The sequence below is a fragment of the Metopolophium dirhodum genome, chromosome 5 (genome assembly GCF_019925205.1).
Source record: "Metopolophium dirhodum isolate CAU chromosome 5, ASM1992520v1, whole genome shotgun sequence".
NCBI lineage: Eukaryota > Metazoa > Arthropoda > Insecta > Hemiptera > Aphididae > Metopolophium > Metopolophium dirhodum.
In genome coordinates, this window is record NC_083564.1 from 9,094,486 (window position 1) to 9,238,664 (window position 144,179).

Genomic DNA, 144,179 nt, shown 5'->3' on the forward strand with positions numbered 1-144,179 from the left:
TTTTTTTCAGTTTAAAAAAAAACATAGATATTGTTAATATTAAAAAATGGATATGGTCTTCAAAAATTATTTAAAAGTTAAAAATAATATAGGTATTATAATTTACAAGAATGTTGTCGGAATTTTAAAATATTTGTTAGTGAAAAAATGTATGTATAGTTTATATCTTCTGTGTGTACTGTGTGTGTGAGAGAGAGAGTGTGGAATTAGTAATAAATGATTGGAAACTTAGTTGTTTTGCATAGAGTGAATTTTAACTCAGCTGGTCAGTAAGAACTTGTTCGAGTTGATAATTTTCAATATGGATTCGTAAAACCGTGAATTTACGCAATTGGTATTTTATTTTTGACTACATTTGATACTTAGTAGTTTCCAAGAAATCCAGAAAAACTACTGAAAACGTTTCACTTTATTGGAGCCTTGGAGTTCATGAAAACATTTTTTTGTAATTTATTACGACCTCTTCTTTATAATCCCAATGCCAAAACATTTTAAATGTGTGATGTGAAGATTTTTCTATAAAACAGAATGAGTGCTAAAAAGCTTTCAAGTCGCATTTTTGTAAGTATAAATGTGAAAATCTAATATTGGTGGTAATTTTAAGATCTATTTTTTTGATTTTCTCCGGACGGTGGTGGGTAGGCAATAAATATCAATAAGACGTGTTCTAAGCAACAGTCATCGATGATTTTTAAAGGAAAGGTCGATAATACAACTTCACGGTTTTGAACGAGCTCTGCTTCAAATAGTTTTTCAAATGCGATAATTTATCATTGGTTTTAAACTTAATGTCACAAAACACCATGACTGCCCTGTGCCTAGGGGAGTGGACCGATAAGAGTGACAATCAACTATTGGTATATTATATTCTGTATCATTTCTGATTATTTTTTTTTATTTTAAATTAAAATTGAAAGTGTCGTTCCGCCTCGACGATATATCCACTATAACCTATACAACACTGTCCTCTAATTACCTACTATTAAACTATATATATTTATAAAAATCTTATTATATTCCTTTGATACAAGGTGAAAATTGGTTGATTTCATTAAAAAAAAATCAAAGAAATTCAAGTATTCAATGGCTTTTGTGTTCAATACCAGGAGATTTGTTTTTAAAATACTTTATTCAATTCATGAGTTTAAAATTATTTATAAAACTTTCTATCGATGAATAATGAATTTTTTTGTAGTAACGTAGTTACATGGTTTTTATAAAAATATTGTAAAATATTATTCATACTTGATTTTTATTGATGATTGGTCTCTCTTAGAATTGTTTCACTGTTATATTGAATTCATTATCATTTTTTGGTCACGCGTTTAATGACTGCTAAATACCATGTTCAATTCACCAATTATTATTTTTTTTTTTTTTTGATAACAATTAAAATCATAAAATATAGCGTTATTTAAATGATTACAATAAATTGATTTAATTGAATGCTATGTTTAATTTAATTTGTTTTCACGATGAAAATATTTCAAGTACCTGATTGTTATTATATTTTTGTTTCTAACCATTATATTATTATGAATCTAGTTACTCACTACACTATTATAAAATAAAAATGCTGTAAAAGCAATACTGCAGCTGTACAATGCTAATAATATAAATTTTTCGCAGTGGCCATTTGGAGTGATTCACAGACAATATATTTTTACACGTGGATATCATAATACACCGTTAACTAAATGCACATATTAACAATATGTCGCACCTCTAGAACAAGACTATCACAACTCAAAATTTATAGTCTTGAGAAAAAGCAATTTGAAGTTTGAATCTAAGATATTTTTAAGAGTTCTTTACCTATGCGCTTGAAACTAAAAACTTAAAAACTTGCAAACATACTTAACAATATGACTTTTTCAAATATTGTAAAATATCCTCTTGAAACCAAAAAGTTAGACTTGTGGCCTTTTAACATTTTTTAAGTAAATAGACTACCATATTCTGATATGCGGCTGTATTGCATACAGACATTTATTTTAAGACTGCCATAATATATTAAAATATGGCAGTATTGAATTTCATATTGTGGCTGCAATATCACAAATTACAAAATGCGATACCGCCACAACTCTAAATGTTGCTGTTTTGCACTTGACATAGGTATCACACGATAATTAGTTTTTATTTAGTGCAAGTAAGGCATTCTTGAATATTTTGACTGCTGTGATTAATTTGATAAATTAAAATCAATATAGTGCATAAAGTAAATATGGCTCTCTTGCTTTGAAAACTAGCTAAAAATTAAATAATTGATAATGACACATTTTTCAGTGGCTAAATAAAAAATGATATCGAATGTGGCTATTTTTCCACTATTTGAAAGTAGTCATAATTAAAAATTGATAAAAATTGAGTTGTGGCAATCAACTTTTCAGTTGCTCTAGAGGTTCGATGTATGCCATGATATAATATTAATCAGGAATGGGCAGTGTTTTTGATACATATTATGTATGTTATGTCTTGTAGATTAGTAGATTTGTTAATATTGCATCTACCTAGATCCTTTTATTTTTTTTGTTTACTTTGTGTCTTTTTCATTTTTTTATTATTTAAGATAGGTAAGTAGGTATTTGATACAACAATGATACATTTTTTTCGGAATTTACCAAAAATAAAAAATAATAATAAGTTATTCAATTAAGTTCTATTTTTTTTCCACGATTAATTTCCATTGATGTAATCACAAAACCAATCATAAAACAAGTAAAAATATCTGATTCTTACAATATATCGAAGACATTTTTTTGAATTTGTAACGACCACAAAAAGTATATTAATATTGATTGCAAAAATAGTGATGTACTGTGTGTAAACCGTTTACGTATACTTATAGGTAAGGTTGTTTTTATTATCTTTGTTTCTGTATAGATCTGTTTATTGTCACTCGTATTTCTGTTATAATAATAATAATTTATTTAATGCCCCGAAGGCAAATAAATACTTATAGTATACTAGTATTATAAGTAAGTATAGTCCTACAACTAAAAATAAGCTACGACTAAAAATAAGTTAGATAAATAATATTATTGAAGTAGGTACCTTTATTTTACATTTTGGAAATCGTACTTACCAAAATTATTCAAAACATAACGCGTAAATCTACGTTATCATCATGCATCTACTTTATTTGTTATTAAAATATTGTTTGAGCTCCCGATGATGTTTATTTACAACGAATGATCGTAACTTTTCAGGTTACGGTTCAGCAGTTACCAATACACCATTACATTTTTTGTTATCTTAGTCCTTCTCACGCACGACCCACATATGTAAATAAAATTCCATACAAACCGATACAATGGAAAACATATTTGAACTTAGTTTATAAGTAATATTTTTGTTGATTAAATATAAAAAAAAAAAAAAATTCAATCCTACCAGAGCTGGTAAACAAACATTATGTACTACCTATATTATACGATAGTATGTAGGTATTACTAGAGAAATAATTGTCTTTCCTTTGATTTCCATAACAGTTCGGTGCACTTAATAATAAAATATTATATTAGCTTACTGTTTTGGTTTTATGGAGCGTAATTGTATTATATTGCGTATATAATATTATGCGAATGACAAAAACATCATCGAAATATGCCACCGCACTGGTGTGGAATTCTCTTTACAAATTATTGAATGTGCAAAGTTATACAATGAAAATAATAATCATAATATGTGTAGGTAGGAACTACAAATTATTGTGAAAATAAATTATAGGACGTGGCGATTCTTGATCAAAATATAACCGAATTCAGATAGCATAGAACAATGCAAAATAACACCGAGTCTATTATAACCATAACAGGTAAAAACAACAATGAATCACAATAATATTATCGAAATAATAAAATGTAATAAATTATGACTAGGTAGGTGACCTACGATATATTTTTATAACATAAACGAGAAATTATACGAAAGTCAAACATTATACCGAGAATAGTAATGAATAAAATTCTGATAAAATAAGACGTGTTCGTATGAAATATTTATTTGATTTTTCTAGAAATAACCTTCAGCAGCGCATAAAACCATTGGGAGTATTGTTACATGTTTTGTTAAAATAATATTTTTACATTTTTAGAGTATTTGTGTTGTTGTGCATTTTTTTAATGTATACATGGGGGTATATTATTATATGAGTTAAATAATAATAATAATAACAATAAAATATGTACAATGGCTTAAATTATATTAAATAAATTCGTCCAATCCTGACTCTTGTAGGTAGAGTGATAACGTTCAATATTGGATATTCAGCAGGCCCTAGGGTTTCGAATGAAATAGTTATTTTATAGTAGGAAATAGGAATACGATATAGGTATACATTATGTTTTTAATCAAAAATCGACCCACAAACTTTGATGTTATAATAATTACATTATTATATAGGTATTACACACTACATTATTGTAATGACAATAAATTCTGGACATCGATTGTCGTAGGTAATAATAAGCATAATATTATATTATTCGAGGAAGGTTAAAAAAATAAACAGTACATAATGAGCATCCAATTATAGATTATATTATAATAGCCACATAAAACGTAAACATAATGTTGATTACAATTTTCTTTGTCGAAAACTTTCACAAAAAATTGCGGTCACACACTGTTAAAAGGGGAAACGAATATTTGGATTTAAAAAAAACACTACAATGTTAACCCTCGAAACGATGCAATTATCTCGCTCAAGTGGTTTTTCTAACAAAACCTTTTATTTAACTGTGTGAAGGTGGAAAAAAAGTCGTTGGTATTCACTCATTTACATTGCAGAGCTTTTTATTCATACCCCAAGGCTTTACCCTAACGTTTTTTTTTTCTAAGCTAGAACTTTGAACGGTCTGAACGACAAGTGCGCATGTTACCTACCCATTGACGTAAGTACGTAAAAGTACTTTAAAGCGATGGACAGTTGACTTATACATTACAGCTAACCTATATGTACCCACCACCTACTTCAAAGACTTTAAGAGTACCAATTTCGAATACACAGCTTTCAATTTTTAAGCTCGTTAGTTAGACTGTATACTTTTTAATTTTTGAAAACTGGCTGTTTACCGGAATCAAATTTGCGTCGTTGAAATAATAATTAAATCGATTTAAATGAGTTTATAATATTAGATTTGAGAAAATATTAGAAATTACACTCAAGATACTGATAAATGTTCCATCGAAACAATATTACATAAAACTATTTCGTCTGTGAATTTTTTCCAGTCACGAATCAATCTAATAAAGTTTATTAGATAGATAAGGTGACTATTTCCTGAGCTCCCACTGAGAGATTAGCCTGAATCTTGGAATATCTGAGAGCATATTATAAATGTCGGAACTATTTGTATGAATAACCGCAAAAAAGGCTCAGAGTTTCGTTTCGAAGTTCGAATGTATTTGTGAATTATAAATTATAACGGTTCTAACCAAACACCGGTAGCGGTGTCAGTGACGGTCATATGATTTCGTAATGTAGGGGGGAGAGGTCGTGGATATTATATAAGACACCATGTTTATTATTTTAAAATATAAATTAAATTAATTTACTTATATTACTATAAATGCCAATAATTGCGATTAAATTGCTATAAATATCTGGGTAGATAATAATAATAATACATAATATGCATTATTATGAACATTGAAAAAAGTTCATGCGGTAGGATAATATATCCCCCGAACTGTTTTACCACCCCTGATTGATGTGGTGGTTCGCCAAGACGTTCTAATTAAACGTCTGAGCTGCTGCGCTCTAATACATTTTGAACAACATTTTTACCGACCACAACTATACCGTGCCTGGTATATATTATTATTACCATTATATACGGAGGAGTATAATGCAATCATAAACTACACGGCGTTTAAGTTTCGCCAATCTAAATATAATTAATCCACCACTGAGCGTCGGAGCCACTATTAAATTGAATTTAATTATCAGCTAGCGTATTATACGCGTGAGGGATGGTTTTGAGATCGAAAAACACATTAGGAAGGATCCACCGAATACGATAATGTACTGGAGAAATGCGAGATATAATATTATCTAGAATTTGTAATTAAAATAGACGCCGGTACGCCAGTGCCAACTCGTCATAGTTTTTTCTTATTGTTTGCAATATTTTATGTAATTTTATTATTCTTTATTAAATTAATATTCGTCAGTCTTACATTGTGTTTGGAAACACAATGAAACATTATGAAACATTATAAGGTTCATAATATCGAACGTTTGCTTACATGGTTTTTTTTAAATTTAATACTAAATAAAACATAAAAAAATAGGAATAATAATAAACAATGTTTTCTCTACAATACATTATAATATTATGATTTATGATAAGTGTAACTAGTCACGAAACAAACGTAATGTAGGTATGCATAATATAGGTGCGTTTGTTTTAATCGGACGTTTAAGAATAATAAAATAATATTCCATAATCTACAATAATTGAGTCTTGGAAGTATTTACTAATAATTTTATTTTTATATTTCTAATGCGTAAAATCAAAAACTGGAATGTTCGACGACGGTACAAAAATATATAAACACGACATAAAAAATATTGTCCAACTGGAAATCGGCGTCTACTCGTAGTTTATCGAACGAAATGTAAAAATGCAATATAAAAATTGTTGCCGCTTTAAATGGCGTGCTGTGCCTTATAGGCACCCACTGTATAATAATATGGACTATATTGTTATTATTACAAAGACAACGACGGTAAAACATAAAAAAAAGAATCTAGAAAGAATTTCTTAAATATAAAAGTTGACATGGATAGTTTAACTATGATGGCGTCCCATAATTTTATCGTTACTTTTACAATATTTATCCGACACGGCGTAAAAACGAACGATTTTATTTATAGAATTTAACTAGGTCTTTAAACTCAAATGCATTTATATCGACATCGAGAATTTCGTTTTCAACGATGCATTTATGTCGATCGAATTATGTGTTTGAAAAAATAAAGAAGACCATTAATATAATATTTTCGACCGGCGTTATTAAAATATATAATGCTAAAGAACGACGTTCCATTGCCATTTGAACAATTACATTGATATGTATAATAATATCTACGTAGTTAAACGTTTTTTTAATTTTATTTTGCACTTTAAAGTAACTTGTCCTTAAAAAAAAACCTTTATGGTAAAATAATAGAAATTTTTTTTTAACAGCCATTTCATACTTCAAAGGTATTATACTCACTACTTACCAATAACAAAATTTTTTATGTACATCGCAACTTCGTCAATGCTGCAGGGGGACTCGTCGAAGATTTACGAATGATAATAACAACAATAATAGTTCCTACCTAGCGAAACGGTGAAATAAAACGTACGACGTATATAAAGTACGTACGTTTAATGTAAGTATTGTTTTTCAGTTCGGTCATCAACCGAATCCTAAATGGATTTTTAAATCATTAACTATTGTTTTGTACTTCAAGTCGTACAACTACACCACTGGCCGCTGCGGAACACCGTGCAGCAGCGACTATAATACGGTTCTTAATTTGGAGCAACGAAACTTTGGTCGTAAAAACCGGAAACTCGTAAGAGATATATTGTGCGGGTAAAAAGTTCTCGTTTGAAATAATAAATAATAATATATTATACATATTATACACTCGCGGGTCGCGCAATGCAATTTCGTTTTAAGCGACTCGCGGGGTTAAAATGTTTAATGTTTAATGGTATAATAACGCACGCATGTATATTATATGGGTCCGACAGCAGAAAACAGTAATTATTAATTATTAATTATTACAACGCGACGCGACGCGATACGGGGCCCATAATATTATCATTATTATTATTATTACGCGAATTCGTAGCAGCACACAGTCGCAAAAATATCGTGTACTTAGACCGGTACCTGGTTTTTTTTGTATTCGCCTTTAGCGCCTCCATGCGACGACGACGACGACGACGATATTATATTATTATTTTACCACTCTGCTGTGGTCCCACCAAGGTTTTCGTCGAACCCATCGCCGACCGTCGTAATATCGCTATTATTTTTTATTGTTATCGTTATGACGTATAATAGTACGCACATCATCTCTGAGCGGAATTTTTCGACGATTCCGAGGCAACGGGCGAGGCCGGGGGTAACGCACGTGCTTGATATATTATATTTATACGCACAATATATTGTATTATACACCACGTTGCAAACGCCCACGGCCCAACCCGTAATATTATATGATATTATTATACGCACTGTATAGCGGGAGGTATACAGGCGCGCGAAATAATCGAAACGGATTTTACAATCGAACGTTTACCGTCGACCCGAGTTATAATGGTATATTATTATGATTATTTTGAGCTAATAACGGACCGCGCGGCGATATAAACACTGTAAAGTTATGTGTGCTATGTGAACTATGTCTGCGATTAATAATAATTATTATCTTCACAACGACCCGCGACGGTGTTATTATACACACTGAAATCTCTTTCATATAATAATATGATGTGCGGTCGGCGATTCTGCATCGGCAAGAACACCAGTGCCCCGCGATTTCCCCTGCACGAAACAGACATGCTCTGCAGACGGACACTCGACGGCATCACGACCCTCGACCCTATAATATAAAATATATATATATAGGGATGACATCAGACGTCATGGTAACTACCTTCAATAAGCCTAAGCACATTACGTAAAGACGATTCAATAATATATTATAATATCGGCAGGCGTTATATTATTCCGTAGTTGTTTAGTGGACGCCATGTTGAAATCATACCATGGTGTTATAAGTATGATATGTTGAGATAAATTGTGTATGACGTACCAACGCAATATCAATACCAGTAATGTAGTCCTGCACATGGTACAACAGTACACCGCCCCCCTTTATTTTTGGATCTTTTGACTTTTGACCGGTCAACATTAATTCATAACGTAGGTAATATGATTTCGAGTGGTGAACGTATAAATACGATAAAAATATATCACATAAAATATGGTAATTCGATCGGACTGATCGGAGGTACAAAAAAATGTCTGACACGACCGTCTCTGGTGAATGTGGGTCGAAGGGATGATAATAATTGCGTCGTGCCCTCGTTCACCATCTCGTACGATCGTTGAAAAACCGCGTCGTCACAGAAACCGGTTTCTCCGGTTTTCCAAACGACGCACTTCTGGTGCATTGGTATGCACACTTACCGCCCGACGACAACAACTGTGTTTTTCATTTGTTGACCTAGGTCCGCTCCCTCCCCTCTCACCACCACCGTCGTACACACAGTGGACTTGTCTGCGCATAATTCACACCAGAACAAAAACAATAATAGCCAAAACACACACTTACCCGGTGATCATTGGGAACCGCTGATAATAAAATATGATAATTTTCACTTTTTCACCGTCTTGATTTTCAATCATGTAACTAATGATAATTAGAATGAAAAATCTGAATTTTGAAAACTTTAAGTTTTTAGTATAATATAGGAAAATACCTCAGAGTCAGGATTAGTGCACTTTTAATCATTACAAGTCATATTATTATATCCGATGATTATACGATGATATTCATGACAGTTTTCAGTTTAGAGCAGATCAACAATATTGAAAAGTGAAAGCGAATATTGAAACGTCGTATGTAGTCTCGTATAGAAAACGTTGAGTTAAGATTCCGTTACAACTAAAACTTAAGATAAAATATAAGTATTATTGGCCTATACTTAACCTTAGAAAATGGTGCTTATTCTGTATGGCCGAAACAAAATATTATGCATTTACAGCGAATAACTTCAATTTTCAGGGCGTTACATATGTATTAAATATATTCCATCATCGGTCATCACATTAGATACCCTACCTACCTAGTGATACCTATTTTGCATTTTTACTATGCAGTATCTATGTGCTTGACAGGGCAGACGATTCGCGAACGGATCACTGCACAGTTGATGCAATTTGACAGTGAAGAGTGTTGAAAAATTACTAGATATTTGTATACGTATAAAATTAACAATATATTATGTTCCCTACTCATGCACGTAGGTACCTATACCACTTTTCGCGTTAAAAGAACACAGTTTTATGACACTGCACATTTTAACCAAATATTTACAAATGAGATAAATAATATTACAACTGTATTAATTACTAATACATTTTGCAAAATAATAACTGTAATTTTTTTTTTACAAAGTAACGTCTATTTATATGAAAAATTAAAAAAAAATTATAAGCACTCGAGTGTTTATAAATTAACATTTTTAAGACAAATTAAGTATGCCAATATTTAACACACTTTGTTAAAATTTACCCGAAATGGGATGAAATGAGGGCTGAGGCATACGCTCGCTTTGGGCGTCCTTTGACTGCAGTCGATTTGCCAGATAAACTCTGTAGACCTGTGTGTTCAGACCTTCCCATTGGCATTACCGAGAGGGCAAAGAATCTGCAGAACCATACGGAGTGTTCTTGTCCGACAAGGATGTGAAGGGCGTGCGAGGCAATTCGCGGAGAGACGGAATAAATGAAGCTCATCACCGTGATGATCACGATGATCCAAACTCCCCAGAAACCAATTTTTGTTTAAAAATATTATTATAACATTATAATCACGAATAATATAAGTAAAAAGTTATTTTAATAATATTATCATTACATAATGCTGTCTGGGTCTAGCCACCACGGCGTATTCGATTTGTTCACGTATATTAATGTGTATTTGTTAATTTATTTTGAAAAATTTTCTGTTAATTACTGTTCAATAAACGATACAACATGAGGTGGAACAGTGAAAGTAATACTATCGTGGGTCCACCTCATAGGTTGTGATACTTTACGGAAAAAAAAACAAGTATGCCTATATTGGAAAGATCTTTTATTTTACATTTGAATTGACTGCAACTGGGGGTGGCACTGATTTCCCTTATTTCACTCCCCATTTGTCCTCGCTTATATAAATAATTACACGACACTTTTGAGTCAGCTTTGAGACGAAACCCCTAGACTTAACCCTTACATTTTTAATATATATGACATAACTGAGGGGCTTTATTCCCTCTACTTACGCGGAAAAAATAAAGGAAAAGGTATGTCGATATTGGACAGATCTTCCTTATCACGAGTTACCTAACCTAACCTAACCTATACGGTTTATTTCCTGAGTACATTTTCAGGAGAATTTTGGTTTTTTGTTTTTTGAATTAAGCTGACGTGACGTATCGTGACGTTCTTTATGTTTGAACTCTTCACTATCGATCTGGACATTATTATGTCACTTTAATAACTTTTAACTCACATAACTAAAACACCAGATATCCTCAAATAAATCACGAAATATAAATAATGTACCTAAAATATGTTGCTATTAAAAATATTGAAACGCCTCAACTAGGTACAACTATATCAAATATGCGTAATTGTCAAATACATGAAATTGCGTATTATATTATAATATTATACAGGTTGTATCTTATGTCATTTTACGCGGGGGTTTTTAACGATTATGGATCGATGACATAGAATTTCGTTAAAACGAAAAAAGACGTGTTTCTCTATTTTTAACAGGCAATTTTTCTATAACAATTTCAACATTTTTAAACACGAAGGTGTACTAATAGCAAAATCAACTTTATTTTTTCAAATGGTAACTACTATATTTTTTGATAGGTTCAGGTAAAGCTTTTTTTTCTGAACATTTTGAGAGTCAAATCATCAATTTTGGTTCGCTAGTTTATTAACTATAGTCCTCTAAAGTTTAGTAAAATATGCATTAATTTCATTTTAATTGAAATAAATGGTATAGGTTTAATTTACAAGAGAAAAATATTTTTTACTTATAACTACCTTGTTATACACTTAACTAGTTTAATCGGTAATCTAATGAAACTCTCTCTCAAAAAAAAAAATAAACAAAATTGTTGTCAAACATAGTTTATTATTTTTATTTTAACATACAATCATCAAAATCAGTATTGTTATTTTAATTCGTAATCATAGGTAATCATAATGAATTACTTCACAGTTACTTTTCTTACAATATCATACATTTGGGCTCTTTATTAGGTGTCTAAAGTAATAATGGTAAATTGGTAAATGGTATTTGATTGTTGACATTAATGTCTTAGGTAAGTATGGGAATTAAAAAAATTGTGTAATGAAAAAAGTGCAATCAATGTCTTGTGGTGCACTTATCGTAGTGGGATAAATTTGAAATTTGAACCACATAGGTTATACTCATGGGTAGGACTATATTGGTAGGTATCGCATGCAAAGTATGCATTTAGGAGTTGAAGTTCATAACCCCTCATATTTTTTAGTTTTGGATTTACATTTTATTTCATACTTTTCCTATCATAAACTCCTATCATACTTTTCTTAAAATAGCATTAATTTGGATTCATTATTAGGTAGCTAAGATAATACCTAATGGTATTTGATTCTTGTTATAATAATATTGGAAATCTGTAATTAACTCAGATTAAAAGTATGCCCAAGTTAGGTACAAACCTATATTGAGATTGACTATTTATCTAAATATCTTGCAATAAGTTTATTTTAAATCACGATTATTAAATAATAATTAAAGAATTTCAACTGATAAATTCATACTTTTCACGCAATACCTACCAATATAGGGAACTTAAGGTTCAAATTTCAAGTTATAAAAGTTAGTTATAAGAAAAAATTATTTAGGTCTTGTAAATTGACCCTATGTCAATTATTTCTAATAAAAGTATTAATACTAAACTTTAGAGGACCAAAACTACCAAACCAGCGAACCAAAATTGATGATTTGACTATCAACATTTTCAGAAAAAAAAGCTTTACCAGAACCTATTAAAAATATAGTAGTTACAATTTGAAAAATAAAGTTGATTTTGCTATTGGTACACCTGCTTGTTTAAAATTTTTGAATTTGTTATAAAAAAATTGCTTGTTAAAATAAAGAAACACGTCTTTTTCGTTTTAACGAAATTCTATGTCATCGATTCATAATCGTTAAAAACCCCCGCGTACAATGTGAATTATGTGTTATGTTTTTCCATTATAATTGTATTTATTAAAAATAATTTAATACGTAATTAATTTTAAAACATCAATGAACTTGTGAAGCGCGTGACAAAATTGGGTGGGGGTAAATATTACAAAAACATTTTTTATTTATTATTTTGATATTAATTAAAGTTTATTTACAATGGTACTTGGTAGATATATTTTGAACAAACATCGTACCTATCTATATAATTAAAAGTTAATTTTTTATCATTCAGAACCAAATATTCATTGCAGAAAACACATTTAATTTTAACGCGTTGGCTGATTCCACACTGCATAATACATTTTGTAAATATTGGGCGTAAAAATGAATTATTCGCATGAAATAATAATATAATTACAAAACTTGACATATTTTAAAACATCATTAAACTAATGTTTACATGGACCAGCTAGTCACTGTTTTAATTACAAGTTATTTAAAAACCAAATAACAAAGTTTGGAGTAAATATGTTAATTATGATGAGTTCCGCATGAAATAAAAAAATATTAAACAATTAAATACGAACAAAATAATGAAGGAGAATCATTTTTGTATACACTTTATGCTAATCATTTGAGTCATATGAATTTACAATAGTATCATTATATTATTATGATCATAACCTATAGTTTATTTTTAAAATTAAATAAGTCTATCTACCTACTTGATTAAATTTAAAGATGTTTTCTCAGCGGAAGATCTTTAGAATCTAAACACACTATGTTCACGAATAGTTTCAACAAGGTACTTGGGATTTTTAATCATCATAATAAAATATAAACAAAAGTAGGTACCTATATGGTTTCCATTGAAAATGCATGTTAATAATAGGAAAAAACCAATGGGATATTTTTAACCGTTAAAAAAATTGAAATCAATATTGAAATTAACACGAATCAATGTATACTCGAACAATAATTATATAAACTAATTAATTTAAAAGTAAAAATAGTAAAAAAAAAAAGCCAAATAACCCGAGTCATATATTATTATTATAATCATTATGGTCTTCTGACTTACCTATAGTTGAAACCATCATTGACTGTATCGCCGTACACATCGCCGTCACTGTTGAATGCATACAAAATAATAAACGTAATTGATTCTATTGCATCAATTTTTATTTAAAAAATTAACTCATACATAATATAGTTAATTTATGTCAAAATTAAAATATAGAAGAACGTGTTAACTTTTTGATTTCTATGTGATATCACGTGCGTGGTTGATTGTCATAAAACAACATACCTACATGATATTATTATGATTATCAATGAATGACGAGGACTTAGGATAAACATTACAATTGACATCATTATTCACAGAAAATGGAAAAATACACATCCTATGGTCCACGGGAGTACCTAACTACTGGCCAATGTATAGTGGCTGTTGTATGGAATGCCATACGAAATAAGAGTGATCCACAATAATAATATTGTATTGGAATTTGGAAACGTATGGCAAACACAGATTGGAGTGTAGGGGATAAAATGTTTGTATTTATTTACAAAATAAAATAAAACAAATTATTAAAATGGTATTGTGGTAACAACGGCAAACGCGGTAGTAGTATGGAAACTGACGGCGGTCATAAAGAGCCTGCTATCGGGATCCAATATCGTGTATATGTACAATGTACCGCAGCAGTCTGTAGATACATAAACTACTAGGAAACGTAATGAATATAATCATATAAATCCATAAAGATAAGCTGACAATAAGCTCAACTTTAGGTATTAAATATTAATTCAATTTTTTTTCAGGAGTACATACTCGAACAATTTAAAAATATAACCATAAAATATGTCGTCATACCGAAAATTAACACACAATGTGCAATGATACAGCTTAGTAAACGTAACCTATTTATTTGTATTATTACTCCTATAATTATTAATTACTAATTACTTTGTATCAATAATAGCCATGTCACTTTAAATCACAGTGAATTACCAATGAATTTTTTTTTATATATATACTAACCATTATTTACCATTGTAGTTGCTATATTTAAAACTCATTTTATATTAATATGCAAAGGTATGCATAACCTTTAATTTATAAATTACATTTACCGATATTTCCATTCACAAAAACTATCTTAATTAAAAACAAACAATTGAAATTCGCGTAAAAAAAAATACATCAGACCTTATATTATTATATATGGAATACCTACGAGGTGTTCATTAATTATTACAGAATTTTTACATTTTATAATGTATTTTATTACGAATTAAAACAGGTAGTGAACCTTAATACGTTATGACCGTCATCCAGTGTCAATGTGACATTGGTAAAAATATTAGAATAAACAGAATATCTCTTTTTGTATGGAAAAAAAAAACATTCGTTACATAATACGAATGTTACTATTTTTCGTGTAATGTTTTGCTCGTAATATTTTCATTGAAAGAATAAAAATCATAACGTACCTACTATACAACAACAACACAACACTGTAATGTATGGACTGCGAGTAACTACTTTTTTTTTCATAATATATGGGTAACGATCTCTTAAAAAGCAAGCGTGTTATGGTAATAATTGGTTATGGTCCTCACACGTCTTACCTAATTATTGCTACCTATACTACATTTGTCATTCACATTTCACGGCTCACCAGTGCGACACAAGGCGACTGAAAAACATCGAATAAATCGAAAACTGGCGTTCAATTTCAACGGACACTGAATAGTCATTTGCAAAATATAATATTATGTCGTTTGACCAATATTATGTAACAATAGTTTAAAATCAGCGCAAGTTCTTTATTAATCAAATTTAAATATAATACAGTATAGTATTATATACGAACGAATAATGAATACAAACTAATCGATCGTTTATATAGGTTTAGGTAGAGACATGGAAAATCACGTGCTTTTTTTCCGCATATACGGTAAAACAATATTAAAGCATAGGTATACACAACCTACACATAAATTGATATTGATCGATCATGAATATTGCTAAAAGTATGATTACCCACCGTTTCATAAGATTAATGGTGCACGGCGACACTGTATACCCATACCATTATAAAATATTATATCGTAACGATAATTTATTCACGCGGGAAACCTTCAAGTAGGCACTCACTCTGCTCTCACCCCGTAATAACGCAACAAATATAATATGATAATAATAATTATTGTATTCTTTTATATTATATTGTGCATATATGTACTGCATCGGCATGATAATATAACATGTAATAATGTAATCGGTTGTGTAATAAAATATTGCTTGGTAATGTATCACGAGTGTATTATAGAACTCTATTGAAGATGAAGTGTGCATATTTCATTCCTTATCTACGAATAAGCTTTTTTATTTTATTGCCACGGATATCTCTGCACTACATACGGTACAGAGTAAGCAAATAATAAGTATTTGCTGTACAATAAATTGGTACTTTACTCCATCGTGAATGTACCTAAAGTTTAATAAATTCAAAGTAAACTCTAAAATCCACGGTAGTGCTAGCTATTTGATAAAAATATCTAATATCCAATAATAATCTATCGGTGTATTATATTGAGGCATTTGCAGTTACAAGTTTTAAGGAGTTCTACGTAACCCGCCAATCTTTGTGCTCTGTAGATTGCAGTGTAGCGAACGATTTTGCTTAATTTAATTAAGTGTATTATATAATAATTTAACAAATTAAAAACAGATTATCAACCATAAGCTAATTAAATGTACCATGTGCAATTTAATAACATGAAATATAATTATGATTTGTAAGTACTCGAGTTTTATCGACAGCCACTTATAAAATATTTGCATACCTCATTTTAATCTAGTTTTACAATTATTTTACGACAATGACTTTATTTCTGTGACCGCTATTTAGAGTACCACAAGGAGTGTTTTACATATTGTTTCAAGTAGATCTATAGTCACGTCGAATCTAGTTGATATTTTAAATAGGTAGTATTTTTGATAGTTTCCACTAGCATAAGAAAAACAGCTCTGGTAGGTACATATATAGTAATAGCAATAACCAACTTTATCTGACTTAGAATATTTATTTTTAATGTTGCTAATAGGAATATTAAATTATATATTATAATATGTAAATACAGCATAGGTATTATATAAAGGTATAATATTTCAAAATCCTTAGGTGATGTACCCATTAAGTTTAAGTAGAAGCAATCATTATAAATAATATTGTGTGCTGTGTCACACAATAATGTAAGTGCGGACCTATGTAAGATGCACGCCTAATCCATCATTAATCTAGTTACACAAGTTGGAATATACGTTATGTTTACACAACACACATTATGTACAGATAATAAGTACCTACTCTTCCATTTATAAGTACCTACATGACGTGTTTAGAATGATTAAACTAATAGGAGATTTGAGAAAACACTGTATTGTCTACAACTTGATTATTCTTAAAAATAAGACGTATAATCCTAAAATTCGCTGTCGATATAAAGTTTATCAAGAATAGACATATATAATATATATAAGTGGTTGTATAATATGAGTACCTTTCTAGTACAACTAGATGTACTACTACATACTTACGTTTTTTTTTATACTTATAAAAGTAATTTACATATTGATTAAATGTATAGTGTCGGAGAAACAAGAGGACCAATTCCCCTTAGGGTGACTTTTTTTTATGCTATAGGTACTTAAGATATAGACGAAAGACGGGTAATCGTAAGACCAGCCACTTGTACTGGATTCGAGGTCAATCGAATAAGCACATTTTTTTTATTCATAGGTACGTATGTTAATAAAAAGTTAGAACTTGGTAGTACAACCCTATTATAAAGAATAATTAAAAATAAGGAATCATAGACACTAATTTACTATAACTAAATGGACTGAAAGTTTATGTGCAATTACACGTTTTTGTACTAAATGGTTTACTATAATAACTAGTTACAATTATTTATATGAATCAAATTGTATATAAAAAAACTATATTGTTCCAAAGCATGAAAAAGGTCTCTTAGAGGATATCTTATTTGCTGATCTTTGTAGGGGTTATTTCAATTATTATGTATATTTCAGTTTAAAAAAATACTACGTTCACTACATATTTTATGTAATTTATACAATTTTTTTTTTTTTGCTATGGATTAACTTTTGTTTGACTATTAACATTTTCATGTTAATATGATACTATAATATTATAAAGTAATACATTTTCAATAAATTCATATATTAAAATAATATTAACCATACATATTATCTTGGTTAATAATTTAAAGTGGAAATAAATAAATAATAAAATGAATTAGATAAATTAAATAAATACTACTTAATGCGATTTGTAAGGGTGTTGAATATATCTGCGTGACTGCTTGAGTTCACAACTCCCTATATTGTTACGTAAAATTAAATTTTAACTAGGTTTAGTGGTAATGTGTTATAACGTATAAGCTACTTAAAATATATAAAACGTATTAACTTTAATAATGTATTATAATTTATGAATATTCAATGTAATCAACACACAAAAGCGCATCAAACGTAAATTTGATTTATAAATTATATATTTTATGTATTTATTCAAATGGAAAATTCAAAAATGGAAATTTAGATGTCAACATTTTATTCTTCGTTTGAATTATCACGTTTGCATGATTTTATTAATCAACTGTAAACAGTGCGGTAGAATGAAAAGCAAATTAAATTTGAAGAACAAAAAAAAATTGCATGATTATAATAGATGCAATATAATTATGTCTATTAGCGACGATAATAATTATACAATTTTTTCAGCCCAGTTGATATGATAATTTGTTATATTTAATACTGGAGTTATATACTAATTATAAGTACCTACATAGGTACTAAATTATTAGATTTTAGATTCTGAGCGAAGCGATGAATGTATTGTATTTATAATAATGTGTGTTTTTTTTTTTTTTTTGTGTCTGTCATCACCGTTTAGGACAGTAAGAATACTTGGATTTTCTTCAACAGTAACTTTTCTGATAGGAAAGTGAATCTAGTTGGTACTTTGAGGGGTAAACATTTCCCAGTAGTGTTCAAAAGCGACGTGAAAAACAAAAGAAAAATTAAGGAAAAACGGGAAATTTTACGCAAAATCTGTTTTCGAGAAAATCGAATAAAATGTTATTTGTTGGGTAAAAAGCGTGAAAATTTAATGCAAGACTCCGATATATTGTTACAATAGCAGTTGAAAAATATTAAAAATACATGCGCACAATTTTTATTTATAAGCATTTAAAGTTCAAATTTTGACAAAATTTATCAAATTTAAAATTTAATAATTATTTTGTGGTTAAAAATTTATAAAATGTTTAACTTTTGTAGCTAAGGATTGAAAAATTAAAAGAAGGTTCCACGTAAATAGGTGTATATATAAATTACCTTATTCACAATAATATCATCAAATATACTTGGTAATATCGTAGGCTGACTGACCGTTTTCGCTCAGAATTGATTTCTTGTACAATGATATTATATCATTGAATTCAAATTTAACACCATCCATTACAGTGACCCACTTGTAACCTACTGTACAGTAGAGCGACATCCATTTACCCACCTTTCATTTTTTTTTTTTATGACATTAAATGATGTAAGCTTAAATTTTAAGCTCGAATTAATAAAATATGCATTTCATGACGTGCACCTAAATTATACTAGCATGCTTCACTAAAAATAAATAAACAAAAACAAACATCCAAGAGACTGCGAGACGGTGGTTTCGTTGGATTGATCTGATAAATTAAAAATACATTATACATTTCTCGTATAGGTAATGGCCGTATCCATTTTCTTCCAAAAACGAGATACCATTTTCCTCCACTATCCATTTTCCTTCAAAAAAATAAAAAATAATTCTTGACCATTTCCCTCACCTTTCCATTTTCCTCAATAAATAATAAATAAAATAGTAAAAACAATTTATGCATAGCAAAAAAAAAATGTTGTCAGGTTATGATGTTTAATATAAATAAAATAATAAAATAGTTATATCTATAAATAATTAATACATAGAAAAATAAATAAATTGACTATAATATTATATTTTTTTTATAATTGTTGGACATTTTAGCAACAAGTGAATACCGGTTTAAAGAAATGTATGTTATACGTACGTATCTTTATTATGCTAATTAATCGATAGCTGATATAGATAGCCGATACCAGAATATAATCATCAACCGATAAGCGCAAAATGTGGTCCTAGCTTTACTCTATCTTTATAAAACGGAACGTAATACTACAACAAAAATATTTGCTAAAATATTGGAGGAAAATAGATATAACTTTCGTCGAAAATAATTTGGAGGAAAACGGAAACCAATCTTTTTTTTTTTTGTGGAGGAAAATGGAACCGCGCTAGGTAATATCATCATCTAATTACGTAGGCATATCGTTGAACACCTAACCGTATTACCTGTCTGTTTACAGCTACAATCATCGGATGGTAAACATTATCATTATTATATTATTAGTTTACGCAGTCGCCGTACACACACACACCCAGAGCTATATGATTAGGTCTGCCGTTCCGTTTGTTCCACCACGTCTCAATCGCAATATTTACCGAATAAATGTCAATAAAATAAGAGCAGTCGTGTGGAAGTGTTCCGCCGTGATTGTCGAACGAATTTAGCGCTTTGCTGTACACTATAAGCGTACCGCCGCCACCACATCCCCCACCGAAGCCGCCGACACCGACACCCCAACACACAGCCACCTGCCCGCGTAATCTTATCATTTTCCAATATTCCTTTTATTCAAATATACAAAGCGAGCGAACGAAAAAGATTAGGTGCCCCAAAACATCCGTTTCCCGTGCAACGTACACCGACGTTATGCAACGGCCGTCGCCCTTTGACGAACGATTCCGGTGATTTCCCGAAGAATCTATGTACTGCGTGAAAATAATAACATACCGAAAAGCAATTTCGTTTCGCCGATGTCGAGTTGCACGCGTCTTGTAAATACATACCTAGAAAACATAATAATATAAGATGACAATAATAATGATTTAAAATGTATTCGTCGTTGGTTACTTTGCGCGAATATCGAATATTCATACCGCAGTATAATTAAGAATAGTGTGTAATTACAAAAAAAAAAAAAAAAATCAAAAACAATTACTTAGGATCCTCGTTATTGTATTAATATTGTAGTCACTGTATAATTTTAAACTGCGTTAAAGTTACGGCTAAAGACGATAAACACGTATGCCGGTCAGACCTTGAACCATGACATTTTTCTATGAAAATAAAAACAAAATTTTAAACCGACAGAAAAGTTTCTTCTAAGTCCGATTATAAGTAATGACTGCAATAAAAAATAATGTAAATAAAATTAAAACTATAATATATAGCTTCAAGTCGATAAAAAAATAGTTTTTATAATTTTTCAAACACGCTAATAAATAACTATATTATTCTAATGTTCTGAGAAAACATTCTCTACCTATTATGAAAATATAAAGCGGTCTTAGGTAATTATTGTTGCATAATATATAGGCACAACCATTTCCAAAATTCTAGGCGACAAGAAGAAACTATAAAAATATACATTAGAATGCTAAACAGTACAACTTATTGGAATTAATTGCCTATACTACACTGCTGTATTATGTTTTGCAAATAAATTAAAAACATTAAAAATATCAATATTATTAATGAATTCATAGTTCGTAGAACCACTTGTGTGCACAGATATATTCAATGGGAAGGGTTATATAAAATAAATTATATTATGTATATAATAATATAAAAATATTTTTTTTAATTTTATTAATTTTATAGGTACGTCTATACATATTACATATTATAGTAAAAAAAAATACCAAGGAGGAGGGGGTTGAACACCCGATCCCCCTCGTGTGTACGCCCCAGGTTCGTGGCTTCATCACACATCTAAGACTATAATCAATACAAAAGTAGGTAACCTGCAGTGTTGACTATAATATAATAAAAGGAAAGGATCATATAGCTGGTCGAGGCCGTCTTATAAAGGTATAGTTGAACTATGGACCGATTCAATTGCTAAAAATGTAGGACTATCTGAATTATTTCAGTTTATTTTGATATACGATGACACTTATAAGTATACCACCAATGATTATTGGTTTATAATACTTATATTATTCAACGCTGGTTTTTTATTAAGACATAATGTTCTACGCGTTCCTACTTCTCCACCTTGCAGAATTAAATCAATTATCTAATACGGTTTTATTTGTCCTGAATTATATATGTACAATATACATACCTACCTATATATAACTGCATATATAGTAAAAAAAAATATATATTTTATCACAATATTAATTTAGGCCCAATGGGGACGACTGCCACCTTAGACCCTCTTCTTAAACCAGACCCCGAATTCCAACCCGCATCTACGTTCTTCAATTTAATTGCTTCATCACGAATCTCGATGGATCTAAAATCACAAAAATCGATTAAATACCTGAAGAAGAAGTCGATAGAATACTATACGTCATGTTGGTGGTTTCCATTTCGAAAACATAGTCATTGCGTAATATACCATTATTATACCACTATATATTGATTTACCTGCAATGAAGTGTATAACATATTAAAGTGTATATTGGTTTACCTATAATATGCAAATATTATCAAGAATGCACCACTCCTGGGTTTTATTTCATTGTTTATTACACTTACTCACTCAACTTGATAAAAACCCGTTTTGGTTGGCCAAGGAAGACTATGGCTAATAATCCCGGTGGACTTGCCCATGTCCTCGGTGGTTTGACCGCAGTTTTTCGTAATTTTCTGGGAATCTACTAGGGAATTAAAAAAAAAAGAAATGATATTTTAAAGAATAATTTGTGCCAAATATTTTTCAATGCAAAAAGAGGCCAGATAAAACTTTAAGAAATACGAATTCAAATGTTATGGAAAAACATTAGGTATAGCATATTTTGGTATCAAATGTGATCGTTTTTAATTTAAAATATTTATGAAATTCTCAAAAATAGTTACACATAATATTATATCAAGTTCGTTGTCTGTGTTTCAAACTACTGAAATTGTTTAAATCTAGACAGGTAAATAGCAATGTGTCCAGAAGAAACTTTATGTTCAAATGTCTAAGTTATCTGTTTAACGCATGAATATTCCCTACCTGCATGTTTCGCCAAGGTTTTTTAAAACTTTTATTTGTTTTAAAGTTTCAAACATGAATATAATAAATAATTGAATCAGTTTTTTTATTATTATTATTATATGTGTACGGAATGGAATTTGTTTGTTTTAAAATTATATTCAACTATGATAATGTTCGGTATAGGTATATAAAGGTACCAAATAATTTAATTCAATAATTTCAGGTACCATTAAATCATTCTTTATTTCTGTAAAGGTAGTAAACATCTTTGAGTAAAGGGTTTTATTTTAGTTATTCCAGTACAACAATGATATATTATTATATTATTAGGTAGGTACGGAGTTTACACATGTCAAATTAAATTAATGTATTAAAAAAAAATTTTAAAAATTTAAAGTTTAATCGACAATACACTAGTATTGAATAATAACTGGATTTAATTATGAATAATTATAGTAAATATTTGTTATATTTATCAGAAGGAAGTAATCAATAACAAATAAGTAAACATACAAAATTAATAAATATAAATTAATAATGATATTTGACAATTTCAAAGAGAATATTATGATGTATGTAAAATATCAAGCTTTTAGTAAATATGATGACCATCAGCTGAATTGTAAAATATTATATTGCACAATTATATCAACGGAAAATAATTTAATTAAACGCTACATTATACATATTTTTGTATTTACAGTATATAAATACATATTTTATAAATAATTCAATTGAGTTCGCTTTTGTAAACAAATTATGTACCTACTTAAAAAAATATAAAATATACTTTACCTATATGTACTATAATATAGAGTATATACACATAAACACTTTATACCAATAATAAATACAATTTTATTACAATTTTATACACATTTAAATTTTTTTTTATTGGCTATCGATAATTTTATTATTTTAAGTAATAAAAATGTTTGTAATTAAAATATATACTATGATACACTTACCTACCTATATATAATTGTATATATATTATTATTTGAAATGGGTTTAATAATAAAATACACATTTTACAGTTTATGTGATCCTTAAAAAATTGTTAAATGTACAAAAAAAAATGGATAAATTCGAAAGTACGTAACAAATAATAATGAACACAATTTACAAAATTGAACTGTATTAGATTCTGAGAGGATTGATGAATGTATTGAGAAAATGCATTGAGCTTGAATATTTTGTCAAAATTTTTTTTAATATAAATTCAAGATTATTTATTTATATTGATTTAAAATAAAAAAATAATTCAATCGAGTACTTAATATCAGTTAAAAAAAGAAATTTTCACTTCACTTAAACGGGAGCTGGGTTAATCGTTAACGGTACAGTATGACACGAATTCCCAAATCATTTTGAAAACGTTAGTTCAATAACTGTAGGTATGTGTTCTTGTGATATGGGCAATATATAATATTATTAAAATGTTCCTTGTGGCCAAATAAAATAAAATAGGTACAATATGTACCTACCTACATCGTTTATTATTCAAGTGGTCTTGCATGTGCAGTCTACACTCTACAATTAATTATTACGAGTAACAATAAAAATGTATTTGATTATGATAATCATGAACTTACGTATCCGTTTACGTTTTCGAAAAATCTTCATATCGGACGAATGGTAATTATTTTAAAATTAATAACAGAAAACGTATTACTTTAACATTATTTTGACAACAATAGTGATATTATCTTGAAGCTGTGATAGTAGATGCGGTATGTTTAATTTCCTCTCCATTCGATTGTACTATATATTTTACTCATAGTACATAAGCCATAGGTAGTAATAATAATAACAATAATAATAATATTGTATTGTCTACGTTATATAGTGTTATAAATTTTGTTTGATATTACGAACCATATAAAAAGTCGTTGCTCCATGTTTATAATTTAATCAATACCTATAGGTAGTGTTAAATTATAATAATATAAGGAGTTATCCAAGACATATAAATTCTATGGCCTTACGAGGTTATATTATAATATAATATTATATGATGTCATAAAGTTAATTACTTATAATATAATATATATATATATATATTATGTATTTATTTATTTATACTGCTGCATCGTAAACCATGGTAGACAATGACGAACCATACTGGAAACCCTATTAATAGTAGTAGGTACTACAAGTTACAACATTAGTATACTTATGTTTATATTAATTTAAAATATAAATTGTATAATACATTTATAGGTTAATTTATTATTATTATGTATTTTGATTGCCTTAGTTATCGATTTTCACATTGAAAATCTCACATAACCATTATATATTGTACTCAAAAAAATAATTATTTTTTATAGTTAGAACTATGTTATTTATAATAAATTAACAAAAATTCTAAATAATATTATATTATTATTTTAAATGGAACACATAATATTATAACGTAAGTGTAATATATTATTTGTTATACAGGTTTTTCGTTAAATACAAATTTTTATTTATACGTCTGCTGTCTGGTATATTAATCGCAACAAAAACAATGTTTACTCATGAGACAAACCGCGAGTGGATTATATTTTCACATACATTTAAATAATTAACTACACGGGTACACTTAACTGGCTATTTATAAGAAAATAAATTAAATAACAATATAATATAACACTGATCAGTTCGATTAATCTATATATTAAACATATGATTCTACTTAATACTTCTTGTAACAAATAATAATAAGTTGATTAATTATAAGTCATTATATTATCAAATTATTGAGTTTTTAAATCATATAATAATTATCAGCAATAAGAAATTACCTTACTATCGGGCAGTAAGTAGTGAGGGGGGAAGTAAATTTAACGTCTTTAAAAATCATTTAATAATTATTGTCTTATATAATTATCAGAACACAAATTATCAACTTTTGAAAATTAAAATAAACCCCTTTTTTTCATAAAATAGTCTTTGTAAAAATGGATAATTAAATAAACTCTTTTCCAGTTCAATAAAATTTAACACCTTATTGTAAATTTTAGATAATGATTATTTTTGAAACCAATTGTATAAAAAAAACACGTATAAACAATTTAAAAAAAATGTTTAGGATAAGTACATTAAAATGAATTTATTTGTTTCAGACATTCGACTTCTAAAATATATCCTCAATTATAATCTTTTGGTAAATAAACATTTTATAAATGTTGTAAAATGTTTATTAAAACAATTTTAAAAGAAACTTACTGAAATTAAAAGTGAAACGTCAGATGATTTGTTTTTTGTTCATTAGTTTAATACTGAGTTGTAAAATAGTTTAAATCGCTCTGCTCGTTTAATTAATATAATACTTTGCACAGTCTCTACAATTTAAATTAAAGTTATTAACATTATTTCCCAACGTTAATAATAATGTATGTATATTATAACTTTATTCAAGTGTTTGTCTTTAAATATTTATAACTTTAATATAGAAAACATGTAATGAACCAAATAGAACCTTAAAAAATGTATGAATTAGGTAGTGGGTATATAGAATAAGTGGAAATGAATAAAACTTACTTTATGCATCTTCGTCCATGATATTATTTTTAGTGTGTGCAATGTAAATACTTCATATTATGTTGTTAGAATATGGCATATTATAGATAGGTTCTATACTTCTATACCTATTATCACAAATTGCCTTAGACTCGATTTAACCACTTATTTGAATTAATCACAAGGTTATGTTAGAGATGTGCTTGCACATTTTTTTTTTATATCTATATTATTAAAATAATAGATTCTCTTATCACATTTACTATAATTATATTATAACGTGCTCGCTTGAGTGATTTGTATTTATTTTTTTATATATATATATATCTGTAACACTAAGTAAATAACGCTTATTAAAATTATTAAGACGTGATAATTAAGATGGGTTTGTTTAAGTTAAAATAATATAATATCCAACGAAGAAAATAGTTTTATAAGAATAAACAGAAAGACACTGTTATATAGTATGTATTTCAGTGATGATAATATATTTCCCTCAAGTATTTGAAATAAAATAGGTAGGTATATAAGTTATAACCGTTTCATTTAATACTTCGAATCGATTGTATATATGCTTCAAACTCGTACTTGCGAGATGCACTAAATAGATACACATATATTATTATCCTTGAGATTATAACGACGAGTGGAAATATAATACAGAAATCTGTGGTTTTTTCCTTGTAATACGCAATCGCCAATCGACTACCTACGCATTTTCCAAAGCGTCGATGATTTTATTGCAGTCTGTAGATGTTTTAAGTGACATGCTCAGTGCAAGTGGCCCTAGGGAATATATAGGTCGGTGTTCTTGGATTGAAAGACACGAGTTTGGTTTTTTTTTTCTATCTGCGTGCAAAGATGGTGCGGATAGGCGCGGATAGACGAAATAAGTAGTTCACTTCCGGACATATACGTACCTACACCATTTAGTGTGTCGTACTGCCGTAGGCAATTTATATTCAGAAAACAATATTGGAAAACGACGAAAGTATAATAGTGAAAGTTGTACTGCACTATACACGTATTATCGTATCTCAATACATCTAGGTATCTTGGTGTATAAATTATATGTGTAGGCATACTGCAGAGGGAATAGTATCATAAATGAGAATATTGTATGGTTATATGGGTAGTGGATTTAAGGAAGTCGGTAAAAAAACATATGAAAAAACACGCACGCTGAATAATTCCAGGAAAAAAATCACAAAAAAAAAAATAAATACATTACGGTAAAAAAAAAAGCTTACCAGAAAAGTGGGTTGGATAACGAGGTCAATTTACCAATACATTTCATTCTATTACCCAACTATTGATAAAAATGTATGATTAATTATGATAAACCGATTAATTTATGTATAATGTTTGCCATATGTATGTTGTTATACATATTTATATGGGTATCTACATAGTTAAACATTTAACTGGGTATACGTGCGTCGTGCAAAAACAAATCAAAGTTAAGTACATATCTTAATGAAAACATATTATTCTTATTAGGTAATAAAGAATTTTTTTAAATGTCTTAAACCATACCAGATGTCAACTAAATAATCAAACATTCAAATAATTTTGGATTTTTTCCTGGGTTAGTTTTTTACCGTGGGTTTTTTCCGTTCGATTCGGCTATAATCTCATGCCTGTACAACAGACGCGTACACTACAGTGAGTAACGAGTACTATTTGAATACACATTAATTTTACGACTGTATTTCGGTTCGGAGTTGGTTAAAACCACAAAACTTTATACGCGACGGTTGGTTTCTAATTATCTTTATCGAAATTAAATCTTTGCGCGATATTATATAATAATAGTATATATATATATATAGAGTGTATTCCTGCAGAAACATGAAAATCACGCAGACGCGTCGTTGTGAAATCGTTACGTTTTTAGCCGGGCTTGGTCGTACTCAAACTTAATAATATAATAATATATAGGTATAGGTTTAATGGTATACAAACAGTGGTGCACACTCGAAAGTAAATAGGGGTAGCATATAGAATCGGTTACCTCTATATTGGCTGGTAGGCTAATGCCTATGTATATATATACATAATATAGTCTATAATTATTCAATAGTTTATTTTTAGCATTCGTATGCGTAGTAGAGTTTTTATGATGTAAATGTTTCGGGGCCAGGGGGCTACCCACCCACCAAAAGATCCAGGGGTAGCAGCTGCTACCCTTGAACTATCCAGTGTGCGCCACTGAATATAAATTATATATATATAATACTATATATACCGTGTGGTATCGTCTGGCGGATCGCTTAACGCGCGATTGCCCAACGGAATGTCCCGAATACATATACATTATATGTACATCATTACACTGCACAGTACATATACACAGTACATAATATACACAGTACATATACACAGTACATATACACAGTACATATACACAGTACATATACACAGTACATATATACACACGAGTACACGTCATATACTACGGGTCTGCGTGTAGGTACCTACCTGTAAAAAATGCGGCGCAATAAAGGACGCGGGTAAAGAATTCGGAAAGAAATGCGGCGGCGACCGCACGCGGGGGTGGCGATTGGAAACCCAAAGACGACCGATTGTGTTGGTACAGTTCGGTCAGCGGGTAACCATATTATATTTAGTATTGCCATGAACTATTTTATATACACAATAACAACTGCAGTAGGTATATACTCAGTATAGGTATAATATTATTGTTATCATCATCATCATCATGGACACATAATGCGTCGCGGCCGGAGAGTGTATTGTGGAGTACGCCAATACTCTCTTTATGTATATATATATATATATAGGTAATCTATATAATAGCAATGAAATATATTATTGCTATCGTCGTTTAGAAAATGTAAGCAATTTATAAAATGTCCGTTAATAGTATTATTACGTTACAAGCAACGGTATATTATACCTACGAGCCGGTGTATAGCCGAGGTGGATGGAAAATAGCTGCTATGGCCGTCTGAAAAATAAATAAATTAAATGGGTCTTATGGCCCCGCACGCGGTAAATTGAAATACATAATCATTTCGAGTGAATAATACTACAAAGTGTCTACTACGGACGGATCAGGCAGAACAAGTGAGTAAATTGCTATTTACAACATATTATAGTAGTATATATTATAGCATGTAATATTGTCTATACCATATAGTATATAGTACTATATAGACTATAGTCGTTAAATATGTGACATTACCCCTTAACAATATCTGAACTTATCGATATGTACATATTATTTGCATTAATTATTTTATTTTTAATGACCTTTAATGATACAGTTTTGGGTACAGAAAAAAGAAACGTAAAACATTCTTGTAGGAGTTTATATTTTAAACAGGCATAATCATTGAAAGCAAACATTGTTTGATGAAATAAAATATACGGTCTACCAGCCTACCTGCTCTATGATCGCCCAATTCAAAACCTGTTATTCATAAAAATGTAATGGCTCACTATTTGCCTAACCTTCAGCTAGAAATTCAATAAAACGTCTATCTAGGCATTTCGTAACACGACTACCGGTTAAATACATATTATTATGTTTTCTTTTAAACGCCGGAACGAAAAATGAGTGAAATTTTCCGATTCCACCAAACGACTATAGGCGTATGATATTATGCTGCAGTCAAGTCGACTAATCGTCGTCATAGGTATATTATTATTATAATATTAATAATGTAATATTACCTGCGACGTCATTGGCGTGAGAGGTTAGATACGATGATATACCAAGTGTACGGTAAGTGGTAGTAGTAATCGTGTCGTATAAAGCCGGGTTCACACTACATCGTGTCGTGCCGTGTCGCGTAAAACAATTTTAACCGATTGGCTGGACCAGGTGGTACCATACAATATTGTGTATCGTTATTTTTCACACAATACCACAGTAGTCAGTAACCAAACGATACCGCATAGTTTGAATATATTAAACTTTTGACCGTGTGGGTACATTAATAATTATTATGTGTGGAAAAGTGATCCCTAAGTCCCTAACTAAAAAAAAAAATTTTCGTCAGGTACATTATTCACATCATTTTTGATAAAAACGTAAAAATATGCACCTCAAGATACGACACGATGTAGTGTGAACTCGGCTTAAGTCGTAATAATATGCGCCTATAGTCGTGGCCGACGCGTGAATATATCTAGGTATATTCAATCATAATAAATTATTATCATGAAATACATTTCACCGCATTTCACGAGGGTGAAAAAAAAACGGTGGCGCGTCGAGTGCACTTGTCTTTGCGTGTGGGTGGTCGGGGGTTGGCCGTATTCGGAGAATCACACGGAGACCTTGAAAACTAGGATACTTACTCGGCGATAAAGAAGGAAAAAAAAATGTCACAGCAAAAGTGGTAGTGGTTTTAGTAGTAGTAAGTAATAAGTAGTATGTACAGTATATGGCATTATATTATTTAGTACGCCGATAATACAAAGTCTGTTATAGTAGTATAGCTGTTGTAGTAGTAGTAGTAATTGTAGTAGGTAGTTGTAGTAGTGTAGTAGTAGTAGAAGTAGTAATGGCGCGTCGCGTGGTGGGAAGGCGGCGAGGTGACGGGGCGTCACGTGGACGAGGTGGGGCAGTGGGGAGCGCGCGTATGCACGTTGCACTCGCACCACGCCACCGCCGCCGCCGGACGGCTCTCTCAATCGTGTGGATCTCTCGTCCCCGTGCTCTGTTCGCCGGCACACAATCGCGTCGCCGTCCCGAACGCCACACACTCGTCGATAGTACGATCGCGAGGCAAATCGCAATCCGCGCCGCCAAACACGCCTAAACAGGTCGACAGTAAGTCGTAGGATATCGGCTCGAAATATTCCCATAACGGTCCGACCGTCCGTCGTATCGCTCGTCGCCGCCTCAGTCGTTCGAATGTCCGCAGCCTGCCGTTGCCCGATCCGCAGTCGTCTCGCGCCGCATTCGAACCGCCACCGCCAACCGACGACGCTGTCACGATGACGCCTCCGCCGCCGCCACCGCGTGCAGATCCCGAAGAAGACTCGGCCGCCGCAAACGACCACCGCCCGCCGGTAACTTCCGACCACTGCACAACCGACGACGGTCAACGTACCACCGCCGCCGCTGCGATCACCATGTCGGCCCCGACCACAACCGCCGCCGACAACGTCGCGTACTTCCGCCCGGCCGCCGCCGAAGGCGACGTCGGCGACCACCACCGCAGAACGTCGGCCACAAACGGTGGCCGGCACGCGTCCGGAGCGCCGGACAGACACCAGTTGCCGCCGTCCACGCTGACGCCCGTGCAGTTCGAGATGAGCTACGGAACGCCGGCCGCCGCCGACCACAACGCCATGTCCAGCAAAGATAACCTGTTGACGCCCAGAGGTCAGTTGTTGTTGTAGTTTTAGACAGTAATCTCCGTACAATTAGTTTAAATTAATATTATATAATAATAATATTGGCCGTTGACGAGATAATTTAATGACTGAGATATGAGTCGATATTATGTCGCAAATCGTGACTTTGAAGGTTTGTAACGTTTGTGTTGGGTGGGTACTGGGGTACAGGTGTCTAACAGTCTAATATGTGTACCTAATAATAAGTATTATAGTGTTATACTGTCACAAGTCATGAAGACACCGGACCCGACCGGGTTTCGCCGGCAAACTACCAGATTTTAGGTTAGGACGACTAAAATAGACGGCAGATAAAAATCGAGCCGGTGCTCCGTTCCGTTTCGTTTTCGCATCACATGGCGTATATGCCTGCTATAAAAATATGATATGAATGGATATAAATTATAATAATATTGTTGTTATAACGTGCGCCTACATTTACCCGGTTATCGGCTACGCCAGCCGGTTACCTGCACGACACTGACTGGCCTGCCTGCGGAGCACTATTTCGCCTACTAGGTAGGTAGGCCGAAATCTAGGTCGAATATACGATTCCGCGCCAAACAAGACGAACGTCGGTCCATCATTTGTCGTCGTCGTATTAATATAATAATACGATTCCTACTGTATAATATTATTATTATTATTATTATTATTTATTACCTATGACAATAATGCGCAAACAGGTTTAGTCCGGTGGTGGAGCTGTCTCCGAGTTTGCTCGATAGCATTATCATATTTTATTATTATAATATAATTACTATATTGTATAATATAACAATAATCATATCATTCCGACAACGACCATCGTGTGTAGTTTGGTAGTAGGTAGGTATTGTACGCGATATTGAATGGACATCACGTCTGTGGGCTTAAAATAGGTGCGTACTCTTCGCATAGTATAATAGAAGAGTATTTATCGAGGTATTTATAATATTATACTTATGACATTGATAATAATAATGGTTCTAAAATGACAAATCAGAAATCATGACGAGACCGTAATCTTCGTTCGAATGGTATTCTATAGTCAAATATAATGATAACAATACAATACACGCGATACATTCGCTGGTATAATTAAACACGCGCACTCGGTACGCGCGCGCGCGTGTGTGTGTGTGTGTATGTGTGTGTGTGTGTGTGTGTGTGTGTGTGTGTGTGTGTGTGTGTGTGTGTGTGTGTGTTTTATAATACCGATCATGGGTGCATGATTGCGGTTGATTAATAATAATAATATATTATTATCATTATCATGATTATTACGATTATACCTAGGTACGTATTATGTCGATCAGATGGAGATTGATGGTGATGAGTTTGTATGCGTCTGTGTGTGTGGTAAATATCTGATCATGACCTAGAACATAGTAATAGGTATTATTTTATAGCGATAAATTTAGAGCGGTTCGACGCACAGTGTATAATATCTCTACGATGGTATTATTATTATTATCTATAATTGACAATATCGCGTGGTACAACACGCTGTACGTTGTGCGCATTTTTACGGATGTATCGAGTTTTGTCAAATATAACGGTGAAAACAATATTGTTTCCTACAATATCGCGAAACAAAATCGTGTATCGACGATTGAAACGTCGAGAGTGTAGGTATTATGGGTACGCGTAATTCGCGACGATAAATCTCTCGATCTTTCTTGCAAATTTCCATTATTGTTTTTCACTTTACGGTCAAACACGAGAGTTGTGTGTCTTACTGCAGTAAGTTGTTGTTGAAATTAATACTCGCGCATACAAGCAGCTATAGTCACTGTTGTATTATTATTCCGACCGCGTACCTGACCTACCGTGCGGGGACGTTCTACTGCACAACGGTTTCAGAATATTCCCCGCAAACACTTAAAACACTTTGAGGTCAACCTTTGAATTGTGTTAGTACTCAATCTGAGAGAGTTTTTTGCGCAAACATTTCTTTTTTTAATATCTGTTTCCCGGGATTTTTGCCCAATTACTACTGCGGCTATGTCCTATTGCTACCGTTATAAATGGTATGCATTTTTTTCTTTTAAAAATGTACATTACCTAAGTAGAAAGTACACCTAGGTGTTTGATAGTTAGGGTTTTAATTTAGATAATATAATATTTTTCATTACCATGAGCGTCTACGTTTAAAGTAATAGATACCTATAACTTGATAAACGCACTATAACGTATAAACGATAAAAACAAATAAAATTTAATTTACTAAAACACTTATAATTATTATTATTATTATTATTATTATTATATTATTATTTTGCTTATTCGCGTACCTACCTACTCGTTTTAAATAAATTACCGTGACAATACTGCAGTACGATTTTTATAATCAAAACAACGTTAATACAACATTCGTATGACGGGTTGGTGAAATAAGGTTATGATGGAAATAAACTCGTAGCCGAATAAAACTAGAGACATTTTTATGAATTTGCGCATTTTTTTTTCTCTCTTCAAGTAGAGGTGGGTCTTACCGTGTGACACGGATGTTTGGCAAATGATTACGATCACGCGACACATCAACACGCATGTCAAACATTTTTAATAAGAATTTTACTTTTGAGATCATGAAATGTAGAACCAATTGCATATTTTAATATTACATTATATTTTTTTATTACACTTATATATACATAATACATATACAGGGTGCAAGATAGTGGATAAATATCAGACACGTTTAATTAACCAACCGGCCATGTATAATAACTTTTGTTCTTATAAATATTTATATATATTTTTTTTTTAAATACACCTATAACTAACAATTATTATCATATAATATCTAAATTGAAAATACAATTTTTTTAAAATGTATAAGCATAAAATTCATTAAATACGGTTTGGTTGTAAATTTAATTTTTCAGTGACACACAATAATACTATTTTTGTGATAAATTCAAGAGTTTTGTATTTTATTTTCGATTAGAGTTTTGGCTCATTTCTAATACGCAAATGTAGATACATATTATCTAAGTATTATACAGTACCTAACGCTGTGTGCATTAAACATTTTATATACACAAGAAACAGTCGTACACGAATGCCCCTCCAAACTGAGTGTAAACATTTTCAGATAACAGTTGGTTTTACAGTTCTATTCTGTGGGTTTAAAACACCACAGCACTCCACAATTACTATTGTTTACTATTCACACTCAGAAAAATATCAGAATGAAACACCAATACCTATTTTTGTTTGTTTTTTAATGTTTAAGGATTTTGGTATCAGTGAATAAGTTCCGTAAAACACCGTTAGCTAAATGCCGTAATGACTATTTTTTATTTGGAATTGTATAACTTATTTCTTATAAGTTATAAATTAAGAAATTAATTACTAAAAGCATTAATGCCGGGTTGCATAAACAATCACTAAACATTTATTGAATCGATAGTGAGCTAATTGTTCTTTAAACATGATTTAGTGGCCCATCAGTGGTCCATTAAATTTTAGTGAACTATTAAATTAATCAATTTTTTTATGCAACTCGGCATAAGCATGATAGTAAGTTATTACAAGATAATTAATATATTTCAAGTGGGGCTTATGATATATTTTATCTTTTTTACCAAAGACATTCGTGGATCCAATGGGTGCTCTTTCAGAATATTGTTTCGGGCTTAACCACGTTTAAAATTATGTATTGTGATGAGTGGAATATTATTAATCTTGTCTTGTAATTATTGCGTTTAGTTAGTTTTCTAGTAAAAGAGATATATATAAAATAATACCGTATAATAATAATTTAAGATACATGTACATGCATAATATATACCTACCATTTGGTCATTGTGTTGGCTTGAATGTATTTATTTTCAATACGGCCAATGCAGGACATCTCATCCCATAAATCGTATCATACATTTTGGAATTTTATTAAAACTTTAAATAATTTGGATTTTAATTCTCAAAAAATGATTTAGACACAACATAATGTGTCTATACCTACCTATATAATAATTAAAAATATTGGTTTTCATAAAATAAATGAGTATAGCTTAAAATTATATTAAAATATTATGACTTGTTTTGAGTTACATAATATTATTAACTATTACATTATTTAGTTTTACATGCAGTCAATTTCAGCCTTGAAATATTTAATTGAAGTTTTGAAGATAATTTAACTTTTTTTTTTATTTTCGAGTACAAAATATTAATTCATATTTTATCTAAATCTAGTATATTATAGACGATTTTCTTCGATATTGTTACTCGATATAACAATAACTTTGTAATAATCTGAAATATAATATATTTTTTAAATATAATTCGAGTTTACTGTATTTTTTCAAACGTGATTTTATCTATACTTAATTATCAATATTTTCGATATACCTAGATCTTATTCTATTTTTGTAAGATTCATAAATAATATACTTTGTTGTGCACAACATTTACTAACAACATGACTAATCGATTATAAACATTATTATTTTCAGTTTCGTTGGTCTTATTATAGATCTTATTATATTAATTATATTACGTTTCATAATTAATTTTTTTTTTTTTTTTTTTTTTTTTTTTTTTTTTTTTTTTTTTTTTTTTATTGAGTAACCCGCGGCAACATAGGCCATTGGGTGTGGGGAGGGTACTGTAGGTTTTATATTGGGTAGGTTTGGTAGGTTTTATATTGGGTAGGTTGGTACACGTGTGTGTTGTGTTTGGCAGAATTTCTAATGGGGCACCCGTAGGTTTCTGCCGTGCCCCGGGGTGGGGGGATGGCGGCACTTGTTCTCCGGACACCGTGACTTGCACGGAGAAAAATGCCGCCCAGTGGTCGAGGATCGAACTCGGACCGGCTGTGCCGAATCCGTCGCGTTATACCGCTCGGCCACCTCGTCCCCCCATAATTAATTTTACTGAGAACTATATTCACAAGTAACATGACTAATTGTGCACTTATTGTTATCTCAATTTCGTTGATGCAGATCGTGTTCTATTTTTTAAGATTCATAAATAATTTTGTTTAGAACAATAGGTAAAAGTTACATGACTAATTATTAATATATTAAATACAAACTTCAATTTTATAAAATATGTAGGTTTGAGTTTCTATTTGAATTTATTATTATTCATTATAATAATTTTGATTAAAATTGTTCAGAATCTAATTAAAACATTTTGGTAGGTAGGTATATGATTTATTAACTAAATATTTTATTAAAACTACATGCTGTCATGATCCCGTGAAATTATAACGAAATAAAAAAGTAAAACCATTTTTGATAATAAATGTTCTCAAACTTTACTAATAACAAAAGTATTTATCATGAAATAAAATACATTTCAGTTGTACATTTTAATATTTGTTTTTACTATAGGTTTTCATATTTTAAAGGTCACGGACCCTTATTTATAAATTGTTTACGAGTTTTCACTATTTGTAAATACTAATTTACAATAAAATTCATGACTCTCGTTAACTGAATTAATTATTGTACTCCCATAATGTCCTGCATGTGTGATATATTTTATTCGTTTTTTAAATATATTATTATGTAATGAAAACTATTGATTTCAAAACCACTGCCTAGATAATAACAATTGTTTATACGATTAATAAGTGCATTAAAAAAAAAAGATATTGAAGAAACATCAAAAGAAGTGCAGTATTATTATCGATAGGTAATATAATATATTATATATATTATTAAATTAAATATATTATATATTTGTATTTATTTTCGTTGGCAAGTACTCGTGTAGAACAAATAAAAAGATGCACAAAATAAACAATTTAATACATTTGAAAAAAAATGTGCATTATCTTATTATCCTTTTTGAAAAAGTTTTTTCGTTATAAAAAGTTAATAAATAGATTTTTTTCCCAATTGCCGGTTTCAAATGAGAAATAAAGGAGTTTGTCTTGGAAAACTATACTATTGACTAGTGGGATAATGTTGTTTACTTTTAGTGCCCTTGTCGTCTGCGCGTATTAAAAACCCAATCCCGTAGTTGATTTTGCGTACCACTGACCCCGGGCGGCGTCGTCCATTCGAGTGTATATGTAGGTCAGATGCACGCGTTATGCACACCACCGAGACTTCAACATCATGATAATAATTCAGGGGGATGGGAAACGACAATAGACCGGTGGACGGGGTGGTTGGTTGGTTTTATTATTTTTTTTTCTGCCTGGGGTATAATCTGCCATAGCCGTTGTAGTGTTGCATTGGCTTGCTGCAAAAGGGTTTGGTCACATCAAAAGACATTCGCCCCCGTTTATTACCATTAAATTCCGACGTTTGCAGTTAAAAATTAAAATAACAATATAACAAATGAATTCGTGTGCGTCACTATTATAACCTCTCGCAGTATGATATTCGTTGGGTTCTGCGTTGGAAAAAACGACGTTAAGGAACTGACAGTTGTTAGGCAACGTTGAATATTTCAACTCCTCGGTGACTAAATAATTTCGTCCCAGAAGGCCACAAGAATTCCAAACGAATCCCTCAGACCATTTTTTTTTTCATCCCTCGTCGCGTATGTATATACGATATTATATTTTAATATTTTATTATTACTAGTTTCAACCGCCGCTGCGTAAGTACCTCCATTCGGCGTAGAATATGTCATAGTATTATATAGGTACCTGCGGGCTGCGGTAACGAACTCGGTATGTTATTATTTCCTGCAGGGGTTTTTTCCCCCCAAATACTTTCCGCAATAGTCGATGCAAGTTGAAAGTTTGTCTGGGTTATAACGGAGCGGAATAATATATACGGTCTCCCAAAATGTCGATGTATTATTATATTGTCGATATGGGTGGCAATGTAGTGCTTGGATTTACGGGTGGTTTTCATATTTGTGAAAACTAAATTTTCCGTCCTATCACAATATCAATATTAAATAAACGTGGCCAAAGTGAAACGTATTCGATTCCGCTGCAGCTGCTTCGTGAGATCCGCGACACTATAACCGTTTTCCCGGAGCGTCGTCGGACTCGGACGCGCGCTCAGAGATTTCAAAACGAGTTTGGGGAGGGGGAGTGAACAGAAATCATGCGTGATGTTATATTTTATAAACTGCATTTTCACGTTTCTGTAACGAGACACGGCGAAAAAAAAATCTGAAGGTGTTATACAGTATATATAGTACGGCACTGCGCGGGTCGACCGTACGGCGGCGGCCCACTAGGTTCACCCTGTATAATACTGCATAGTGTACAATACAATATTTTATATTTTATTATATTATTATCGCTATGTATATACAGGCGGGTAGGTGGTGTAATGTGATATTATTATATTGCAGCGGCCGCGGTCCGGCGACACGTTGCGAATAGTTTTACGACCGCGCGGCGGACCATAATAATATAATCGTTCGATTACGGTCAATAAATCGAACGAATTCTCATACAAGGCCTCGGGTTTATAGTGCGGTTCTGGTATCTCTGGTATACACATGTATAATATTATATAGGTGCCTCCTGTACGACGTGTATACGTGTGCGTTGCGTATACCGGCAATTGCGGTTGGCGAATTCGCGGGATTAAACAACGCAGGCGCGCATCACGTTTATTAGAAAAATGCGGAACACGTGCGGCAGGAGAAGTCTTGTCCGAAATATATTTCAAAATAATATATAATACATAATATTATTATGGCCAATGTTGTGCGAGTGCTCTGCCTACCGGTTATCACGTCGCGCGCGGTCGATTATTGAACGATACCGGCGGCGCGGCGGGTACCTTACATACGCGTATATTTTGTTTTTCGGTTTTTCAAAATTATTGCCCCCGAGCGCTTTCGCCGACGAGCCACGTGGGTAATTATTTCGTACAATACTATCGCGTTGTATATTATTACACCCGTTAGGTGTATAGATGCTCGCAAACGTGGCGTATATGTCTGGACGCGAGAGGATGGCGAATTTCCAACAAAAAAAAAAAAAAAAAAAACGGAACAAATAATATTATATTATTATTATTATTATTATTATTAATACGCCCGTAGTACGATAATAATATAATATTAGGTGACCCATATGGTCATATTTATCGTATATTTTGTCTAATAATATTCGTGGAGTACGCGAAAAGGTATAGGTAAAGCCGCGAGCGGTCTTTATCAGTCATGTACGCCAATATATTATAATATGTACACCTACGCATTCGTGCCAATATCTGTAGTAGTTCAAAAAAATAATATATATACCTATATATATATATATAGACATTGTTTTTATTTTTGTATGTTTATGTATTTAGCCACCTAAAAAATTACGATATGAATATCATTATACAATACCTTTTTCAATAGCTCGATTGTTTGCGGATCATTTTTTTTTATTATATCACAAACGCATCGATTTTATACTTAACTGCGCATTATTAAACGATTATTTACTGGCCATTTTAGGTTGCGCAATTTCAAGTAATTAAATAATAATATTTTGATTAATAATTTGATATTTATTTTTGTCGGGTGACATACCTCTATTAACTACACTCGTTATAAAAAACCGTACATATAAGTTGGAATAATTATTGTTATCGATAATACACGTTGAGAACTTTATAACATAATATTATGGTTTATTATTGTTTTATAGTCAATCCAAATCCGTAGTTATATTTTACGAGAGACCTCGGTTTTGACATAATTTACACTAATTTGTATTCTATTGAAACCTTTATGTAAATTTGGAGAGGTTGACAAAGCCCTTTTGATAATACATAAAAAATATGTTTTTTTTTTTTAATAAATTAATGCTTAACCCAACCTTTTTGGTTCTTAGAAATTAAATGGGTTTTCAGTTGGATTATTATTTCATCAGAACCATGATTCTGGTGTCATGTTTAAAAATAAATCAAGCTTGTTTCTGTTACACAGTTAGGTACATGTTATTATCCTGCAAGTTATGCAATTAGATAATTGGATTTTTTTTTTTTAGATATTCTAAATTATTTTAATTTCTCTATTTTTGAGTGGATGCAGGCAAGTTGATTATATTTTATAGTTTACACCAGGAATATAATAAACAGTATATGTGGGTTAAAATAAAGGGATGAAAGAGTCATTATGCCGTCTTATACACAGCTTTTCTAGTCTTAAAGTTTTAATTTAATGTTCTAAACTAAGTCAGTATAATATATATTATTAAAACTTCGACTTGAAAAAATGATTTATATCATACAAACAATACAACTTCATTTACTGTAAAACCAAATTAAGGTTATAATACCTATACTATAAGGTATCTGTTTATTGTTGACACTCGAGGGGGAAAAACATTTTGTATCTATCTATGAAAGATAAAAAAATGTGTGTATACGTGGTATAGTATTATAGGACCGTTAAGATTAATACATTTAAAGGTTTTGGATAGTGTAGATTCGTTATTTAATATAAAGTACGCAACGTGTGTGCGTGAGTGTGTCCGCCACTCTATAGCCTCTCTACCACTTAAAATTATTAAATTCTCGAGGAATACCTTGTATATAGACCGTGATACTTTTTTTACAGAATTTATTTCACGTTCTTGTATAAACAATTATTATAATATAAAACATATTAATCATAGTTGAGAAGAAGAAAAAAAATCGATTCTGTTGTTTCTAAGCGTCGTTCTGTTCTGACGTTGCAGATTCCGGCATAACTGAAAATTACTACAATAGGTAAACTGCATAATTATATATTTTGATAGTTTTAGTTTAACGTTGAATTTTGCAGATCTTTAGTTTTTAATAATCCCGTGCAGTTATCGAACAATATAACTTACAATGCCTATAGTGTATAATGCGCTCTATTAATATAGGAAAGTAAAATATTATAATCATTACACATTCGATAATAAATATTAAGTGTTTTACATTTTTAAGTTAAAACATTCAGCGTGTTTAACGAATGCCAATATTCGCATATAATTTTGCAATTTTAGATAAAAATAAATCACATAAACGAATTAACTATCTACCAACATATTTTTTTTATTGAATATCACACGTAATATTATATTCTTTAACATTGTTCAGTTACGATTTGTGGTGGGTTTTCACAATGATGCACGTATATTTATTCTTTAAATATATTTTCAAATACAGATTTGAATAAAAAAATTGTTCTGAAATGTATTTGTTGGATATGCAAATATATATATATATATATATATATATTTTATATTTCAATCGGGACTTCAGAAATTGTATAGAACCATCTATGCGTAAATTATATTATGATTGTATAATTTTCATTTGGGAAATGGCGGTATATATGGACCTGCACGGCTGATCGAATAAATTTAATTTTAATTGAAATCGTATTCATTACAGGCAGTAAATACAACAACCCACCCATTGATGCACCAGTTTATTAAAATAATACTTTAATTTAATTTAATTCATATTTATCATTATTTATGTTATATAGGTACTTAATTATTTATTTTTCTGAATTCTGTATATTATTACACCATCGTTAAAATTAAGTATATTTGTACTAATTATATTTTTCAACTACATAAATGTATTATTATTATATGGTATTATATTTTTTTTCACGACAATTATTTGACTTAAGCACGGCCGATGTTACTCTGCCATGATAATAATTCTATTATGTTTATTTTCAACTTTATATTATTCAATTACTGAAAAACTTCAAAGTTATATCGAAAACTTTTATTATTGGTATATATATATATATATCCAAAATACCTCAATTGTTTTGTATATTATATTTATTAAGTGCGTATATACGTGATAGAAAGAAAGTTGTAGATGGAAAACTAAAATAATATAAAATTAGTGCGTGTATTGGACTCCATAGTGGTATTCCCAATAACGATGGTCGAATGATTTGGTGGTAGGCACTTATGTAATCATATAAAATTAATCATTTAAATTCGTTTAAAGTAACTCTTAAGTTATTCTCGAGGAGAAAAAATATTTACAATAATAAAATAACAAGCATCCTCTCTTGAGTAATAAGGTTAGAAAGATTTATTTTGGAGCTCATGTCTGAAACGAAACATGAGACGTTTTTATTTATTTATACTGTGTTTTTGATTAAGGTTATACCGTCATAATAAATAACCTGACTAAATATTTTTGTACGACTTTTACAGTTAGTGGAAGGGAGACGATCGTTAGATCGCCCCCTAAACCATTTTTTTTTAAATTTGAATTATTAAATTATTGTCTCATGTTAGTATGTTACTATACAATTATTGCTCCATTGTATTATTGTAATTCATCTCCCCCTCGAGAGTTATAATAATACACAATTTTAATTTGTAATAATATACTTATTGGTATGCGATTGGTTAGATAATTATTGATCAGTCCATACATCGTTGCAAAATAGTTAAAACGAAATGTTTTTTTATTTTTTTTTTTTTACAAAAACAGACGAATTACGTTAAGTGACACGACTATTAAATATACGTTCTAGTGTCTTACTTGGTTCATTTAGTTGGACTAGGACATTGATAATATTTGAATTTTTGCGTTTGAAAAATTATCACGATAATACATTCTTGTGCAATTTACATTTTTATGGATAACTGAGAAAAAATCATTATGATGATGTAAATTAAAAACGAACATATTCACAGGAAAATAATATCTTGTTTTATATTTAGATTAAATATTAATTTTTAATTGTAACTTTTCTTCTAGTACTGATTACCTTACAGTTTACTTATACTATAATATTATTAAAATTAATTGTAAATATAATATAACTAAAGGTCTATTCTGCCAATGTTGAAAAGATCAATATAAATAAAAATAATATTTCTTGATTTTGTTAAAAACAACTTTGCCTTAAATACTTTTACTGACTCTAATAGCATCAAACTAAATTATTGTTATTGAATCTAAAATTATATTACCGGACTACTTAGTAAAGTTAAATTAAATCTGGTCGTCTTTATGATATAAGCCTAATTCAATTAAATTGTAAATGATAATTCTTAACTGCGTTTTGATATGTTGTATGATTATAAATGTACAATCAATTAAAATATGTTTGAATATAATAAATTATATTTGTATTTTTTGATATATTGTATGACTAAGTATAGGTATGTTTTTAAGTATGTAAATTAAACAATTATAAAGATGTATAATATTTTAGTATGTGTATGAATAAAATTTTTGTTGCATCGAAAAAAAAAATTAATTACACAAAACAAAGGGTGATTTGCGTATAGTTAAGCTTAATTTTAGATTATGAGTTGAACAAGGAGTGTATTATAATACTTTACTTTGATCCAATATCTCCGTAGAAGGAATATAATACTATATGTGGATTATTAATTTTAATTACCATATAAAACAGCTGTATCTATTATACAGATATTAGCCACCGCGTGCCAATAATAATCCCATTATTGTTGAGTGTACGTTGTACCTAAATACTACATATTATACTAATACGGGGAATCAAATCACGTGCAGATTTTGAGCGTGGCAATAAATGTATTTTTTTATTCTATTTACCGTCGTCTATATGGATTGGGTAGGTCATAAAATTACCTAGGCTCTAAAACTACGTTAAAAGGGTTATTTTTAACAATAGGTGTGCGCAAACGATATATCAAACATTCGGTGTCATTTCATTTGACTGAGTATCATTACTATAGTGCTCCCTCGTTAATGGATCGCAAACACCGCCCGGATGTAAATGTATTCGGGGTACACAATGAGCGGAAGAGAGAAGGGACAAGAGAGGAAATATATAATAAGTGAATGAGAAAGAATAAGTAGAGAATAGAGAAAGAGAAAGAGAGAGAGAGAGAGAGAGAGAGAGAGAGAGACCGACCACGCCATGGTAGATTCATGCGGTGAAAATTCAAACTTATTTGTGAAAAGTCAAACAAAACGGAAGAATCGTTTAGTAGTGGAAGGGTAAAAGCTGGAAACGAAACATTGTATCTGATTCAAAAAAATCACAACGTCGTACGTCATGTCACGCGTAGCGCCGTCAGATGTGTACGACCTAAGTAATACAGGAGCAATATAGGTAAGGCATGCTACAAAATAATTGGGGAAAAATTGTACGCCAAAAAACGTAGTTAAGCTGGCAGAATCGTATATTATACAGAGGCATTTTTAGGATTTTTTTTTTAATGGTTTTGGCTCGGATGACTTTTTATTTAACAGTCACACTCAGTTTATATTATAGTATATGTATTCTATAAAATCAGACTTACAGGGGAGGTATAACCCACCTATACGCGGCTTTTCCTCCCACCGTATTAAATATAGGCCACTGGGTCCACGAAACAATATAATATATTTCATGGTAATATAGTTTTAAACCGTTTTGCGTACCTTCTGCTCTCCCTCCCACTCAAAATCTCTGTCTCTCTTTGTGTGTGTGTTTCTCTCTCTCTCTCTCTCTCTCTCTCTCACTCACTCTTTCCGAATATGCGTTTCTCGCCTTAACCGAATACGCAGAAGCACCTGAACTGTGCGCGGGAACTGAGATCGCGGGACTTAAGCTGTTGTAGTGGCTCGGATTGTATTTTATTATAATATACACCATAGGCAGACCTGTATCCATGTATATCATAATATGCAGTGCGTTATCGTAACAATTAAAAACCCGTCACACGGAACACTCGAAACGGTGGCGTTGTTCGGCTAATTGTCCGTCTATTATTTTGCACACTACTTGAAAGCAACACACATGCACACACACGTAAGCACACACATGCATTATTAAATATATGTGGGTATGTGTAAGACCCTTTAATTATGTACAGCCGCTATCTGAAGGTGAAAACCTAAAGCAGTTCCGATGATTCTGGGTTAAATCATGTGTCTCCTCCGCTCACGTGGGTGTACGCTGTATAGAGTGTCGTCGGTGTATATGTGTGTATACATATATGTATGTATTATGTATGTATATATACATGTTATATATAGAACTGAAACGGGGCCAGAGAGAACCGAGTATGACTTGTGGTGTGGAAGTTATTATATACACACATAATATACAATATACATATACGAGTACATGCATTATAAATATAATATACGTATTACATTTTATATATAGTCGGCTTTTTCAGTGGTCTCGAGTGGTTTTTAAAAAATTGTTGGTGGTCTTTTCCTCACTTTTTTTTACTACCCTGTTAGGTTCGAGTGAGCGAGTTCCCTTTGTCTCCAGCGATAACGCGATTTACTTGCTTACTCTTCAAATATATCTCGGGCGGTACCGCCGCCGCCCCTCCCTAAATAGAGACCTTGGATGCACTTGACCCACATGCGACCCTTATTGTGTACGGGTGCGTTGACGGACGGTGGCGGTGCGGTGAAAATAAATGCACCAGCACAACTCTTGCAGCGGCTCGACGCCCGTAGTCTATCGAATATTTTTTAATTAAAATGCACCGAGGCTCCGCATACAAATAATTGCACATGCACCGGAATGTGTTTCACTCAAATATATTGTATTCGTGAAAAAAGGAAAAACTAATTTTGCGTGGCATAACGCTGCTAAAAAAAAATCTCTTGCATTTAACGGCGTATAGGTTAGTCGAAGCCTTATTGTCTTTTTTTCCACATTATCAAGTCCTCGTGAGTCGTTGAGATTTCGCCGACTGCACCGAAACAATACAAACGCTGTGCCGTTCGTGGTAATACAATTAACATGAATTCAGTTCATATATTTTCAAACAGATTACAATTTTAAAAACTAGGTTGGTACCTACCAATAATTTATTGCTCGATTATATTTGACGAGTCTATATTGCCTACAAAATTATCATGGTGGGAGTTTTTACTGAAGAATTAACTGAAGAAAGATGTCTTTCTCGCGTAATAATAATATGTGTTATGATAACATATTCATTCAAATATTTTAAATATGATTTTTTTTATTTGATACAAATAAATCACCCTGGATTGATATATTATTTTGTAATTTTGAAGTAAACATTTTTTTAAAAACGATGTCCACATAATTGTTTTTTAAATAACAGTATTCTATATAATTGATGGTTTTAAATGTTAATTTCGAATATTTTAGTTTAATTATTATTTATTCGTTTCAAATGATTTATCGACCAATACAATATTATTAGCATACCTAGTTTGTTCAGTATGTATATAGGTATTTAGGTATACATTAAAGATACATTATTATTATGAATTGATTTTTATGAGTTATGGCTAGGTAGCTTAAATGTTTGTTCAATTTAAATGATGGTTTGTAAGGCGAAATATTTGATTATAATGGAAACTAAAATAACTGTGTCCGTGTACCTATATAGATTCTTATATAATATGTTAAGATATGTTATTTAATCTAAACCCTTTTTTTCCGAATGTACATTATAGACCAGTAGACCACTCAAGTAGTCTGTATCGTACATTTATTTTTTCTACAATTTATATATAATTACATAAGATCAAATCTTCCATGGTCCAAAGGTCCTATGAAAATATAATTATTAGGTAGTAGTTATTAGTGAAGAGTAAATGTATGTGTGTATATACCTAACTACTAGTTTATCCAAAACAACAAAATAATATAAAATACGAAATTCTTCGTGTTACGATTTTGTGTTGCTAATTAACCTTAGATATTAGTACATGACAAATTCGTTGTACTTTGGATTTTAAGATCTTTATATGAATGTCGACTTAATAATAAATAAATTGTGTAAACTATTTTTGGTTATGATTTCTAAACTACGATCGGAATGTTTATCTACACAAGTTTATCTACATCAATATTATAAAAAATAACATGTCTGTCCATTTAAAGTTGATCAATTGATCTTGCATGTCTTACGAGTTTTTATTTATTTATTTTTTATTCAGCAAAACATTTACTGAGAAAATTTGTGACTTTGAATGATGGCCAATGTCATGACATCAGTTATACTAAATATTTGACAAGGTTGAATTTTGATTTTCCGATCGGTTTTGCAACTGAATTGAAAAAATGACGTGTAGTAATGAGTAGTTTTCATAAAAAATTCCATTTCTACACTCTTTCCACAATTTCTAAAGAACACAGACAGATAAATTATGACAAAAATATATAACTTACAAAAAAATATTGATATTCAATAGTTATAACGCAAAAGTTTTAACTGTATAAAAATTTAATAATTTTAGTGTAATTGTATTATAATATTAAACATCACATACCCTTGTATAAAGCATAATCAGATTACGTTATTAACATATTTTGTTTTCAATGCTATTATAATCATAATGTTATCTTTGATTTTACAAATTTTAAGTATTACATATTATGTAACGACGTTGGTATGACATTTAATTTGATATTGTTTTGCGCTTCCAAAGTTATTACTGGAAACTTTTTACGAGATATTGTGTCGATGTATTTTGATCAAGATGATTGAAAAATATTTCGGAAGAAGAGCAGATTGTTCGACCGTTTACGTATTGCCCAGGCGCCCAGCAGCAGGCTTTGGTTTACTGGAAAACTTTCTTTTTTTTTCATGTATTTCCTCACTGATCCAATATTTGATCAACGGGTAGCCGTCCGGGACATAAATTAGAACCGACAAACAGGCAACGAATGATGCGATACACGTGGAAAAAAGCTGGTATTATGTACAGTAGTATTAGAAATGCATTGAGAAAAAAAAACCCCCACCTACGTAGTCTATCCACACACACCGATCGGTATTATTACATACCGTTAGTACGTGCAAGTGGTGCAAGTACCAACAGCCTGTTCATGGAAACGCCCGGTACTTATTCAACCAGAATAGTGAAATAATCATCATCATCGCATGCCGAAGGCACATAACAATTTATATTATCAATGCATACAGGGTGATTATTATATACCGAGTGGTAAAAACCAGGGGGCCTCCAACCTACGGCCCGACAAGGGTTTTTCCTTGACCCACCAAGCTAACTAACGTTTTGAACTAATTATTTTCATTTAGTTTTCATTGTTTTGAATTTATTGTTATTTTTTCTTTTGCAGTTATTCGTAACAACTTATAATAGTCATTTATACATATATACTAAGTACTAACACTAACTAATATTAGAAAAACTCGTTTTAGAATAAAAAAAAAAAATAAACAAACGTTAACAAAAGGTTGGAGACCACTGGACTATAATAAACCATTCGGTTGTGTATCGCTCTACGGGTATAAGCATGTCGTATATTGTATTTCATTCATTTCTAGTATTCCTAACCTATAACTAACTACCCTCCCCCGTTTGACCACTCTCGACGCACGGTGAACCATAAATCGAATAGGTAGGTAACCGAAATAATTTCAGTAACGAACTATTGTGTTAAACGGTCGTGCGGTGAATATGCCCATGAATAATATAGCATTGTGCAGAATAATATTACTATTATCACGACTACTACATCAGCTGCGTATGTTGTAATAATATTTAATAATATTACCGATGTGCCTACCGGCTGGCGGTCACTACAAAGCACACACGCGTAGAATTTCGAATATACCGAGGAGTATACGTTTAAACGGTGTCCGAACGTGTGCCGTTCGTAGTTAAATATTAATTTACACGAATGACGATGGTCACGTTTGACCTGCAGTGCATCGAATACATACAGAAGAGCAGCGCTCGAAATGCATAATAATAATAATAATAATAATATAATACGAATTTGTACTCCTATAAATTAACGAACCAACAGCTGCATAATATATATGTACAGCATCATCGTTGTTGTATGTACGGGAAATCAATTAAAAAGTAATAAAGCAGTTTTACGATTTACGATTTACGATTCGCAGTCGATCAAATGACCGTCACATATTTTTTTTTATATCGAAAACATAACATATTGTGTATCTACAGTAGTTGATAATAATATTGGCCGTACGTTTATTATATTATTGACCGACGCTGCACTTATTATAGCTGATTGAGTTCCGCTCGCGTTTGTCTGTTAATATTGTTAACTCTGTGAACCAACTGTACGATTACAATCCAGACGTACCGCGTAATATTATATGCCATATGCACATGAAGGTACTTATTTTTATTAAACAGCCGTTAAATCGTTAAGATGATGTCAACGCATACTATTAATTGTTGTCACTCTCTCCGAGTCCGACCCACGCGCAACATGGTAAATTTGAATTCAGAAAAAACAACTCTTAATATATTGCGCAGGTGAATTGACTCATCGTTATCAAACTTAACAGTAAAATTATTTTTAGCGATTTAAAAACGCTCATTAGGTACCAAGACTTTGATTAAAAACCTATGATATAACATGGGACAATATCGTTGCCTTAGTTATGTTCACTATAACGATTAGTAACAATAAATCTAACGACACAAAATTCGATCTGATGAACGCAGAGTTCGCCATGTTGAGCGTGGATCAGGGAGAGAAAACAAGTAGTGGCGCTGACATTCTCTTAAGGCAATATGATAGAAATACGATTTTTTTTTTTTTATCGACGACGGTCTATTGGCCATGTAACGCGGTGCTCTTCAATCGAAATGTTCGTATAAATAACTGCGCTTTGTGTGTGTGTGAGTGTTCGTAAAAACCTCTGTACAACCATTACATTTTTATTCTCATTCAACGCACCCAAAGTATTTATATTTTGATTAACGATATTATAGTCCCACATACGGTTTGTCGGTCAAGGCAATTAAATCTGTAATCGAGATTCGATGCAGAGTCGTTATGTTTGTGTTCTCTGCTGCTGCTGCTGCTGTCTCATCATCTCGTAATCATCGTTAGGAGGAGATTTTTTTTACGAATCGCATATCAACTCGCTCTATACGCTTGCAGACTCAACACTATATCAGACGCGTGTGTGTACAGTGTTATTGTTGTATAATAGTATAATAATACGTATAGAATGTTATTTTGTTAAGGTGCTCCTCCGGCCTGTACCCGTTCCGTCGCGCTAATATGTGTATAAAAATATATAATATATTATTATATTGTACAATAAGTGTTGACGCGCCCATGACGTCGACCTTCAAACAACTTCGTCGTCCATTCGATGATTTTGGCATTAAAAATAAAAATAAAAAAAATACACAATCGGTTATTTACTGTTTGGCGGGCGGTGTTGCGGGTGCACTTATCGCGCCGCCCGAGCTACTATACTAATGTGCGCGACCCGTTCAACCGCACTTTTAACGACAAAAACAATAATAATTTATTTGTAATTTGAAATCGGTGTGGCGCAGTCTTTGAGCTGTTATCTACAGCCGTCGTCACTGCGGCAAAATATTACTATTGCGCAATCGTGGTATATCGTCACGGATGCTTGTTTATTATTATTGTTGTAATAATATGTTATCATAATAATATATGTATAGGTAAATCTCTCGTGGCGGTTTCAATTCTCCCGCCTCCTCCGACGGTTGATTTTAAACGAACACATATTGTTATTATCATTATTTATTTCGTATGGGCCAAACTCGAATACGACTCGACTATCGGGAACAGCAGCAGCAGCTACGACGGCGACGGTGGCAGCAAAAGCCCTTGGAAAATAATTAAAACGGTACAACGCGATATTAACGCATCGAATAAGCGGCGGCCAATATTCTGAGGAATTAATATTTAGACAGCCTAAAGATTTATTAATAGCCGGTCGTGTGTGTATTATTATCGTTATTAAAAATTGTAGAGGACGCGCCGGGAAACAATATAATGGTCATTAAAAAAAAATAAAATATATATATATTTAACCACGCTCGTTTATTATAATATAATAGTCGCGAGATATTATGTTGTGGTCTGTTCGTTTCCAACCGACGAATGCTGCGCGAGTCGAAGAAAAGAAACTAATTTTGCGACTGAGTCGTATCAACATAATAATATTATTACTATTATTATTTATAGTAGGTAGTTGTGCATAACGAAACAACGACGACGACGACGACGACGACGACGACGACAGCATAGGTGATTAATGCATTTGTGTGCGTGGGTGAGTGGGTTCACACGCGTCCCCCCGTTGTCGTGATGTTCTTATCTCATATTTTATTAAAATGTATATCGTATATTATTTGTATACGCGTGCGTACAGTATTAAACAGCGGGTCGTCGCGAGTACGTGTCCATCATCGAGTGACGACCGGAGACTGCAGCGTGCGAAATTCGAGGCAAGGGCCCCCGTTAAGTGTGTGACCGTTATCGTCATCGTCGCAAATAATAGTATGCGTGATAGTGGAAATAGAGTTTTTCGTGCTGGAATAATATTTAACATATATAATACGTATAGCGTGGAAAATATTACAAAACGACCATGTCGCTGTAGCTACATAATAACATAATATTATATACGGTGCTCAAATTGAGGACAATTAAGTAGAGGAGCTAAATTCAACGATTTAAAAACTGCGTTCCAAGTGCAACATTGTACACCACTGACACGCGGGGGCTTTGCCGCAAACACCCCCCATCCATTTCCTAAATGTCGAGTACTTACTACGCTTCAGCTTGGTTACAATATATTAGCTCTATGGTAGTCAAAATATAACATAATATATGGAATTATAATATAGCATGTACTGTGACTGTGGATTTATATTTGCCCAATTTTTCAAAAATTTTATTACATCAGTCACTTAAAATAGAAATTTTTTTTTTATATTATTATATTTTCCATTTCGATAGCAATACTTATATATTTCAGTAGGAAAAAAATTTATAACTATCAGTGATTATAGTAATAGTATCTTGATTCGTACCTAACGCATATGGCAATATTCAACACTAGCTAGTCCACAGATATTTGATAATACACATCTGTGCACTTCTGTTGTATTGGACAAAGAACAAACATGATATAATATAAACAAATAATAATAAACAATAGTTAGGTATTAGCTGATATAAACCATAGAAAATTATTAATAATCTAATATCAAACTTTTTTATGATATTAAAAATAGTAAAATTCATTGGATCTGTTATTTACAACAATTTAAATCTACATTTGAATAAAAATTAAAAAATATTGTATGCATAAATTTGTACCATCTCTTCTGTCCAAGTAAAAAAAAAAATTAAAAAAGTAGGTGATTTTCGAACCCTCTTGGACCTCCTCGATCATTGAACATAGATATGAGTATATATTTTATAATTATGTGAAATTTAACTGCATTGTAAATAAATACAGTTAAAATTAAAACGAGTTTTTCGTTAATCGCTAGTTTATTGAAATTGTAGCGGAAAATACTTGTTGCAATCGGAGGAAAAAAAATTAAACATTAAACAGATACACAACAGTACTTAGGTACTTACTTAAGAAGTTGGGACTTTAATGACTTATATAATATTTATTTTATGCGGAACATCCATGTGCATTACTGGTGTGTACTGTCACGCGTCTTTCGTGTTTGTCACGTGTTTTATCATGTTCACACGTGAGTTAATTTTAAAATAATATGCAAATCGGATCTAGAATTTAACTGAAAATGATGGTTTTCATTTCGTGAACTTTGACAAAAATAACAATTGAATATAATATATTATTCACGGTATAATAATAATATATCATCCGTTTGACAGCTCTCCAGTTTTCAGCGAGTATACTAATATACAATATCGGCAATATTATTCAGCTGACATGAGGTTCAAACCATACGCCCCTGTTTTGTTTTTGGCACATTTTACAATATGATTATATTACTCTCGCAGTGTAACACTATCTTGTATCTTCTCGACAATAACCAAGGCGCGTAATATTACGTTAGTAATAATAATTATTATTTTTGGAGATTTGCTTTGCTCTAGAGAAGGCGTTCAGTTAATATTTTCCAGTCCATATGAACTGCGTTTTATGTAAAACGGCGAAAATTCGTTAAATTATAATATTATATACCTACCAATTTGCAGACGATTCTCACTACCGTGGTAACATCTGTCGATGTATCTTTTTCACATTTGTGTCACGGCGTTTATTCTACAATAAATTAGATTCATTTGTCAGTATCACATTGTATGATGTATTGATGTGATATTTTGTTTAATACATTTAAACTATACAATTATGATTACACGGCGTTATGAATAGGCTATTTAGGTGCACCGCTTTCAAGGGTTTATTTTTCCGGTATCTCATAAATCATAATTTTATTAGATATTATTATTATTATTATTTTTATTGAATAAATCTGTAAATTGGTTTTACAATAAGTATATTTTTGGCGCTAGTGTATAACCATCGTGGTATAAAATGAATAGAGAAATTTAATTTCACATCTGAGACTATCATCTCTGCTGTCACTCTGAGGCTTGAGAAGATCGCTACACTGATTCCGTTTAAGTTATTGGGGGGGGGGGGGGGGGAGAGAGAGAGAGAGCAATAGAGAGAAATAGAGATAACCTTGAATGGATTCAGCAGAGAAATTGATCAATGAGTGGATTTCTATAATTTGAAAGACAATGTTTTGATGCTTTGCATTTTTAGATAATATTGTCAGTCTGATAAATTATCGTATTTATAAGGTAGTATATCGATTTTGCCTATGAGGATCAGTCAATACTCAGCATTATTTTGTATTAAAGCGATGCAAAATGTATCTACAACTTAGGTTGACTGGATAGATGGAAAAAAGGAAAAAAGTATAATCAAGGCACAGATAATACAGAATTCAGCAATGTATTTTAAATTATGGAAAAATATTAATTCAATTGAAAATTATTATTATTGTTCAACTTCAAACGTCAGATGTCTGGAATTGTTTTGTTGGCTAACCACTACCACGGTGGTGGTAACCTTATTACCTGTTCATTTGATGTACACGTATCTGTTGCGATTCAAACGATTTAACGGGAATCCATCTAGTGCCCATCAAGGAACAATCTACTTTGCTTTAAACAGACACGGCAACAGTATGATTAAACATTTTATAATTTCATCTCGAATCAATGACTATGGCACTATGCCTTTTTAAGTTTAATTAAAAATTGTATGGCATGCAATTAAACGTCTTCTTCCCCACATACCTCTATTCTCTTTGAGTCTCATGTTTGCGTCTCGACTGTCTACTATATACTATACCGCATAACTCTACTATTGCAATACTACACAACTGCAATACCGGTAAATCGTAAATGTATAAAGTCTTAGCAGGTTCATGCTGTAAAATGGTTCGTTTACATGTGTATTTTTATCTTACGAATCGGCAAACATATCAAATTTGCAAGATACCGTCGAGTATATATAAGGTGAACAACATATTGTATTATTGTTTCTCGATAACGATCCGTAAGTTATAATTATATATAATTATACCATGTTATACAGGTCGATTCACCAGCAAGCATGCTCTCTCCCCATTTTTTCTTCCTTTGATATTGTATTTATTCAAACTCTGATTTTTGAAATTTAAAAGTGTTCCGCCTATAATACCTACCTAGGTACTCAAAGAATATATTTTCAAAAACTCAGATTTTCATACCATTATTTGGTTGATCCTGGTAAGATAAGTACACTGTGTAAATCTAAATAATTGAATACGGTCTTCGGCTTGAAGTGTACTTAAAAATTGTAAAAAATTAAATTTAAATAAATTCATTTATGAAAGTGAAAAAATGAAGGTGAGCCTGCATCACACAGACGTTTGTTCCGAATTGGCGAGGACGTATGAACGTTATGATCACGATGACGGACGTTTTGGCACGCACTCGAATACCGAATATTCATAAATATCATAAAACATTTATTCGTTCAAATAACGCACGAGATGTCTATACTTAGGTTACGAACACCGCCGGAGTACGGTGTGTGACATACAAAATAGTGTTATAGGTTAGATATTTAGGATATGTTCTCAGCCGGATGGGTTTTATAAATGTTTTGTAAATATATATAAATATACGATACACGCATTATACCTACCTACGTGAATATATGTAAACAAAAAACCTCACGCGTAATAAATATAAGGTTTTTTTTTTTCGATTTGTATAATGGATGCGAACTTTACTTTATGTCTTTGTGGAGTTTTACCGTATACGAGGTATACTCGTACATTCTGCAGGTGACATAGATAAATTATTATTCCGAACGTTTGTGTGATGTGACTGCAGTCACAATTGTCCAAACGACATCGCAGTATAATATCGTATCTCCATTATTCAGAGACGTATTTAGGATAACACTTTTTAAACTAATATATTTTATGATCGTGGCTTATAATTTTTACAAAACTATGGTTTATCGAGAACTCCGTCACACGCACACACACATATTGACGATGCAGAGAACGAATTGATCGAAAATCGAACGCGAAAATGAGCCAGGTGGCGATCGCGGTTTTTTTAAAATACAGACTGACCGGCGTCAAAAAATATCGCGGCTATCCGTGGTCGCCGAACTTGTACCACGGTCGAGATGACCAACTTTACACCGCTGTCGTGGCGATCGCCGTCCATCTGGTTAGCCGGCGGTATAATCGTCACGTATATAGGTAACAAAATGTTGGTAACGCCTTACTTACAAACTCAATATAACATATACATATATTATATATTATATAGTCAACTCCGCGTGACACGAGATGGCGGAGACCCGCGGGCTATTTACTGTCAGTCAGGGTCATAAAAATAGGAAAACGGTAACAACTAGACGACTGAAGTTTTCTTCGTTTTCACCGACGCTGTCCGATTATCGTCCAACCGTCTTCGATTGCCTTAATTGCTTTCGTCCAGTGAGGTTATATACATTTCCGGCGAATGAACTGTCACATTTTTGCGTTCTTATCGTCACTTTGGGTCCGACGAAAGGCGTCGAACGTTCACCGAAGATTATTATATACAATCCGAGGCTGACGCGTCGTCGTAAAAGATATGGCGTACCTATATTGCGTCTTATGCGTACATGTCACGACGTGATTATTACCCATTTAATTATTCACAAGACCTCTGTTGTGTGCACGGACGTACATCTTAATATTATACTGCATACGCTTCTGCTACCGTTATTTGATTCGCTAAATACCAGTTATACACGAATTCGTAATTATTATATTATAATATTATTATGCGATGTGTGCGCGTATGTTATAGTGGTATAAGAGATGGATAAAGTTCGAGTGAACATTTTCAACGAAACACGCGGTTCACGCTCGGCCTGTGGGATTTCGATGGGTAAAATTACATATAGAATTAAACTTAATAAAATATGTATAGTTTAACCAATTATTAAATGGGGTCGATTAAAAAGTGCAAGTATAATATGACGACGCGTCGTTACGCATGTACGACTAAAAAAAGCATTACTGTCGGAACCTCGACGAAGTTCGTTTGAAGAAAAAAAAAACGATCGTCTGCAGAAACCGCAGTTTATCGTTTATCGTTGACGTGATATACCACAACGATTGTACCAATATATCACGTAATAGCTACGCCAATGTCCAGTACACCTGAACTATAACCTGTAATCCAGCAGCGGCGTGTGATTTCTACGCATTTTATCAGTGAAAATCACCCCCAACGTCCGCGGGGACAACAGTCACATTAAAACATTCACCTCATCGCAATCGCATCTTCACCCACCCCCCCCCCCACCCTCTCCAGCACCACATGACCCACGAAAAAGGTGTAAAGTTCGCGCGAATACCGTTCTCCGGCCGATATAATAATATAATATGCGTGCATTATATGGATTACCGTCGGCGCGCGCGATGCGAATAATATTTTTATGAATTTTTTTTGTCTGTTCGTTGTCCGCGCCAAACTCGTGTTGTGATCCGGCGGAGGCGGTACACGAATTTCCATTAAAATCCCATTACACCTCGGCCGTCGGTGTTGGTTTAGTGGTGGTGGGGAGGGGTTTTTCCGTGTGCGGTGTGGTATGTATACGACGGCGATGAGCGGTCGGGACGCGCACCTCCTCACCCGCACAATCAGTGGCGGTGGTTGAGGCGGTGGTGACTGTCACGGCGATGGCTCTGGTGGTGAGGACACACTGCACGCTCGCGCTTAACTTCACGTGTAAGACGCCTCTTAAAAACGAAAAAAAACACACGTGCTCGTCATCGACACTCGGCGATGACAGTGAAATCAATCCGACGCCCCGTTTCTTACCAAATTAGTAATGTTCACATAGTCACAATATATTTCATACCGATCTCGCACCATAAATAAATAAATAACAAAAACCATATAACGCGATGTATGGGTGTTTGTGTGTGTGTGCAGCGTTGGCTCGGTGGTATATATATATACGCGTAGTATAGTATAGGTGTTGGCCGGCGGCGTGTGGAACAAGCGTCGCCGCTGTCGGCGACAGACACGCGAGGCCACACACACCGGTACATGCATTACGGCAGCTCCGGCGTGGGCGGCGGCTGCGGCGGGCTGGTAGCGTGCGTGTGCGTGTGCGTGTGTGTGCGCGCCGGCCGCCGATCGATACGCCGGCAGCACGCAAGCGCCGCCGGGGCCGCGCGGCGGCCGAGCGTCGACGGCGGCCGCGCACCGGCGACCAGACAGCCACTGCTGCAGCGAGCAGTCCGTCGCGGCCCTGTGCGCTACACCACCGTCACACGCCGATCCCCCACCCCCCGAACGCCTATCCGCCGGCCAGCCGAAAACGTTCGCAGACAGACCGTCCGCCGTCGCTGTCGCGCGTCGCGCACACATAACCGTTGCCGTTGAGCGGTGGCGCCCGCGCTCGTCCACCTCCACCGCGACCGGCACGCGCGCGCGCGCTCGCTCGTTCGCTCGCCCCCGTCCTCGGGGCAGCATCATCGGGGCACCACCAGCGGGCGGGCAGGAACGTCAAGCCAGCAGCCGCCGCCGCCGCCGACCAACCAACCAACGACAGCGGTGTCGTCGTCGTCGTCGCCGCCGTCGTGTACGCTTCGCGCGCGCAGTGTCCCTCTGGCCGTCGTCGTCGTCGTTGTCCGCGTCGTCTTCGCGTCCGCGTCGTCGTTTCCGAATTCTCGTCCGACCGACGTCGCGTGTGCCGTCGCGTGTGGCGGGCGCGCCGCCCGCTCGCTCATCGCCCGTCTTCTACTGTGCAGCAGTCGAGTGCAGCCGGCCGACGACACTGACAACCTTTTTTGCGCCGTGCCGCCGTCGACGCGCAGACATGTGCTCGCGCCGCCGTGGTCTGTGCCGGTCCGAGAGTCTGCCGCTGCTGCTGACCGCCACGGTCGACGTCTGCACCGGGTGCCCGGCTCGACTGTCTGACGTTCCGTTGTCCTGTTGAACAAGCGGACCAGGTCGTGTCGTTGTCGTCGTCGTCACTCGGCGGTACTTCGTATACCGTTTGTGCATACCAACACTCGATAAGACCAACGGCCGTTTTTCCGTCCAAGCACGTGTGAGTCGTTTTTATCTTCCTCTCTCCCCAATTTCTCTCTCTATCTCGCCCTCTCACTCCTTACCTATCACACAACCCTTTCATATCATATCATATTTTTATTATTATTATTATTATTATTATTATTATGTGTTTTTACTATATCGTTGTTATACGGCACACAACCGGCACGCGCCACGCATTATCGCGTATCTATATATTATGTATATTATAATATTTAAATAATATATACCCATGTACGTATAACCTAAGATATACACACGCCCAGCCCGCTCAAATCGATCGTCTCTCCCGTTTTTCCTTTTACTTTTATTATATATTGCGTCTTGTTTGCTTTTTCCCCGCGGTGTTTCCGTTTAAACACGTTTGGGAGGATATATAGTACCTCGCGCGGTGTTAATATGATAATATTATACTTTGCGTGTACAAAGTTAACCCTCGCTGTAGCTAGGTATACTAACGCGTACTAAATATTTGTATTAGACACGTTTGGCGCACTTAATGCACTATATCGTAATGTTTGACCGCGTGGTGGTGGCACTTTATAGGTACATAATATACGATAATGTGCTATATAGCCTATATGATAATAATATCTATTATGTACCTAAGTATATAAATATCGTACGAGTTGCAGAACTACATTAGTCGTAGTCGTTTTCGTTGTTGTTGTTGTTGTTGTTGTGTGGTTGTTGATGTTATTATTGTTGTTGCTGTTGTAGTCGTTTTGTCAAAATTTTTTCGGAGGAGTATTTTTTTTGTACCACTCTGAAACGTATGGGTTTGGTTTTGTTGCACTAAATACGAGACTTTGTGAACCCAACGGGACGAAACTCAAAAGATCACGTTTCGCAGACAAAAAAAATATAGAATAAAATCCTCGGATTGTCGTCACGCGCGCGTTTTCGTCGAGCGACATAATAATATATAGCTACACACCGTCGTTTCCGGCGTCTTTACGACCCGGTACACGTCGCCGTAAAAAAAAAAACACGTTTACCACCCCGAATCTGAGACTCCGTATAGTCAGGTTATTATACTATTTTAATCGTTTGGAATCGCTCGTATACAACTCATTTTCGTTTAAAACGTTTACAATATCGGTATATAGTGCATTTAGATATACATCATAATATGTTTGAACACATCCTTCCGACGGGCGCACGATGATTTAACGTAGAAAATTGAACACTTGCCAAGTGTAAACAATTCACCTGCTAAATAACACTCGTTCGTCTTATTTATATATTTTTTTCCAGTACAACAAAGATATTATGATTGGTATCAGGGCGCTTTTTTCCTTCAATTTCCTTGTATTTTTTCTACATTTTTTTTTTTTTTTTGTTAAAGAAATTGTTCGGATATACACATAGAACGTTATCGCTCATAACTTTTTTTTGTTTTTTTTCTCGCGCTTTTACAAAAAGAAAACTCTTTTGTCGTGTACACTGTGCACATTGTTTTCTAGAAAATTACTTAGGTGTGATGTTAATGGATGCAACACCTACCAACCGTTATTCAAGAGAATATTTCATACTGGCCATTGCGTTGTTATCCAAACAATGAGCCAATTAATTTACCAACATTTGTTACAATTATTTTCATACCTAACGTTTTTAACACGTAACCGAAATTCCTGAATAATAATATTATGTAGGTACAGTGGCCGCGATTCATTGGTATCCTGCAAAACAGTATTTCAAATATTTATTGCTTATGTAATAAATAATAATTTGCATTTATTTTGGTATACTTGCATGCATTTATGAGCTTGTTTAAAAAGTTATTTTCATCACATGTAATTATTCTATAAATATACAATGACAAAGTATTTTCAGTGTGAAAAATAATATAAGTACAGTATAGTTTGTATAGACTGTTACTCAGTAAATCATTTTACTTAAACATATTTTTATAAATCTTTCCTAATATGACACGTTTCACGAATAATTATTGTGAAATTCTCTACGCTTTTCTTTTTGATGGTACTTTCGATATATGTTTTTACGAGAAGCTCATAAAGTAACAAATAAATTACTTACGTCACGCAACTAAGGTTTGTAAAAGTAGATCCAACATCTAAAGCGCTGTTTAATTCTGAAAAAGCTCAAAAGTTTTTATTTCAAGGTTGATATGTTTCCTTAGCTCAACATTTCGTCAACTAAACTAATATTTTATTCATATTGTTAAAGTTGCTTTTAAAATAATTTGCATTTATTCAGGTCTTTTTTAAAAAAAAAAAAAACAGTTTGATATGTTATGATATTATGATTATCTACAAGGGGAAATAAATATTTAAATTTAAACTTCAAACCGATACATTTTAGTGTTTTTGATATTTTGCAATATTAAATTATTCATAAAATCAGTAATTATGAATTTAAATTACACAAAATATGTACAATTATATTTGATTAGCTACTCTCAATATATTCGTTAATATATACATAAATATAAAATATCCTTATGTATTATACATATCGTTCGTTTTACTCTCTAAGACACTATACGAATTCTGTTTACTTGCATTCCGGAAAGGAAGGGACACAAAAGCAAAGTTATTATTTGTTTTAATCCTTTGGAAAAGTTGTATTTTCAATGGACACATTGTTGTGGACTTTGGCACTACTAAATTTAACTTAACAAGTAAAGTTTTACGAAAATGCTGTGTTATTATTGCTTATTAATATAATAGACGTTTTATTTCCGAATAATAGTCAAATGTATTGTGTAATACTATGATCTATATTTTTGCGTAGGGGTTTGATAATGCCATTATGCGTGTATGTGTTCACAACATCGGTATCGTGTTATTGTTATTATTTTATATATTTTTCGTTGTGTTTGTGTAAGTTTAACAACGGGGAGGATTTAACCGAGGGATTATTTCAATCGAATACGTGTTGTAGTGATGTGCTCAAACACGTTGTTGTATCATGGTGTATAGTATTAGTCTTTTTGGATGATGTTATTATTTATACTGTCGACGTGACTACGTATGATATTATTATGGTGCGTGCTCACCTATACGATTCGCGTACACAACAAATTATTCACAGTGATTGAGTGTTTTAGTGTGCGCACTTTATTATGTATACACAAAGTATATAGCTGGTGGCTGTGTGTGTGTGTGTGTGTGTGTGTGTATTGTTTATATTTTTTTTTATTTTTGGAACATTTTCACGGGAAGTATACAATATCTGTGAACGATTGACGTATCCGCGTATTGATTTTCGCGACCCGGCGGGACCCAGACAACGGATCATATTATATTATTACATATATATATATATATATGATAGGTACCTATATATATGTATGCATTGTATAATCATTAGGGGAGATCGAACAGATTTTAACACGCTTAGTCTGTGTCTGGTCTGCGGAACTCGTGACAAAAATACGACTGTAATACGAAAATAACACGTGCACGTCGCATATAATAGACGAAGGGGAGTGAAGAGAATAGTGTCAATTGGCACCGTGACTTCGGTGCATGCGAGAAGTTTGCACGGCCATGGGTGAGAGGGGGTGCACATCCCCGACGCATCCATCATAAAAATACATCAGAGTCCCCGCGATCTGGTCCTGCACCGGCGTGGCGTTTGGTATTGTGATTTCATATTTTTGCTTTTCTATTTTGTTCTACGCATCTCGTCCGTCGACGCCCCCGACGAGCCGCATCCGTTCGCATCAAAATTGTTTCCATAATCGATGTACCGGTTGCGTTATATTCGTTATAAAATTCTTCGAAACGATTAAAGCCACCGTGGTATACCACCTACCTATATGTCAGTAGAACGACCGCGTCTCCGAATATTAATGGCGTGACGAACATTTCGGACGGTCGCGGCCGGGTCACGGGTTGTACGTACTTAATGCAATGTTTGCTATGTGAAAACATGCCGGTAATATACGACGTATCATTACGCTGTGCGTCACAGAATATTATTGGTTGGTACCTATGTATATAATAGTAATAATATCTACTGTACGGTCCATTCGCGACGATTTATGTCCATAGTCGCGACTGTTATTATGATTATAGGTATGTTATCTACCGGTATACCATTATGATTACCGCGTCCGTAGCGTTGAACTGCGCGCGTTTCGGTTCCAAGGTCATAAATCTTTGCACAGGACGGTCACACACACAATACATAGTTTTTTGTGACACACACACACACACACACTGTTAAAAAACATTATGCCGTAGGTACGCTGCGCGTCGCTCACCTTCGGGAATCGCAATCGGTTTTTTTCTTTTGCGTTTTAAATATATTTAATTACCATGGCAAGCGCGTCGTATATACCTGAAACCATCGCGGTACATGCGGTGACGATCGCGAGGCGCAGGACGTATATACCTGCTATGTGCAAATCGTGCGATTTGGAACGCGAGCACGGAGAAAACGAGCGACGGTGCAGGAGAAGGAAAAAAACAACACCCAGCAACCACGCGCGGTCTGGTCGTACCTAACTATAATATTATATTATAATATGTTATTATGGCTCACGTTACAATATCACATTAACCCGTTCGCGTTTTACGGTCGCAGAGCTTCAGGTCAGGGGAGAGGGGGGGGGGGGCGGGTGAGAGAGCGAGAGAGAGAGAGATTTCGGTCGATAACGAAACCGAAAGCTCGAGCGGAAATCAAATTTCGGTTCGAACTCGCGCCGTGTACTGCGGCAGCTGCCTGGCCGCCGCCGGCGGGCGCACGCGAAAGTTTCGCCTGTCCGTCAAACGATCCGACCGATTTCAAAAGCTTTTGTTTGCGATAATGTGCAATATTATAACGAATTAATGTACTGACCAGGCGGTATGCCGCACGTCACGACTCGTGACCTCAACTCACGTTAGGTAATTATATTTGTATATATCACGTCGTCCGATAAAATTTCGTTCCAGCCATAAAATTGTATGAAATAGTTTTTTTTCGAGTGAGAGAGAAACCGCTTTGAACGCCCTCCGACAATGGCTAATTACACCTATACGCGCGCTTTTGTGTCGAAAAGCTCTCGGCCCTGCAAACACAATATATTATCCAGTTTTTTTTTTTGTTTTTTTTTTTGCTATTTTTTTTTTTTTGTTATCCCGAATCCGCCCCCACAACCCTCCGCCGCTGTATCGTCCGGAACTGTTTTGTTTTCTTAAGCGTCGGACTGGTGAAATTTAATTGCGTTTCGCCGTTGCACTCCGTGTACCTCGTTAACTACCTACTGCAGGGCGGGTTCCCCGCTGTATATACGATACAATAATATATCTCTAACGTTTGTTTTGTCTCGGACGTGTTCTTTTTTTCCGCAAAGGGTCAACTTCGCCGTGTGCCGTGCACAAATAATCGCATCCGGCGCGAGAGATTTTTATTCTCTGCAGGCCGGTCGGGCCTTGCACGCCCATAAGCAGAGCTAGTTTTTCCTCGCGATCATAAGTTTTAGTTTAGATATTATGATAGAGCGAAGGCCTATAGTGAAAATAATTCAATATCACTTTTCCACCGTATCTCGGTAATTTCCATAGGCACAGAATATAATTTTATATTTACCTATGGCGTGGTTAACACATAATGCAATATCCGACGTAATATTATATCAGAGCATATAATATATGCTTCTGAATATTTGCAATGGCGTTTTTGTTTTAGTTTTCCCACCTATACGATGTTAAATATTTGAGCGAGTAATTCGATTTAATTGGATTTGTAGTTTGCACACTACTAATCCATGTAGTAAATGTGACCTAATTAGAGCACTGTTTGTCTAACATGTATAATATTCAACAACGGTTTTGTGTCATATTTAAATTTAATTTTACCAAATTTAAAAACGTTATCACGCAATCAAAAAGTTTGTTGCCGGCCAAAATATAAATACGCTGAGAGTGAACGCAGTTGTTGAACGGTGAATGTACATTTATAATAATAAATGTACTGAATAATATTATTATGCTGTTACGTTTTCAAAAAATTTTATTTAAACGAGACGGTAATATTGTACTTACATCGCAACTTAATAAATGTTGCGAAAAAAATATTATATTTCTCACCGAATATGACATCAAATGACGCAACTAAAAGTTACGAAATAAAAATAGAAAATGGCGTCGATTTATTCTTACTCGTATTCGATTTTCGCGTATGATGTTATATATATACCGCTGAGCAAATAATTGTGTTCGTTATTTTACCAAACTGTTTAACACCTGGTCGTGGAAAAATGATTCTGTTATGTTTCCAGGTATTAAATTTATGAAAAAAAAAAACAATTATAGAAATATTTCAAGGAGACTTCGATTCGGTTTTTTTTTCATCAAATTCATATTTTCACGATAAATCAAAACTAAATGTCGTGTGTATAATGGGTAAATTAGTTGATTTGCGATAAACGAATAATAAATAATATTTTTAAGCGTGCGTGACTATTTGTGACCATATCGCGTATCCATATACCCATATACCTACGCAACATGGACGGACTGGCCCACTGATCTACTGTAGTACAGTAGGCCCTTGTACTACTGGGGCACGGGGCCCTTCATTGATAGGGGCCATAATTAAGGGATAGCACATCTTAAATCTTTATTATCTTCAACTGTAATTTCTGAATTTCATAATAATTTATAATTTAAAAAAATACTATAAATCGATAATCTATATTATTGGTGTGATTACAGTTGGATTTCTGTTATTTTTATGATAAAAATACTAATTTCTCCTCTGAATTTTTCTGAATATGGGGCCTTCTATAATAGGAGGTTAATAGGATTTTACAGGCCCAGTCCGCCCCTGTAGCACTGCGTATAATCTAAAATCGTCGAAAGCTGCAATGATGTACAACTACGCGATTTGGTGGCGTTGATGATGATGATGATGATGATGATAATATAATAATAATATTACCACGACGTTTCGAGTGCTCTCTAATCGTCAATTCCGCCTCGGAATTACCGTCTGAGCAATTATCGCATATTGCGCAATAATTAGCGACATCAGAATGCGAATTTGAAATCCCGATGATTCTGGCACGTGTGTGTTTTGTATGCGATATGAGCATACAGTGTAGTAGTGAATGCACATATTATATATATATTATATTTATTGATACCTATATAGTATAATATGTACACGTTTTGAGGTCGATCGAAAATTCCCAGCGCGCGTTGTGCCGTATAACAACATTGTTTAAATATTATTATAATGATAATAATAATATTATGATGTGATACCTTATTTTAGTAGTATTGCAGTAGTATAATATTGGTTGTAATTATTATTGTGTGTGCGATATTAATAATGTGTGTGTGTATGTGTGGTGCGCGTATAACTTTAATATGTAACCAGTACACGTCGTCCGCAAAGAGTTAACTACGTAGGTACATTTTATAGGTATATCGTGCTGCAGGTACATAATATCGGACTACTGCTATATTATATTATATTGTGGTGGTCGAAAGCACGTCACCATTCCCCAGCTGTGGAATTTGCATTGGAAAACAGGGTGCGGTAATAAATACGTGGCAAACGAGTAGTTGTGTCACGATGAAAATTTAATCAGAGTTTAACAAATGTGTATGACTCGAAATAATATAATATCAATTCATCGCTGCATTTTCTACTGCAGTTTATTTCGTAGTTTTTCGAATTCCCACGAAATCCGTCACTATATATTATATTATAATAATATACCTACGAGGCCTTAAGATTGGCGGTTTACGGACGGGGTAGTGAAACTTACAATCGAGTGTAGGCATACAATTAAAAAAATCAATATTATTTCAAAGAACTCGTGGAATAAATTATTGTATGCGTCGCGTATTATAATAATTTGTCCTCTTCGAGTCGATTCTCAGGCGACTTCAATGTAGTAAACTCACGCGAATTCGGCCAAAGTCGTTGTGCGTGCACTGATATTCCACACACACACACACATGATATTATTATAAAATATAAATGGGCGGACGCACTAGTTTTTATCGGTATACCTTTATGATTTAAAAAAAAAAAAACGAAAAATTTTACATTAAAAAAGTTTGAGGGACTTACATATCGCATAAGTACGTCGTGTTGTTCGGTTTGTGTTAAGAGGCCGGTGTTTAAAGTTTAGAGCACGTGGCCGCGGTGCGGAGGGAATTTTTTTTTCAAAATCACAAAAACCTACCGACAAAAAAAGTGTGGCCGGCTCAAATTGATCCGGAACGGCCGCGATCTGTTACTATATAAAATGCGTGTGTACATATACGCACATGTATATTATTGTATCAGCCGTTGGGCATTTCCGCGTCTATAGACTGCACGGGTGCGGCCAATGTTGACAGATTGTGTGGTGTGTATGCTATAGACAGCGCTGCAGTGTACAGCGACGGCGGGTTGATGACCAATGCGCTGTGACGGATTCGGCGGAAGGAGCTGGCCATCGTCTGGCGGCGGTCCGCGCTGATGTCCGGCCGCAGATGGGATGGAGGCGGCGGCCGCGGGATAGAGTCCGAGGAGGAGGAGGCCGGTGTCGGCCTCATGTCCGGCGTGCACGTCGCCGTCCGTCACCGCCGGGACGTCGTTGTCGAGGAGGAGGAGGAGGAGTCGTCGTTCGGCGGCCGGGCGCCCGTTGGATACGGTGGCGGCGGCGGTTCGGGTGGCTGTGGCCGCGGTGGAAGTGGCGTTAGCGGCGGTGGTGGCGTCGGCGGCGGAAGTGGCGGCGGGTGTGCCGGGCCGTCGTCGTCGTCGTCCGCGTGCTGCCCCAACAACCGGACGTCCGGCGCCAAGCACGTGCTCGTTTGGAACCAGCCGGAACTGGAAGATCTGACAGCCGCGGACAACCACAACGGGTACAGTCACCGGCCCGTGCCGGCCAAAGGTATAAAATCATCGCACGTCCTTTATAGGTGATGTTACCTTTACGTGATGATGTTATTATATTCATTTAATATAATAACATCATTGAGTAGGTATTATTGGTATATACCAATGTCCGGTGTGTGGTATACGTTTTAAAACCACTGCGTTGCGTTCGAGTTGAGTTCCTCTAGTTAGTTGGACGGTATACGTAGATATGATATGTATTGTACGTAATATTCCAAAAATATAATATGTATTGGGTAATGTCAACCGAAAATCATTTTACGATATTATAATATTATATATTATTTAGTACTGCTTTTATTTTTTAAAGTGATTTAAAGTATAATGTTATACTTGAATGAAATAACGAAATAGTATTGTAAAGTTAATGATTTGATTATTTGTATGCGACAATATTATTGAAAATGATAATATGTTGTTGAGTTATGATTTATTATTTTAAACTCATCGCATTATTATTACTAACTTAATATCTTATTGGGAGGCGAGAACAAGAGTTCCTGATTTTAATTTAGGAAAATATAAAAAGATAATATTATGATTAACTGATTAGGTGATTGAATGTTTCTTACCTTTATGAAAATCGTGTGACAAGAGTCAATAACTGTAGTCATTTTATAGACAGGTAAAATGTTTACTATATAAGAGCTGTTAAGGCTAATAAGTTATTTTTTAACATAAAACAAAACATGATTATTTAATGAAGGTGCGTTGATTCAATATTGGTCGACATTTGTATCCGATACATTTGTAACTCTGTGATAAATATGTAACAATAGTTAAGTACCTACCTCAATGCTTACTTCATGTCCATTAAATAACCACTTTCAACGCGCGATGAGACTTTGAGAAGTTCATAGAATACACTACCACATATCACGTAACATAACTAATTATAAATGTATATTAAATTATATTTTTATATGAGGCTATTTTAAAATACATACTCGTGTACTATAATATATATAATATATACCTATAGCCTACGCGTCTTGTAAAAAATGTAATGAACTACGAACTAGAATTACTAGACATATGCTGTATCAAGAAACTCGGGTGGAACATTTTAAAATTATAGTAGACCTTTAAAAATAATTCAACAGCAATTGCTCGTAAATAAATATTTCATAATGTGGAAGGTATACCTACCAATTATTATTTATAAAAAAATAAAAGGTAAAATGCTCCGGAGCTTCGAAATTCGTACAACAAATGTATTATTCAATATCGAGGTTACATAATTAAATCTGATCCTATTTCACACAAAGTGTCGGAGTATTTCAGTTTTAATTTAAATTTACTTTAGTTACGTTGACGTTTAATTTTTAAATTAGAGCAGACATTAAATATGCACATCCTATTATGCATCGAGTTTTTGTCGAATGTACGCTACTTTGTAATTTAATTATAAGTTTGAGCTCTTCTCGTCGAACATAATTATATTCATTAATGCACTTACCTGTACAGGTATTTGTCGAAATGTATTTTAGGTACCTATTGCGTATAATACACTTAAAGAGCACAAGTAAAGCGTCATGAATTTATTATTTTTAAATTGGCCGACTGTGATTGAAAGAGACGTGCAAAAGTTGCGGTTAAACGCCCGCGTGTTGATGGAGGGGAACGTTATATCTGTTATTAATCAATTTTACTATGGCGGTTTAGAATTAATATAGTTTTTTTTTTTTTTTTGATGCTATACAAAAATAATAGGTAAGTACATACGTTTATGCAGATCTCAAGACTAATATCATGGCGAAATTAACATACCCATAACATACCCTTTTTTTTACAGTAGATACTCGAAACATAAATAGGTTGTAAATACACATTATAATATTATTATTTTTGCACCTGTTTGTGAAGTTATGTAACGGTTTTTTTTGACTCCGACCAAATATTCGTTATTTTGTTCGCCCGTCGATTACACGGTGGGTACGCGTTGTACGTTCGCAGATTTCGATCTTCGCTGTAAACGGTTTTATATCGATCAGAAACTTCGTGTCTCCAAGAGACACACTTCGCATTCAGTATATTGATACTATAAGTATAATGCTGTGTACACAATGTTTTGATATTATGTTTACCAGCAGTCATCACCGTGAGTGTGTGATTATCTACAATGAAATTGTGGACTATAATAATGACTAGGTATATAAATCTGAGGTATTTTTTTTTTGCCTTCTCTGAACCCGACCACTCCGTTTCTCTGAGCTGAAGTAACGATTCTAAGCGGAACTTGGTAAACATTTTGTCAAAAAAACATTAATAAAGTTAGCATAGCAGTAAGTCCAGACATTATCCTTAATACCTACAAAACTATAAACGACGCACTTAATAATATGTACTATTGTACAAATACAATAATATGATAATATTATTATCATTTTTGCTATTAGTAGTACTTACACCTACATCGCGAAATTAATATTTCGCCCCCATAAGGTGATTACCTTCCGCGTTTCAGTATCACACGCGTTTGGCAATGCTATCCAAGTTAATAATGGACAACTTTAACTTGGTTTAATTAAATACAAAAATGTAATTTAACTAATTTAAAAGTTGATAGTTAATTATATTATTTTTTAAATAACTAAGTAGTTATGTTTATTTCATTTTCACACGATTTCGCTTTCACTTTACTCCGTGTTACTTTCAAATGATTCATTTTTTTTAGGGTTGTCAATATAAATTAGTAAAAGATAGGTAGATACTTAATTACTTATTAGTTATTGGCATTTAATACACAATTAATGTGATTCAATTAAATATTAACTATTTATAATAACTGAGTTAAAAAATATTTAATAAACGATGTTAAATTAATGAAAAACAAAAGTAACTTATAAGTATCTACCGTGTAGAAAAGTAAAAATAAACTACACTTATACTTATTAACCCATTGATATGCACCTTAGCCACGTGATATCAGTACATAAAATGTTTCTGCATTGTTTTATACAAAATAATAATAATATCATACAATTCGATCGATGTACAATAATATGTTATTTGATGTTATATTGGCTTCGATTGGTCGTGTTGAAAACATTTGTATTCAGCCGCTTTTTCCATTATTGTAGTTAACTCGAAATGTATATAATATGTTTGTACATATACATTATATACATCACATGCTGAAGTGGTACTTAACTCCGTTGTTTTGGCGTCGCCGTGGCCAAAGTTCTAAGCTCGTTCGGCGCAAACTTTATTGTAAGTCAGTAAAATACGGCGAATAGATGCCGTCCATGCCTAGTGTTTTACTATAAATTATTTTGATTTCGACGTATATTCAACAAATTATGGCGTTAATGATATTAATTTTAATCACATATTATACGGCTCGGGATTAGTTTATTTCGGTGTGAGGGTCTATTCGTCGACCGGACGGAGCACGGCGATGATCGGTCATGTGCAAACGACCTCGAAACAGTTTCACGTTGTGCCAAATATTTTTTTGAAAAAAAAAAAAATCACCGTCAATGTTGACTTGGCCAATAACTACTCGATCATCCAAAGTGTGTGCGCATCCTGCAGATGATCTTACTTCGACACTTTCCTAACAATCGTGTTTATTATAAATCCCATTTTTCCTTTCTCATTATCTACAACACTACTCTAGGCTAGTAGTGCTATTATCCAATTACATTTGGCACTCGGATAAAATTGGATTTGTGAGGAAACAGCAATCCCACAATGCTGCAGTTCAATTAAAACGGATTTCCACTTTCGTCGTTGTGTTGCCAATTTGTGTAGACCGATATAAATCTCAATTCTCAATTGAGTTCATCAGTCCAGATTACTTGAATAGCACTTTGATTTAGCTCTTATGAAAGTGATTTAGTATAGTTATTCTCAGAGTAAAATATTTCGATTTCAAGTTAACATTTCCTTTTAACGGATAGGTGTAGAGAAGACGTGAAAGAACTAGAATTCATCGTACTTTACCAAAACTAATATGGCCAAAATAATGAATCATAAAGTATATCATTGTGTACCTATTATAATCAGTCTATATTTTAAGAGAACGTAACAATCAACTATTTCACCATAGGTGTGCCCAGTTTTGTTCATTAATCATTTTAATATAATTACTGAAACCGTTTGATGTTAGTTAAATAAAAGTCATCGATGATAGAACTTTTTGTTTTGCCCATAATTAAGGCTCGAAATATAATACAATATTAATAATCGTATAACATATTGTAATGAACAGTAAATAAGCATTTTAACACCCATATTATATAGTACTTAGTTAATTGTTATTTTTAAATTTTCGATTGGGTAATGTCTATATTTTTACGTATTTTTTTTGATATCAAAAAATATATTTTCATATGATAAAAAAAAATACGAACATTCAATACAGAATTAATGCGTTTTATCGCATCGAGATCAACGAAAATATTTTCGTCATTATTCCAATCATTATTATTTCCTTCTTATTCCTTATCTAGAGCAGCTTCAAACCATTTGTCAAACGACTGAAATACAAATAATAAAATATTCCGTTAACCATTGTATATACATGTATAAACGATTAAACTTAAACTTGAACAGTTGAATCTACCGCTTCCAACTTGAATATTTTTTTTTATCGTTGCAGGTACTTAACTACCATAATTATTCCATACAATTATTCGTTTTATTATGCATAAAATAAAATTACTTCAACGTTAAAGCATAATATTTCATCGTGGAATCTTAGTCGTGTCTATTATGATATCACTAAACGAAGCTTTATTTCTGTGAAAAAAAAATCCATGAAAAAAATTATTTATCTTTTTTTTTCTATACATAATATACGCATTGAATTGGATTACAACTTAAGCGAATTAAATAGGCATGCTCAAAATTTTAAAGAGTTGCAGTTATATTAAATCTAATTAAATTGTTTATAACCCTCGCTGTGTATTATATATTAATTGCGATTGGACACATAGGTTCTGCAGCTTGTGAGATGTAACTAATAATATGAACGTATAAAATAGACGTTCTTAATTAAACGTTCGACTGAATAAATCGATATTTCACTAATTACGTGCATCGATACTGGTTTCATACGAGTATACGATGTACGATTGTGCAATATTATGTAGGCACCTATATATATGCGCGTGCGAATAATACAAGCGTATATTATATTGAACTTAAAGTTCCCTGCAGTTACGTCTTCTTAATCAGTTTAAAAGAAAATCGTTTTGGCTCAAGTCAGGTTTAAATGAAACGATTGGACGCACACAGTTAGAGAGAATCAGTAATATACTGCAGCATTGATGTCTCGCTGTCGCTGTCGGTATGATTTAACCGATAAAATCGATACATCCATTTGTGCAACACTGGTGTGGATCACCGCTTTGAGGTGTATATAGATGACGAGGACGGAGCGGATACAATTATAATGCTCAACACTTCCGATAAACTTAACTTGTTAAAAGTTTTCTGTGAATTCTGAGGCAAAAACTTCGAGGACTGACGACTCTGTATTGCAGTACACAAAATTAAAGAACGGGAATTTTACACTCTGATTTGGTATCGGAAAAATATAACACTAAACGAGTCAAAGTGATATATTTTTCAGATATTTTTCCTATGCCTTTTTTCTTGTTCGCCAATTGTCGATTGCATATTATTTTATACCCAACGTTATAGGTATCTACTTAAAGGTATTGCGTTATTTTTAAACTTAAAACATTTATTTTTCTAGGCAATATGATTAGGAAATAAATATACATTAAAACATATTCGATCACTTTGAATTATCGTTTTGATGGCGTTACTAATAATGGTGTGTTTTAAATAATAAATTATAATATATTTTGTGTCGATAACAATTTTACAATAATTGGGAAGACGAATAATGTTGTGGTTTTTAAATTGTTTAATTCAGTAGTTAGAAAATGGGATTTAACAATTAGTAACCTGTTGTTTTGCTTGGTTATAATGCTAGCCGTTCAACTACTATAATTATTAATAATAGTAATTGTTAAAAACCAAATTTAATATCTTAAGTGTTAAATACGTCATGTAAAATGAATAATTTGATTGTGCACGTCTGGTGTTCTGGTAAATAGTAGCAGAAAATCCGTTTTATCAATTTGCATAATAATAAGAATAGAATATGCTACCGCTTTAGGTGCTGCTTAGGGTCTAAACTTCTCTCAGTACTATTAATAACTTGAAACAAACTAATTTTGTAAAGTAATAAATAAAACATAAACAATATTAATATATATATGATGTGACCCTTTACGACTTATCTCGCCTGATGTATTATTTATTAATGAAATAAAAACATTTTTTTTTGTAACTCGTTTACATGACATAATAATTGTCATTATTTGAGCCACAAAAACACTTTATTATTATTTAACGTCCAATTAGTTTATTTAATTACTATGCACGGTTTTGTTTTTTAAATTTAGTATTACGATCGTCGTTATAGTTTGAAGGACATAATAGACACTTTTGACCTTTCGAGACAAAAGAATTAAAATTGAAATTACTGCAAAACAGCATAATAGAGCTATAGTTTAAAACATATTTTAATAATAAAATAACTAGAAAAAAAATTCGCTAATTATTTTTAAAAAATAATACGTTAAAACAATCTGTTACCTATAATGTACCTATATTATTTACGAGTATTTATGAAGTCATTCAAACGTAATTTGGTATAATTATTATTAAATCATAATATATAATATGCTGTATTAAAATTCATAAATATGGTAAATTATCATTATTAATACTTATGCAAATTTATTTTATTTTATTATTTTTGTTATTAATTTTGGAACAAATGAAGAAACATTTAACATATTTATGCAATAAGCTGATTCGAATAATAAATCATATTTAAAAAAACTTATTTTATCGAAATAAATAGCTGATAATCTTTATATAAGTTTTACTCACCAAGGAAAAGCGTGTAACTGTCCTAAAATATTTCTTTTTAATCAATTGATTAATATCATAATGAAACGTGACCTTGTTAGTTACTATAATAATTGATGATTACAACCATTTATAACCGGGTTATTACATAAAATATTACCTATTACAATATGTGGAACGGGTAATTATTATGAAACGTCAAGTCCGTGAATTTAACGGTGCTCATAATAATATAACATATTTTTATGGAGCCAATTTGTTTCAATTGTTTAAAAGTAATAAAATTTTTTAAATAATTGCGGCTACTGTCATAGTATTTGTTTATAACGTGTTATGTATATTGTATATTATGAATTTTATATAGGTATGCTATATTGTATATTTTTAAAATTTATTATTATCTTTTTTACATTGTTTAAAGTTGGTTTTTTTGTATTATATGCAATTATACTTCCTAGTTAACATTTTTTTTATTTAAAAAAAAGATAATATAAACTGTAGTTTTTAAATTATTAACAATATAATATTATAATAAACATTAAAAAAGGTTTTATAAAGAATCAGATAATAATGATTTGAATTCATGCACACTTTTAAAAATACTTAAAACACGAAGGTGGTACATAGGCAATAAGATTTTATTAGTAAATAGAAACGTTTATTAGATATCAAAAAACGATTGAATTAAAGAATCTGCTCTCGCCTGAGTGTACAATTTTATATTTTTAGAGTAAGTTTTGTCTGTGTAATGCAAAGTTTTCAGTTTATCTACAACCTGTTTAAAATTATAATACATGAATGTTTTCAATTGATTTAAATTTTTTAATTAAATATTTTGTGTTATTGCCAACATTAAAATAGATAGTTTTATTCTTCAACTTTGATGACATAGTTCGCTTACAACGACAATATGTACGCGTTGTTGAAATTGCTTTTGTTAGTCCATCGTCTACGTGTTTTTGCACGTAAATTTATGTAAACGTATTTGTGTACCTATGTATTATGTACTTACAGATACAGTATTTAATAAATTACACAAACATGGTGCTGATTTTCGTCGTTTTAATAAAAAAAAAAGGCAACACTTTTTGTTTCATTCTCTAATCACTGTATATTATTTACCTTTATTTTGTTTTACTGTTGGTCGGTAAATTAGTTGCCATTTGCCAAGTGCAAATAATATTGAACAAATAAATTGCACGAGCAGATCACTGTAAATCAATTAAATAAATTGAAAATTCGTATTTTTATTAAATCCGGAAACCTATATTGTTTGAAGATCGAACGTGTATCTTTATTTATATCTTTGATTTTCTCTCATAATAAATGCTCTTGTGGTATGACAATAAATTCAGAAACCATAACAATTCAATTTAATATTTTGTTAGATGATTATTATTTATTAATTAACGTTTTTCACCAATACTCGTTTCCTTCAGGTGTTGGGAAATTTTTACTTTAATTGTATACTATATATTAACACAAATCATGTGAACATTACTTTTACCTGAATATAAATACATACTGGAGGTATATAAGTATACCTAAGTATGATGGTTAAATCCTAAATACATAATTTGCCGACTAAAACAAAGTACTTTTAAAATAAACCACGTATTAAAATTTTAAAAAAGCAAGAACCTAATCAAAACGGATAATGCAGAATATAGTTTAACAGTTACTGTAACGAGCACGACATTTCGATAATTATCGCTATAAATCAGAGGCTATAAACCATTTTTGTATGATGATATTTAGATGTTTTGCTAATTATTCCAAATATTTTCTCAAGGACGTTCGTATAGTTTTAAAATCCTTTTTAAATTGCGAATTACCGCCAATGTAATAAAATCACGTCTATATAATATTATTTATAAATGTACTGAACGGTAATTAGCCCATTATGCAATTTGAGTGAAGGCTATAAGGTAAAAAAAACTACAAAATAAGAAATGTGTAATATAATATGAAAACTTATCAAGCAATTAAAAATACGTATGGACACATTGATTTGCCGTATAAGTTTTCATAATAATTATAAGATATATGGGAATCAAAAAAAGTTCATAATTCAAGTGATATTGTATTTTCTGAACCAGTTGTACTTACTATAGTTGTTTTGGATATTGATCAAAAGTATTATACGTAAATAATTATATATTAAAAACACTCTATACACGATTAAGTTATTATTTTTTATTAACCATGTGTTTATTGTCCGTAACATTGTTTTTAGTAGCACATTTATATTAATTATAAAATAGGAAAAAAAAATTATGGGTTTTCTGTGGTATATTATGCTTCGTTGCGGGGTTGATTAATGAGTTACTGAACAGAGAAAAAAACCGTTAGTTATGACCAGTAATCTTGCGACCCTTCTTTGCGAATCGCTGTTTGGAAATTACGCTGAGCTTGAGTGTGGCGTTGAATATTGAGTTTCTATAAAAAGGTATTGGAAAATCAACGGACGGAACGATTAAAGCCGATAAAAACACGCGACAAGTTGTAAGTGCATATAATGTTTAATATTGAGGGTAAAAATGAAAAAAGCAAAATGAAATGAAAAATGAGTAATGAAAAAACTTCATTAGCCTTCGCGGTGAGTGCAAAGTTTTTCTTCGAAAAAAAAAAAACTACAGCGTCAATCCGGACGGTTCGCGGTAAACCAGAAAATTCCACGGTGGAGCGTATTTGTTTTGTACACCGCAAATATATATTCGGTTCGCTAGTCATGGTTTCACTTTATGACAAAATTCTGGTTTGCACATTTTTATTCTCTTCCCAACTATCAATGAAAATACAGACCATTTTCGTATCATACTATTGCTGTACATCGTTTTAATAATTATTATAGCGTGTACTGGCAATTTTTTTTATCCCTCGTATAAACGAAATGAATCTGTCATGACCTCTGTATCCTATAGTTGGCACCAGTTGCTGAGGTTGAAAAACGAAAAAATAAAATATAAAAACAACGGAACAGCAGCGCGGAATAAATGCGACCGTATATTTTGCTTTGATTTTGTGTTTCAATCGGGGCGGTGAAAAAAAACCCTGGCGACATGCCGTGCGGTAAAATAAAGGAAATTGTCATGTTTTAAACATGTCTAGTTTTTTTTTTCGTGCGGGTGGTGGGTGCGGGGTTACTTAGTTACTTAAGCCTCGGTCGACCTTACACCGTTAAAAGTTAGATTCCCTTGCACTGCAGCGAGATACGTCCGTCAGTGGTAACCCATAAACAATTATTTAGTGTCGGGTTTTTATAAAAACGATGACGTTACAATAAGGAAAAACAGCAATAAATTTACCAATAAAAGTGTCGATTTTTTTTTCCTCTCCAGACTTACTGCAGCGCCGTGTAATGAATGTGTCCCGTCGATTTATCGTCCTGCAATAGACATCAGGTTTTCTAGTTCTGTTTTATCTCTATAGTGACATTGGGATAAAAAAAGAAATTAAGAAATATACAAAGTCGATTGAAATGCATTGCAGTAGTAGGTACGCGTATTATTATTTATTTATCGGGTACAATGCACGAAAATGCTAATAGACAATATAATATTACAGCGGGGTTGAATATTTTTACACGTGAGAACAAAAATAACAAAAATGGTCAGTAAAATACTACGTTGTAGTACACATCCAAGTCAATGTTATTTACATACGAGTACCTATACATATTATACGTGTATGCCAGGCTCTGTACCTATACTATATTATTGGTTCATACCGAAATCGTAACAACAAAAGAGTACCACCCATATAGTATATTTCATTTGGGAACGCGTTCTGATATTGGCGTGGAATGAAATCACAGAATTGCACTTGAATTGTCCACAACGAACCTATATTCGATTCCTCTCTCATTGGCCATTGCACATGTGAATTTTTGCTTTGCTCAATAATTTATGACCCACATGATGTCGGGACCTGGTTACCATAAAGGATATTGGATTATCTGTATTCAAATTACTTTACCATGCATTCACTATAGTTATTCACATTCACCTACGTGCACGTATATAGCCGTTGGCAATTCGTAAGTTTTTCAAATGTTTAGCTTTGCGTTGAACGTGCTCAATATCACTGTAAAATATGTGGTTTTTCATCGCACCAAATACCAAATTTAATCAATTTTTCATGCAAGTAATGTTAATATATTATATTATTATACATATCATTATACCTATTCGCTGGTGGGATAAAATTGGAATATGGATTACAACATGGATTGTTTTTAATTTAATATTTTCACGAGGTTTTAGTAAGATTATTATATGCATATAATTTGATATATACTTACTATATACATTAATATAAAATATTATTACAAACTACTTAAACCGTCGTCGTTTCGTTTAATTAATAATTTATTGGAGTACGCGAAGGCGAAATGATAATGGCTATTAAATATTGAGTCTTCATTAGAGTAAAAATGAAATCAATTAAGTTCCGCATGAGTTTTTAATTATTGTGGGAGGTTATTACTTTTAGTCTGCCAGCTTAATCCGTTGGGGGCGATGGATGTCGATATATTTAATGTTTAAACACTGATTATGTGATTCGGTTTTAAATTATTTCGCGGTGAATAATTATTGAACGAGAATCAACTCGATATTGAATAATAAAAAAAACGGAGCGTTGTTTCAGAGTTTGAATTACGGCTGCGTAAAAAAGTACCTGTAATACCGTTATAATATTTATCATGCGAATTTACTCGCGGTTACACCTAAGACTCGTAGACTACGAGTACACTTACAAAAAAAAAAAAAACTTTTATACAAAATATAATCATATAAACTGCTAACAGTACGGATATTTTTCCATTTTTTTTTTTTTTATCAATTGTAGACTACAAACTATTGGGCTTTTCCAATATAGCCATTAGTTACGATAGGTTTGACCCTTACCGTATAATATTATACGGTATGGAGGAGGTAGGTACAACCGTATAATATAACCATGTTTTAGGTAGGTAGTATATTATAATATTTATTATTCGCTGTGCGTTGTCTGCGAGGTCTGCGCGCGGTGGCTACGTTATGTTATTATTGTTATCTGGATGATAATGTTTCACATTTACAACGCAGCTATTATTATTACATATACATAATATTATAATATTGTACAAATACATGATATAATATTATTATTATATAATAGATGCCATACAATGCAATGAGCGCGTATATTATATCTCTGTATACTTTTTATTTTATAGTATTGTTGTTATTGCATCCACAAGGTCTGCAGCGAGCGTATTTTTATACGAGTCTTGCGATAACAGCGTGCCGCCGAGGACGCGACTTTCATATTTTTTTTTACCCCCAAGGCCCCAACCTCCCCCGAATCGAACGTCGTTGCCAAAGCGGGAATATCACACACGCGCTCGCGGACATGGCGCGTGCGATGATATCGTCGTTGACCCACGCATACGATCCTCCTCCTCCTCGTCTCGGTGGTCGTCGTGTCCTCGTCGCACGCAAAGGCCAAAAAGGGTTTTCGATTCCCTAACCCGTCATCCCGCGGTATCGGTGTAAGTACACGTATATAATAATATGATATGGTCGTCGTCCCTTCAGGGCGTATTACTATTATTATTACTATTATTATCAGTATACACATCCAATATCGGGGCCGTTGAGCGCAATCGTCGTCGGCCTTTCGGTCTCTCGACTTTCTATAATAATAATAATGTAATGATATGATATACGACCGCGAGCATCTATATTATTATGTGTTTTACCCGATCGCCACGATTATTGCACCGCCGTTATATATAACACATACATATATATATATATATTATCGATCGACCGCCACCCAACCTCTCGCGTTTCTAATCCTGCAGGATTAAGGGATTGGTAGTCGATAATACGGGAGACTTGGGGCTGGCGTGGTCGCTATAACTCAGAGTATCCCGCTGCACTAACACCATCATTAAACGCTATTTTACCTTAAATTACTATAATATATTATAATAATTGTATTCATAATAATATAATCATCACACAATGACCAATATACTTAATATGTATTTGTATATATATATATACATATTTTGTTTTTACAAAAATTGTTTTTTCATAAAAAATATTAAATTTCCGTAGTCTTAAAAAAGTTATTACACTTACAGTTTGGGACATAGCCGACTTAAATAATTCGAGTTTTTGAATTTCTCATACTACCTTCCTAACGGTTTTTTTTTTTCAACAAACTTTCGACCATTTTTGGGTAATGCTAACTCATTTGGAACGCGATGATTAATCGTTGCTTTTAAATTCAATACACACTCGCCCCCGTGATCCATCCAAATCCTGTATCCGATTTTATTTTCATTATTTTTATTTTTTTTTTTAATAATAATATATATATTTTTACAGCACACGATTAATATAGCCGGTCATTGAAAGGGATCGTTTAAATTTATTTAGCTCATTTAGAGTAACGCCTAGGTCAGGACCTAATACCGGGTTCTCGATCCGGGACTCGGGTTGCACGTATTCCGGGTTCTGGGCAAACGCGAAAACCGCACGTCCGCTTCGTACATTTCCACGCTGCAGCTGTAATTAATAACGGATATCCGTCGGCCTCCGGTGGATGCATACAACAGCTATAATAGTAATAATAATATATATACCACGACGTCGTTTTAATTCCGTTTGCGCATGCGATTACGCGTATACATTTATATATAGTGCTATATAGGTACGCCTATATTTATTATGCGCCAGTCGACCACGGAACGAACGGTCGAATATCATTTAATTATAATTATAATATAAATTGGCCAGGTCGGGTTAGTGATATATTTTATGTTTACTCTGATGGCAATATCTGCAACGTTCAACTCGACTAAGCAAATATCGTCTAAAACTTTAATAATAATGACACATTAATTGTAATACATTTACGGTCCGTCGTCGTCGTCGTCGTCGTCGTCGTTGCTACTTAGTATACATTTATAATCTTATTTCCCATTTTCGTTGGTTTTAAAACTATTTTATTACGTTAATAATTATGTATGTTTAAAATCGTCGAACCGTAGTTGGTTCGTACAACACGTACACAACAATAATAATACTAAGTATATACTATGTATAATATATATATTTATACGGTTTTTTGTTGTCGTCGGTTGTTATTTTTTTCAGTAAACATCGCATGGCCGTCCTTGTTAACAAAATAATAAATAACATTATTAAACATTTTAATCAAAGGCTTCCCAACGTTATTTCTGTAAATATGATACGACATTTTTTGAGTTCGATTGTAGCGTAGTGAGTAGTTACTATATAATATAGATATAATACTGCTATTGTCGAAATTTATTTTCGTAGCTTATTGGTATACGTTTTGAAATATGATTCAGTATAATAATACAACAGCCGAACACGAAGAAAGATGTCTGATGGATCTAGACCCGTCGATTTTCATCCCGTTCTGTTCCGTAAAGTAAAAAATAAATATATAAATGTCGATTTATCATCCCACGTATATACCACGTTCAGCAGATTACATTTTTGAGCTCCGGCCAAATATTCCGGTGGACCGGAATAAAATTAATTTCACTACATTTAGCCGGGCAATTCATTACGCGACTTATCTCTTCCAGCACCTTAACATTTCTTAAACAGTTTTAAGTATGTACTGTATTATACTATATAGTTATGATATAGCCGAACAATTGGCGTTGTTTGAGTAAAAATAGAAAGAGGCCAAACGGACCGATAACACGACCGAGAGGTGTATTATCGCGTTAAAATCAAAATATTATTAAAATGCCGAAGTACGGCGCCTGCTGCAGTACACTGCGCTTTTATAAATAAATAATAATATATGTATCGTATTATTATGTCGTTTTGTGCAGAAAAATATTATTAACCAGGTATAATTGGCAATTTACGTCGGTCGCGTCTGAGTTGGCCGAAAATCATACGCACGTGCCTTTGATGTACTGTCGACACAATTAATTATACTGAATAATCAATTAGTCATATACGTATGCGCCTAGAATGTTAATTTTCCATGTTAACCGATTTCTTTATGTACAGCTACAGCTATAATTGATGTACACGGCCCGCGTAAACGGAGTAAAACTAATTTTCGAACGGCCCACGTATCATTATAATATTATTGTGCGTCCAGATTTTGTTACGGAACTAATAAACATATAATAATCTGCACCATTAAACCTAATGGTGGTGCCGTGCACGATATAACGTATTAATTGTTTTAGCTCGTAGGTGCGTATACTTGTAACTAAATATTTTGAAAATCGACCATGTTAAAACGGCGATCATTATCCCGCGGGTGGTGTAATAGATACAACTGCAACAAAATTCAAATCAACGGAAGATCGTGTTTCCACGCATCGGCGAGGGTTTGAGGCGAAAAATTCTTCCGTTAAGACAATATCTCTGTCGAGACACTTGCGACGTGAACGATGGGTCCGACCGTTGTAAACTCGCATTATATTATAAATGATGACGTGTAATAGCAGGCCTAAGCTGTTTTTAAATATAAATAATAACAAAATTATTATTATTATTATTATTATTATTATTATCATTATCATTGTAAGTGCGCCAGATTGTTTGTCACGGTTCCTTACGAATCTCGTGACAAAATATTGCACACCGGCTAAATGAGAATAATTATTCGCATTGTTGGTATTAAAACACTAAAATGCTTATAATATATAGTCGACAACAATAAATAACAGATTACCAAGTGTTTAACGATAACTACTGTGCGGTACTATAATATCATAGTTTTGAATTCGGGTATTAAGTATTAAAGTACACAACTTAACTGCTTCAGCGAGTTTATGTATTTATGGTTCAATATTATGTATTGGTAAATAGAAATACTAAGAGTATAAAGTCGATTGAACACGTTACTCCAATCAACTTTAAACTCTTATATTTTTTATTTACGAAACGCATTTCCACGTATTTCTATTTATGACAATTTAACCGTTTTGGGTCAAAGAAAAATCGGTGTTCTTAATTTATTAATGGCTTGGAAGTGGGAGTAACGCTAAAAGCAAACAGTTGTAAACCAAATGGTTACATATTAGGCGGATGAAACCATTAGCTTAAATAGGAGTCTGACAATTGATGAGGAGTGATCAATAATGGTTGATAAATTCCTTCGGGATGAATTAAAATTTAAAAAGTAACAGGTTCTATGTGTGAACTTTAATTTATTGTTAGATAATAAGTATAATCTGAAAGACAACACCGTTTATTCTGCCGGTGTTTGAATTATTAAAATTGCACTGAATCGAACCAATGAAAATTAATTAAAAAGAAAAAAACTGATTTCTTTGGTTTTACAATTATTATTGGTTTGCAGCTATAGCTTATAAGTTAATAATAAGTTTTGTATATTTTTTTTCACTTTTGGTAGTATTTATCGGAATAGTGGTTCTACAACTTTCCATTCATAATAAATTCCTATCTACACGGACATTTTTATATTCATCTTTTTACTTTTGACCTTTAATGTGATATCGTTTTATTCTAATTCAGGCTCAGTATTCCCACGTATTTTACACAAGTAGAGATATTCAACTATAGATCACTAATCTCCTATTTCTTAACAGTCGTTTGAACATTTCAATCATACCTATTATAATACATAGTTATTTCTATGACCAATTTGAATAGGTAAGCATATCTGCAGTGACAAATTGAGGGGCTTAGGCCCCATCTCAGCACATATTACTGGATACTATTGATTCATTGATTATTAATAATAGAAATATAATATTATGTTTGTATTGTAACAAAATTGTGCCCCTTTCCCTTGTGCTTTGCTTTGGATTTGTTCTTGGATAATATATGGTTGTTATCACATAAGCTTTCATGAAACTTGGAAATGTTTGGCCCTTTTGGTGTGCCAAAATATTTTGCGTTCTGTGTGTATATGGTACCAACATTTTTGAACAACTTGCCGCATATGGAGTATTATACTCATTATTTATTACAATAACAATAGGTTCGTCAAAAAGTTTAAACTGTCTGATCTTATGGTCCTTATAAGTATTTCGCCGATGATACCATTTTCACAACTACATAAACATCTAACTTCATATAACTTATCATATTATTGGAGCGACAAAAGCCACGATATCTTACGATTTGTGTTAGGAATGATAACGACCAATAATTGTTTCTAAATTAAAGAGAAATTGAATGACTAAAAATGTATCTAAGTCAAATATAACAATTTAAGACAACGATAAAATCATTAAAATATTATTAATGCATATTTTAATACATATTTTATGTATTGAATATTAAAAGGTTTCGAAAATGTATTATTTTATTACTTTATGTAAATACTGTAAATTAATTCAGGTATGCACCTACCTGCAGTGTTATTAGTTGGCGGATACGTGTGTACAACGATACAAATATGTCAACAAGTCTTACAATTTGTGTCAAACAATAAAAATAGATCCATTAAAATTATTAGATGGATTTAAATATTACTAATGTTTAACTGATAACGGCTTATTTGCTAAAGCTAAGAAAAACAACCCAAATGTATTGTTTTTTCTATTTTTCGATTTAATAATAACGTAGGTACATTATCGTTTTTGACAGTAATGATCTACTACTGCATAATTAACTCTTCGCAGAATGTACATTTTTATACTAATAATTCACAAATTACACAGCGTGGTTGGAAAAAAAATTAACTAAACGCGAAAAAAAATAAAAATTGACATGACGTGTATTGTGCGTGAGTCGTTTATTGTTTAACGGTTTGCCCGAAAAACCGCGGTGTGAGTATGCGTGTGTGTATGTGCAGCTTTCACAAACTTTTCAAAGCACGAACTTATACCTACTTCAGCGTGATGCCGTATATTATAATTTAGCGTGGAGCGTTTAACATCAACGTTTTACTTATTATATTATTAACCCTGTCGAATTACCCATTTTGATTGGATATTTTATGTGCCGAACATAACATAAAATCTGTCGATTCTCACAGTGAGCCGAACTGGTATTGATAATAGCAGGAGGATATCTACCCATAATATTATGTATGAAGTCATATTATTATTATCGTTAAGTATAGCTGCAACCGAAAATAGAAAATGTGATGTCGAAAAAAAAAGATTTTACAAACGCATATTCTTCAAACTTGACATGTTTTATAATATATTACCACCGCGGCGACGCATTTACTAAACAAATTTCCGTTTATTATAACGCTTACAATTTTTTGTTTTTTTTTTCGTTTTCAGCATGGATCGGCTCCCGTCACATCGTTACGTTCATGTTGTTCCTCGGTATGGCCAACGCTTACATAATGAGGACAAACATGTCCGTGGCCATAGTGGCCATGGTCAACCAGACCGCGCTGGAAAGGGACCCGACAATTCCGGACGACGAATGCGAGGGCTACTACACGCCCGCCGCGAACACAACCGTACACGTGAGTATAATATACCATTACCGCGGTATGCGCAGATGAGGTACAATATGCACAGGACCTAAAAAATACTGAAATAAAAGTAATATTATTAAATATGAAGTCGGAGGCACTTGCAATGTATTCGTCGCTCAGAATTTCCACTGTTGAAAATTAAACGTCGAAGGTCGAACACGACTAAATTCTGTACCTATATAATATGTTCGTGATAATATTATAACGGTGCGATACAGCCGACGACGGAATAGCGCGCAGTTTCACATAAAATCATTTTTTGGAAATCTAAAAAAAATAAAAGTCTTACACAATTTTTAATAAAAGTTGAAAAAGTTTTACCGATGAAAAATTATATTTGTAAAAATCCGGCGGCGGGGGCACTATGAAAACTTTTCGTAATTCACTCGTAAGCGCCGTCGAACGAATAAATTATTGACACGATGTCTTGGAACGGTATTTCAATTTTCAACCACAGATTTCAGTTTATCGGTAATATTGTTATTTTTGACTAATGAAAACAACCATGTCTTATTTTGAAGGATTATATTAGCTTCTAATAGCATCGGATAGCCATCACAATTATTGCCATAATATTATAGTTCAATGTCATTTTTACAAAGGTTACAGACGTTTTTTTATCAACATAAAATTACATTATAAATTATAAACTCAATGTGTATGACTCATCAGTACGTAATATTAATCTGAAAATTGTAAGTTTTTATAACAACACCTTTTTTAAACTAACTAAGGCCTTTGATAATAACTAATTACGATAATCAAATCTAATATTATATATTTGCTAACTATTGCTTTACACGTACCTATACATTACACACAAGTATTTGTACTAATACATTTATATAATTCATAAACCTAAAAATAATATTGTATATCATATAAAATAACTCACACTCCGTTATAAATAATGTTCTGAAAGCAATTTTTTATACGTTTTTATACTGATTATTCATATTTTTTAACGATTGTATTCTGTTTTTAACTATACCTACTAATATACCCATATTAAAAATTAATAATTGATCATAACAACATACGAAGCTAACTTAAACCATAGTTTTTCTTTGAAATTATTCAATTAAGTACATATAGTCATCAATTAAAAATTAAAATAATTTTTTTTCTCAAAATCTACAAAACCTTCAAAATGCTTCTGAAATTTGTCGTTTACAGTATAAACCGTATCCGACCAGCGCGACTACTGCAGATGGCTATTATTTTTTTTAAATAATACTAAAAGATTTTAATTTTTGTCCAAAACGGCTGGCGTAACTTTTGAATTTTTGAATGCGGCCCCTCTGCAGAGTCCAAAAAGGTTGCCGACAACTGGCTTACACTAATAATATTTACTCGTTTAATTTTTTTTTTTTATCATGTACTTACAAACGGTTATTGCTATAAAATATAATATATCCACAATACCATTATTCACAAATACATACAATATATTATAACAATGCGTGTATTTTTTTTCAGAGCATGTCCAACGAAGGATCATTCTTGTGGAGCACGTCCCAACAGGGCTATGTGCTCAGTTCGTTCTTCTACGGTTACGTCATAACGCAGATACCGTTTGGGATACTGTCGAAGAAGTATGGCGCCAAGTATTTCCTTGGCGTCGGCATGCTCATAAATTCGGTGTTCGGCTTCTTGGTGCCGTTGTCTGCCAACTTTGGCATTTTTTCCCTGATCTCCATACGTTTCATTCAGGGGCTCGGAGAAGTAAGTTTCGTTGCATAAACGACCGCGTGATATGTTTTATACTTTTCAGAAATAGGTTATGCAGGTTATAGGTAGGTATAGGAATGACGACGACGTTCAGAATACCGTATTTAAAACGTAGGCCAAGCAATTAGTGGTGAAATAGATGAAGTCATATTGTTGTAATAATAATAATAATACGCACCCTGCACCTCGTTTCTCAAACCTCTGCTCGATAAATATTAATTGCGTTTTTTGCGTTTTTGTATTGTGATTTTTTATTTATTTATTTTTCTGCGGGTGGAGGAATAAAAATATATGAGTAGGTACATACACATTTTCGGAATCCCAAGAGTGGCCGCCCGAAGCGAGCGTCCTGTAACAGCAGTTGTTGGTTGAATAAAATATTTAACGCTGTGAAAAATGTATTCTTTTACCCAATTGGATACGAAATGTTATAAATTATGGAAAACATTCAAACCATAGAAAATGTTTTCATACGTGTTTATGCAATATGCGTCGGATGGATTTTTTTTTCACTATTTCCTATAATTGATGTGGGTAGGATTTAGCAGAAGATCTAGATGGCGCACATGGTTCCAAATGGTTCCCACGGGAGTTTTAAATATTGAAATGTGATAAATTTAACGACTTTTTTACCCTAACTTTGATGATTGAAACCATGATGCACGCATATCTAAACATCTATTTTATCCCACCTGTACGTGCGCATTTAAATTTATATTTTCGCTCGTATAGGTATCAGACAAACAACGAAAATACAGATGTAATACAAATATTCACATTGAATATTATTGTTTTTCTGTTTCAATGAACAATTAAATTAAACACCATATTAAATACATCTACATAAATATATTATACATATATTTATTATGCACCTATTCAATACTATTTCGCGATCCGAGCATCCGATATCAAACCGAATAGTATAATTTATTTTTCAATTACCGATGTGTTGACAAATTGCAGGCGGGTGGGCGTCCATTTATATACGATGAAGTACACGTGACCTGGTTTTTGATTTTGACGTTTTTGGAACTTAGGGTTAACAGACGTTCCTTAAATTTCGAGCTATCGCGCTCCGGTGGCACATGGTGTTGATTTCGCGAAAATGGTGTGCGCACAAATTTAGCGTGGTTAGGAAAACGGATTAATGACCGTATATATATTACCTACCCTACTCTTTAACTATAGACCGTATTTTACTTTTCAAACGTCTAATAGACTCTAATGGCTGTTTGTTTTTTTTTTCAGGGTCCCATAGTTCCTTGTACTCACGCCTTGCTCGCAAAATGGATCCCTCCGAACGAGAGGAGCCGAATGGGAGCATTCGTTTATGCAGGTTTGTTACTGTGCTGATACCCTAATTTAGGTACAACCAAATAATATTATTATACGCGTGCGTATAAATTGGAATCGTATAATATAATACGATTTCAATTTCCAAAGATTAACTTAGAGAAAATACTGTAGTTTTTTATGGTTCCTAATAACCCGACTGCAGCAGAAGTGCAAGACATATCCTATTTTTTTTTTTTGTTTCAAAAGTTTTTAATTGCTTTTTAAATACTAAATGTGGAATATTAGCATGCCACCTTGTTTTTGACATATTGGTGAAAAACTTAGAATAGGTATGGTTACGCTAAGTCCGTATATAGAACATACATACTAACAGTCTTGTAATTATATTACGAAATAAAAGTGTAAAACACAAAACAAACCTGAAACACAATTTTTTTGCACAATTTTATAAAAACCTTTATAAAAATGTTTTCTCTAACAGGACGCATATTATGTCATGATAAAAAAAAAAAAAAACATCAATGATAATAAAAAGAGAACGACATTTTTTAAACGCGTGAAACAACAATGGGTACTTGTAGGTGATCTCGTTACAAACGTTAGTAGGTACCTTTACAAGTATAATATGGTCGTTATTCTCGGTTTTTTTTTCAACTTTTACATTATAACTTAATCCCTAAAAGAGTTAAACTCATTAAAGTGACACATTGAAATATCCTGCTGAGTCATCCCGGTTAGTTAAAGCGTATATTTAAGTCGTGTTTATTTAATCCTAAATATATATGGGTATGCTTATACACTTATTCAACTAACGCACACTATATAATATTGAATAGGTAGGTGCTTAGGTTAATTTATAACAAGTATTTTTGTGTTTGGCTTATTTTGCGAAGCGGCTGCGACTCTATGCAAAAGATTATTACAACACACACATTTGGTACCTAGAGTGTTGGTACATGGAAAATGTGTACCAACAATTTTATATTTATTTTTCTCTAGAGTTTTAAGAAATTACACGTTGGTTTACTGAATATTTCCAAGTAGAACGAACTTTTGTAAAGCACCTACTCACAAAATATTAATATCCGTACGAAACGATTATAAGGATTAGGTATAACATTACAATATAATATATTATTATAATATACTGCAGTCACATTATGGGTATAGGTATACGAGTTGGTAATTTGGTATTCGAGTAGGTACACCTATTCCGGGATTCGACGATACTATATTATAATATCTGGGGGCCAACAGTATTATAATGTCAAACAATCAAATCGTGTTACAATTTTTTCAATTTTTTTTTATTTTCAGGGGCGCAATTCGGCACAGTGATTTCAATGCCATTGAGTGGCGTGCTCTCGGAGTACGGGTTTGCCGGAGGATGGCCATCGATATTCTACGTGTTCGGTGCAATCGGCACCCTGTGGTCCGTCGCATTTCTGTGGCTCGTGCACGAGGACCCCGAATCTCACCCCACCATACCGCACGACGAGAGGAAATACATTATTAGTTCCGTTTGGGGAGCTGCCGGTGTGTCTGTGAGTGTATTACAACTATTTTGGCGCGCGCGGTAGAACGGTAATAACAATTAAACGGCCGGAATTTATGGGTTTTCAAATGATAAAATATACAACGCACAACTCATCCACTCACACACACACACACACACACACACACACACACACACACATCACAAAGTACTTCAGGCGCATACACACACCCTCGTTTTGACCACTGACCCCCTGACGCGCCGCACCCACATCCCAAAACCCGTCCATCCCGGGTGGTTGTGGAATATTTATGAAACTCGTGTCGGTACCGTACCCGCCGAACACAAGAACCGACGTGTAAATAATAATTAATTAAAATTCTATCGGGCGTAGGTATTATTTACTCGCGAAACACGGTCGTCGACTCTCCGGCGTTATTGTAATTAATAATAATATTATACAATATAATATTCCGTCAGAATAATTTCCAATGTTATATTATATTATTATCGTGTTTAGGCTGGTACCCATATATACGAAACATAGTAATAATAATATAATATAATGTGCACCGCGATCGTTGTGAAATAAAACTAATAGTCGTCGCCGTGCCTATATATTACGTTATTACGCATGAATACGATCGTATACAATATTATGTGGCAACACAATATTATTCTGCTGTGAATATTTTGTCATTACTATTACTATTATTATTAATGACGTATTAGATTACGAGATTTATATATCGTATTCGACACGACACTATTTTTATGTACAACCACATATTTTTCGTTCGGTGGGCATATTTCTCTGTTTGCCATTTCAATTATAGTGTTTACACTATCGCTATATATTCTTGGCTCTTGACATTTTACCATTTTTTTTTTTTAATTTCTAAAAAATAATAAAGTAATAATTCAATTATTGCAGACATAAATTATAATTATTAATTCACGTACAATTTCGAGATCCGTGTAATATAATATTTTAACGTGGGGATCGAATCAGATCAACCGGGTTAAGGCTATATAATATAATATTGACGTTTACAATGTATCGTGTGTTTAATTAATATGATTGAGCACACAAAACAGCAATTTTTCGGTGTTGCATTTATTACGGTATTCGGTTTGACACGAGCTTAACGTTTTTCACTCAATATACGCGCAAAGTAGCTTATTATACGAATATTATATATTATAGTTTCGTTTTTTGCGTTTCGCTTTTTATTTTTTTTATAAACGCTCAAATGGAAACTCGTCTGGGACATACTTTGTCAAAATGTATTCAGTCTTACAATAATGCTGATTAATAAAACTAGGCTCCACCGTTGACGAATGGATCATAGCAGGAAAAATGTCTCACTGTCCATGACGTCATTACGCCGTATTGCCGTTTATCATTGTTGATAACAGTAGACAAGCATATTATACAAAACGCGTTTGCGGCATTTTTAAAAAAATGCAGGGCCGTATTCAGAGCAGTGCAAGAGGGCATGGGCCAGGGGCGCAATTCTTAGAGTTCTAAGAGGGGCGTAAATTTCAATACTACTTATGTAATATTTTTCAAGTAATATTTGAAAATTGTATATTTATTTTAATGACTTACTATAGAAGAGCCTCGCTCTATTTTTATTATATAAAAATTATTTATTTTGATGCCTGTGGTGGAAATGCATGCATTTCGACCGGTTTGTATAATATTTTTATGTACGATTTAATATTGATATGCGAATCATATTCTCATAAAATAGATGTATGTATAATTATTAACTACTGTACGTATCCAAAATATACGTTTTCTGTAAATTCTGTTATTCAGATAGCAAAATGTTATTTGACTTCTATTAAACGGTGAACTACGTAATTCTTAAAATAGACAATAGTATTATCGTATTGTGATGTCGGGCCAGTCGTATTAATGTATTATCGACTTATCACTATCGCATTATTATAATATTCTTTCTTAAAATAAAACCGTCAACAAATTATTGCTTCAATTAAATCAAGAAAAGTACCTTTGTAATAACGTATAAAAATTATAAAATTAAAATTAATTTAAAATTGTTTAACACAATTGTAAAACAAACCTTTTGAAAAAGATTTCTATCGTTTTTATAATGTAGTAATTGTTTATGTACCTATTTAAGTAATATAAATATTAAATACATTAATATAAATTATTAAAGGTTATTAGTTATTACTTGAAATATACTATGTATTGTTAAACTAATGCAAATTTTTAATTTTTTTTTTGGGGGGGTGGGGGGGGGGGCGCAAATGCCGTGATTCGCCAGGGGCGCCTCCAAACTGCAATACGGCTCTGAAAAAATGTATTTGAATAGTAAGTTTTTTTTTCTGTTTAAATAAGAAATTATTTAGTAAAGGTAGCTGATATATAATTTTGGTTTATCTATTTAAAACAATAGAAAGTAACAACTTTTAAAATAATAAAAAAATAATAAGTCTTAAATATCTTAAATCGTGATAATATGCTTGTCTACTGTTATCAACAATGATAAACGGCAATACGGCGTAATGACGTCATGGACAGTGAGACATTTTTCCTGCTATGATCCATTCGTCACCGTTGAAGGGTCTTTACAACATACTTAAAAGAAATAAAGAATGCCTGGAAGTGAAAATAAGTTACAAGTTGTTATTGACAGTTGCTGTACCTAACGATTTTGTCACCTTATTATGGCTTCGACAATATTTTTAATAGTTTGTGTTATTTCCTGGAATCTCATAAAAATATATAAAGTGTCTAACAAATATTAAACGAATGATATTGTATACATTCAAGACATTTTTATTTATTCGTTTATTATAACAGTATAAAAAATATAATAATCAGTATAAAAGTGTTTGGATTTTAATTAAATAAAACTTGCCAAGGCTTAATATTAATCGTTGTTGATAATTTTTTTATGTAGGTATTTATCTATCTATAATATGTAAAACGCTATAAATGTATGTCCCATAACTAACGTATTGCATTTCAGCCAATATAAATTAATCAGCCAATTCGGAATTTGTATAATACACATTCGAAAAACATTACGAAACATACGCCACTATCTTTATTCGACATTACAGCGAAATGTACAGTTTGCTAAGTGAGTTACAGCCAGTTATCTCTTATTAACGGACCCCTTACCTGCACGAGATATATACAACTTATAATTTATCTCTATTGGCAGTAATTCGTTTTTATCGAAATTGTTTTAAATTAAATTACCCGTCATAATTATTATTATTTTCCGCGCGGAACAAAACCAACTACCGTTGGCAGTTTGATGGGCTGAAAGGAAGTTCGGAGCGCATTGAATTATGCTGAAGAGTAATTGATTGAAACAATATGCCTACCCGCAAAACGCTATTATTTTAAATATTGATAAATTGTCGAGGGTTTTTAAACAAATTAGTAAGGTACGTTCAGAATAGGAAATTATGTTACGCGTAAATGGTGCGTCCGTGTGTTAACGTTTATGTAATATAATTCAAGTCTATTTATTTTATCCGTTATATAGGTAGGTAGTTGTCTATAATAATTTATGTACAAACAAAACGTAAAAAACCTCATTTGACTAAATTCGCCAAATATTTTCTCACTATGCTTTAAATATCTAATTCGCAAGTGTCTCTATTTTTTTTTTATTCGCTTAATGTTACACATTTTTAAAATATGATAAACCCTTACATCAACAAAAAATTACTTTTGATATCACGTTTAAGTATGAAGTTTCCTTTCTGAGCGTTTCTCTTCACCGTAACTCACAGGGTCTATATATTATATAAACACCCCGACAGATCTAACGGTAAGAGAAACACCTCTGTTCATTATTTATTTATACTTCCGAGTATCAACTTGGGCGCGGGCGGCAGAGGGTTAAATTTATCAGCGTCCCGGATAACGATATTGTTTATGTTTTTCTCGGGCTATGATTTTTTCTTTCATTTTTAGCTTCTATGCGGTTTTATCATATTGTTAATTTTTTATCTTTGCTTGTAATTTAACTTCCCAAATTCGCCGTGTCCCGACATCGCGGAGGAGTCTTGACTATAGCGAATCTAAAAACGGATTTCATGAATAAAATATACTTTAATCTGATACAATTTTTTACACGATTCAGCCAGTTACCTTGCTTTGGATTTCCACTGATTGTTTATTCAATTGTTTTCACGCAATCATCGTTTTTGGTATTGGTTCGATGCTTGATTATAATTTATAATGTATGGATTAAAATAAAACTTTTAAGCTATCGTTATTTTTCACATTTAATTGTACAATCTCTCACATTACGAGTGGCGTGAAGACATTTTTCGTATAAGGTTATTATGAACGATATCTTACAGAAAAAAAAAGTCTTCGATGAGACTCGTTAAACGAGCAAATACATTTAAAAGTATGATTGTATAATATACACAAAAATAAAAAAGATGATTTTATAAATTATGTACTTGTTATTTGTTTTAATCTGTTAGTAAAATAATATGTTCATTGAAAGAGAAAAAGTTAAAAACTATGTAATTTTAAATATTTTTACTAAAATTAGAAAATAACTTCAGTAATAACTTTTGATGAAATGAAATATTAATGGAAAAAGTTATAGGCTTCATCGTTAAAGAGAAATTATAAACAATTTACATTTTAGCGTATTTATAATTTCAATATTTCTCATGATATCTGAATAATTAACATTTTATTTGCATACAATTTGTTATTTATATTTCGCTTTGAAATTTATTATCATGCATAATTTTTTAACATAAAATATTTCTTTGAAACTCTGTTCATTTATACAGAAATTTGTTATTCAAAGTTATGTACAATCTTAATTAAACTATTAATTGGTATATATTATTATACGTATATTACATGTATAAAAAGTGCACCTTAAAAGGAAAACCAAATAAAAAATTATAATTTATTCCTCAAATAAATACGACTATATTCCTGGGGTATACATATATATTATATATTATGTTCCGTAAAATTATATCATACAACTTAGTATCTGGAAATAACAACTGTTCGTATATAAACGTTTATGCCTAGACAAATTCAAAAGTATTTTTTGGTTTTCGCATATTATTATTATTATTATTATTATTATATACCAACCCAATGTTTGTTATTAAATAAGCACGTATATAATACCCACCGCAGAAAAACAAATACATTCACGGGTGACCCGAGTTCATATTATATTATAGGTATACGGCTGTAGATACTCTCGGCGGTATATTATTATAATATTATGAATTATTATGACAATATTATATACCTACACGAAAAACATCGAATTGTTTTATTTTACCCATCTATAATTTAAAAACATAAAAACAAAACCGTTCTTGCTTAGCGGGGCTACATACGCACAGACAATAATATGGTCGGGCGCGAGTGTACGGTATTATTATTGTATTTCGTATGTAATAATAATAATATGCAATCGGAATGGGACGTCTCTCGGGCGATGGGTTTTTTGGCCGATCGGTACGACGCGGGCTACGATGGCTGTACATATAATAATAATAATAATATGTTATTGTTCGGTGGGACTTTCAAAAACGCAATCTCCTTTCTCTGAACTCGTTGTTTTTATTTTCCAGTCTCCCCCCGTGCCGTGGAGGAGCATATTAAAGTCGGCTCCGTTCTGGGCCATATTGGTCGCTCACATGGGTCAAAATTACGGATACGAAACGCTCATGACCGAGCTGCCGACTTTCATGAAACAAGTGTTGCACTTCAATATAAAAGCTGTAAGTATATAATATAACATGAAACTATAATAATACTATTTTATATAATATAATAATAGATTATCTACGTATACATTGTGTACGTACTGCACAATATATAACGTTATATATACATAATACCTACCACGAGACACGATTGCTATATTGTATGTCAGTGGATGGGAGGGGAGGAGGCTTATTTATTTTGATATTGATTTACCTGTACCTATATATACCATACCACTACGGTAACCGATAACAATTACCATGCGTTTGTTGTTTGTCAGAACGGAACGTACTCATCACTGCCGTACCTCGCCATGTGGGTGTTCTCAATGGTGGCCAGCCATATAGCCGACATGATGATCTCCTCGGAGAGGTTCACGCACACTGTCACGCGCAAAATCGTCAACTCTATCGGTAAGGATCGCACAACAACAATATAATATTTACCTATACCCGCCACTATATGTTTGACTCGTCCGGTCAAGGATGCGTTATAGTATTACGTGACTTATGATATTATCATGCGCCTGGTATATACTATATGGTTATAACAACGATATAGGGCCATGGGGGTATCTATAACTAGTGATATTAATATGCGAAGTCGGACTGGCGTGCAGATGGCGGGCGGAATGTTTGAATATGTTGACCTTTTTAGATATCCACCGTGTAACGTGCAATGGGTTAGGTACACATTATAATGCGTCTACTATATAGGTTGTAACTAATTTAATTGGCCGGGTTTTCGCGGTGAATTGCGTTTTACAACCTCTTCGAAACGATTTTGCACTAAATAAATAAACTAATAAGGCAACCTCTGGTAAACGCTCGGAAAGAGTGTTCCGCCAATGTTGTAATATGTTTGTAAAGTGCGGACCGTATCGAGGAGGCTTGGTAAAGAACAATCCTTTTAAAGCCTTTGAAGTCTTAGAGCTCGTCAAATTATATTATAATGCACGCGTGTGGAGTATTCTGCTTGTTAAGCACATAGAAAAAGTTTAAACGAAAAAATATAATATTGCTGCAGGAAAAAAGAGAAATGTTGGTATACCGTCTTCTTTGCGTTTAATTTATTTAGGTACTATAGGTTGATAAAAAATTCACAAGCCCCAGTAAAAAATGTTTTCCTAGTAAGAATTTCTAAAATATTGATACATAATCGACAATCGTTAACAATTTAACGATTGTATGATACATTTGTCCATGGTATATTCGTTTCCCGGTACGTATAAATTTATAATAAAATAAAAAAAAAATTCAACATATAATACTATATTACCTATAATATTATATTCGTGTGACCGATTTTATATTTCTATGATCGAAAATCGAGTACAATTTTTTATCAGCGTTACCGTCTATATACACTATACAGGATGGTTCACCAAGCATACTCACCGCCATTTTTTCATAACGGGTTAATTCAAATAATGATTTTTGTAATTGTTACACATATAAGATATAAAGGTATATAGATACCATTTACTTAATATTATCATATTTTCAAATATTTAGTATTTTGTTTATACAATCTATAAGGAGTGACGATATGCACTTCGTTTTTTGACTGTAAATCGTTAAGTTGATGCTGTTTTCAGAAATGTTGTTGAATCAAAATCAACGCGTGTTTAGCGAGTCACTCTGTATACAATATACATAATAATATTTATACCTTATTACCCATATTATACTATAATGTGCGTGTACTTTCATACTACCGACGTAAGACCTATATAAAGAAAGTATATTATTTTGAGATATTATTATTTCTACTTGCGGCCATATATGCGTACGTGCATACCATATTCAAGTAGACGAAAGCAAATATATGGTTTCGTAAAAAAAAAAAAGTCATGCATTTAAGGTATCATTATCGCCGTTCCGTGACATATTGTAGTTATCTAACGATGCGTCTATAAATGTCATTTTTCTACTCACAGACACGCCTTTATACACCCAATCCACGCCCGAATTGTTAGGTATTTAAAATGGTTTACGTACAAAACAACAGATATTATAATTACTATTTTAACGATAATTGTTTAACAATTTAAATTTCATACGCTTTACAACGCAATGCCAGGTAAATTAGTTTGACAAAATAACTACCTGCTTACTTACCCATAAACTGACAGGGAATTTATTGTTCCCCGAAGATAAATAAGATTTACACTTCATTTTTCTTAGATAAAATAAACAAAAAAAAAAATGGTTTCGTGGCTGACTAATTTATTTAAAAAAAACATCGAATTATTATTGTGTGGAATGTGGTCTTGTGCGTTTTAGTTTTTGTGGATAAAATATACACTATTACAATGATTTATTGTGGCTTGAAGTCGCATGGTAGAAAACGAATGTTAGCCGTGTAAAACAACAGGAAAAAGAATCCATATCGAAACGATAAAAATAAGTCGAGGACTTACCTACCTACCTACCTACCTAATTGTACTTTTTTTATAAATATATAAGTTTACGGTTTACGGGTTGTTTCCAACACAATATTTTGAGTTAAGATTTCGAAAAAAAATATTACTAGTTGAAAACGAATGTAATATAGTTGTCCATGCACAACATTATTCAAAATAAGCCTTGTCCAATGCTAGTCCTACAGTGACGTCAAAAGGAGTACCTACCTAACTGCAGTTGTTGGTAATCTTAACAGCAATTTTAAAATGTTGATTATAATAGTCCATCCCGAGGGAAATCACTAATGGAAAATACAGAAAAAAAAGAAAAAAATGACTTCACATTAAATAGATGGGCTAAAAAAAATATATACTTTTATTATGTCAAATTGTCGTCATAGGTATACGAGCTATAATGTACATGGTTGATAATACTACAATACAGTATGAAAAAGGAACAATGAGAAAACATAAATACAAGGGATATTTTGTCCCACTGCATGATATTATATTAAATGTGTAATACGAAAAGTCACATAATTTTCCGGCAAAATATGCACTCGCATTATCATTAGAGCAGTTCTTTGATGAGCGAATAAGATTCGTTTGTGCAGAAAAACATTATTATATTTACTTCAAAAAGGAAAAATTATCATAACACATCATATTATTATTCATTTGTAACAATATTTAAAAATAATTTATGTGTCAAATTTTTGTTGGAATTTCCCTCGATGATAACGTTATTCCAATCAATTTTTTTCTCATATTACTTCTAGAGATATGAAGTTTAATACATGAAATATATAACCACAATAGAGATTTATAACCTTGATGTCTTAAAGTTTGAAAAGCATTCAAATTGTCGACAGGGTTCAAGTTCATAATTTAATCCGGGTCTACTATTGTGCTGGCTGGTAACTGAGGTTTATTAATTTATCTATTATATAATATATATAATGACTATGCCGTACATGATATTATGCTCCGTTTTTAAGATAATCTCGTGACATACGTTCTGAGATATTCCATTTTTATCTTATTAATATATATAATAATATTTGATGTGTCAGTGTACGGAAAAGTAATATTTATGGACATTTTTTTAATAGACATATTCATAAACCATAATTTATATGTGTATAGTTAACATACATAACACTATTTATGTTTAACTAATAAAATATAACAATTCGTTCCTATTAAAACTCGGTGATTTAACTGAGTCTGAATATATTTAACTAAATTATAATTGAATAATATTATAATAACGATATATGACGACCAATTTGTCATAAACCCAAAAATAATGATTCAGCTTTTCAATTTAAATTGTTCAGTTTAGCATGTTCACTGCATTCCATTTTTCGTGCGTAATGTCTCCAAAAATGAAGTTATTATATTTATATCCGTTTGGTATGCTTTCTTTTTGTTATCAGAAAATTGCAGAGTATGAAATATTATATTTTGCATTGTATGTTATTCTATTACACATATTATATACATTATACGATGCACACATAACATTATTAATTTATTCAGTATTTCAGTTTAATTAATGCACAATATCCAAACACAAGACTATTTCTGAGGCGTTAGATTAATTAATAGTTGTTTGTTTGAGGGTATTACGTTTATTTGTTTGTCTTTAGACCAAATATTCTCTATTATTCGCTCTGTTTTCTTTCTTTCAAACACGAGAAATGATTATCACACTTGTTATAATTAACACTACCACGACCGGCGAACTGGAAATTAAAACATTTATAAACCATCACAAATAAAAAATATATTTTAATGTCTTTTTTTTTTAATAAAACAAACAAAATAACCGGCAACACAGATATTAAACAAATTATTTAAGATGGTATAAGTACCGTTATTTTTTAGTCTTCTCAATTAAAGTTAACCGTTTATAGTGTCATATTTTATCCAAAATAAATTGAAACCAATAGTTAATAATATACTTTAACTATTTTTTATTAAAGTCTGTACTACAATGACAATATTATTAACTCATCATTTTAATTTTAATTGATTTAAAGTTAGTTATATTCATCCAGAAAACATATTTAATAAAACATTTTTAGGTATCAGGTATGAATTTTTTTTAAATAAACTACTCATAAACCATTATTATAATTATACACATTAACGTGCTCAAGAGGGGGGAGGGGGTAACATTAATATATGTAACTTAAATAATAAATATAATTTAATGGAAACAAATCTAGTTTAGCGCCCACACGAATTTTCCAATTTTTTTTACCAATATTTTAAATAATCCTGAAAACAATGGGAAGTCTGAATTCGGATTTTTGTTAGTATTTTATATACACCCGGCGGCGTGGTCACTCGATCGCTTCGCTGGGACGATTAAAATCAAAAACATACCTCGACTTCTTATGTAAAACCACCATGTGAGGGTGACAGAATTTATATTAATATACCATAATTTTTAAAACGTTAAATTACCTAGGTTTTTAAATTTTTTAATTCGTTATAAATAGCGTGGTAAACTTATAATACCACTGAAAATCGTGAACTTCGTAAGGCTTATACCATAAAAACTAATGATTTCTGGCAATTAACTTTTGCACCATCGTTCTTAACAGGTTACACAGGTTTCCGAAAAAGAAAATTGAAAAATTCACGTGAACACCAAATTTGATTTATACCTCTAAATTTAACTGATATTTTGTTTGAAAAAAAATCCCAAACCGTCCCCCCTTCCAAAATTCCTGAGCAGGCTACTAATTAGACATAAAAATATAATCACACTGAATTTTTCAACATTTGATGCAAACGTCCAAGTCAGTTTTTATAGATTTTTTTTATTTATCCATTGTTATTACATAAATATAAGTATTAGGTACATAATAAGCAAAGATATTATCTACCTTCTAAAAGCAAAGCTTTTGTGTTGAAGGTAGAGAGCGACAATTTACTTAAAAATAATAATTAAATAATAACATAAAGACAAATAAAATATAAAATAATACCTAATAGAATAGGTACATAATAACTGCTTGTAAACATATATATAACTATCCTAAGTACAATAATAACCAGTTATTAATAGTTATTTTAAAATGTTTATGTTTGTCAATTATATTCTTTTTATAACAACAGGCATTGAATTAAAACATGTAGGACCCAGGTAGTCCACACATTTTTAACCAAAAGATTTTTAAAATAAATAGATGAATTCAAAATTATATTTGTTTACTGGCATAAGCTTTATTATATTGGAAATATACCTAATTATTTCACTCACATTATCCAAAATATTTTTTTTAATTAAATCATTTCATCTCATCAATATTTCGGGTAGGTTACTTAACTTTGTTTGATGACTTGTAGCATTCGATAAAAGGTTCTGAGTAGGGCTCATTTGCTGACAATGAATAAATCAAAGTTTATTAAAAAAAAGATAGACTGATGATTTTCAAGATTTAAATAAATCAAATCAGCCCATCATTTCAAAAAGTAATTAAATTCTTAATGGCGTGGTGTCGTGCATGATTTTCAAATAATAAATCTTTTCGCAACGTCCAAATTTTGTCGTTGTAATATATCTTATTTATTTCCTTAGTTTTTTTTTTAACCAAATAAAAAATGATTTAAAAATGTGTAGAACATTTAGGCATTCTTTTTTATTATTATTAATTATTCTCAAAAAAACCACTGTAATCAAAAAGAAAAACTTATAATTTATATTTACATTGGCATTTGAGAGAAAGATAATAACTTGTTAAAAGTATACTATTACTCGTAAGTCGTAATTACCTCTACAAGATTTTAAATTAAAACGCAGATTATAAAATATAAATAATTAACATTATTGCATAATGAACCACTGTATCCTGTACTAATATTTGCACTCTGTTGGCTGGTCCATCAAGGACACCTATCACCATATTTCCTTAAACAATTAGTTCATCGATATTATGATTTTTAGGATTCTAAGTGTACTTAAGGACGATATTTTTGAATATTTAGGATGTTAGCCGATTTTAGGAGTGTGTCATAAACTTTTTTTCAAATAAAACCATACCTTTATCGTGCATTGTTAATCAGATAGTTTTTCTGAAAACATTGACGCATACCAATCGAAATTTTAAAACAGTTTCCTAGTTATTACATTCTAGTACTGTTGATAATGACCCATGATAATAGGCTGAGAGGATATGTGGATTATGATGGTTTGAAAATTATAGTAGGTACTCAATATTAATATTTAATTAAATATTGTATAATTTGTAAAAAATGTCCGAGTATCGAAGTACAATAAGAACTGGACTAAATGTTACATATATTTTATATTCCATAAGGATTAATAAGAACTATATTATTATTATTATTGTTATCGTATAAGTTTGATGATTTAGAAACTGTTCGTTTGAATTTCGAATTAGATGCGTCAAAATCTACATGCAAAATATTTGATTAACAATTTACAATAAAAAAGGCTTGTCTCTATTTGAAATAAAAATAGTGTTACTCATAAAATGATAAAAAAAAACTAACTATATAAAAACATGATACGACCAAAACATGTGCGTACCTAATTACCAAAAATGTTTTAAAAAAATAATTAAATAAATGTATAATCAAACGATAAAATTACCATTTGAGCAAATCACCCTGATAATAATATACTATGTATCACCCAAAAACCTCCATTAGACGACGACATTCCGATTGCAGTACGAAAAGACATCAATCATAAATAGGATATTTGGATGATACTTAATACTATTAAGCTGAACAATTCTATACGAGTGTCAACAAATTCTATAATGGACAGAAAAAAAAAACCAATAAATATTTTCACGGGAAATTTGATGGTCTATACTATTATATAAAAGTGAAGATTTGTTTGTAACGAATAAACTCAAAAACTACTGGACCGATTTCAAAAAATTCTCTAAAATTCTCTAAATTATGTAAAATATTTTTCTAATTTAATTTTTAATTTTGTTATTTAAAATTCGACATTTTGTTCAAACTATGTTGTTTGAAACGTGTAATAATCCTATCACGAATTAAATCATATTGTTGATTATGATAAAATATCGGAAAACAATTCATACAATATTATCGTACAAATTGTTTTTAATATAAGTAATCTCTAAACTATTAAAGTATTGGGATTATTTTATTAAAAATTAAATTATATTCTTAAACTTATCATTAGGGGCATTAGACATTATAATAACTAATAAGTTAACCACTACAATAATACAATTATATACGCTTATATTATTTTTTTTTTGTTACCTACTCAAATATCTTAGTTTTAAAAACACATTATATAAGTTTCTGATCATGATTAGTGAACAATGATTAGTAAACATAAATACATTATATTATAATTACTGTTAGCTGTTTAGCGTTAAGTCAAAAAAAATGTATATTCGTTTTTTATTTACTTAACGTATAGGTATTGGGTTCAACATATTGAAGGTATATATTCTAAGTAATTAATTTGGTTTGAAGTCCGTGGTATGGTTAAGTGGAAATAATGCAATTTATTAAGTAGCTTTTAAATTTGTATCGTATTATATATAATTTTTTATATAATCTATCTAAATATGTATATAAATGGTGTGAAATATGTATAGTAATTAATCAATTGAGAACAGCTGGGCCGCTTTTGATGACATTTTTTGTGAGTGTTTGAGTGATTTCCTGGATGGTTTGGATTCAAAATTTGACCAGGTAAGTCCAGCCCGAGGAGGTGCTCAAACAGTAGTTTTGAGATTTACGTTGGACATTTTTGTTTATAAATGGTTGCTATTGGTTATAGGAGAAATAAATAGTAGAAATTAGTATTTATTATTTTATCGGTTGCCATTGGTTATCGGGCAGATCAGGTACAAGCATGCGTCAAATCGAATTTTCACACATTGCCTACCAGGGTGTCTGAGTTGCACTTACTGCAACGAGTTACACCCAAAAACAGTTGAACAATCAAAATTTTTTTAAGAGTTGTAATTTTTTACGGGCAACGAAGTTGTCAGCTTGTTTTTAATAGATTCGTTTCACATCATGTGCACAATATTATAGCATTTTATGTAAGACACGCTATAAAGTGGGAAAACCGTAGTGTCATACCGTAGGGCCAATATCATCATACCGTTGACGAAGATGACGACACGACGACGGGTTAAAAAAAATAAAATAAAGTAGTGAGTTATATTATATATAATAATATCATATATTATTATAACTGCAGCAGTCGCCGCCGAGGTTATAATATCGTTAGCGACACGTTCGAAAAGCTAATTTCCGATCGGAGGTCGCTTTAATGATTTCCGATTACGGAGAGAAAATCGACGACGAGCCATCTGCTACTCTTCTGCTGCTGCTGCTTAGCAGAATAAACACATTGTTCGACGGCGGGTATAGAAACTGTGGAGTGCTTGTACAACAGATAATATTATGTATTGTAGCATAATATATTATATATTGTAGTGTGTAAGGGGTTTCCGTCGATGTCGCCGAATCTGTAATGTGTACCTACTAACCTACTATCTATATGCACATTATATATAATATACGACGCCAATGGTTATTATCATTATTATTATTATTATTATTATTATTATCAGCATCAGGCCCGACTCGAGTGTTTGAACACACTTAGGAAACCTATGCGTCGTTTCACCTACACCCCTATTTTTAGTTTTACGAAAATCAAAAATGTAAATTTCACCATCAAAAACGCTATTCTAGGCGATCGACAGCCAACCCTTAATCTGGTCCTCGTGTTACTCGCCATCGCCATTCCAATAATTACCTACGTAATTATTATTATTATTATTATTATTTTTATTGACGCGTACCTATCTATGTTATAATATGACGTCTATCGTGAAAATAGTAAACGAGTGGGTCGTCTTGAAACAGGACGGAGGTTGCAATAATAATTATCGGTTCGAACTGTTGGTTAATTTTTTTCTACCCCGTCCTCTGTTTCCAGGTCAATTCGGTCCAGCGATAGCGCTGATCGCCGCGTCCTACACGGGCTGCGACCCGTACCTGACTGTGGCCATACTGACCGTAGGTGTGGGTCTCAACGGCGCCATTTACTCGGGATTCAAAGTCAACCATCTGGACATATCGCCGCGGTTCGCCGGAATACTGATGAGCCTGACCAATTGTCTGGCCAACTTGGCCGGTCTGCTGGCCCCGATCGTCGCCGGCTACGTTATTGACAAAAGGGTAAGTGGAAAATTGTATTGCGTGTAATGATTATGGCAGCGAGTTTGCATACGGCGTCATTACGTCTTGTATTTGTTAAGGCTGCAAAATATGTAATGCACCATAAAAAATTTTAGGGCAAAAAACAGCAAAAACTAAATAAAAAAAAAATAAAAAAATATAGGTATTGCATCTGTAGGTGGCCATATTTTAATGTTTTGTCTACTGTATTTTATTGCATTTACGCTTATAATATTATACTAATTACTATTAAAATAATTTTAGGAATTATAAAATGTAGAAAATAAAAGTTTGAAATTTAAATGATTTGTTACACAAATATCGACCGCAATGTTACCATTAGAATGAGGGATGAATAAGTTGATATTTTGCCACGATTTCACATCTCTAATTATGACTCTTATATTGTCCCTTCCGATCGCCACTATTCATACCACTTGAATTCCCGTAATGATATATCAAGGAAACTTCAACCTCAAAATCCGTCAACTCCGAGGACGAGGCTGCGGATCTCTTTCTCTTTTTAGTTGGGTTTTAGAGCCATCGATTAATTCGTTTATTTTGTTTTTAACTTCTTTGTCTTTGTGGCTTTACCCGATGGCCGAACACAAAAGCTTAAAAAATAATGGTGGCGTTTGGTGGCCTGGGGCTCATACCTACACGGAGGAAAATATATTTTTTAACTAATTACTGTATAGTTTCAGTGGGAAAACAACGTTTTAATTAAAAAGGTCTTTTTGTTTTTAACAAAAATTAATATTCACGAGAGAAATACAAAAAATATACAACAGTCTACCTTGTATAATATTATATGCCTCTGTATAAAAACATAATACCTTCTTAGTAGCTGATTCTTGTTGGTTTTTTTTCTTAGCATATTACGTTTAATTTTTTATATTACAAAAAAAAAATTCAATTTAAGTCATATTACATTAATACATTTGCCTAGCTACATTAAAATGATAAATTAAATTTTCTCTTGCAATGAACCATACGGACAGGACTAAGTTAGTTACACGCAGAACCTTGGCATTTTAAAGCAATCATTAATCATCGCATTAGTATAATATATCATCAATAACCATGATGAGTAGCTTATAAAATAATGAAATAAAAAAAATATAATATAAGGTTTTACATTTTTACATTTTATCAATATAAAAAAAATTATAACAAATCCATCACATTTCATCAACCAACTCCTAAACGAAGTCAGTGATAAAGACATCTTAGGTGCCATCGGATATTTTCTGATTTAAAAAAGGAACATCAAATTACCTGATCAGTTTCGGAACACACGGGATATAGTTTCAAAATTCTAAAATCTCGAAAATGTTTCAACATAATATTATTATTATATCGTCTAGAAAACAAATAAAATGCAATATTATCTGTGTCAAGTTTTTAGATTCATTATTAAATTCAACTTAAATATTATTGTCTAAATCGTATTGTGTGCTAGTATTTTTCCACTTTCTCGGAAAAGCTACTTGAAAATTCTAGATATGACTTTTCTGAAGTAGGTGCATCTTTGACAAAATTCCAATATAAAATATAGAAGCTACATAAAACCTCGGGAGCTCGACCCCAAACAGGATTATCGGACATAATAAAAATAAAACCTTGGAATAAATAATCATAATATCGCGATTGTATTTCTATATACCTAATAAATTCGGTAATGCCGTTTACAAAATATATTGAAAGTGTTTTATTTTATTATTATCCTTATAATGTTTATTATATTAACATTTTAAACAGTTTATCGCAAATGTGTGTATGTTTAAAATGGATTTTTTTATTTTTTTTTAAATGTATGATGATTAACGTAAATTGTACCTGCATATACCACAAAGACGTGTTTTGTATAACGGTTTCGTGTAAACCTTCATACAGTGTTTGCGTGTTAAATTATACTTAACAAAATTGCAATGTTTACCACCCCATATCATGTTATAAAACTAGGCGAGGAATGAATGATGTATTTTATATAAAATATCATAAATTCGCATTGAGCTGGTCTGATTACTTCTCTTAAACCTGCAGTACGATTGATCGCAATAATTATCATTTGATATATATTTATGCATTGTACCTAATGGTATATTATGTTTTCGAGTTAACCTAAAATGCATATTAGATATTATTCATTATGTATCTTGAGAACTAGTTCAGTTGGGTCTGCTTGGAGAAAGAATAAATATCTTATATTATGTGTATATATATATATATATATATATATATATATATATATATATATATATATATATGTGTGTGTGTATATACTATATATGCATTTCAACAAAGTATATACATTACAATTTTGCAATACAAACTACTAAGGATTACTGTAGAACTTCGTATAATCCGCAATATCCGTAAGGCGTTTAATATGGTACCAATGTTGCAAACTTTTAGTAAATACATACAGTAATATTATATAAATATACATTTGTACGTTTAAAAATGAATGACACACATTTCAATTTTCAATAATCATAGATACCTACCTAGGTACCTATTACATTAAATCTAAACAATATAAGTAGGTAATGTAATAATCTTTAAATAGTGATATTATAATATTATTGATGATTTACCTAAACAGACGTCATTAAAATACAATTAAATTATTGATTTATCAATAATATATATAAAAAAAAATTGATAATTGTAAGTAGTTATACATCATTCTACGCCGTTAAAGAAACGTGTACATATTATAATAAGTATAAATGTATGATGAAAAAATATATATATATTACAATGGATATAATTATCCACGTTGTGGTTTTTTCTTCACGAAATATTAAACTAAAATAATATAGTTAGTGTACTTTTAAAATACAATATAATAAATTCATATCGCATGTTATACTTGACATGATTCTATGGACATTAAAAAAGTATATTTTTCTTAGGACTGTCTAACTTTAAAATTAAATACTATAATTAATTAAGCGTTATATTTAAGTCATTTTAATAAAATGCAATAATTAATTTAATAAAAATCCATATTTTAGTAAGTTACTATTTGCATTAATAATAATTAATAATAATATTTTCATTATTCTAAAGAATAATAATTATTGTTTACCACAATGAATTTATCTTAACAATAGCTTAATGGGCTAATGGAAATATTAATGCCTTGTACAAAATATATAATATTATTTACTATTGTTACATTATTCAGGAGCACTTTGCTTTGAATATTTTTTCATTACATACAGAATACAGTTAGGGTATATATTTTTTACATTTTAAAAACGATAGAGCCGTATAATAACATCTTTATGTTTTATATAGCATAATATTTTTATGTGTACAAAGATTGTCAAAATGCCTCGTTGAGAAAATTGAGGTTAAATTAAAATTATTTTTAAATCATTGACTTATATCTTTAAAAATAAAAATAAACACTTGTCATGGCAGTTACCCAGCTGTTCGTTTCTTTATTCTTATTTACTTCAATATCAATTCTTTCGTTTTTGTGACATAAAGTTCATATTTTATAAGACACATAGACAGATTGAGAAAGACATCACATCGTGCAAACCTCGACATTGGCTGTGAAACGACAATATTACTACTATCTTAACAGTACATTAATTGTATAGCTGACGATTAAAAATGTCGCCTGAAATCATTCTAATATAACAGTTAATAATAATTGTATTGTATTGGACGTTTATTGTTATTTAATTACTGAAAACACATTGAATACAAAAATATTTTATGAAATATTAACGAGTTGTTCGATGTTTAATTTTGTTTCAGTTAATACCAATGAATAATTTCAATGTTAATATTTGCATTTTAATAATATTTCATACGATTTTCAAATTTATATTATTGTTTTCAAGTACAAATTCGTTGTTTTCCCTTTAAATTATAGGGTTAGTTAAAAAATTCATACTATCTAGCCGATCACATTCGTTACAAATCAATCGTTATTTTTGTTATTGGGACGGTTAAAACTATTGATAATACTCATCGAAGTTATTTTATTATTTTTCTACTAAAATCATATTTTGATTGAATATGGTATTATACTTTTGTACCATAATAGGATTTCTGCGCCCTATTTGTTTTATCTCTCAGATCCGTGCATACCATCGTAAATTTCAGTTCAGCCGATCAAATTCTATGTCGTTGGCTTTAATATTAGAGTAAATAAAAGAATTTTAATGTACATAACTCTCTTTAAAATTAAAATACCAATAAAAGCCTTTGATGTACCCTAGATAATATTATGATACTGCCTTTAACTCTGATAATAGGTCAATCCATCCACTCTAATGTATTAAATCTAACAATACAACATTTGATCTGACGAAACCAAATTGTATTATGTTTTAAATGCCGAACAAAATATAGTGTTGTAACGTCCTCTTAAACGTGTATCTTCATTGGCACCAGTTACCACCATTTAGTAACCTCGGTAAAATTAAAAAAATAATTACTATATTAAATATAGCGCTAGTGCACTATACGCATTTGTGAATTTATAATTTTCATAATTTACGCATATTATATAATAATTGTTTAATATTCTACATTTGTTGTTTTTTGTTTTTGTTTTTTATTAATGTTTTGCCGAGTACCTACTATAGTAACTAATCATGTACAAATGACCAGTGTTGAGAAAAGATAACCAAAAAATCATCAGGATAAGATAACAGATAATTCATTCAAAATTTATCTAGATAAGATAAAATATAACATCATTTTTTTTTCTAGATAAAGATAAAAATAAACATACATTTATCTAGATAACAAAATAGATAATTTTTTTTAAAATTATATTGTAAATAATGCAATTTATTATTAATTACTAATTAGATAATATTTATTAATTAATAAATCCATAATGTCATTTCTCTACTAAAATAATATACAATTTTCATTTTTAATAAAACTTGAATAAAAATAAAATAACAAAATAAAACTGACAATATTTCAGTAAACATTTCTTTTTTTAACTATAATAATATTGGAATTTGGAATCACTACTCGGTTCTCGTAAATTGTTGGCGATTTCAGTATTTAAAAATATTCTTATTATTATATTATTTATCTAGATAAATTACCACAGATACCCATTACATTTATCTAGATAATTCCCAACACTGCAAATGACTAACGAGTATTGAATAACAACTTGTCGTCACGCCTACAACTATAGAGTTTGATCGTTTGAACATTCATATTATATTTTTATCAAGTTTGGTGGAAAAAAACGTAATTAAGTTTTGAGAGTTATGGTCAAAATATTCATTTTTTTAGAGAAATCGAACAATATTCTCGTTGTCACACTTGCACGTGACGAGTATGTGGCTTTAACATTTCCACATCACACTCGGGTTTTTGAAAACGATATCGAAATCGTTAGGACGATGAGACCATGAGACGAGTCTTAATTCATCGATGTATAATTTAATTCAAGATATTATTATCGCATGTGATAGGTATACGTATATATTATACAAAATATATTACTCAATATTCAAATTAGGACGGTAGTTAATCTGATCTCTACCGAATTACCATAGCAAATAAGAAACTCAACCCGAAACGACGACGACCCGTTAAATCCGGATTAAAAACGTCCGGATAACACCCGAATACAAACCAGAACCATGAAATAGGTATACTATAATCTATAATGTGTAATAATAATAATATGTACACATTATTATAAATTATAATAAATACAATACCCGATACGGTCGTGTTAAAATCAAAAACGCAACGCACGAGACGGTTTATACGATATTATTATAATGCCTACCTACCTAACAATATAATATATTTTATCGTAATATCAATCGGTGCCATTTCCAGCCATATAATGATAATATATTAACGCCTGCCCAAATAGTACCTATATTTTAATGATAATACCAATACGCATTATGTATACATCGTTACGATAATATTATGACAACATGTGTATTGTACTGTATTATATCGTAATATAGTAACATACAGGTGTATATTGATTTACTCTCGAATTAAATTTTCCTTTTGTGCTCGTTAATCGTTTCAGCCCACCCAGGCAGCCTGGAGAGTGGTGTTCATAACGTCGGCGGTCGTGTACATGGTGTGCTGTACGATTTACCTGGTGTTCGGCAACGGCACTCGTCAGCCGTGGGACAATCCGTCCAACGACCAAATGAACTTGGAGCACAAGAAAAACAAGAAGAAGAACAAGATGGCCATGGACATCGAGGACACCGTTCAGTGAACGGAGACTCCAACGTCGTGTCCCCCACCCCCACCCCCACCCCCACCCCGCCCACCGTGTCAGCCCATATACCCAACGACCCTTTCCTCCCGAACATCCCCCTCCCAACCAATCATCCTACCGCCACCATCCCGCTAAATCATCAACCACCCTTGCCCCTGTCAAATCGCGCGAGTATCACCTCTATCGCATGTATGCATATTATATTACCAGCTACATATGCGCTGGTGCGTTTTTGTGTAAAAGTTTATAAGGAAAGTCTGTACCGAGCACGACGGATACGATGTGCGTATTACACATACCTATGTATGTGTATGTGTATGTATGTCTGCGTCTGTGCAAAAGTGAATATTGTGTGTAGGTCAATAAAACAAAACGTAAAGCACGTCTGTGAAAAGGTTTGAAATATAAAAAAAAAAGGATAATTCTTCGTAACGGTATATTATAATATAATATAATATTGTTGATAAATGTATACACACTTTATTTATTATTTTGTTTAAAAAAAAACTTAATTTTTTTTAGATTTACATTAAACTTACTCGGGTGTCGAATCTTGACACCATAGAAAGCACATTCTATTAATTATATTTATAATTATATTTTTTTATAATAATTATTAATGAATAATAATAATAAAAAAAAGTCGATGTTAGATCATTATTGTCTATTTTTAAAAATAAAACTTATTTAATTGATAAATTATGAAAATAAGTTGAATTTTTCGTTCTATATATGACTATTTAGCTTTTTAATAAAAAAATAAAAATATATATGAAAAATTGTGATATTGTTAGAAGTATATTGTTGCTCCGGAAAAGTACATAGCCTGATGTGTTCTTGATTTTCTCAAAATTTATGTCTTCCCCATTTAAAAACATTAATTATTCCCTCTCAATTTTCCGATTATAATATTTCGATAGATTGTAAGTAAAAACGAGTAAACGCAATAAGATTAAAATATGTATGATTAATTATGTAAATTAAAAAAGAGAAAAACCAAAAAAACATAATTTGATTATTATTACATGATCTTGTGTTCCTTCGACTAGCTCAATATATTCGTTGTTTTAGACATGCATGTTTTGAAAAAAGATGTGCAAAATGTAACTAAAAAATTAAAATAATCTTAAGCAATAAATAAAATAGGTCATAATATTTGTTTCTCTGTAGGTGACATTTTTTGAGAGCGTGTAGGGTGAACTGGGCATTTCACGAAAGGGGAAATTATGCAAACATTTCTCATTAATTTCTTTCACATTTTGTCAGTATTTTTTTTTTTCACATATATATTATAAAATTATTAATTATATTATTATCACTGCATAATTTTTTTCCAATGTGATAGTTATTATATTTATTAAATTATTCGTTAAAAGATTTATATTATAGTAATAAAGTTAAATTTTATGTTTAAGCGTCTGTTTCTGGATTATATATATTATTGTTGTATTCAAGTTTAGGATTTGTCGTTTAGTGAGAATGATAATATTACTGTTACAAATAATAATAATTATAATACAAATTTTTAATTAAAAAAAAATATGTTATGATAGTTATTTATTAGAAATCCATTAAAAACGACTCTATGTACCATATAAATGTTATAGGATAATATATATTTATATATTATAATATATAGAGAGAATATTTAAAAAAAATGTATCAATTTTTTTCCAAATTACTACTATAGTTGAGCCAATAAGTTACCAAAAAAAAAAAAAAAAAACTCAATAAACAGTATATGACGATAAATTTATCTTAAATCACTGCTCTATCGAAATAAAAAAAAAACTATCAAACATAATATATTATATATATTTATTTATAATATATATGGCTCATTATTTAGTAGATAGTTTATTATTATCTTAACGTTATGTTAATTTGTTTTTACCTTATCCTTCTATTTAACAGGGTAATAGTATTATTTAAATTTAGACCTAAAATATTATATAGTACCTAACTTAAGTTCATACCATTGTCTGATGATAATGATCATATTATTATTATTATTATTATTATTATTATTATTATTACGTAGGATATTGATTTGTTTAATTTAATTTATTTATTATTATTTTTTTTTACCTTTAATTTGTATTTTTTCGCACGTTACTTAAGCACAGTTAATTTTTATCACTGACTTTCAAATTTTACTTATTACTAGCAAGTACATGATTACTTTTTTAACCCTTGTATGTTGAAAATGATCGATGACGACCGAAACAATTTTGTCTCCCCGACCAAGTCCATCGATATTATACAATATACCACATTAAGGCGAAACCATCGATTCGCGCACGTACCTCTTACTAATTAATATCGTTCATACAATTCGGACGAGGTCCATTTAGGGGATGATTATTTCGGAGAGGAGAGAAACCCAGTCGTTAATTCAAACAATAACAGATAGACAAACAAAATACAAGGGTTAAAGGAATTACCTAATTATTTATTCAATTAATGTATTTTAAAAAGAAGCGCGACCCAATTTCAACGAACCATTTATTAATCCGAGACCACTCACGTGCGATGCTGTATCGTGCGTTTTACTGTACTTATATTGATATAAAATAAAAACAAAATTAAATGACTGTTCATTAGTGGAAATTATGTGTTTATTATTGTTTAGGTTGTCAATTATTATTCTAGAAATAAATACATGAGTTGTCAATAACTGTTATTATTGTTGTTTTTTCGCATCCTTAAAAGAACCACCTTATTCGACGACGCAGTTGGTGACATAGTAGTGTTTTTAAAAAAAAAAAAAAAAAACAACTGAGTTCAATGCGACTTTACGCAAATATTGATAATATTTAAATCACAATATTGATCGATGAGTTTTATTTGCAGATACGTATTGCTATCCACTCACTGAGTCTGAACATTTTCGAAATAAATTTCAAGACGACTGTCGGTATATGCGTGTGTTTGTCATCATGGACATAATATTAATATTGTATGCCACCATAGTGAGGTCGATAAGATTGGAGGGCGGAAGTAGTAATACGCGCGCCGCCTCCTCTCTCAGTCCGACACAATGCCAAACAAATTAAAAGAAGAACGACCGCAGTGGATGAGCTTTGAACCCATGAACATAATACGACCCAGATGATAATAATATCATTTCTAATGATATCGCATGTCATTTCAGACTTAGATTAAAATATAATAATAATAAAAAAAATTTGAACCTCGGGTAGGAACGCAACACTTTGCAGAATTCGTCTGACTCGAGTTTTTAACTGCGTTACTGGTGCGCACAAGCCTAGGGAAGTTTCCAACGGGACTTGTCCGTATTATAACATTATTATAGACTACGGACACACTCTGTCCGATGCCTATTATAATACGACACATTATAGTTGTCGACTCAAGGGCGCATCAACATGTTTCCCACAAGTTGGCCTGTGGAAAATGTCCGCCCTAAATAACTAAAATAATAATATAATACACTGCACTGAATTATCACTTAACTAGCTACTATAAAATATTATATATTCATTAGGTAAGTATGCAAAATAAATTTTATTTTAATACAAAAAAATTTGCCACTGTAGGCACGTGCCTTATTTAGTGCCTGCATATAAATACGCCACTCGTTATCGGGTTAGATTGTGCGCACTTGGCGCGTGCAGAGTCGACCTCGCAGAGTGGTTGAGACAACTCGACACGGAGCGATAGGAGGTCGTGGAGAATGAGATGCCTACCAACGTCAGCTATAAGTCGAAAAATCGTTGGTTTTAAAAAATAAAAATATAATATACATATAGGCACATGCGACATGGCGAAGTTGAAGAATATTATATTACCTACGTCCTACCTGTATAATAGTCGTACATATAACATCACGTGTACGCTGTGCACTTGCTTAGCACGCAACGTGAATTTCACATGCGTAAAATCAATACGTGTAATATATTATTATTATTGTTTTTTTTTTTTATTATTTTAATAATTATTACATTTATATAGCCATATAATATGAGATAATAATATGTGTTCGTTATAGTATACCTCCTATATGTCTGTGCTTTTGACTTTTTGTATAACAATATATACGGCACCCGCGATGCGTGTTGGTATAACTACTCCTCCCCTGTTTCCCGTGTGCATTCTTCAGCTGCGGTGCCATATTTTAAGATTATAACATTATTATGTACCGTTACCATGATACCATGACGTACGAACAATTAATCGCTTTTCACATTTAGTAGTTATAGGTACGTGACGACAAAATATAAGGTTTTCACAGCGAACGTTCATTTAGTTATTTTGTAAGAAAACATTATAATATGTGCTTACCTATAACTTCTTACGATATTTATTTTTATAAGAAAAATTTAAAAAGCATTCGATCCTACCATTTCCTACATTTTTTTTGCAAATGGTTTTCACCCTTAAGAGTTAAGTTTATTGTTGTTGATCCATTTTCGAGGATTAACGTGCTAACGAGTTTTTTCTGTTTATTCTGTTTTTTCTTATTATTAATAAGCATTTAAATGTTGGTGTGAGGCGAGAGAAGTGTAACTACCAGCAAAATATGTGGTTGGTACACTAAAACTATCGCTTTCATCAACTTAATATGCTTAAAAAGTTAAACTATTCGTTCAATATTCGATTTATGTGTTTACCAATGTGAACGACACGATGTTTTCCTAATCTAGACTTCACGGCTGCGATTTTAGATTTAAAATATTTTACAGCCATTTTGTTTGGATTAAATCCATCGGTTGATAATATTATATTATCACAATAGTGTAGGTAGTTGAATCACGTACAATGACAAACCACTCAGTTGTTTTGTTTTATTTATGAAATTGTAATGCGTATTAGCCTTCCCCTCCACAATGTGCATATTATTTTAATAAGTTCCGTAAAACAACGCATACCATTATTATGATACCACTAAAACACATAATATTTTGTAATCGAAAATCAATTAATATTATTGTTTGCCACCGATCGAATAAAATTATGGTGATTTTAAAGCCATTCAAATATTTGGTACCTACCTACCTACCGTATCTTTATATATAAATGTGAAAATGAAAACCTTTGAGGCCTATGTTCTCGGAAACTACTGAACCGATCGTTATGATTTTTTTTTTTTAATTGAAGAACACATTGCGGAGAAGGTTTGTGGCATCTTATCGATTCTCTAACTTAATAAACAAAAGAGTTATCAATTATAATAAATAATGGCCTGTTACGTAATAATAAATAATAATAATAAATCAGTATTATTCTCAACTCCTATAACCCATAGCAACCATTAATAAACAAGAATTTCTATCGTAAATCTCAAAATTCCTGTTTGAGAACCTACCAGGGGTGATCAATTCCCTTCTTAAATTAGTCTATGACACTCACAAAGAATGTGACTTTCTATTGGTGAAAGAATTTTCGAAATCGGTTCAGTACTTCCAGAGATCACCCTCAACAATGGTAACTAACAACTCCTCTTTATATAATAGTATAGACTAGCTGATCCCGTGCACTTCGTTGCTCACTAAATGTATCAACTCTATACGACTCAAACTTTGTTCAATTCGTTATTTAATATTCGGTGTATAGTATTCAAAATTTATCTTAACTTTTCCGTTTCCCGGAATAAAAATTCTGATACACAGCAGTACATTATCAGGTATGTATGTATGCTGTTTGTACGTATGATTTAACTCTAAAGTATCAAAGTTATACCAAGTTTGTCGTTTATACTTAATATTTTTAATTTGTCTGAACTTTCTTTTACATCCTGTATGGTACATACATTATTATACATATTCCTATATTCGTGTAGTCCACCCTCAGAAATGTCATCATTGCCACTGAAGAAGCAATATTTTCACTATTTGTTTTATTTTCATATTTTTTTGATTTTGTTACCAACCCACTATATAAGTAATAATATACTATATTCGTTACCAATATAATATTATAATAGCTGCAGGTATATAAAATCGTGTAATATGTCTGTTGAGTATAAAATTCTTAACTCGCGTGTGTACTATAAAGGTATTACCTATTATATTATATGCGCCAATGTGGTTTTAAACACGCATAATTATTGTTATTCATATTTCTATTGCAAGTCTGTAATAATACCTATATAAAGTCAAGTTCAACGATGATGAAATAGTATTTTAATATACTTTTGAGTACTTAAATAATTATATCATTAAAATATTGTATGTAACATTCTACTTAATCCAGTGGTTGTCTACTGAGTTGGCGAAGAGTTTTAACCGATGTCTGAAGCTGCAGTGGTCTTTTGGTCTGGTCGTCGGTCTCGATCCGGTTGGTGTGTGATAAGGAGGTCTGGTTATAAGGAACTGTGATAAGGTTAGGACCACCACTTTAGATTCGACGTGGTAGCCCGGGTTATGCCGCCGGAAATTCGTAAAAAAAAAATATAGCCGCCGCGATTTTTTTGGTGTCTAGCATGTCAGTCATCTCAGTTATCCGGTTAGGCAATCTTACTTCGTCGGATAGTGGATAATGTGGGACGGCCGGGTTACGGCATCAGGTATGCAATCCAACTGCGTCGGATCGCTCACAACGTTCTTTACTGCCGCCAAAAACACGACATAACGTGGAAAAAAATTTAAAAAAATTTGGGCGTCCATGCAAATCATATATAGCCGCAGTATTTTTTTTGGGTGTCTAGCAGGTTAGTCACCTCGAATGATTTTCGCCGTATTAATAAGGGTAGGCTATCCGACTTCGTCGTATAGCGGACAATTTGCGACGGCCGGGTTACGTCATCAGGTATGCAATCCGACTGCGTCGGATCGCGGACAACGTACATTACTGTCACCAAAAAAACAAAAATAAGTAACAAATTACGTGAAAAAAATTTAAAAAATTTTGGGCCTCCGTGCAAATCATATAGCCATCGGATTTTTTTGGGTGTCTATCAGGTCAGTCACCTCGAATGACGTTCGACGTAGTATATAACTACACACAATGCAAACGATATACTACACCACCCAAAAAAACATATTGTATATACCTATGATATATGAACTAATAAATACATAGTTATATAGTTATCAATATAATATTACAGTTGTCAGGTGAGTTAACTGGTTGAGGTAATCAAATAGCCACTTTCTTATTTTGGTAATTCATAATTTAATGTAGCATACAAATACTGCTACAGTTACTATATAATGTATATTAATAAATAAATAGATCCTCATTAAGTCATATAGTATACATGTATAGGTTAGTTATTAATTTGATTTTATGCTCATGATTAAACATACCTATAGTATAGTCGACTCGACTCGAGCTAGGATATTTTATTATATAATTAATATTTATACATTTACAGACCGAGTAGGCAAAAGGACAAAAGGCAGTCAAATACGATAATATAATAATAACGCAGTTTATTGAATCAAAAAAAAACATGTAAATATATCAATAAAAAAATTGAACTTTTCGACGCATGTATTTATGCCTGTGTATATAGTAAAACTCGACTTTTCTAAAAAATTATCGATAAACACGCGCGACGGCGGCACTCGGATTGCACGTTATCTCCGCCGCGGCGGGCCCGCCGGGAACAAAGTACGGCCGCGCGCGGCCTGTAAATTTAGCGGGGAACGCCAATAAGGTATCCGAGCGAGGACGCGGGAAGTCCTCAAATTGGGTAAAGATGAAAAATCTGAAGAAATTTATATCTTCATGCATAAACTAAATTATTTATATTAATAGATTAATAAATAAACTAATCTATATAAATATTAGGTTAATGTTTACTCTTTACTGGATGCCCTGTATATATTTTCTGCTGGTTCATCGTTCAACTATTGCCTATGTACACAGTTCTTCAAGTCAACGCACTATATGCACTATTGGTTAGGTCGTATAGATTTTTAGTACCCTGTCCTGTGCTCAGTTTTTCTAGGAGTTTGTGACTCTCTTTTTTATGTAAATATATATTATATGTACAGGACGCCCAATAAAAAAATTATCAAACGCTAAACAAATATACAGAAATACTTATAATTTAAAAATAACGACTTTAAGTTTTTAATTTGAAATATTTTGTTAGTGTTTGCTTTTTACTGGACATATATCTTTTGTAGGTTAAATTGTGTACGTGGTTCTTCAAGTCAACGCACCACTATTTGTCAGGTCGTATAGTTTATTCAGTATCCTGCACTTGGTACCTATGAGGTCCAGAGCACGATTTAGCCAAGACTTACATTTTTAAGTTTATATAATAATATATATTTGTACAGAATGCTCAATAAAGAGATGGCCAAACTTTAAACAAATATATAACTTTCATTTAAACTTTTCTTTCAAATTGTAAATTTGCAAATATTTGGTTAACGTTTGCTTTGCTTTTACTGGACGCCCTGTACATATGTTTAATAGGTCTCACGTACCTATACGTGGTTCTACATGTAACCACACTACCACAAATCACAATATATTATGCACTTGGTAAAGTTGCAAGTGGAATATAATATGTACCTATACATTATTGATGCGTGGAAAATGGAAGCCCGAATTACTTCCGGTACAAGATTTGTAAACGACAATGTGTTGACACATTATGCTTATATCTTGTATTTTTTTTTTTTTTAATTTTATTTCAATAAATTTCAGTGGAGCCCCGAAGCATCGGCCCGTCTAGCAGATCCAGCTTGCCGTACGCGCAGAGTGATTGAAAGTCCTTCGGGCTTCCGGTAAATGATTTAATCACACTGATGTTTCAATTTACATACGAGTAAATCTTTGTTGTTTTTTTTTGTCTTTGGTACTGCGTAAACGACTATTGTCAATTATTGTCATTATCAGACTTTGTGAAAATGGGCCTACGAATTGGACGGTCGTCTGAAGTAAAGTAAATTGTATAAATGAATCATTATAGTTTCGAGTACTTACTAAATGCCAACAGTGTATTTAAATTATCAAAAACTTACATAACAATTAAGTTGATGGAAATAAACAAAATATTATTACTAAATAAATGCCAGTTCAATCTTTTCATACCTACCCGTGTATAGAGCGAATGCCGAATAGTAATTATTTAAGTCAGCGACCTGCGTCTCAACGTCTCAGTAGTCAGCTAGTGTAAGTATCTCAAAAAGTATTAGGTAGTAGTACAGTAAGTTGAATTAATTTTTGTCGAAAACATTGCATTTAAAAACGTTATCGTGTGTATAAAATATTAATATATAATAAAATACGTTAAATGTATACCCACGAATAATATTTTTAAATTCCAAAATTGTTTGCAATACTTATTGTCATAACTCATAAGTAATAACTTATGTACATGTGTGTGTTTGAGTTATCTTAGACAGCAATAAATAGTTTTATGAAATTTCAATGCAACGTACATGTATAATCTTAATAAGTGCACCTATTTATTTTTAAGGAGCAAAAGTTAGCTAATAGTTGTAGAATTTCAAATTTAGTGTTATATATCGATTTTATATTAATATTATTCTATCTATTATACTGTTGAAATAAATAAAAATTAAAATACACTATTAATACGAAAAAAAGAAACAATATTTTAACCACATAATTTTTATTTTTTTTTGAGCCGAAAGAAGTTTTAAACAAAATTGTCTAATTTAATGATGACATAATATATAAAAAAAACTTATTTCTGGTGAACCAAAGGATAAGTAGTTTGACGCAAAATGGTCTGAATTAATGGTTATATATATACAAAAAAAATTTATGTTTTTTGAGCCGAAAGATAAGGTTTGACGCAAAATGGTCAGAAAATTTAACAATTTTGAACTTGAAAAAAAATATTAATATAAAAAAAAAAAAAAACACCAGACAAGACACAAAAGCGGGGGGATTGATACGTGATGGCGAGGTGCGTGCAGATGCAAAGGCCACTGGTCACCTCCATACGTTTTCGCGGCCGGTCCCTAAGGCGGACGAGTGTGATCGCTGGCGCGTTTGCTCGCGGGTGACGACCATCGTGACGGCTGGTTGGACCCGACTGCGAAGGCCGCGGGAGCGACATTGGACGACGATTGACGGCGAGCGGCTAGTGCGCGATGTCATGCGCGTCGACGATGCGCAGATGCTGAAGACGACTGTCGTGACGGCGACGACGGAGACACCAAAGCACTGAGCGAGCGAAGACAGCTATTTGGGGCTGTGGAATCAGCGGCGACCGGAGGCGCGGCCAGGCTGGCGGAATTACCACTGGACGAAAAGGGGAGAGAATCGTCGGACCACGCCACAACGCACCATGGTCCTGATCCACTCCGTGATTTTCGTCCTGGAGTCCCGAGACCCGGCCGACGGGATGACCGCAGGCCGAAAAGGGGAGAGAATCCGCGGACCGCGGTCCTGATCCTCTCCGTGATTTTCGTCCTGGGGTCCCGTCGGCACAGTGTCTGCCACGCCGATGGCCCCTCCGCCGTGGAGTCGCGCACCGCCGGACCCTGAAACATGATCAGTTTCTACGGGTCAGGCGATGCAGCGACGTCCGTGTTCCCATAGCTTACCTTAGCTCTATCGCTCACCCATCGTGCTCTGAGATCTCCGCCGCCGCCGTCACGAGTCGCCTTCGTGCAAGCTGCAGCTGTCGTCGAAGTACCGTCGGGGCGGTATCGTTGCCCACGCTAGTCTAGCTAGCCGTCGTATGTCGTCGTCGTCGTCCGTCCGTCGCTCCTCTCACGACCTACGCTGCTGGGCCATCGCCGAGCAGCCACAGATGGTCTCGCGTGTCGGCAACCGCGAGCTCACGACGCCATCGACCACGACCTCGTCTTTCCGCGGGCGACCGGAAAACGTACTGGGTGACTTACCGCCGTACACCATAAAGTGCTCTGTCACGTATCAATCCCCCATGTCGCCGCCGTCTTGTCTGGTGTTCTTCGGTCCGAGGAGGAGGGAGGGGTGGACTACGGCTTCACTCTCCTCGGAAGCATCCGCACAGCATCAGGCGTGTGACCCGCCTCACACCCTTCCTCGTGGTGGCCACTATTCGCCTTGCGCGTCCACGTGGAGGTGTGGGGTCCGCTGGTTTCGGTGCTTCCAATTCAGTTATCCTGGCCAGTCCATTTCCGTCCCTCTCTTTGTCCTCGGCCGGTGTCTCTATCATCTGTTCCGGAACTGTAACTGTCTCTGCGTCTCCGCTGGCCATAGCCTCCGATGAGTCTTCGTCGCAGACAGCTTCAACAATCTCACCCAAAAGGGTGTTCACGACGTCATCTGGGTCTTCTTTGTCGTTGATATCCTCTGGAACTTCCTTTTCGTCCATAGGCTCTTGATTGTTATCGTTTTCAATATCTCCTTGATTTTTGTTGTAATCCAAATGTTGCCCTTCGTCGACTTTGACGCAGACAGCTTCGACTATCTCACCCAAAAGGGTGTTCACGTCGTCATCTAAAGCTGGGTCTTTCATGCTGTTGATGTCCTCTGGAACGTGCTCTTCATCAATATGCTCTTGATTTTCGTCGATGAAAAATTCGTCAATAAGACTGTGAACCATCTCCCTCAGGATTGCGTCTATATCGATCTCCGTCGTGGCCATGTTATTTTATTAACAGTGTTTTTTCCGGTATAGTATGGAACAAGTATCTAATACTGTTGGAGACAAAATTGTAAGTGAGTTATAAAAAACAATTTCGGTCTAAGCAGTCACCGAAGAATACAAACATTGCCCAGACGACGGTTACGACTTTGTTTATTGCTAGCCAGCGTGAGTACGACCGCGTCGTTTATTTAACGGCTTATTTTCCCAAACATCATTATTATCGATACGTACTGGGTAGGTACCTATAATATAATATTATTTTAACGAGGATTCGTCTTTCGAATTATATTGGTGCTCGTCTTATACTTTTAGGAGAAGTCTTTTACATTCACTGGGCGGAACGATGAATGTATCAATTGTTTTACAACGACGTGTGTTTTTTTGAGTATGTGCGTACACGTTTTATAGTAGTTCGGACTTCGAGTTTTTGGCCGATTTCTAATAGCATTTGCATTTAATTGGTACTTTTAAAAGGTGTCAATATATTCTTTGTTATCATTGCTGGTTTTTTCGAACCTATCGATTATCTGCAGTTAGAGAACTTGGATAGTTATTAATAATTTCGTGTGGTATTTATTATTTTTCATGTTTAAATATCTTAATTTATAAATCTAAGAAATGGATCCTAGGTTTGCCGATATTATTTTTCTTCATTTCATTATGTCTTTTTGTGCAGCGATCAACAACAATGTGTATACTAATTAGTCCTTTAAGCATTGTTACGCGAACACCCAAAACAATACACCAATAATACCATAATAATTACGCATATAATAATAATATATTATTTATTTAGCAAACAAATAATTACATTCAACGATACAATATATTATTATAGTAAAATAAATTGTAGTGATAACAACACTCCTTTAAGCTATAACTATAGTGTGTGTTGGTATAATATAATATAATATAAGTCTGAGTGAAGTACAACACTATATAGTTTTATGCTAAGCGATATTTACAAAAATAAAAATGTTTATCAATCGAAAATATTGTTAAGCCTAATGTTATTATGTATAATAATTAATTTCTTTATTTCATATTTATATTTTAACATAATTTAACATCAATAAAATATATTAGTTTTTATCTTTAAAAATACAAAGTTCTTCGTAAATATACCTTTTTTTTCTGATAATATTTTCTATACATCTTCAGACTTATAATCTCTAAGTTCTTCGTAAAAATACCTTTTTTTTCTGATATTTATAATATTACAAAGCAGAGACCTGGGGGACCGCCCATCGAATTTTTTCATTGGTAGTCTCTTACGCTAGTTCGAAAAATCGTCAGAGGAGCGCCCTCGGGTTTCTGCTTTATATAGTTAGAGATAATCAATTTATACAAAATCCTATCCTAACCTAACCGTACTAAAATCCAATGAATGAAATAAAAAACAAATTTAACCCTTTGTAAATATTAACCTATCTCCTTTCCAGAGGTCTAATCTACCAACTAACTATATAAATACACAGACTATAACTATACAGACTAAACTCTGGAACTACTTATCAGATCTTATATGTATATTGACAAAAGACAATAATACAAATCAACAAATATGCCCGATTAACCAATAGCAACCGATATATTATACACAGGTGGATTTTCCTAAAATTTTCTTTTATATAAACCTTCTCCGTGAAATACTCTTCCGTTTAAAAAAAAAAATCAAGACATTTATAATATATACAAGAAGATCTGATAAGTAGTTCCAGAGTTTAGTCTATATAGTTATAGTCTGTGTATTTATATAGTTAGATATATATATATAAACTGTTTGTGGGTAGATTGGACCTCTGGGAAGAAGATAGGTTAATTTACAAAGGGTTAAATTTGTTTTTTTTTATTCATCGGATTTTAGTACGGTTAGATTAGAATAGGATTTTGTATAAATTGATTATATTAATCCATTGTAGGTGGAATTAAGTAAAAACGACAAACTTGGTATAACTTAAATACTTTAGAGTTATACACTATAATCATACACTTACGCACAAACAGCACGGGGTCCAAGATCTACCGCAGGTAGATTGCCTACCTGATAATGTACTGCTGTGAATCAGAATTTTTATTCCGGGAAACGGAAAAGTTAAGATAAATTTTGAATACTATACACCGAATATTAAATAACGAATTGAACAAAGTTTGAGTCAATAGAGTTGATACATTTAACGAGCAACGAAGTGCACGGTATCAGCTAGTATTATTGTATTTCCAAAGTTTATCCACGACGATCAGCCGGACTAAATTTTTTTTTCGAATTTCAAATGGTCGCTTTTAATAATCATTGCGATTGATATTGTAATTAATGCGCAATAAAACTATTGTGAGGAAACCGCGAACTGGCTAATGGGTTACACTCCACACGAATAATCGTCAAGTGATGTTATAGGTAGGTACTAATTATATAGGCACTAACCATTATAGTAATATTTTTTTTCATTTCGCTTACCTTTGACGGTATATGTTTATATTTAACGGTGTGACGGTGATCAGAAATGTTTCTATATTATACGTGTATGTTGCCATATTGTGTGTGTGTGTGTGTGTATGTGTGACGTGTTAATTTATCAACTGAAACGATTCGATTTTCTTTTCCGGCCGAGGACTTTGATCAATATCCTAAATCGAGGATGGGTGCGTGCAACACCTGAAACCTTTTGGAGTTTTTCTTTCGGCCGTATATCTGTAGGTACTGCAGCTGGACAACGCGTGCCGATATCCTTTCTATAAAATAACGTTATCCGTTTTGATTAAGGATGACAGGACTACAGGAGAACAGTTTGGGGAGGTTAAATCGATCGCCCCGCGCAGACGACTATATAATACGATTCTCTCGGAGGTATAGTGACGTAATTGAAATTAAAGACTGGCGCGCGTAGAGTTAAGATGCGAAGAAGAAGAAAGGTTTATAAATAATACTCTGAACCGCCGCCGGTGGCCACAAAACCCAGTATAATATATACTCGTCGAACGATAATGGTAAATAAATAATATTGTTACCGAAACGTTATTAAACTTACCGATTTTTCTCGTTTATTTTTCTTCTTTTTTTAGTAAAATACCCACGTCGCTCTTATCCGTTAAATCACATTTTATAATTATTATTATTTACTAATCGATATCGTGCTTATTAGATAATAAATGAGTTTTCGATAGTTTTGATCAGGCATGTGAATGACATGCGTATAAGCACTATATATAAGCTGATTATTATAGTTGTAATTATTTATAATTGTTTATTTAAATATGTATATCTATACATGATAAAAAAGTTTTTGGTAGTATTCTTTTTATGAATGAAGTTTATCTTTCCCAAAAGTTTTATGTTTTTTTTTTCAACGATATTCCATTTTTTAATTATTTATTCTTGATTTGCTTGAAAGCAACCAATCAATTTTAAAAAAACTTATTTTTTAAAGTACTTTTTGCATTCAATTTCCATTCTATAGAGGTGAGTTTTTTACAACCACAAAAAGTGTTTTTACTTAAAAATCACACAAGCGAATGTGAAATCAATGCATACATAACTCCACTCGGAATAATATATACAATTCGTAGGTACTAATAATAATTGTTTACTTGAACTCCCCGGGGTTAAAAATATGAGAATAAATGTCTGAATAGGTTCATATGTGGATTCTACTCTAAGCGTTATATGTAAACAGCTTAAACTGATGAATTCTGAAAGAACCCATTTTGAGAATAGGTATTTGAGCTCTTGTACTTTTTCAAATACGTTACACAGCTATGAATATATCTCCTTCCAACATAAACATTTAACTGTTCTTAATTGGGTCCTTAAGAATTTCAACGTAGGTACCATTTTCGTTTTACTTATCGGAACCCATTTGTTGTTTAGCAAGTGTGTGTGTGTTTTTTTTTTAATAAAACACGAAATACCCACGTAGTTTTGAAATAAAATAAAACAAGTTCAGTATAAATATAATGCTCAAGTATATGTTACATATATATTAATAGAATAATACAACAACGTTCCCAAATCGAATTTCACTTGAAATTTAAAATCACTAAGCTTTTAATCAACTCCGTAGTATCAAACGTATAGTCACGAACTCACGAACACTCGTTCGCGTGTGTTATTTGTATCGCTTATCTTTTGTCAATAATATATAGGTAACCTTCGCCGAAGCCTTCACATTATTATTTTCATTCGCCTGATAACGTCTGGTTGGATAAGCATATTATTATAATATTATATTTTTTGTTATGATACCAGGAACCACCCGAATCACTTCCACAACTCCGAATGAAATCGTAAAAATTAATAGCGAATGAAAACCGTCCAATCTGTACAAATGCCTAAAATATCACAACCAAACTTTTTTATCATATCGAGCTTTACTCTCTCTACGTATACATGCCAAAAATCCAAACATTAATACACCAAACGGTTTTGATCCAATGGCGCCAACGAGTCAGAATATATTTATTTTTTTTTTTTTTTGTTATCTTGTTGTTTTATTCTTGTCGTTATTATCAAACATTTTTACATCGATTCGCTATAGGTCAACTCAGTGTACTGTTTTCATTTAATCAATAGAAGAAACTGCATTTTTATTAGTTCATTATTGTTCTTCGGAAACCAGCTTGTTGAGAAACCATTCACGAAATTATAATAAGCAGCAGAAACTTTTTACGAACATATATATTATGTATATAAATATACATAAAAGTATACACGACGAAACGAGTGGTTTGATATTCCTAATTAATTATATACCCAACGTATTTATTTATCGAGATTTTACTAGAGGAATTTATAATATTGTACAAAACTATTGTTAATTAATTTCCTATATTTCTTAACACTGCAATGTTATCTCTTATATTAATAAGTAAAATATATGACACAGCTGTTTTATTCGACACAGCTGTTTACAATATTATAATATTGCTAATTATGATTTCATATTATTGTGTATAAAATAGCGTTGACTATGCGATACGCCCCAGGCGACTTTTTGGTAGACTTGATTATCTACAAATCAATAATATATCTAAAAATATTGGTTGAATATTCCGACCACTGGTGTTCACGAGTATACGTCTGTTGAAAATATGTCACAAAATAGTGTTTATGTGACATATCGTATTAACATAATGACTAATGGCGCGTCTACGCAATACTGTTGATTATACAGGTACCTAAAGGTATGGGAAGTGGTCCGTATGGTAGGTAGGTTGATACCGTAGAGAGGCAGGTATCGGATGGGCGTTGGATCGGCAAACTATACCGTCGTCCGATGGGGCATGGACCAATTGCGCCTAAAACAAAATTTGTATTTTAGGGTCAGTCTACCAATTGCGCCTCTTATATTTTACGGTTAGTACACCAATTGCGCTCTTTATATTTAACGGTCAATATACCAATTGCGCTTGTATTCAAATTAACCTAGCGGCTACCTTCAAATATAAAAAATATTGTTGTTCGATCTAATTCCATCAACATCAACATAAAAACACCAAAATTCTTAAAAATTAAAAACGTATTTATTGATCAATAATTGATTACTGGTTATTATATTATATTTTATAACAGTATCGGGAATTGTATCGAACGATATTATTATTACGCACATATTTTGATTACGGAAGTATGCATTTGAGTGATGGACGACAACAAGTTTTCATTATCATCGGATATATTTTATCAGGCTAATTGACAGCCTAATAAACTGTAATACTGTATATAGAATAACATTTTGATGATACCCAATATTTATGTCTTTTTAGTCGTTTAGTATTAGTTTGAGTTGTTTGAAGTTACAATATGGATCGTTTTAAACAAGCTCTTAGTGAAAAAGGTAAACCGTTATTAGTTCTCGATGAGTTTAAGTTTTGAAAATGCACCATCTCAAAAAATGGAATAAAATGGAGATGTACAGTTATATCGTGTACTTCGAATTTTTTATGTTATGTAAGTGAAACGGTTACTTATAGGTCATGAGTTAAGTGCTGCCCTTAATTCATGTGCGGTGAGTAGTGCTAAGGTAATAAAATTAACAGAAATATTATAACCTATTTTACAGAAAAACCAAAAATAAGGAACTTCACATAGTTTGTTTTAAGAAATTACGGGTCGACATTTTTACAGTTGGCATAAATTATATTTCAGTCACCAAATACTTGATCTCAACCCCCCGTAAAAATCGTATAACTCCGGTCGAGCATTTATTATATAATTATAACTGACTAATAAGTTTTCCTTAGGTAGTGTAAAATGTATAAGCGCAATTGGTCTATCGACCCTAAACATTTTAGAGCGCAATTGGTATATCAACCCTAAAATGTTTAGAGCGCAATTGGTATATGAAAAGGTAATTTTAAGCGCAATTGGTAAACTCCCGTCCGATGATCCGGTGGTATTAATTTATCGTCTTTATATATACGTCTTGTCGCGCACGTCGTTTATCCTTTCCACGGGCGCGAAGAAAAGTGTCCACCGCACGCCAACCGCGGCAGACCGAAAACGACTGGAAATCCGATTTTCCGCCACTGACCCTTGCGCACACTTGTGTGTGTGTGTGTGTGTTGTGTGTGTGTGGTGCCCGCGAGTTCGCGTGATATATGAATGAAACGTAATTTCCGTTCAATCCGTTTATCCCGCCTGCACCGACGGTGCGCAGTCGTCCCGCGGGAATCATTTCGGGATTCGCATTAAAACCGCTCGCGATCCCGACCCATATAGCGGTAGGTGTACGTTTTTAGCGTTCGTCGGGCCGTATAAGGTTTTCCACTCTCGGCGATTTCGTTCACCTTTGGTTTTTGCGCGTTCACGGCTGCGCAGTCGTTTCTGCCGGTCTGCACTCGTGTATACGTATATATATATATATAGTCCCGGCCGCGTCGTGATAATATTATTTTCGTTCGCCAGATTGTTTCTCGAGTGCTGCGCCCCCGAATGACGACCGTTTGTGTTTTCCATAAAATGTCCGTCGTGGCGTCTCGGAGCGCTGCACAGTAATAAATATTTTTGATTTCTATTCGAATTTCCGCGACGTCCATGTCACCGTCGCCGCCGCACATGCGCAACATAATATTATATCGTACTACTGTTATTATCATTTTTGATATAATAATATTATTAAATATATAATAATATGAAATTATGTTATGTAAACGACAGTGTCTACTGCCTATAGGTGGTGCACGCATTTATTAAAACGAAACACAACACATATAACGTAGGTGCGCCTGCAGAAGAAATACACGTCACGCAGTATTGTAGATAGGTATAATATGTATATTGTTATTATAATATAAAAACGATATATATTATTTTCTAGGGATATTAAATAGTGAATGCCAAAAGCCGTATACTTGCACGAAATTCGATTGCGCGGTAGACTTTTGCCAAATATGACTCTTTGAGTTATGCGACTAGCATATACCCACTATTATTATTATTATTAATAATATTTTGTTCTGTCCTTCGCCTTATGTTTAACTGTTGTTCAAACTATTTTACAAAGCGACTACAACCACTCCCCCCCCCTCCTAATGAGATGGTACACAGAAGTTATTTGTGAATATTTCCACCACGACGTCAAAACAATATCGGTGAATATTCCGCGAATATGTGCAAAAATGAAATGGAAAAAGTTACAGGAACGTCGAGGCAAAAACTACACGAAACACGGTATGACCTAATGTGTTATTATATTATTATTATTATTATTATACCTACTAATCAAAGTTATAATTGGCTTGAAAAACTAATCGCTAAAATAAATTATAACACTCCTCAAGAGGGTGAAAATAAAAAAATACAAACTTCACAGTTAGATTGTATTTCCCCGTGTAATTTTCGCATACTTTTTTCGCGTGCCTCAGAAACATGGCATTTGCAATCAGATTTAGCAAATTTCGCTGCTCGTGACTGCTCGTCATAAATCAAAACGTTTGCGGTAAAATAAATATCGGCCGTATTAAAAACATTCCGTCGCCGCCGTCGTGTTCTCGGGCCATAGTATGACCTCACGTTTTATTCATTTTTTTTTTCTTTTTACGCGCAAAACACAATTTTAAATAAAAAACACATTTCCCTTAATGCGTTTAGCTCGGACGACCTTCACATTTAAAAAAATGAAAAAAAGGACGGTCGCGCGTTCCTTCGTATATCGTTCGATGGTGAATTCCGTAGTTCCCACTCTGCGGCAGAGCTGCGCGTATTATATTACGTTCTATGACGTTCTACTGTCGTCGTCGTAATACCACACGAGTGGAACAAATTAAAAAGCTGACGAGGTGCATTGTGTATGCAATATAATACACGTCATGACTATACCTACCGGGAATGAAAACTTATATAATATATATAGACGCCGATTATTATAATTTATAATGGCGTACCTACATAATAGTATTATATTTTCGCCTTCGCCTTCACTTAATAATATTATGGTGCGAACGACGGGTGTACGGCCGGTTTCATCTGATCATGAGTAGGTTTGCAAATGACACCGATTTTTAGCGCCTACACTCAATCGTCGTTCTTGTTCTTCGACCACGTCATAATATTACAATATTGTGCAGGTCGATCGTTATTTGCTCCGTGTGTACTATAATATCACAAAAATAATAATAATAACCGTAGGTAGGTCATGACGAACGTTTATGAGAAAATAATAATATATGAATGCGATAAAATTATGATATTATTTTGGGTGACCAAATCATGATGCTGCGATAGATATTAATTGAAAAAATTAAACTATATTCGTAAGTAAAACCGAATCAATGTATACCTAAAGCAAAATCATAAGAACGCTGTCACAGCATATTATCGTTGTAATAACACCTTTGATCGTGTTAGGTTAGATGACGACTGTATAAATTGACATTAAATGAATCAACCCCATATTATATTTAACGAAATTTACAGTTGACAGCCGTGTCGTTCGTACAACTTGTAAGCAAATATGTATTATAATATTATATCAATAAAAAAAAACTTTAAATGTTCACCGCACATTTAATAAAATATTTTATTATTTCTGCTGGAATTATTGATTAAAATGGATAACAATAATGCGGCCGAGAGCCCCGTATATACAAGACGGCGAGTGGACGTATATTATATTGTTATCTCATATATAAAAACCCGGTGGATAAAAAAAAAAACCACTTGAAAAGTAAACAAATTGATATTAAACAATATAGAAAAGTATTGTAAAGTTTTTCCAGATCAATAACGATATACATACGACTCCGGAGTAAAGTTCGTGCAGATGGGACTGCACGCGGCGACGAGAACTGATTTTATAAAGCAAACAGGGACGTGATTCTAGTAACAAACTAATATATATATAAACCGTTTGAAATGTTTTTAGAAGGTGTTTGAGTTGGTCGTCGTCGGCACGCGAAATCAATACGCTATTGGAGTCTCCGCCGTTGACTTTAAAGCCCACGCGGGACACAAAATAATATATAAATACATAATATATGAGAACACGGTTTTCGGGTGTTGGAATTCGGTCACCGGACTCGGTCGAACGGCAATAATAATTATCGACAAAATTAAGTCGTCACCGAATTATACCAACCGTACTCTCACTATATACGGCTGAAGATAGTGAACCTAGGTATAGGTATCTAAATCTACATTCGCGACACCCAGTCTTCGCGTGTTTATTGATGATACAAATACACTCAGACAGGCAAACATCACAGGCTACGGACCAGCCATTTCGGTGTTCCCTTGTCGATGAAAAGTGTTGACTCGTTGAAAAAAATGTACATAAATCTAATAGCAATATTAATAATAATAATAATAATAATACGATACTCGTACTGCGGTGTAATAAATTCACCATAGATATAACACACCATGTCACGATAAATAGGGTTAACGGTTTGTTAAGTGTAGCCGGCGGAGTAATGGCGAATCCCATTATTCCGAATGCTAAAAAATAAACATCATTAGCGACCCACCGTCCCATCGAATATTTTGTGAAGTTGACACAAACACGATAACGCACTAAGTGCAATGCCTCCTATACCATATTTATATCGTGTTCTATGCGCATTTTTTCAAAAAAAAAAACAAATATAATCACGAAAACACTTTAAAAAAAAAAAACAATTATATATTCCAAGTATATTAATTAGGTGAAAAAAAAAATGTTGAATCAGTACCTAGCTGAGTAGCTGTTGGCAAACAATAGTGCAGTTTGGAATTTATAGTAAACACAATATAATACGAATAGGCTCGCTAGTTGTTGAAGTGTTTTTTTTTATTGAATATATTATTATATCATATATTCATAACGAAAGTACCTACACAGAATTAATGAACAAATTTCTTTATAAAACTCGATAGTAAAATAACGATATCATTGTATTCTTTTTTCCAAACTGATAAAAATAAAAAGTTTTTACAACAATATTTTTAATTGAATATAACAATTATATAATATTATAGACTTGTATATGATGATTGATTAGATATTACCACCGACGGCGCACTAAATAGTATTATTTTTTCTCAGCAAATAATTAACAGCGTTGTATTAATTTGAATTAAGTTGTTCGAATAAAAGTATTGAAATATTATTATATTTATTATTTACACACTTCATACTTTTATTTAACAATTTATTCAAACCTAACACTGTGCAGACACATTTTACAAGACTTTAAGTTTTCATACCCTCGCAGACGACTAAAATTAACTTTACTTAATTTTATCTCTGACCGAAGAGAAAACTTTTAGAATTTACATAAAAACTGTGAGTTTTACTTTTGTTTGTGTTCTCTTCACCGTAAAAACAAAAAATCGTAAAGTCGACTTGGCCCAAATTTGAGACAAATCCATTCATTTGTTCTTTTTTAAAGTTAATAATGAAACGTCTGAATTAGAATGCATTTTTTTTTTAAATTTAAAGTTTAAAATTTAACCGACAGTACACCGAGGCGAGAATCGTTGAAAACACGGTAACGAAACCAAAAAATAACACTATGCACGGTATATTAATATTAAATTCATTATAAATCGCAAATGATTTTAATTTACCTCATATGAAACAAGAACAATTTTTTTAACACAATGGTTAGGTACATACAATATGAGTTTTGCTTAAATGTGATCGATATCTCACGAAGACGAGAAATGTATTAGTGTTTCTAACCTAACCTGTTAATATTGTTTTCTGTAGGTCACCGAATAGTTTTTTTTATCTAATTTATAGGTAGTTTAAATGTAAAAATTGTAATTTTTGGGTTTTTTCCAGTTTTGCTAAAAGCGTGAAAAAAATGAAAAACAGTAGAAAATAATCTCTAAATAGAATTTATTTATTGTTATAATAATATATGTTTTAGTTATTTTGTTTTATTTAATTCATAAAACAATGTTCGTTGACATTTGAAAAATGTTTTATGAACACTCAGAATCATTTTTAGAAGACTTCTAGTTAGTATATTATTTATAACAAGTTTCATACCACATTCAAATAAAATTACTACTCTATGATAATGTTATGTTTATATAATAAACCTTCACCGAGGAACATGAAGTATGACGAATACATAATACGTGGTTTATGCATCCTGTCAGGTTTTTAATGTTTTTATTATTTACTGTTTATAAAATAAAAATAAATCGTTACAACAATTATTTCTATTTTATGCATGTATACTACAACATGCACAATAATTATACATTATTATTATTATTCAAATTGTGTGTTTGCTGTCGTTTTAGGTGACAATTATTATTGATTACGTCTAAACCTCAATACCCTTTGAAGACAACTTTATTGGTGAAAAGCATAAACCGTTCATTAAAATGCGCTCTTTTCAGATTTTAGCCGATTTAAAACTTTGAAAAACCAACACAATATCGAACAAAGAAAAATAATAATGTATTTTAACAAAATGTTAATCCATTGCATTATCCAACTTCAGCTAGGGTCGACATAAATTTCCGAGCAAGTGGATTGAGAATCATGAACCTATGGATAAGCAGTCTATAAATGACACAAATTTATTTTTTAGTGTAGGGTAATTTAAAACAGTTGTTTACACGACTCAAAAGATAAAAAAAACTGTGGACGTAATAGATTTGTGCTGTGTTCCTATGTTGCCTATACATTACGCCGTGTTAGGGCTTACAAATAGTTATGTTTCGAAAAAGCTTTGCTATAATATAATTAGGTATATATCATTGAATTCCTAGAAACATTGGAAAACTTAACATAATATTGCGTAATAATTTTACAGTTTAAGTAACCAATTAATACCTAGGCAATAAATCAACATTAAAAAAAATATAAATATATTTAATAATTTTAATGATTATAATAATATTATAAATTATGACTATTATTTTCCGAATAACAACAAAATAACCAAAGTCAATGTTGCTTTTGATTTGATTTACTTGGTGACCTGGAATCCGATATTAACTTACCCTCTCACGTCGTTACTCAATATCGTCACTTAGGCGCTAAGACATTAATCTCTCATTAATTTGTCTGATTCGTTGTTGATTTGGTTGCTTTGGGCGTAAATAAGTAGGTAGCACTACTGTTGATGATCGGTAATAACCGTTATACCACAACATTATTATAATTTATTGTAAAATATATTCGTACGATCGTTAGCGCTATAGTATTTTTAAACGAATATTAGTATTAACTATTAATATTGTAATCTTAAAAATGTCATTGTTCAAAGAGTCAATATTCACGATTCATGAATCACATATTTTTCAACGTCTGATTCTTTTCCGTGGCTGCAATCGGGACATCTAATTTTTTAATATTATTTTTGGACACACTCTACGACTATAATAGGCATCGAGGTAGATCCAACAAACTCTGTAACCTGTAAGTATGAGGTGTCAGCCATTTCATATATTATTAATTTATAATCTCTGAAAACCGATTATCGCCCATTCTATGTTCTGTCTTGTCTTATATTTAATTCGCGCCACAAGCCATTTGGCTCAAGAAAATCTAAAGCCTGTCTGAAGAAACTCAATTCGAAAGTCTCCGTCCATCGCTTTTAATTTCCGAATTTCGACTTACAATTTCCCAAAATATCGAGCTCGTGGATTTCGATAACTTGGGGAGAGGAATAGAGGATGCTTTAATAGGATTTTTTTCAAACCAGCTGTTAAACTATTTTCTTTGGAATTCTCATTAATCAGTTAATGAACCATTATAATATCAAGTATCAACCAACGGGCAACGGGCACCGGTGATAATAGGGTGTGTGTGAATCTCACGGTTCACAACACTTTAGTTTGCTACACTATATATTTTGTAAAAATTATATCTTAAGTAAATGTATATTATATTATTATAACTAATTTATGTTTAATTAAATTTTTTAATGTAATAGAGATTTTATATTTTTATTTACATTTTGTTTGCTATTGTATTTAATTAAAATATAACTTAATAGCCTCGTTAAATATAATAATAAAGTCTTCATGGAATGTGTTAAATGAATTAAACGAAAATAAATTCAGTTTGTCCTAATTAAGAGACGTGCTCAAATAGCCGTGGTTCCGTTAAGTTACAAAAAAATACGATGTATAATATTGCGCAATTTACAGCCATTAGTATGAACCGTTTTCGTTTAAGTTGGATCCTTATTGTGCCATCTAGTGGTTGATAACTGAAACGTCGCTTTCATATTTCAACGTCTTATCGATAATTTTTAGTTTTTTATTTTATTATATGTAGAACATCCGCCACTTTAATATAAATAAAATACATTAAATAATTAAATATTTTAAAACGTGATTATTTTATTAGAATTACATTTGAATTTATAGTGAATAATATGCTTAGTAGTTATTACATAATATTTAATTAACTAATTAAAATGTTTAGATATCATTATTTTTTACTACTTCCATAATATGTACACAATACTATATTCATTTTATCCCTAAAACGATAGTATAAAACATAAATCAGATGATATAAAATCCAATTCTATTTTTTTTTAAATTATAATAATGTTATTAAATTGTTTAGTTATTTAATGTCACTTATAATACAGCGAACGGATTATAGTTTAGTAGTGATCTTAATTATTATTACATAGTAAATATTACTGTTGTATTAGTCGTATAATTACTGATTATAAATACATCCGATAAATTCTTTAAATACAAATATTGTAGACAAAAATACCTCAAAATAAGACTCACTAATCGACTATGGTGTAAATTAATTTTAATATTAGAAAATATTGTATATATAATTAATAGTATATGGGTTAGTTATTATACAACAGAAAACTACAGCACCGTCGTTTGAAATTTTTATATTATGAACAGACTAATAAAATAACAAAATAAAATGAATTAACATTATTATATATTTTCATTTACGAGTATAAGTTTTAATAGTATATATTATTACAATATTTGTGTGATGTCAGATGTAGTATAAATAAACTCCATATCTCTAAAAAGTGGTATAATAATATTTGAAAAAAAATCTGTTGGTTCGACTGAAGACATATTATTATGGCTATTATCGACGATAACATTAAGTATTTCATTAAATAATTTACGTTTCCTCAATAATAGACCGCTGACAAACCGTTTCCATCTAGGGGCTCGTCGAATTCTAGCTCGGTGTAGGCGTCATTCGAGTTTTCCACGAATTTGATCAGGCCGAATCTATCGAACTGCAATTTCCACGACCGCGTAATCGTGGCTTTCAACAGGGCGCCCACGATTCGGGATTTCAGATCTCCTGCAGAAGCCAATCATAAACACAATATTAAAATATCTGCACGATATCGGTTGGTAACGCAACGTGATATAAAAATAGCTATTCGTTATAATTATTATTTTTTTGTGGTCCGACAAAAAAACCGATTGAAAAACGTTATCATCGTTATCATCGTAGTTATATTATCACCGTAATAATAAATATAACCATACCACGCATTGAGCGTAGTGGCCCGTCAAAGCGCCGTCAATAATCAATAATAATATTACCGTTCAAGTATTTTCCGCAGACGATCGCGTACGGGGGTAGCGCCCCGACGCTGTCCAAAACGGTTATGTCGTCCGCGTCCTTGTGCAAAACGTTTTTGTAATTGTAAAAGGCCGTCGAGTCGACGGCCGCGGCGATCACTTGTTTGTCTTGCACCTTATCCACAGTCAACAAATGATTTCCGGTCTCTGTAACACGCACGCGCACATCGCCGGACGTCAGATACTTTACAATAATATTACGACATTATTATTATTATCATTATTATTATTTACACTTGTGGGTAGTTTTACCGTATAGTTACGGTTCGAAGTAAATACATACTATGTACAACACCTGTATAGGTACAGAGTGATAGGTACAACAAGAATGTTTTCAGCCTGCTATCATTGTTACCCCTATTCTTTAATAATGCGGATTTTATTACAACTTTGATTTTTGGAACTTCAGTGAGTACCTAGATGCATATTTTGAAAGTCATATTTTCAAATACTTAGACTTTTATACCTAACCATTTAAGGAGCGTATCTTTTAGCGGAGCAAACATCTTATTTTAAATAAGAACCGCGCCTAATTCTACAGTAAATTGTCAAGCCGATGATTTTTTTTGAAAATTATGAAACAGTTTCTGAGTTAGGTATTCAATTGTATGTACTTAAGAAAAATTGTTCTTATGATTATAATGAGCTTACAATACATATAAGACATATAATATATATATAATATACTATATTTTAATCCAGTACATTTTAATCTCTGTCAATTTTAATAAATTATACAGTTTTTATAAATTGATAATATAAAATACTATAATTTTAAAATCATCAATTAGCTTCCATAACTTTTAAGCTCATTATCATAAAATATTACCTTTTGTGGGTATACCGTATACTTACTTAAAATATAATAACTCCGGAACAACTAATTTCGATATCTATTTAACGTCAATATTTTCTAAAAAATTATCTCTACGATGTACAATAATAATGATGGCACTCATTTGGAAGAATAAATTTGCATCACCTCAAGGAACATCTCCAGTTGCATAAAAATCTAAGTTTTTGAAAACATGGTCCATAAGTGTACTTCAAAATTCCTATGGGGGTGAGCTTGATAAATCATCTTGCATATATAATAGAACGGCACGGTACATATAAATTTGAAAAGAAAATGATTTCCAAACAAATATTGCGTACTTGACGTACCTCTAATCGTCGTGATATCTTATAAAAAAAACGTCTGGTGTTTCAAAATTAATTTTAGCGAACTCTATTTGGACTTTTTTTGTCACGATTTAGTTCGGTGGGTATTTTATAATTACTGTTATTGTATATAATTACTCTGCTCTCGAAAAACAATTAAACAAGTAGTTTTAAGTGTATTATAATAACAGGTACTGTGCTATGATAAAATATACTGCAGGCTGCAGATACGACCAGTACTGATTATCATCCTAACGTGCAATTAGGTATAGGTAGTGTGCCGTGGAAATTATGCACCAAGTTTTTGAAGACGAATACTTAAATAATAATAATTTTTAATAACTAATTGTTGTCGAGCGACCGATCGGATAGGTAGGTGTCGTATTGTTTTTTTTTTAAATTTTGTGTTGTTCTGTATGATATGAAATACGATTAAACAGCGTTAGACTAAAATCTAAAATAGAAAAATCATCCAACCAGTAAGTCAACTATAGTGATTTGGTAAACGAGCGATTAATCTCCAATAAATCCCATTTAATAATTTTAAATACTATATACACAAGTACATCTTAATATTATTATTATCTATGCTGTAGTTTGGTTATCTTACTATTGGTAACTTTACCTACATCGTTTTTTATTTGGTTTTAAACCGTTTGTATTAGTGGTACGTTTTAATTTAACTATCGCATTAAAATTTAAAGTTTGTTTATAATTCAAATTAATTACCCCCTACTTGGACGACTAATTATGCCCATTGTATTTAAACACAACATTCTAATAAAAATATAATCGATATAAACAATTGAGTGAAAGAACCGTGTTTATAAATTAGTTTGTCATTGTCGTTGTAGGTACTTTCTATTTTAAATTAAGTGAACTTTCTATCCAAAATATAGTAAAAAAAAAATGTTTTACATTCCTATACATAGCGGAAAATAACTTTTCTTACTTTTATCATAAGCAAATCTTATCTATATATTAAACTTCCAAAGGAAAAAAATTATTTAATATATTTTGAAATTCCCCATATTAAAAGGTCAAGGGCACAACAAGTGATGTACTAGAATAAAAAATGTCAACGTAAGCAATAATTTGATTCATATTTTAGAATAAAAGTAAAAACGAATTTTCAGCTTTACCGATATTCTAAATTTTATTTAAACAGAAACAACGTTGTGCTCAAACAAAATAAATTGTATTTATTATTTTTTTGTAATTTACATTTTCGATGAGAATTTATAAAATATAGTGTTTTTGATCACTATTATAAAAAATAGTATGCCTAGGTGGGTAGAAAAAGATAAACTACATATTAAATACTACACGTCATGTACAAAGTGCGAAGTAAGGTTGGTTTGGAGTCGTTGAAATAATATTATGTTTGGATATATTTTTATTAAAATAATATATAGATCACATTTCATGCAGAGAACTAAATGTGGAGCACTTGGTCATAAATTTATAACTGGTTTGAAGTAAGTTATAATATTTTATCAACAATGACTTTGTTTTTAACTTTCGATATACATAATAGTATAATACATACATTGTTTAGCAAACAGCCATACCTAATGAATCAAATTTTATTACACCGTAATTTTTCATAAAACTTTGCAATGTCCAGTGCTCGAGTAGTCCCGTGTTACATTTTTCCGGATATTTTGTGTTCCGACAAATTATCAGGTCGCACCTAATACCCAATGGTCGTATATTATTATTTCGTAGTGGAATTGAATATTTGAAGGTTTTAATATTTTAAATAGGAACAAATGGTAATGTTATTAAACACGACTTATTTTACGAACTGGTTAATACGATTTCGAATAAATAGGTACCTTTTCATACTTTGTAAATCAATACCTACACCAAACACGATTGTGAAGATCACAAAATATGTTTTCAATATTTGATATAAATAAAAAATATAGTTAATATTAATCACGTAAAATGCAAATTTAACATAACAATATAATAGTTTTACATATTTTTAAATATTGTACTTGTATACTTCGTAATATTATAATTGTCTGTACGACGTAATTATTAAGGTGCGACAGACAGATTCGTATTTATTCAAACATTTCATTAAAAACATATTATAATTCATACATGCAGTTCCTCCGCATCTCGTGTTTTGCAATTATTATGATAATATAACATGCGAATTTATTATTTTCTAATTAATTTCTGTTTGACTTGTCGAGCTACCTACACGTCTTGCTATACATAACCGTTGGAATGTCTTGACACGCAATTTTTTCAGAATTTGTTTTACTGTCGAGTTAGCTGCACTGAAGTATAGTGACGCTAATAATATTATTGTCGACCAAACCTTGTTTTGTTATGATTATAGGTATTGTTGTACACGTTTGTTTTTTTTATGCAAGATGAAGACATCATTTCACATATTATTATTATAACTATAATATAATACAGGTACGTTAATAATTTAAATACTTTCAGTGATAATATTTATATTTAAAAAACGTCGAGGAATGCGCTTTTTATTATTATTATTTATCCAGTGCAAAAAAAAAAATTGCGAACCTACCTACTAAATCTGACCTAAATATTTTGTGCTAATCGATTTCAATTCGTTAATTGACTGAAGGGAAAAAATTGGCTGTCGCTCTACGAGCTGAACGTTGCGTGGTATATATATAACACCTGTTGTACATATAATATTATACCTGCAGCCTGCATTATACGACGTGTCCTGCTGTTCCAGCGGGGCATAACGCGAGAAAAATAATTATTATTAATCTAGTAATGTACCTACCAGCCTGCCTAACCTACCTACCTATATTGCAGGACAAAAGTATGATAATTATATAATAATAATATTAAATAGGTATGGACGTATAGTTATTACTTATCGTGTTGCCGAAGAACGACGAGTTTTCTCCGTTCGTCCTGAGCAACTTCTGTATGGTGACGCTGCTGCTGAGCGAATTGTCTCCCGTGTAACCCCAATTGCAGCCCCTCAGGTCCAGAAACGACTTGACAGTTTTCCTGTATATTTCCGGTTGTCGGAACGACAGTAAAAAAAAAAATTAAAAAAAACGATTACAATACATAATATTATTATTATCGCTGCAGGCCACGGCGCTTATATTATAATATTTTCAAAGCGTGATATCGTGGGTTAGCTAACCCGACATCCGTGTGCACAATGACGTCCGCGAAGTATCCCGGTTTCTGTGCCTTGTTCTTGGGATGCACGAACACGGGTGTAATAGGCAGCAATTCGATATTTTTCGACCTTTTCATCTTCAAGTACTGCGTCGGGCTCAAAAAACCTACACACCAAAACGTACGTAAACGATAATCATTCAGATGTCTATAGTATGTAATACATAACATATTACTATATTAATCACTGTTAATAAAATAATCAATTTAATATATTAATTAGAATGAATATGAAGTTATATGAATACACTTTATTTTACTTATCGTTACCGTTTCGATAATGATACATGCAGAGAAAGTGACAGCGCAGCGTGTACCTATAGGATGTTGGGTATACTATTGCACCGTGCGTTTATAAATATTCTATTAAATACTTCAAAAATATATTTCTGTCAGTAGTTATAATATTATTGTCGGTAGTCGGTGTGACAGAGTAGGTACCTATATATAAGATATCACTCTCGTCGACGGTCTCGTTATGAGTAATATTTTTTAAACGAAACCACTTCACTTTCCGACAAACGTTTACTCATTATTGTATGGCTGTAAATTGTAAAATATATAGTATAATAATATAATATC

The 144,179-nt window shown here is 32.2% G+C and overlaps 2 protein-coding genes across 7 annotated transcripts in view; one reads left to right on the forward strand and one right to left on the reverse strand.

Annotated features, from left to right (window-relative positions):
- The first annotated feature begins 31,277 nt into the window (after positions 1-31,277).
- LOC132945178 (putative inorganic phosphate cotransporter) lies at positions 31,278-115,349 on the forward strand. Of its 3 annotated transcripts, none has more exons than XM_061014851.1 (10): positions 58,457-59,283; positions 67,598-68,133; positions 86,299-86,489; positions 87,981-88,226; positions 89,484-89,571; positions 90,849-91,075; positions 96,649-96,798; positions 97,065-97,197; positions 106,177-106,418; positions 112,471-115,349. In XM_061014851.1, the coding sequence occupies exons 2-10, from the start codon at positions 67,719-67,721 to the stop codon at positions 112,666-112,668; spliced, it is 1,890 nt and encodes a 629-aa protein (XP_060870834.1). In that variant the 5' UTR covers positions 58,457-59,283; positions 67,598-67,718; the 3' UTR covers positions 112,669-115,349. The 3 variants fall into 3 exon arrangements, with proteins under 3 accessions (XP_060870836.1, XP_060870834.1, XP_060870835.1); XM_061014852.1 differs by having other exon boundaries at positions 58,457-59,281; positions 67,621-68,133; XM_061014853.1 differs by lacking the exons at positions 58,457-59,283; positions 67,598-68,133 and adding an exon at positions 31,278-32,025.
- A 23,153-nt stretch (positions 115,350-138,502) lies between these two features.
- The window catches only part of LOC132945179 (uncharacterized), an 8,493-nt gene continuing 2,816 nt past the window's right edge, over positions 138,503-144,179 (reverse strand). For all 4 annotated transcript variants that reach the window (XM_061014856.1, XM_061014857.1, XM_061014855.1 and 1 more), the window contains exons 3-6: positions 143,560-143,704; positions 143,278-143,417; positions 139,203-139,388; positions 138,503-138,954 (exon numbers count right to left, since the gene is read on the reverse strand). In XM_061014856.1, coding sequence (XP_060870839.1) covers positions 138,776-138,954; positions 139,203-139,388; positions 143,278-143,417; positions 143,560-143,704 — 650 coding nt within the window. In that variant the 3' untranslated portion in view covers positions 138,503-138,775. The remainder of the gene's footprint in view (positions 138,955-139,202; positions 139,389-143,277; positions 143,418-143,559; positions 143,705-144,179) is intronic.

Bases quoted from the DNA above. Each gene is read 5' to 3' on its own strand.
- LOC132945178 (XM_061014851.1), top strand. From the start codon at position 67,719: ATGTCCGGCCGCAGATGGGATGGAGGCGGCGGCCGCGGGATAGAGTCC. The intron at 97,198-106,176 runs GTAAGGATCGCA...CTCTGTTTCCAG, and splicing joins CAAAATCGTCAACTCTATCG to GTCAATTCGGTCCAGCGATA. The intron at 106,419-112,470 runs GTAAGTGGAAAA...TAATCGTTTCAG, and splicing joins GCTACGTTATTGACAAAAGG to CCCACCCAGGCAGCCTGGAG.